Here is a 121,118-nt window from a genome sequence, read left to right as displayed (position 1 = left end):
ATTTTGTTCTTTATGGCTTATGCATTTTGCGTCTTAGGAAAATAACTATCTTCGACAGTGGCTTTTGACCAAAAACCCATGTTGTTTGATATTCATATCCCCACACCAGCTTCTCAGGCCTTGCTGACCCACGTGTGAAAAGCCTCCAGTTCTAATCGTTGTTTCTTGATGCTTTAGATGTTCGCCTATGAATGTTTCACTGCTTCTAATACACTTACTTATGTTCTCATTACTGACACATTTGAACACAGGGTCCTCCTCATCTTCTCCTTGCCTACATTATCTGTGGTGTTGCCTGCATCTTCTCTCTTCCTGTTTCTATTTCTGTAGTGGCTAACCTTAATGTGGGCATTTAACAAGGTCTAAGCAGGAGCTAAGCACGGTCTCTATTCTCCCAGAGCAGGGCCAGGACTGTGGACGCTTCAGTGCCCTCCCCTCCCTCCCCCTCGAGTTTGCTCCTGTCAAGGTGGAGGAGGATCCTTCTAGCAATGACCCCTGGGTTGGCTTCCGCTGAGGGCTGAGTTTAGGAACAGTCTCCAGGCTGTTCCTGTTTTGCTAGTCCACCCTTTCACTGAGGATGCATCCCCTTGCACATCTGTGCTTCACATGGGAGTCTCCGTCCACCTCCCGCCTGCTGGGAGCCTTAGCTTCATCATCTGTCCTGCTTCAGTGTAAAACCCAACCCCTGGGCCGCAGAACTCGCACCCTACCCACCCACCTGCCTGCTCTAGGACGGCAAGCATCTCTGCTTCTGATTCGCGTCCTCTCCCCTTCCCACATTTGTCCCTGCTCACGTCCTTGCCTGTTCATGAATCCAGCTGTGCAATCAACATGATGCTTGCACTCAGCAGTGCTCTTGGGTGTTCACGGAACATGGTCTGCCAAAAACAGAAGTCAACAAACTCTTTTTTTTTTTGAGACAGATTCTCACTCTGTCACCCAGGCTGGAGTGCAGTGGTGCCATCTCAGCTCACTGCAACCTCCGCCTCCTGGGTTCAAGCCATTCTACTGCCTCAGCCTCCCAGGGAGCTGAGATTACAGGCATGCACCACCATGCCTGGCTAATTTTTGTGTTTTTTTTGGTAGAGATGGGGTTCCTACCAAAAAGACCATGTTGCCCAGGCTGGTCTCAAACTCCTGGGCTCAAGGAATCTGCCCATCTCAGCCTCCCAAAGTGTTGCGATTACAGGTAGGAGCCACTGCGCCCAGCCAAGAAATACCTTTTTTTTCTTTTTTTTTTTTTTTGAGACGGAGTCTCGCTCTGTTGCCCAGGCTGGAGTACAGTGGCGCGATCTCGGCTCACTGCAAGCTCCGCCTCCCGAGTTCACGCCATTCTCCTGCCTCAGCCTCCCGAGTAGCTGGGACCACAGGGGCCCACCACAACGCCTGGCTAGTTTTTTGTATTTTTTTTAGTAGAGACGGGGTTTCACCATGTTAGCCAGGATGGTCTCGATCTCCTGACCTCGTGATCCGCCCGCCTCGGCTTCCCGAAGTGCTGGGATTACAGGTGTGAGCCACAGCGCCCCGCTGCGAAAGACTTTTAATCAATGTTTTGTTAAGAAGTTACTAGACAGTCCTCCATCCAAATTCACTACCAGACATTGATATAATAGTATGAGTCTTTAGTTCATAATACTCAATGTTACTATATTTTGAAGAGTCCTAAAAGCTTTGGTAATTTTGGCAATTTTTTTCATTAGTTTCAAAATTTCTTTAGTCATAATTTCTAACATAATTTTAACTTTTTCTCTACTTTTTTTCATTGCTCAACTTGTTGCTAGATTTTCAGAAATTACAAGGAAAAACTGAAATAATAGAGCCAGGGTCAGTGTCAACATCAGCAGGGCACGGGGCAGGGTTCCCTGTCGGAGTCGCAGTGGGGGCCCCCGCAAGCTCCATCCCCTTCCTGTGTGCCCCTGCCCCATGCTGCTGCCACTTCCCTCGTCTCTGCTGGCTTCCCTGCCACCTTCCAGACCCTTCCTTTTGTGCGGCTAATTTTCAGGAGGGGTCAGGGGCACAACCCAGCAGCTCCAGCCTGTGAAAGACTTTCTTGTCAGTTGGTGTGTCAAGGCCAGCACCCTTTATCAAACAGACAAACCCTGAACGCTCGCGGTTTAGCACGTGCTTCTTCCTCCAGGTGAAGCCAAGTGCTGGCCATGGGCCTCTCCTCCAGGCAGCGACTCAGGACTGGCCCTCTGCAGCCGCGGCCCAGTGACCCACATTCATTCTCCAAGACCTGCGCTGCTAGGCCTCTGAGGGGCCCCGGAAACATCCCGTGACCACCCATCCCACGGCATTGTTCCCACGTGGGTGCCAATGACTGCGCTCCTAGAGGGGCTGAGTTCGTGTTTGGGTCCAGGAGGTACCCAAAGCCGCTTCTCTGCTGGTGGCAGGTATGACAGACGTTTGATTCCCAACCTTCCCCGCTTTCGTTTCTTCATTTACTGAATGCCCGGCGCCCACCTCAGTCCGCGGGAAACGAGGGTCGCCCCTGCCACACTGCAGTGCGGACCACGAGGCCAACATAAAGACATCAGGCACCGGCAGAGGATGGAGACAGCGGCTCTGGGGCTGTCTTCTCTCCGGAGGTTGCGAAGGGAAAGGAGAGAAAATGCAGGCAGTCACCCTCGGCGGAGGCGTCCAGGACTGCGCCGGCCCTGGGGAAGGGCGCACGCGGTGGTCGCCGGGGGCAGCGAGAGGGCCTGAGTTGGGGGGGCCGGGACGGACAAGGAGCCCCCCACCCCGGCGGTTACCCTGTCCTGCTGGGGAGCGGCCATGAGGCAGGTCCCCGAGCTGAAGTCGCTCGGCCGGGAGACTAGTACCCGCCTCGCGGGAGGGCCCGGACCCGTGCTTCCGGCGCCGTTGCCGGAAGCGGAAGTGCCCGCGCGCTGTCCACTTCCGGCCGGGACCCCGGAGGCGGCGGCGGCGTAGCCGTAGAGGGTGAGTTGGTGGCAGGTCCGTCCTGACGGCCGGCGGGTCCTTGGGCGGTGGTCGCTGTCTTTCATCCTTGCTCTCCCTGTCTCTGGCTTCCGCGGGGGCGCGTAGGGGGAGGCCAGACCGGGACCTGGAGGGCGGGGAGGCCGTTCCGGACCCCGTGGAGTATCCCGCTCGTGCGAGTGTCCTCGGCGCAGGTGTCCTCTCGGCGCAGGTGTCCTCCCTGGCTCATGTGTCCCCCCCAGGCGCAGGTGTCCCCTCGGCACATGTGTCCCCACAGGCACAAGTGTCCTTCCTGGTGCAGGTGTCTCCTTAACGGTGTCTTCCCTCACGCCCCAGGCGCAGGTGTCCTTCCTGGCACAGGTGTACCCCCTCGGAGCAGGTGTCCCTCCTTGGGGCAGATGTCCCTCCAGGCACAAGTGTCCTTCCTGGTGCAGGTGTCTCCTTAACGGTGTCTTCCCTCACGCCCCAGGCGCAGGTGTCCTTCCTGGCACAGGTGTACCCCCTCGGAGCAGGTGTTCCTCCTTGGGGCAGATGTCCCTCCAGGCACAAGTGTCCTTCCTGGTGCAGGTGTCCCCTTCACGGTGTCTTCCCTCACGCCCCAGACGCAGGTGTCCTTTCTGGCACAGGTGTACCCCCTCGGAGCAGGTGTTCCTCCTTGGGGCAGATGTCCTTCCAGGCACAAGTGTCCTTCCTGGTGCAGGTGTCCCCTTCACGGTGCCCCCCCCCCAGGCGCAGTTATTCTTCCTGGCACAGGTGTCCCCTCTCGGGCCAGGTGTCCCTCCTCGGAGCAGGTGTCCTGGGCACAAGCGTCCTTCCTGGCGCAGGTGTCCTCCAAGGTACAGGTGTCCTCCAAGGTGCAGGTGTCCCTCCAGCGGAGGTGTCCCCTCCGTGAGGTGCCCCCCAGCACAGGTGTTCCCCTCGGCGCAGGCATCCCCCCGGTGAGGTGTCCCTCTTGGCGGAGGTGTCTGCCCGGCAGAGGTGTCTTCCTGGCGTAGGTGTCCCTCTGGGTGCTGATGTTCCCCTCAGTAGGGTGTCCCCCCGCTCGGTGGAGAGGCTCACAGTGGAGCCAGCGCCAGGGGAAGGCAGTCAGAAAGGCCTGGTAGGGGCTGGTCCTGGGTCTCTGTTTATGGTCTCTGAGTTCCTCTTTGGCTTCTGTGACCCAAAATCTTTAGTCTTCAGGCTGGGATGGAAGCCTCTGCGGTGTGTTTTTTAACTCCAGATTTTCCCTTTTTCCACATGAGTAGCTTTGTTCTGACTCCAAGGCGAACTCTGCTTCACAGCTCTCCACTCACATCGCCTTGGCTTCCACCCACAGCGTGTCAGACTTCACTCCAGCCTTAAGATGGGCGCAGTCACCTCACTGTGTGCACCAGCAGAGTGGCTGGGTGATGGGCGCAGACACCTCACTGTGTGCCCCAGCAGAGTGGCTGGGAGTCTACTTCTTGGGTTATTATCCAGCGCTATAATCAAAATCATGCAGGCTTTAATGTCAATGGAAATGCTGATGATAATGTCCAAACAAAATAAGAAAACAAAAGTGTGCACCTACAAGGTCATATAAGCAGTGGAATCTTAGCTTTAAAAGAAACCCAAAGGGAAAAAACTGGAAGGAAACAAGCCCTGTTGGAGGGAGTTGCCCCAGAGTGTCGGGATTTAAGGGGAGTTGCCCCTGAGTGGTGGGATATAGGGGGGTTACCCCTGAGTGGTGGGATATAGGGGGGTTACCCCTGAGTGGTGGGATTTAAGGGAAGTTGTCCCTGGATTGTGGGATTTAAGAGGAGTTACCCTTGAGTGTCGGGATTTAAGGGAAGTTGCCCCTGGGTAGCAAGATTTAAGAGGAGTTGCCCATAGATGATGGGATTTAAGGGGAGTTGCCTCTGGCATCTTTGTATTTTTGTCCTGTCCAGATTTTCTATGTTGGTGTGCCTAATTTCATAATCAGAAAATAAAGAGAAAGGAAAGGTTGCAATGTAGGTCCAGATGAAAAAGGAGAAGAGAGGTGTCTGAAAGCATGTGGGCATGGAGAATGAAAAATTCCAGGAGAAGGTGAATCTTTTTAATATTCATGAAGATGAAAATCAGCTGAAGTCAAGGGGAACAGGTGTATCGGATTCCCACATTGACCAGATGCTCCCCGAGGAGGACCATGGTGGAGGGAGCATGGAAGGCAGGCTTGCCTGGCATCTGAGCATCTGTGGTCTGCACGGGACCTGCATAAAGGAGGGAAGCATGATGTTTTCTAGGGCAGTTAAAAAAGGGGGAAATGGGATTTTGGATACCCAAGACAGTAATGACTTTTTCTTTTTTTGAGATGGAGTCTCGCTCTGTTGCCCAGGCTGGAGTGCAGTGGTGTGATCTCTGCTGACTGCAAGCTTCTCCTCCCGGGTTCACGCCATTCTCCTGCCTCAGCCTCCCGAGTAGCTGGGACTACAGGCTCCCACCAACATGCTCAGCTAATTTTGTTTTTGTATTTTTAGTAGATACAGGGTTTCACCATGTTAGCCAGGATGGTCTCGATCTCCTGACCTTGTGATCCACCCGCCTCGGCCTCCCAAAGTGCTGGGATTACAGGCATGAGCCACCAGGCCCGGCTGACAACAGTGACTTTTATAGGGAATCGTGGGGCTTGTGCTGGGCCTCCAGCTGTGGTACCTTGTCAGGGGAGATGTCTGCGCTGTATTTGTCTTCACTGAGGGTCCTGGCGCAGCTGCCCACAGGCCTGGCCAAGGTGCTGGGGGAAGCTCCCGAAATGAGAGACCAGCCCTGTCTTGGGGAGAGATGTGCCTTGGAGGCTGACATCTACATGGTGGGTGGTCTGGGACCCACATCAAGAATCTTCCAAATGTCCATGTCTCTCATGCCTGTGAAACACCCTTGCTTTCCCCTTAAAGGTATAACTTCTCCATGTTTGTGTTACGAAGGTTTGTTTATCTTATCAAGGAGTTCCTCATCCTAGTTCAGCTTTCTTTGAGGTTTCCTGGATTAGTGATCTCAGGGGCTCTCCTTATAGCTCCTCTGTGATCACTTGTTTGGGAGGGGTTTTGTACCTAACGTTTCTACCATCCTAACAACTCCTGCAGTGCACAGAGAACACCCCTAGCATGAACAGTGAGAGGATTCCACCAGCTTTTTCACCATGAAGGAGACAGACCGGGAGGCCGTTGCGACAGCAGTGCAAAGGGTTGCTGGAATGCTTCAGCGCCCAGACCAGCTGGACAAGGTGGAGCAGTATCGCAGGAGAGAAGCGCGGAAGAAGGCCTCCGTGGAGGCCAGATTGAAGGTGAGGCCACCTGCCCCACTCCCAGGATCTGTCTTGGGCTTCAGGTTCTTGTTTGACATCACCATGATGATTTTGCTAAACTAGCCTTTATGGTAATATGCAAGGAGGCAGAGCTGCACTTTCTTGAGCAGTTACTTTCAGCAGTGTATTACCACTCAGTAGCTTTGCTTAGAAGACAGTGGGAATGGTGAAAACACCAAAGGAACAACCTTTTAAACACCCTGAGGCCGGGTGCGGTGGCTCATGCCTGTAATCCCAGCACCTTTGGGAGGCCGAGGCAGGCGGATCACCTGAGGCCAGGAGTTCAAGACCAGCCTGGTCAACATGGTGAAACCCTGTCTCTACGAAAATACAAAAATTAGCCAGGCATGATGGTGGATGCCTGTAATCCCAGCCACTTGGGAGGCTGAGGCAGGAGAATCGCTTGAACCCAGGAGGCAGAGGTTGCAGTGAGCCGAGATCGTGCCATTGCATTGCAGCCTGGGCAACAGAGACTCTGTCTCAAACAAACAAACAAACAAACAAAAACCACAGAAACAAAAACAACACCCTGAAAGTGTCTATTAAGTTTTTAAATAATACTGGAGGAAGGAGAAGTCGTCTTATTTAAAGCTCTTCTACAGAGCACGACTAGAGGGCATTTTGTTCAGATTGTTTTAACTCACTTTTAACAGAGAGCGGATCTGAAGCTCAGGTGCCGATTCTGTCCTGTGGGTCAGCCGTCCTGGGGCCAAATGTGGTTCTGGCTGAACAGCAGGAACTCCTGCGCCCCAAGCCAGTGAAGTCCTGACTGTTCTCTCTGCCTAGATAAGACATTTTAGGAAACTAAGATGCCTGGGAGAGCATGGGTGACATCCTTCTGAAGGTACCGTAGCAGGCCATGGCCCAGGGCAGACCCGTGGTAGTGTCCAGTATCACCAGGTGTAAGGCTAGATGAGAAGTGTCCTGACGTTTTCTCATCAAGGCTTTAAAATGCATCATTGTTCTGTTCCCAGGCAGCAATGAAAAAAAAGTTACATTGTGAATCAATTAAATCTTTGTTAATTTTCTTTTCTTTTCTGGGTATTGACTATTTCCTGCTACTCAGTGGCTCTTTCCTGAACTTGACCCTCCTGGGGAAGATTTGTTCTTCAGGAGGCAGCACATGGCTGTCACTGGCTCTGCTCACCCGTGTGGCGTCTCTCTTTAGGCCGCCATCCAGTCACAGTTGGACGGGGTGCGCACAGGCCTCAGCCAGCTCCACAATGCCCTGAATGACGTCAAAGACATCCAGCAGTCACTGGCAGACGTTAGCAAGGACTGGAGGCAGAGCATCAACACCATCGAGAGCCTCAAGGACGTCAAAGATGCCGTGGTGCAGCACAGCCAGCTCGCCGCAGCCGTGGAGAACCTCAAGAACATCTTCTCAGGTACCAGCCAGACGCTCAAGGCACTTGCCCACGCTCACACTGTCTCTGCATGACTCACTGAGTGCTCTGTGTGCAGTGGCTTTGCAGCCCGCACTGTAGACTGTAGACGGTAAGTGTGATTCTTGTCTGCTCAGCGTCTTTTTTGAATGTGGATGGAAGTGATCAGCTGAGCATGTAAAGGCTAGGAGAAGGCTTGTAGTTCAGTGTTAGGACAGAGGCCCAGAAGCGGGTTGCCCAGCAAACGCAGTGTGGAGGGATTCCCTTGCCTGCGATGTGGCTGTTAGACTCTGTGAGTGCAGAAGAACGAAGATGCCGCGGCCTATGCTTAAAAGGAGCTGCAGAAGAAGCCACCCTGCGCATGGGACAGAGCGAGCAGATCCCAGAGCAGAAGGGTTGAGGCGAGCAGCAGCTCCCAGGCGGGAGGAGAAGCATGTGTGCACAGGCCAGGGCAGAGGCGGGGCTGAGCGCCGTGGGGGAGTAACCCTTTCAGTCTTCTCCCTGAATGCCTCAGTTAAAAGGATGCCAAGGGCCCTGCAACCTGTCCCTGAACGGTGCCAGCTGGCCCTGGGTGGTGGCTCCCAGCATTTGTGTTCAGAGAGTCTCCTCCTGCTTGCTGTGACGGGAGCTGCTTCCACAGCCTCGTCCCTCCCCTTGGTTCCCGCTCTGTGTCAAGGTCAGCAGCATCCTTCAAGTCCCCAGCTCAGAAGCCTTGGCAGGGTCTGATTCCTTCCCTTTCTTTGTTCCTGTCTCTGGCCTCTTGGCAAGTTCCTCCTGTTCCTCTACCAAATGTCTCTGCCCTGATGTCTGCATGACACTTCCCCGTCCCCAGCCGTCACGTGCCCCAGCTCACCCTCCACACTGGCTGTGCTGCATCGTCTGTGATGCTGCTCGGCTCCTGAGGCCACGTGTGAATTGGTGCGGTTCTCCCCAACTGCCCACAGTGCACCTTGGTAACCCATGTCCTGTCCACCCTGTCCTCTCTGCCCTCCTCTTGTGCTTGCGGCTGCAGCATTGCCGAGCATCTTGTCCCGTTGCTTTGTGTGTGCCCTTCCAGGGCATGATCCGTAGGGTCACATGTGTGGCTGCGGTCCATGTCTCTTTGTGCATGCCCAACACAAATGCCACAGTGCTGCCAACTCAGAAAGCAGCTCTTCTTGGTGACTGTGGACCACCTGGAACTGGAACAAAGTCCTCTCGATGGAGTCGCCTTGGTGATGCTCAGCTGGCACCTTTCTAGTTAATTTCCTCTTATTTCGCATTGGCTGGCTACATTTCCTTCTGGTCTTTTAAACTAATGCCTAATGACCAAAAAGGTGCATTACTGGAATTAGTTTATCCACAGCAGTTGAAAACAATTTCCTTTCCTTGGTGAACAAATGATCCTGCGCGGTATGCATGTTTTTTGTTATGGATAAATTTTCATTGAGAAGATGTGGTTTGGTTCCCTTCAGACTTGTCTCATTGCCTATAACTCAGCAATGCTGTGTACACAGCTCCCCTCCCCATTTTTTCTTGTACTAAAATGCACATATACAGTTTGCCATCTTAACCATTTTTAAGTGTACAGTTGGGGACTATTAAGAACATTCATATTGTTGCGCAACCATTGCCACATCCATCTTCAGAACTCTTTTCATCTTGCAGACATGAAAATCTGTACCCATTAAACACTGACTTCGCACCCTCTGCCCCAGCTCCTGGTCCCCACCGTTCTGCCTTCTGTCTCTGTGAATTGGATGACTCCGAAGACCTCATAGAAGTGGCATCACACATTGTCTGTCTTTCTGTGACATGCTTATTTCACTCAGTATGATGTCCTCAGGGGTCTTCCATGCTGTGGGATTGTAGAATTTTGTAGAATTTCCTTCACTTTTAAGGCCGAATAATATTCCATTGTATGGATGGACCACATTTTGCTTATCCGTTTGCCTGTTGGTGGACGTTAGAATTGCTTCCATGTTTTAGCTATTGTGAATAATGCTGCAGTGAACATGGGGGTACAGATATTTTACTTTTATTTCCTTCTGGTATATACACACAAGTGTAATTGCTGGACCGTGTGGTAATTTATGTTTAAATCTTTGAGCAGCTGCCAGACTGTTCCCTCCGGTGGCTGCAGCATTTCACAGTTTTCCACCATGAGTGTGAGAGGTTTTTGATTCGTCTGCATTTTCATTCTTCTCTAAGTTTTTAAAAGTATCCCTTATGGCTGGGCGCGGTGGCTCACGCCTGTCATCCCAGCACTTTGGAAGGCCGAGGCGGGCGGATCACCTGAGGTCAGGAGTTTGAGACCAGCCTGGCCAACGTGGTGAAACTCCTGCTGAGGCAGGAGAATCGCTTGAACCCAGGAGGCAGAGGTCGCAGTGAGCCGAGATTGTGCCACTGCACTCCAGCCAGGGACACAAGAGCGAGACTTCATCTCAAAAAAAAAAAAAAAAAGTCCCTTGTGTTTCCTTTTTTGCCCCATTAATTATTTAAGAGTATGTTGTTTAATTTCCACAAATTGGTGAATTTTACAGTTTTCCTTCTGATACTGATTTCTAACGTCATCTGTTGAGTTTGGAGAAGATACTTTGTATGATATTTATCTTTTAAAAACCTGAGTCTTAATTTGAGGCCTAATCCATGGTCCTTCCTGAAGACAGTCCCATGTGCACGTGAGAATAGTGTATATTCTGTTGTTGGGTGTTCTTTCTGTGTCTGCTCAGTCTGGTTGGTTGGTTGCATTGTTCAAGTCCTCTCTTTCCTTGTTTAGCTTCTGTCTGCTTGTTCTGTCCATTATTGAGAGAGAGATGTTGAAGCCTCCGACTATTACAGAACTGAATGTTTCTCCCTTCAGTTCTATCCATTCTTGCTTCATGTATTTTGATGGTCTGTTAGTAAATGCAGAAATATTTATAATTGTTACATCTTCTTGCTGAACCTTCTATTAATACATTATGGCCTTCTTTGTGACTAGTTTTTTTTTTTTAAATTTAAAGTATATTTCATATTTATTAGTATAACCACTCCTGTTCTCTTTTGGTTATTATTTATATGGAATATCTTTTTCCATCCTTTTACTTCCAACCTATTTGTGTCTTGGGCTCTAAGGTCCGTCTCTGGTGAACACATAGAGTTGAATCATGTTTTATTTTTGAAATCTACTTTGTCCACCTCTTTTAATTGAAGATTTTAATTTTGCCCACCTCTTTGATTGAAGATTTTAATTAATTTTGCCTACCTCTTTTGATGGAAGAGCTTACATTTAAGTGATTACTGATAAGAAGGGACTTCTGTCATTTTGCTGTTTGTTTTCTATATGCCATATAACATTTTTGTCTCTTATTTCTGCGTTTTTTTGTGCTTTTGATTATTTTGGTAGTAAACATTTTAATTCCCTTCTTGTTTCTTTTGTGTATATTCTATAGCTGTTTTCTTTGTGCCTGCCATAAAGATTACACTTAACATCTAACATTATCTCACTTCAGTTTGAATTTATATCAACTTAATTTCAATAACACACAAAAACTGTCCCTGTATGGCTTCATCTCCACTCCCTTTGGGTTGTTCATTTCACAAAATTACATCTTTATACGTCGCGTGTCCAAAATCACAGACTAATAATTGTTTTTTAATGCATTCATTTTTAAAAATTAGGTAGAAAACAATGTAGAGTTAGAATCCAAAGTTACAGTATTAGTAGCTTTTAGACTATTTTTTAATGTATTAGTTTCGTTTTTATTTGTCCCTTTTAACCAGAAAAAATATTAGTCTCTTAAGTCATGTGGAAAACAGAGTGATGAGTTAAAAACTGAAGTGTTAATAATACTAGATTTTACGATTGTCCATGAATTTACCTTTTTTGAGGACTTTGCTTCTTCACGTGGCTTTCAGTTGCTCTCTAGCACTCTTTCTTCTCAACCAGTGGGACTCGAAGCATTTCTTGCAGGGCAGATCTTGTGGTAACAAGCTTTTCAGCTTTTATTTATCTGGGGATGTCTTAATATTGCTCTCACTTTTGAATGACAGTTTTGCTAGATTTAAGGTTCTTGGTTGACAGTATGTTTCTTTTAGCACTTTGAATATGTCATCCCACTGCCTCTGGCCTCCAAAGTTTCTGGTGAGAAATCGGATCTGCTCATAATCTTATTTAGGAGCCCTTGTTTCTGACAAGATGCTGCTTTCAAAATTCTTTCAAAAGTTTGATTAAATTGTATCTTAGTGTGGACCTCTGAGTTCCTCTTGCTTGGAGGTCATTGAGCTTCTTGGATCTTCATATTCATGTCTTTCATCAAATGTGGGGAGTTTTCACCTATTATTTCTTCAAATAATGTCTTGCCCATTTCTCTCTTCTCCTCCTAAAAGTCCCACTAAGCATATGTTGGCCTGCTTGATGATGTCCACAAGGTCCCTGAGGCTCTGTTCACTTTTCTTCAATCTTTTTTCTTTCTGTTCCTGATACTTGATATTTCCCATTGCCCCATCTTCACATTCACTGATTCTTTTTTGCACCTGTGCAGATCTGCCTTTGAATCCCTTTAGTGAATTTTTCATTTCAGTTATTGTGCTTTTCAGCTTCATATTTTCTTTTTGGTTTCCTTTTGGATTTTCTGTCCCATTATTGGTATTTCCGTTTTGCTCATACATGCCTTCTTTCTTCACATCTTTAAGTTCCTTACGCATCTTTAAATCGTTGTTTTGAAGTCTTTTTCTAGTAGATCTGCCATCAGATCTTTTACAGGGACAGTTTCTTATGTTTTCCTTTGAATGGGCCATACTTTCTTCTTTCTTTGTGTGCCTTGTGATGTTTTTGTTGTTGAAAAATGGACACTTGAATCGAATAATGTGATAACTCTGGAAATCAGATTATTTCCCCTTCCCAGGTTGATGATTCTTGTTTTTGGTCGTTGTAGGCTCTCTGTGCCAAGGCACAGCCTGAGGTGTGAACTTCAAGGTCGTCTCAAGTCTTTTCTGAGCCTATGCCTTTGCCTGGGCATGCATTGGCCACTTCCGAATTTTTCCTATAAATGCAGTTACTTTTGAATGTCTTTATTCATAAATATCTGGCTTTCAAAAAGGGGAACAGATGAAGGGGGTGGTGAAGACATTGGCCCTTTAAATTCCCTGGAGCTGTGTGGGGGCAAGGAGGGGCCTGTGAACAGGAAAAGATGCAACAGTGGCCGCTTAACTCTTCGCACCTCTGTGGTCAGAAGCAGCAGTCAGTGATCGGAGTACAGATCTCCAGTGTGGAGGACAGGGTTCTTTTTGCCCAGCCAGGCTGCAGGCTGTGTGCAGGCAGCTCTAGGAACACATCAGCACATGCACAGCTGCCTGCGGGGCGGGAGGTGGGGCCTGGGTAGCCACTGCCCAGCTGAGAACTGCAAATGACCACAATTAACCACAGTTTACCATTTATGCCTTCAATAGACTCCAGAGTTCCAAAGATAGTTACCTCAGACACATCCTGCCATTGCAGTTGTTGTTAGCTAGGGAGAGGTGGCTTCCTGCTCTGCTGTGTTCCCAGAACGCCGCATGCAGGCAGCCTTTTATGTGGTGGTTGTTGTTTATGTTGTGTCTTGTGCCTTCTCCCTAGTGCCTGAGATTGTGAGGGAGACCCAGGACCTAATTGAACAAGGGGCGCTCCTGCAAGCCCACCGGAAGCTAATGGACCTGGAGTGCTCCCGGGACGGGCTGATGTACGAGCAGTACCGCATGGACAGTGGGAACACACGTGACATGACCCTCATCCATGGCTACTTTGGCAGCACGCAGGGGCTCTCTGATGAACTGGCTAAGCAGCTTTGGATGGTGCTGCAGAGGTCACTGGTCACTGTCCGCCGTGACCCCACCTTGCTGGTCTCAGTTGTCAGGATCATTGAAAGGGAAGAGAAAATCGACAGGCGTATACTTGACCGGAAAAAGCAGACTGGCTTTGTTCCTCCTGGGAGGCCCAAGAATTGGAAGGAGAAAATGTTCACCATCTTGGAGAGGACTGTGACCACCAGAATTGAGGGCACACAGGCAGACACCAGGGAGTCTGACAAGATGTGGCTCGTCCGCCACCTGGAAATTATAAGGAAGTATGTCCTGGATGACCTCATTGTCGCCAAAAACCTGATGGTTCAGTGCTTTCCTCCCCACTATGAGATCTTTAAGAACCTCCTGAACATGTACCACCAAGCCCTGAGCATGCGGATGCAGGACCTCGCGTCGGAAGACCTGGAAGCCAATGAGATTGTGAGCCTCTTGACGTGGGTCTTAAACACCTACACGAGGTAAAGCTAACCTGGCGCCTGTGTTGTCTCTTAGGTAGAAGCCACGTGTGAGAGGGTCTGGCAGCTGCTTGCCAGAGAGCCAACCATAGGGCGTCGCTCTGGGCAGGTGCTCTGAGCCCACTGCCTTGGTTTCTGGCCAAGGGGTGTCTTCTTTCTGGTCCGCCTGCTGGTGCCCAGCCTCTGGTGTTTGAACACTGTTGTGCTTGGGAGGGATCTCTGCTCTTGGCCTCCAGCCCCCATTGAGTTTGACAGGGTGCAGCTCCAGGCTGGGCCTGTTCCCTGTGCTCACCGTGTGCTGACTTGCTTCCTTGCAGTGACACCCTGAGGCAGGCGTGTTGTTACCCCATTTTACAGGTGAGGATACATGGTCCCAGGCGGGGCTGGAACTGGCACATGGCCACCCCGCTGGGGAAGAGACCACCACGTCACCTCCCTGGCTTCCAGCATCCCGGGTTTGGTTTCTCGTCACCAATATCCTATAGCAGTGAGTCTTTCAAAAATAAACAGTTACAAGTCTAGATAGTTCGAGGAAACTTCATCATCCTTTTTGTATCCTAGTGCGTGCGAGGCTTTGTCACTTCACATAAGGGAACATGAACCACTCTGTGCTAATGGATTAATTTGAAGTAGTGTTGAAAAATGGTGCAGTGGTGGGGGTATTCTGAAATTCTTTAAGATTAGGCAGCTGAAATGAAAACTTATTTCAATTTTCCATGGTTTCATGGTTAGAAAATAATATTAAGTAATGTATTGGAATTTCTTCTTCTTCCTTTTTTTTTTTTTTTTTTTTTTTTGCCCGTCTTGTCACTGTAGTGGAGAAATTGAATAAACTTTTTTTTTTTTTTTTTTTTTTTTAGCAGTAAGGCATATTTTTTTTGTGTGCTTTGTTTACTGGTATCTGCTTATGGAGAATTTGCATTTCAATTCAGGACAGAAGAGAAAGGAAGCGCTCCCTGCACAGAATGGTCACCGTGGCTCCCTGTGCAACCGTGGCTCCCTGTGCACAGCCCTGGACTCACCTCCCCTGGCTGCCGCTCATCCTCGTAGCTGCCCATTCTGTAGCCTTGACTGTGCAGGTCTCCCCCTCCGTGCCTGGTGTGTGTCAGCAGCCCATGAGGCAGGAGGCAGGGGATAATGTGCCCAGGTCACACGGCCAGTGAGTGGGAAGCTGGATTCCAATCCCATCCCTGTGCCCTCCCCGGCCATGGCCACTAGACTGGGCTGTGTATGGGAAGCTGGATTCCAATCCTATCCCTGTGCCCTCCCCGGCCATGGCCACTAGACTGGGCCGTGTATGGGAAGCTGGATTCCAATCCCATCCCTGTGCCCTCCCCGGCCATGGCCACTAGACTGGGCTGTGTATGGGAAGCTGGATTCCAATCCCGTCCTGGGCCCTCCCTGGCTGTGGCCACTACACTGGGCTGTGTATGGGAAGCTGGATTCCAATCCCGTCCTGGGCCCTCCCTGGCTGTGGCCACCACACTGGGCTGTGCATGTGTGCACCTTGCACAGTTTGTGTCTTGATTTTGTCTTCCCACGTTGTGAGTGTTTTTCTGTCCTTGGGGAGTCTCGTGAGTTCCATCACCCCGGCCTTTCTCAGGGGTGGTTGAAGTGCTCCACTAGAAACATTCACACACGGAATTGAGGTTCTTGGGCAAAAATAATCCAGATTAAATAAAAGTCTTTTAAAATGTGCAGAATTTTAGGAAGCACTTTTTCACTTAGGAAGCTCTCGGATTTCTTATAGATAGTGGACTGGCTCTTAATCATTTTATTCAGTATTACTCTGAGAACGTATTTAGGGAACATAGCGTGAGGCATGTGAGTTGAATTTTCTGAGTGGTCAAACCTTAGACTTAAAAAAACTTTTTAATTTTAATTTTTGTGGGTACATAGTAGGTGTATCAAACCCTAGACATTAAAGAGCCCAACCTCATACACAGATAATAACTTTTTTCTTTTTTTGAGACGGAGTCTTGCTCTGTCACCCAGGCTGGAGTGCAGTGGCGCGATCTTGGCTCACTGCAAACTCCACCTCCCGGGTTCACGCCATTCTCCTGCCTCAGCCTCCCGAGTACCTGGGACTACAGGTGTGTGCCACCACGCCCGGCTAATTTTTTTGTATTTTTAGTAGAGATGGGGTTTCACTGTGTTAGCCAGGATGGTCTCGATCTCCTGACCTCATGATCTTCCCGTCTTGGCCTCCCAAAGTGCTGGGATTACAGGCGTGAGCCACCATGCCCGGCTGATAATAACTTTTTAATGAAAACTTTTCCTGAAATGTAGCATGTATTTCCTGTCTTCTGGACAGTAGACTGAACATAGTTTTGCCTGTTCTTGCAGATGCGTTTTTATCAGTAATGTCCTGTATTCTACATTCCAGTCATCACCCTCTGCAGAGAGTAGTGATGTGGACTGCAGTGGCTTGTTTCCAAAGTCCAGCACAGCTGCCCCTCCATACTCAACGGGGAGGGATTCCAGGACCCCCTCTTGGCTATCAAAACCCTCCGTAGCCCAAGTCCCCTTTATAAAATGGTATAGTGTTTGCATGTAACTTGCGTACATTCTCCTTCATGCTCTAAATCATCTCTAGATTACTTATAGACTAAATACAGTGTGAATGCTATGGAAATAGTTGTTCTATATTTTTTGAAATTTTTATTATTTTTTATTGTTGTTTTTCCCAAATATTTTTAGTTTGTGGTTGGTTGAGTCAGTGGACGTGGCGCCCGTGGCTGTGGGGGCTGGCTGTGCTTGTTGTCGTTTTGACTGAGTACGTTTGTTTATTCAGCGCCTCCTGTTTGCCAGGCCCCGCCTTGGCTCTGGAGGTGCAGTGAATAGAACACACGTCTTCCCCACGGGGAAGGCTCTTCCGCATCTGAGCCCCAGCACCTTATGAAGCTGGCACAGCAGGGTGAGGCTGGGGTTGGAGGGACTCAGGCGGTCTCGGAGCCAGTGGGTGACGCCACGGAGACCCCAAAGCCCTCGGCCCCTGCCCTGCACTTTCCCCTGAGCCATGGGCCGGCTGTGACCGGGAAGTCTCCAGGGTGGTGGACATTCGTGTGTCAAGTGAAACAGCCTCGGCACACTTGGGCGTGCTCTTCTGTGTCCGTCGCGGTTTGTCACTCACATTCCTGGTTCCCCCGTAGTACTGAGATGATGAGGAACGTGGAGCTGGCCCCGGAAGTGGATGTCGGCACCCTGGAGCCGTTGCTTTCTCCACACGTGGTCTCTGAGCTGCTTGACACGTACATGTCCACGCTCACTGTGAGTAGGGCTGGCCCACATGCCACGGACCACCGTGCTGGTTATATGAGTAACTTGGGCTTGGCAGCAGGCAGGAGGCAGGGTGGGAAATGCCTTAGTGTTGACTTCCTAGGGTGCGTTGCTCAGTTGCCCGGGCTCTGCTTCCAGGCCCTGACAGGTCTGTTTGCTAGAAGAGGAGAATGGCCCCTTCTCTGGGCCTGGATCTGAAGCTTGTAGTCTGCTGGAGATGTGAGCCTGTGCCGTCCCCGGCAGGCTGGCCAGGGCCCGGGACGTCTGAACCGTGTGTGGCAGCACCGGTCAAGCTCTCGCTCTGAGTCCCAAGGTCGGTGGGGGGGGTCAGTCAAGGACCAAAGGACGAGTCCATTTGCAGTCTGGTGACCACCAGGTGGTCTCAGAGTGAGAGAAGGAGCTCAGCAGGGTCTGCTTCTTAGACAAGGGTGCGTCCACCTAGCACGGCAGCATTGTGACCAGAAGCGGAGGTGTCCTCAGGAGCTGGGGAAGGAGCGCTGTCTTCTCTTGGGACATGAGCTGCTGTGGTTGCTGAGTCTGGGCATGGGAACAAGCCTGACCGGACCTGACTGGACCTGGTCGGCCTCATTCTCTGTGCACCTGGGACTCAGCGGCCTTGTCCTTCAGCACGAGGTGCAGCCAAAAGGGCATCTCGTTTCTTCTCCCTCTTTATCTGTACCAAGGGTTCCAGTTAAACCCCTGCAGGCTGCTGTGGTCACTGCCTCCCTGGGTCCCTGCTCTGGAGTCCTCATTTGAGAAAGAGGACGCTGGTGCCCTGTGTCTGGTTTGTGGGGCTGTGCATGTAACCGACCGGCTGATTGGCATGACCCTCAGGCACCTGCTCTTCTCTCTTCTCTTCTGTTCTCCATGATGCTGAACTTCCTTTAGTCAAACATCATTGCCTGGCTGCGGAAAGCGCTGGAGACAGACAAGAAAGACTGGGTCAAAGAGACGGAGCCGGAAGCCGACCAGGACGGGTACTACCAGACCACACTCCCTGCCATCGTCTTCCAGGTACCACCTGCAGGGGATTGGCACAGTTCCATTTCCTAGGTAGATGGTAGGACCTGTAGGTTTTACAGAGTGACACAGGTACCCGGGATCTTGATCCGCAGAGTGTAGTAAAAACATTGAGAGCCCTGCCTGGTGCATCTAAGTCCTCCCCTCTCTCTGTCTCTTACTCTCTGGAGATGCAGAAACCTGGGATGGTACTTACCAAATAGTTTTGCCCAAGGTCACTTTACTTTTCTGACCTGGTCTTTATGGGTTTGGCCTACAGCCTAATTATATGTTATTTATGTGCGACTTTCAAATGTGAGTTTGTTTGGTTGATATCCAGGATTTGTCCTAAAAAATGGCACATTATTGAGTCTAAACAGGTGGATTTGGGAGCGTCCATTATTTTTTTTTGAGACAGAGTCTCACTCTGTTGCCCAGGCTGGAGTGCGGTAGCACAATCTTGGCTTACTGCAACCTCTCCCTCCTAGGTCAAGGCATCCCTTAGCTTTTAAAGTTGCTTTCCTGTTCATTGGTTAAGGTTCTAAGTATTAGACCGACCTGCATTTTTACCACGGATTCACTTTCCAATGCCCGAGCCCCACTAGGTGTGTTCTTACCACGGATTCACTTTCCAGTATCCAACCGCCCTGTGTCCTGTTTTTCCTGCTCTTTTTTTCTTTTGGTACATCATGTGTTTTCATTTGAGTGGCATTGCTGAGGGACGGAGCCAGGCAGGAGTGAGGGCTGGCGGGCGACATTTCTCTCTGAATGATACCGTTAGTTATTGACAGGCCAGTCCAAACCCTTTCCTTTGTCTGGAAACGGATGCCGTGAGAAGCTGTGTGAGGAGAGCTCTGTCCCCTTGCCCTTCCTCTGCCTGGGTCAGCTCCTGGCAGGGCCTGGCACACCCCAGGTCCAGATTCTTAGGAACCCTGCATCATGACAGTCATGGGGCAGGGAGGGTGAGTCAGGCGCCTGAGGGGCGCCATCCCGGGTGGGGCCTCACTCCACACATTAAAACTCCAGTCACGTAGTGTGAGGACAGACGTGGCCCCCGTGGGAGAATCCAGTTTGCCAGGAATTAAGAAATGAGTCACTTGGTACTTTCCCAGGTGAGAAAGTTTTGTTTTTTTTTTTAAACTAACTTTGTTATTTTTCAGATGGTTTCATTTTTTTTCTCTGAATTTGGACTATCCTAAATGCCAGTTAGCAGATGGGGGTTTTATATAACAGCAAACCTGCACTCTTAGTATACTCCTGTAAGATTATACCAGAATTCATAAGTTCTCTGATTTTTAGATGTTTGAACAGAATCTTCAAGTTGCTGCTCAGATAAGTGAAGATTTGAAAACAAAGGTACTAGTTTTGTGTCTTCAGCAGATGAATTCTTTCCTAAGCAGGTATGTCTTTTTGCCAGTGTGCTAATGTACAAATTGAATGTTTTTAAAAATTAGAAGCAAAAATTTTTTGATCCTACTATGCCTGTTACTGAAAAGAAATTAAGCCTGTAGATGTCCCACGTGTCACTCCTGTGTTCTTAGAAAGCAAAGGGAGGGAGTGGAGCTTCTGGATCACCTTCCCCTTGAGTGGACCACACGCCCCCTTGGGCTCCCAGAGCCGATGTGTTGTGACGTCCTTAGCGATGCGCCGGATGACACCAACTCTGTTGGAGTCAGGCTGCTCCCGTTGCCTGTTCTGAACTTCCTGGGGGTGGGGGTGGCGACTCCTGCTGCAGTGCCCACTTCATAGTGGGGAGGGCGTCCTCGGCCAAGCCGGCCCTCCTCGGAAGGGTTCCAGGCAGCCGTGACCTGGCACGCCACCCTCCCCATGAGTTGTTGATAATTTTCAAACCTATACTGATGTGGAAAGAGTTTAAAAAACTGTGTTCACCCGTTGTGCAGTCCAGAAGCCATCCCCTCCAAAGCCCCCTTGCCTAATCTGTTCTCCCCTGCCCATTCCGCTCTCTCTGCTGAAGTACCTTGAGGCAAACTCCAGGCGCTGTGGCATGGTATTGGCGACCCTCTCTCAAGCCATTGCAGTGCCATCAAGTCAGAGACACATGCACGGTGACTCCGTGGGGTCATCCGATGCCAAGTCTGCGTTTGGGTTGTATCTCAAGTGTGTCTTTTGATAGCTGTGAATCAGGTTGGACTGCATCGCATGAGGGCTTAGGGTTCCTAGGCCTCTGGTAAGCAGAACCGTCCCTTCAGCTGCCGGCTGGTAGATCTCTGTAGAGAGATGTCCCTCCTCCTCCTCCTCAGTCTACCGTCAGCTCCCCAGCCAGATGCTGGCTCTGCAGGCTTGGATCCCACTTACTGGCAAGTATGCCTTCCACAATGTGGCACATCAGGAGACATGGCGTCCATAGGTCCTGTCCTGGTGGCTTAGGTACTACGGCCACGCCGCCCACTCAGAGTTCCCGTTTGCCATCCATCGATGGGGGTCATGCCCAAGTCCCCACTGGCCGCCCATCCACAGGGGTCACAGCTGAGTCCCCACTGGCCCTCTTCCATAGAGGTCTTAGCCGAGTCCCCATTGGCCTTCTATCCACAGAGGTCATGGCCAAGTCCCTATTGCGTGTCTGTCCAGGGGGATCTTGGCCTGAGTTTGTTTCTTTGGAGGTCATTGTCATTTATGAGGTTAGATTCTTCTATAAAGAGACCATTCCCTGATCACCCTCAGCTTTTTGATGACCTGAACCACACTTTGGACAGAAATGCTAACTTCCTTCCCTTTAATTGCCAGCTTTCAGTGTGCTCCTTTCTTAACATCTCTTAAAAACAGAAACGGTATTTGTTGTATGATTCTTCCACTCCCACAGGTGCTTGAGCACCCCCACAATAAATTTAAAAATAGATCATGTCACTACCTCTGTCTGTTTTCTTGACATTTCAAGTGTCTGTTTTTAATTGGATGATTTCAGGGACAGTTTCTGAAAGGGACATTTTACCTGACATTTGATGATGTTCCTAACACTGTGAGTTTCTAGGTGAAGTGTATAGTAAATAAAATAAGATAATGCTTTCCCAATTCCTCACAATCAAATATGTAGTATATTTTTACAATCAGAATCCTGAACCATATTTTTCCTTTTTCCTTTTTTCAGTTATTATTTTTTATCAACTCTTCAAAATTTTTATATTTTTTAATTGTTTTTAAGAGACAAGGTCGGCCAGGCATGGTGGCTCACGCCTGTAATCCCAGCACTTTGGGAGGCTGAGGCGGGTGGATCACGAGGTCAGGAGTTCGAGACCAGCCTGGCCAATATGGTGAAACCCCCTCTCTACTAAAAATACAAAAATTAGCTGGGTGTGGTGGCACACACCTGTAGTCCCACCTGCTCGGGAGGCTGAGGCAGGAGAATCACTTGAACCCGGGAGGTGGAGATTGCAGTGAGCCGAGGTCTCACCACTGCACTCCAGCCTGGGTGACAGAGCAAGACTCTATCTCAAAAAAAAAAAAAGAGAGAGACAAGGTCTGATTCGGTTACCCCGCTGGGTGCTCACTGCAACGCAGCCAGCAGCCTTTAACTCCTCAAGTGGTCTCCCTGCCCCGGCCTCCTAATGAGCCATATTTTAAAGCCTGAGGTGAAGTTATTTTTTGGTCCATTTAAAGCGATCAGCCTCTCTGTCCTTCCGTTAGTCTGGATCGTCTAAAGATTGTTGTATTTTTAGAGGCTCATCCGGTCAGATGTTAGTGATGTGAAATTTCAGGCCAGGCGTGACATCAGTGTGGTGTTTGAAACAGCTCCACGCTGCCCTTAGTGCTGTCTGACCGAAGCCTGTCTGTCCTCAGATATAAAGATGAAGCGCAGCTGTATAAAGAAGAGCACCTGAGGAATCGGCAGCACCCTCACTGCTACGTTCAGTACATGATCGCCATCATCAACAACTGCCAGACTTTCAAGTGAGTGCGGCTGCCGCTGTGGCGGGGGAGCGGTGGAGGCTAGTGTCCAGCCGCTGTGCTGAACCTGAACCATTGCCTTGCAGGGAATCCATAGTCAGTTTAAAAAGAAAGTATTTAAAGAATGAAGTGGAAGAGGGCGTGTCTCTGAGCCAGCCCAGCATGGACGGGACTTTAGACGCCATTGCGAAGGAGGGCTGCAGCGGTTTGCTGGAGGAGGTCTTCCTGGACCTGGAGGTGGGCCTGGCTCTTTCCTCCTGCTATTTTCTGGGCCGAAGCACGGTGCTTCCTCACTGCCCTCTGGGACACAGGCTGTGAACTGTACCGTGCGGATGCCGTCCGGGGAGCTGGGCTGTGCACTTGCATTCAGGTCAGATCGCTTAAAGCGCCTCCGTTTTCTGTGGCGCTGCCTGCTTCATATGACACAGGGTCCTTCTTAACACACAATTCAGTAGATTCACCCAGTAAGTATTAAAGACATCAGACAATTTAGTGGATTACAAAATAGAAACAGATGTGTAGGGACCTGTCAAAAAGTCAAATTGAGAGTGCATACACACACACACATCCTCACATAGATCAGTTTCACTTTTGAATATAGGTACACACAGAAATCATTAATAAAATGAATTTAATATTGTATCAAAGGCATAACCTACCATGAAATGTAGGGGTTATTTCAGAAGCATAAAGATGGCTTAACATTATTTAGATGTATTGGCAGAAATCAGGATATATTTAAAAAATAAGACCATGTAGGCTGGGTGTGGTGGCTCATGCCTGTAATCCCAGCACTTTGGGAGGCCAAGGCAGGCGGATCACCTGAGTTTGGGAGTTGGAGACCAGCCTGACCAATGTGGAGAAACCCCATCTCCACTCAAAATACAAAATTACCTGGGTGTGGAGGCGCATACCTGTAATCCCAGCTACTTGGGAGGCTGAGGCAGGAGAATTGCTTGAACCCGGGAGGTGGAGGTTGCAGTGAGCAGAGATAGCGCCATTGCACTCCAGCCTGGGCAACAAGAGCAAACTCCATTTCAAAACAAAACAAAACAACAACAACAACAACAAAATAATAAGACCATGGCCATCTGGTGGTCCTGCTGGAAAGGGGTTCCTCGGATGAGGGGTGGGATTGGTTGCTGATTCATCAGTGTCTGGTTGTGCAAGAGAAAAGAAATGTGTGTGGAAGTGTCCCCAAAGAGGCAGACACTTGTAACTTTCGCAAATATGACTTAGAAAGCAAGAAGGAAATATTTACATTTGAAATTATTTCAAAATTTAAAAAGAATATATAGAAAAATGGACAAAGGACATGAATGGCCACCTCACATTAAAAGCAACACCAGTGTCCTCACTGTGCAACTAGATGCCCAATCTTATCCTCGAAGCAATGAATGCTCAACAGGACCTGCTGCTCAGCAGGATGGCAGGAGCCGGAGACGCGGATGCCATTCAGGCTTGTTGAGGGAGTGGGAGAAAGGGGCTGTTTGGATTCTGTGTGGGCCTGAGCTGGGTTGGGTTTTGGAGGGCAGCTTGGAAATACAGCCATGGTAGTTTTAATTTGTAACTTTTACTGGAGTTTTAATTTGTACACTTCTATTGGAGTCTTAATTTGTATACTTTCATTGGAGTTTTAATTTGTATACTTTTATTGTTTTAATGTGTATACTTTTTGACTGAAAAATTCAACTTTAAGGAATTTCATCAGTAGAATTACACAGATTCACTGTTGCATTATTGCAAAATGTGAAGAAAATTTAAATGTCTATCAATAGAGAATTGGGCAAATAAATACGATAAATGTATGTAGCCATTAAAGGTAAAATGTATACATGCACAGATATTTCCATCTTTAACATGTCATTTTGGGAAGCTCATCACAGAAATTGTAGTATAAATCTCCTATACTTAAAGTACACATTTGCAGATTATATAATCGAATTTTACCTGGGTGCACATTGCTGTTGTAATTAGAAAAGCAGTGTGACGTAGCAAAGACGCACGGAAGTGCCTCCCTCCCGCACGCACTCAGCTCTCGTGGGACGTTGAGGTGATGATTTCTATGATCTGTTTCTGCTTTTCAGCAACATCTGAATGAATTGATGACGAAGAAGTGGCTATTAGGGTCAAACGCTGTAGACATTATCTGTGTCACCGTGGAAGACTATTTCAACGATTTTGCCAAAATTAAAAAGCCGTATAAGAAGGTAAGAAGGTGGGACCTAGTCCCCTCATCACCTTGATGCTAGGGCTCACCTCTCACCCTGCTCAGAACTCAGCATCCAGCCAGTCCCTCCGTGAGTGAACGTTCACTCGTTGTCCTATCAGCCCAAGGGAGGCAAGAGGCTCTGCGGACGCCACCTCCCTGGGATGGGGCTGTGGTGAGAGTGGTCGGGACCCTGTGGCGTGGCCCTCGAGGTGAAGGGAGCCATGGTTGCCGGAGAGGCCCGCGTGCCCCGTCTTAGCCCCTTGCCCTTCCACTCACTCCGTGACACCCCAGGGATTTCTTTCCACTTCAGACCCTCCTTCCTGCAGGATCCAGGTTCCTCTTTCCTCCAAAGTGACTGCCACGTTTTCCAGATGCTGCAGTCGTTATCAAAGGACAGCAGCAGCCACTGACACCAGGCCTGTCTGTGGACCGAGTGCTGATGCGCGGCACGTGCCTCACCCACGTCTGTCCTGCTGGGGGCTGGAGCTGGCCTGGTGCAGGGGTCCAGGTCACGGTCACTGTTCCCCCACTGAGCCCCCGCTCCTCCTCTGCGGTGAGATGCCCAGAGCCGTGGCGGAGCGAGGAGTGGGCTCAGAGCCTCCGGGGAGCCACCGGGAGCCCCGACCTGGGTTTAAATGAAAGTGCTCCTGGCCGCCGGAGCCGTGGAGCCTACAGCCGACTGCGTGTTTCTCCCCAGAGGATGACGGCCGAGGCGCACCGGCGCGTGGTGGTGGAATACCTGCGGGCGGTCATGCAGAAGCGCATTTCCTTCCGGAGCCCGGAGGAGCGCAAGGAGGGGGCCGAGAAGATGGTGAGGGAGGCGGAGCAGCTGCACTTCCTGTTCCGGAAGCTGGCGTCCGTGAGTGTCGCGCGGGTCCCGGGGTAGAGAAAGCCTGTCGCCCCACGGCCCTGTTGAGCCTCCACCCCGGGACTCAGGCCGGTAGACGGGCGTGTGTCGTGTGTTTGTCAGGCGGGGGGCCTGGGTCCGGGTCCTGCCTGAACTTGCGGCTGGACACGAATGACCACAGAGGCAGGCGCGCCGGCCCCGCCGGCTTCCTGAGGCCGCCCACGGCTCCCTGACGGACGCTCCCCGGTCTGTCCTGTGCTGCGAGGTGCTGGCCGCCTCCCACTGTGTCGCCCTCACCCCAGACCCCTGGCCCCGTCACTGAGCTTTCGGAGTAGATCCTGAGGAGTCAGGTGCAGAGGGAGGTTCCCAGTCAGGAAGGGGCTCAGCCAGACTCCAGCGGCTCCCAGCGCCGGGGGACAGCCGAGGGCGGCTCCTCACGTTCCTGCTGCCTTCCAGGGTTTCGGGGAAGACGTGGACGGATACTGCGACACCATCGTGGCTGTGGCCGAAGTGATCAAGCTGACAGACCCTTCTCTGCTCTACCTGGAAGTCTCCACTCTAGTCAGCAAGTATCCAGACATCAGGTAAGGGATGCACGTCTGCCTTGGAATCCTGGAGTGAGCGGCAGGTGCGGGTGGGGCTCCCGTTCGCAAGTTCAGCCCTGCAGCACGGCAAGGGCTCAGGTGCGGCACGGCAAGGGCTCAGGTGCGGCACGGCAAGGGCTCAGGTGCGGCACGGCAAGGGCTCAGGTGCGGCACGGCAAGGGTTCAGGTGCGGCACGGCAAGGGTTCAGGTGCGGCACGGCAAGGGTTCAGGTGCGGCACAGCGGGGCCCAGGCGCGGGGAGCAGAGCGGCTCCTGTGCTGCCTTCCACCCGGCCTGGGCTGCGGTGTGAGTGGGTGGAGCTCGCGGGGCACACGCCGGGTGGGGACAGTGGGGGTGGGGGTGGGGTGGGGGCAGGGCTGGGACAGCTCTGCTGTGTGTGGTGGGGAAGACTTGGGCTGTGGAGTGGCCTGAGTGGGGCGAGTTTAGGAAGTTTCCTCTGTGCTCATGGTGGACTCGGGAGGGCCCAAGTGCCGCTTGGACCAGACACCTTCCGAGGACGTGATTACAGGGAGTCCCCAGTACCAGGTCCAGGGAAGGGGACCCACGCACGTCCCCCCTCCACCATGCTGGCTCCAGACCCCAGGCCAGCCTTTGCAGCCCCTGTCTCAGGGCACCTGCCACTTCCCCAAGGGGCCACCTCCATGGCTGCAGCCACGTCACCTCCGTCCTATCATCTCGCTGGTTAAACGTGGAAAAACGGGGTCTTGAGCCCTCCACGGTCTCCCCCCTGGTTGGGCCAAAACAAAGATTTATAAAAGCAGTGTTGAAAAATCTTTCTGCAATTGGATTGAGAAAAGACAGAGTAAGATGAAAACGCAGGCTTGTCTCCCGCCGAAAAGGGAAAGGTGCCATTTGTCTGCAGCGGTCCTCACCGGCTGCGTTCTGTCAGCTGGGGTGGTGAGGCGGTGAGTCCCTGGCAGTGTGGTGCATCACAGGGGTGCTAAGCGGGCGTGGGCTGACATCTCCCCATCCCCAGGGACGACCACATCGGTGCACTGCTGGCTGTGCGTGGGGACGCCAGCCGTGACATGAAGCAGACCATCATGGAAACCCTGGAGCAGGGCCCAGCTCAGGCCAGCCCCAGCTACGTGCCCCTCTTCAAGGACATTGTGGTGCCCAGCCTGAATGTGGCCAAGCTGCTCAAGTAGCCTCCGCCGGTCTGCCCTGCTCGCCCCTCTACAGCCTCGGTCCCTGCCCTTAGAAACGCAGGAAAGCTGATTGCTCTCCTTGGCCACACGTGCTCCTTTCAGCTGCACGGCCTGTCCTTCGGTGCCAGTGCGATGCATCAGGTATGCGCCGAGTGAGTGTGCCGAGGCCACGTGTGGAGGCCCCTCATTGTGCTGTCAAAGGCCTGTGTGTGCAGGGCTCTGCCGCACAGCCTCTCTCGGGTGCTTGTTTGTTGCAGTGGTGGAAAGTGTGCGGGGCACAGAGGACGTGCACCTCTGTGCCCTCCTCCTCCCTGGGCCTTCACTGCACCCCATCTGCTTAAGTGCTCGGAACCCTGTCACCTAATTAAAGTTTCTCGGCTTCCTCAGAGAAATGAAAACGTCACGCATTCTCTTTTCTGGTTAAGGTTTTCTGACTACTGATCTAGCAGTGCCCAGGAACTATTGTCAATCACAGAGTAAAAGTCTCCCCTCAGCCTGGAGGGCGCCCTCCTGGTCCCCTCCTGTCTGACATCCCCTCAGCCTGGAGTGCACCCTCCTGATCCCCTCTTGTCTGACACCTCTCAGCCTGGAGTGCACCCTCCTGATCCCCTCTTGTCTGACACCCCTCAGCCTGGAGTGCGCCCTCCTGATCCCCTCTTGTCTGACATCCCCTCAGCCTGGAGTGCACCCTCCTGATCCCCTCTTGTCTGACATCCCCTCAGCCTGGAGTGCACCCTCCTGATCCCCTCTTGTCTGACATCCCCTCAGCCTGGAGTGCACCCTCCTGATCCCCTCTTGTCTGACATCCCCTCAGCCTGGAGGGCACCCTCCTGGTCCCCTCTTGTCTGACATCCCCTCAGCTTGGAGGGCACCCTCCTGATCCCCTTGTCTGACATCCCTTCAGCCTGGAGGGCGCCCTCCTGGTCCCCTCCTGTTTGACATCCCCAGAGTTACTCCTTGGGTCCTTTGAGAGATGAGACACTTACCAGCTGCACTCAGCAAGTCCTGTCCCCTGCCCCCCCCGGGTGAGCAGACCTCTGGCACCGGGTGGTGCCAGCCAAGTCAGCCATACCTGGTAGACGAGCTATGGCAGGAGTGTAAATTTTGGTGAAAGTGAATATGAAAGTGAATATTTACTTGGAGTACATTTCAAGACCCGTGAATCATGCTTTTCCTGATAGAGAATCCTTTAAATTCTCTTTTCCAAAATGTACCCATCTCTCTACAGCATCTGCCTTCAATGGTAGCATCATTTTGCACGTTAATCTGTAATTTTTTTCCAAAGCTAATCAAGGCATTACCCCAGAGGCCGGGCGCAGTGGCTCACGCCTGTAATCCCAGCACTTTGGGAAGCCAAGGTGGGTGGATCACTTGAGATCAGGAGTTTGAGACCAGCCTGGCCAACATGGTGAAACCCCATCTCTACTAAAAATACAAAAATTAGCCAGGTGTGGTGGTGCATGCCTGTAATTCCAGCTACTTGGGAGGCTGAAGCAGAACTGCTTGAACCCCGGAGGCAGAGGTTGCAGTGAGCCGAGATTTCACCACTGCACTCCAGCCTGGGCAACAGACCAAGACTCCCGTCTCAAAGGAGGGGGGGAATTACCCAGGATGAGCAGGGAGTCCTGGGTCCTGGTGCTCAGAGGGGCAGACCCCTGTGCTCTCTTAATTTACAGAAAAGTATTGATTCGGTTGAGTGAGTGAAAGGCATCGACCTTCATTCCTCCTCTCGTCTGTGTATACAGCGCCTCGTTCCCTCCATCCCTGTCTGTCTCAGAGCCCCAGGGACTCGCAGATGGGAGAGGCGGGGGTGTCAGCGGGGCCATCTGTTCCTGTGAGGACCTCCTATGGCTGCTCATGGGCCACAGGTACTCCAGCCTGAGGACATGCTTTGTTTGCTCTCAAGACGTTTTTGAGATGGCAGAGTTGACATTTTGCTTTTATTTCATCCTCACAAGATGTGAAAAATTCACAAATAGGACTTCTTGAAAGAATCAAAACAACTTAAGTAACTGAGACGTAAAAGCAGCTCTTACGAGCCTCAGGGGCTCAGAAGAGGGTCTCTTCCCAGGGCGTCCGGCGGGCGCGCTGTTCCACGTGCCTCTGAACCCAGCTTCCCGCTTAGCAGGCCTTGAGTGCACCTGGCATACGGTAAGTAAGTGCTCAGTAAATGCATATGAATTAAAATTCGTAGTGCTCACAGTCATTAGAGTGCCCCTTGTAAGACTGAAAAATGCGTTTATTTTCCCACTGAGGGAATTCTTATTACTTCTGGAATGAGCGCCCAGGGCGAACGGTGGTGAGTGTGCAGCCCTCACTGGTGTTTTGCTCTGATTCTGTGTGAGGGTCACCACTAGGCCCCATGGTCACTGGTCACATCCTCCTCAGGGGTGCCTGCAATGACAGGCCTCCCCAGGGGGCTCAGATCCAGGGGTCGCTCCACAGCTGCGTCCAGCAGCTTCCTCACACCAGCTAGGAAGGGCAGCAACAGCACACGCACACACACATGCACACAGGCGCACACACACGCATGTATAAGTGCTAATTTTGGGGCAAAGTGATGTGTACCTACAGGAGACTGCTCCTTAAATTCTCATAGGTGGATGATTTCTCTTTTATAAACAAAGTTTGCACCCAAAATGCCTTGAAATGTTTTTAATAGAATTGATCTAGCAATCGTTCAGGATTTCGGTGATGGGCCCTCCCTGTCTGGACACTGCCAACCCACAGCTGGAGGGGCACTTAAGGCACGTCATTTTGTGATTAGAATTACACAAAGTTTGATTAATACTATAGCTGCAAAATTAACATACACAATTTTCACTCATAATTTAAAATATTTTGATGAAATTCTTTGCTTTCACAATAGATCAATAATACACAGTATATTGAACTCTGTAACAAAATTATTTTTGAGAAAATACAGAAGTGAGAAAGTGATTTCCTCAATTTGTTTATAGTCTATCACAAAGTAGGCCAAAGTTCAGTATTAAATAGATATCCTAATAAAAGAAGTTTTTACAAGTTTTCCTAAGGAAATACATTCATAAGACTGTTTACCTTCTGTTTGACAGCAGTGACAGGAACATGGAGATGCCCACTCATGACGAGTCCCTAGCACTCGGCCCCTGGCACCCACAGCCCCGGGCATGCTCCATCACCTGGTGGGGAGCAGCCTGGGCGGCTGTGAGTGAGGTGTTCTCACTGGAACTCTGGTTCCATGTTTGTGTTTAGCCTGTGCAATTCTCGTAAACACAGAACACCTGCCTGCCCACCCCCGGTGCTGCAGACTGACCGGTCAAGGAGGCGTTGGTGAGTGTTGTGTTCACCATGTGGAGATCAGGCGGCAATTACCACATCTTCTTTGCTGACTTTGGTAACTGGGTGTCCAGGGAGGAGCGACCGGGAGTGGCCAAGCAGTTGCCTGGACTCAGCTTCTGACTCTGCAGCCAGGAGTCAGATGCAGGCCCAAGGGTCCAGGGGAGTTGTTCAGCGCCTGGAATCGCCATGCACTGCGCTGTGGGCCGCACGACACGCCTGCTCTGTTCTCCCAGGCACAGACAGGCACTTGGAAGGCAGCTCTGCTCCTCTGGCCACCCGGAGACCTCCCAGCAGTTCAGATGGAACAAACTGGGCCCCTGTCAGAACACCCACTCGTGCCGGGAAGGCCAGGCCTCGGCCTGCTCCGATGAACCTCGGGATGGTGGCTGTAACAGGGAACCAGGGCTGGCCTTGGATCTGTCCAGTAGGGTCACTGACTGGGCTGGGTTTGCTGCAGAGAAGATGGCTGCATTTTGTGCTCAGAGTTGGTTGAAATGGCTATGAAGTGCGGAGAATGACCACTGAATCCCAAAAAGTCACTGCGCTTGATCTGATCCAAATAAATAACAGTGACTGCAGTTAGGCTCGAGAGCTTCTCCAGAGCAGTGGTCATGGAGGCTTTTGTGTGGCTGACGCTTCCCTTTTTCACAACAGTAAAAAGCTATCAATGGGAAATTGTGGACTTTTCCCACCAGGGACTCAATGTGCAATATTCACTCAACATAAAACTCTTAACAACAACTCCTGACAGGTGACTGTCAACACTCGATCTAAGACGTGAATAGTTTAATTTTCCTGAGCAAGGAGCTGCGAGTCTAGCTTTAGAAAAGCCCCTACGAGTGTCCACCTCCACCGTGCAGACAGGTTTCAGGTGGGTTGGACCCTGTGGAACTTGCCGTCTGAGGGATGGATGGACTCCGAGCACCCTCCCCGGCTCAGCACCCGCGGCCTCCGCCCACTCAATGGACAGCGCCTCCCAGAGCTTAGGCTGGATGGTCTCCCTGCAGAGGACCAAGAGCTCTGTCCAAGGCCTCGCCCTGGGACGCTGGAAGGAGTGGGAAAGGTCAGGGGTCCGGGGTCTAGGACAGGCCCAGGGGTCTCAGCAGGTTCTCCTTGGAGGGCCTGAGCCTGGTAGAGGGGGCAGCGCCCGCCCTGGGCCCCTCCATGCCCCTTGGTTTGTTAAGGGGGCCAGAGCAGCTGCTGGGCCCCACCATCCACTTAAGGACTGGCCGTGATTCTTGGCAAGCTCCGCCCGCCAGGCCACCTCTCACCCAGCCAGGACACCCCGGGCGACCTCCGCGCCAGGTGCGACAGCTCAGGCCGGAGACCTGGTCTGTGGGGACGGGCCGTGTCCGGGGCCGCCGCCCTGAGACCGGGCGCAGGCAGGACGGAACCTGGGGGGGGAAACGGGGCAGGTACTGGCTTTAGGAGTCTAAATCCCCAAACGCTGAGCAGACGGAAGACGTTCCTGCCACTTTACCTGCAGCTCAAAGACCTGGCGAGGGCCTGGAAACGGCGCTGGGCCTGCAGCCGCTGCAGGTCAGGCCCTGAGTCATGGCGCTCGGGAGGTCCCTGAGTAGGTCCCCGGGGAGAGGCGCGGGGCTCGGTTGCGGGGGGCCCGGAGCCTTGGGCTGGTTTCACGCAAATCGTTCGGAGCGAGCCTCGGTTTCCCGGCGGCGGTGGGAAGGGGCGCGAGCGGCCAGCCTTAGCGCGCGGACCCTTCCCGCCGGCGGCGTCACAGCGGCGTCTCCTCCTGCTCCAGCGCGTGCGGTGGTGCGTGGCACGAGGGCGGCAGCGACGCCAGCTTCAGCAGCGCGGGGCGGCGCCGCGCGCGAGGCCGCTGGAACGAGCGCCGGCTGTGCACGCGGCGCGCCGCCGCCGAACGCGCGTGCGCACTCGGCAGCCCCCGGCGCTCCGGCCCCGCCCCCGGTGCAGGCCCCGCCCCCGGCTCGCGCTCGGGCGGCTCTGCGGGCGCTGGCGCGGCGCTCTCGGAGTTCTGCGCAGGCGCTGGCGTGGGCGAGGCGGGGCTCGGGGAGCGCGGTCGCTGTAGGCGCGCGGGGATCTGGGGTTTTTCGGGGACGGCGGCGGCGGCAGTGGGCAGACTGTGGCGCGGGGACGAGCGTCCGGTCAGCGGCGTGTCGGAGCCGGTGTCACCTGCGGGAGAGCAGGGCGTGAGCGGCGCGCGGAGCCCGGGCGCTGGGGCGGGAGGGGCGTCCCCGGGGGGGCTCAGCTCTCCCCGAGCCCGGCGGCTCTCGCCTCCCACCCGCCGCGCACCCCAGGCTCGGCGTCCGCTGGGGCTTCCTCCCAGGACCCGGGTTCGCGGGGCAGAGGCGGAAGCAGCAACAGCGAAGCCCCAGCCCGGCCCCGCCACGTCTCACCGCCGGGGGTCCCGGGACAGCGGCCTCCTCCGCGCAGGAAGGTCCCGCCCCAGGCCCTGCAGCGCGGAGGGTCAAGGTCCCCAAGGGGGAAACCTGCTTCCTCCATCTCAAACCGCCCTGGCGTCCCCCGGGTGCCTCCCAGGCCCCCAGAGGGAGCTCAGAAAGCCCAGACCCTGTGGCCCGCCCCTCTCCCTGCTCTGAGCTGGAGGCAGAGTCCGGGTCTGCGGGGCCGGCCCTCCCTGTATCCCTGTGAGAGGGTCGGGGACCCAGGGCGTCTGTCTGGCTCCCCCCAGCCCTGCTGTCAGCTCCCTGGGAGCGCAGGAGTTGGACTCGTGGACTAGCTTTCGGAGCCACCTAAAGGAAATCTCAGGCGGCCCTGGTGCCCTCAGCTCCGTGGGAGCAGCAGAGACTCCAGAGTCTCTCTGTCCGGGCTCCTGAGGGAGGTGCGGCCAGCAGGGCGCTAGAGGAGGAAGAGGGGCTGCTGGAGAGAGAGCGAGCCAGGTTCAGGTCCAGGGAGGAGGAGAGAGACAGAGCGCGCGAGGCGGAGACCTGCAGGGAGAGGAGCTGCGGAGAGAGGGGTTAGGCGGCGGGAGGCCCGGGAGCGTTACATGTGTGTGGACTCGGGGAGGGCGGCGGGGGGCCGCTCCTCGGGGCCGTCTGCCTGCAGGAAGGAGTCCACGGACTTGCTGCTGAGGCGTAAGGGCATCAGGCGGCGGAAGGTGCCGGGAGAGTGGGGAATCTGCGTGCGGGCCCTCTGCGAGGGGACCACCGTCTCCCCGGGAGACAGCCAGGGCGGCAGCCTGGTCAGGAGGCTGCGGTCCAGGGTCTCGTCCGGAGAAAACACAGGGTTGTCAATTCCTAGGAGAGAGGGCAGCGGCCGGTCAGCCTCCTGAGAGCCCCGCGGCGGCAGGGGAGGCCTCGCCGGGGCCGTCACCTGCTGGGTGCCCTGGAAGGTTAGGGTCACCTGGAATAGGGTCACCGGGAAGGTTAGGGTCACTTGCCTTTCAGGTTGCAGGCCCTTCCCCCACGTCCATGACCTCACACGCCACAGGCAGCACAGGTAACGTCTCCCTTCCCTCAAGACACAGCCCGCCTGCTCCCTGCCTGGCCCACGTCTCCCCGGACAGCAGCCTCCGAGTTGGTTGAGGGGGCACTCTGCGTGCCAGGCAGGGCCCTTGAGAACCCACAGGAGACCCCACCCCCCAGGTCCCAGTGTCCCTGTCCAGTGACCGAGCTCCCTCCTGGGGCAGCAGGAGCCACCCCTCCCTTAGCCACGACGCCTGTGCCCCGTCCCCACCTGCAGGGGAGTCTGACGCTGTGTCCTTGGTGACACTGGCCAGGAACTCGATTCCCCCACTCATCTCCTCATCATAGTTGGGGGGCTCCTCGGTGTCTGAAAGTTCCAAGTCTGGGGGAGAGAGGCTGGGTTGAGGACTGGGGTCACTGGGGGGCTGTCCTCATAGCCCAGTCAGCAGCGTCCATCAGCTCTGGGCACAGAGGTGCAGGGGGTCGGGACCCACAGAGAGGAGGGCTAAACCGCAGGGCTGGGGGAGGGCGAGGAGGGACCCCACTTGGAGGGCAGTGTCCCTGGAACCCTATCCTGGATGGGTCTGCAGCTGGGGCCCTGACTATGCCTCCCCTGCCTGGGTGGCTGGAGGGTCCCCAGAGGGGAAGGTCCTGAGAGGGGAGGTTTCCAAGAGGGGAGGGCTGGGGCTGGGAGGTGGCGGCTCCCAGTCCCAGCGTTCCTGCAGGGCCCCCAGCGCACCTTTCTCCTTGATGGTGAAATTCTGCACAGGGCTCTCCATGGGCAGCTTCCCATTGGGGATGCTGCTGTTTCTCTGCGGAGCAAACGTGAAGCTGCTCACAGACCCCGACACAGCCACACCCAGCCCTGACTGCCCCCGCTCCAGGCCCCAGCCCCGCCAAGCCTCCTGGTGACCTGGCCTCACCCGCTTCTGGGCACGCTCCCGCTTGTACAGCTTGGCCGCCTTCTTGTTCTGGTTGAGCCCCAGCTTGGTCGACTTGAAGGACTCCAGGCGCTTCCGCATGGTCCTGTGGAAGATTTCCCGGTCCTGTTTCTCGTCCTCGGTGGGCGTGAGCTCGTGTCGGCTGTACAGATGCTTGTACTGCGGGATCGGGCACGGAGGTCACAGCTGTGCCCAGCGCCAGACACTCTTGCCCTCCTGCCACAGGAGCTGACCACGGTGGTCCCAGGAGGGGACGAGGAAGCCGCCCCACAGGGGTCCCTGCGGGCTCCTCCAGCCCCCAGCCCGCGGTGCCCACCTCCTGCCGCGGCTTGTACAGGTACTGCTGCAGGGTGTGGTGCGTGACCATGTCCTCTGCGTCCCGGATGCTCCGCCGCCGCTGCTCCAGAGACTGCATGTCCAGGCAGACGGCGCTGACATTTTCTCTCCTGCGCGGGGACCAGCGCTGAGCCACACAGGCTCCCTCAGGGCGGGGTCTCCTGCGCGCCCCTCGCCTTCCCAAGGCAGGCGTCTAGCTCTGGCTGTCTCCTGCACACCCCTCGCCTTCCCACGGTGGGCATCTGGCCCTGGCTGCCTCCTGCCCGCCCCTCACCTTCCCACGGTGGGCACCCGGCTGGGGCACGGGGACATCTGCCGCCTGGCCAGCCCCTTCTCCCCTCAGGGCTTAGGCTGACCGCCCACGAGGCCTTCTCGGCCTCCTGTCTGACGTGGATCCCTTTCCTTACTGGTCCCCCTCCAAAGCCCTGGCTGTGAGACTCAGGGACCCCAGCATCTGCACACCTGGCAGAGTGGACCTCCCGTGAGAACTGGCTCTGAGCTGTGGAGCCCAGGGCCGGAGGGCGGTAGGGGTGGCATGGGGACCAGGACAGGCTGCTCCTGGCCAGGGGCAAACATGTCAGGCCCGGCCCCCAATCCGCTGCTGCCCCTCCCTTTCGCCTTCCATCCAGCACTAAGGGAGTCTGGCCACTGCCTAACACAGGAGCGCTTGTGGGAGGAGACACCCACCCCCTCTTTCTGCACCTCTCCCCTCTTCCATGCCACCCCCAGGCCAGGAGCCACCCCAGCCCCGTCTGTGACTCTCAGCTCCCGAGGCTGGGCTCTTCCCCAGGGAAGCTGCATGACTGTGGCCACGTACAGGAGGTAGGAGACAGAGGCCTCCACGGTGGACGATCGTGGCGTGAAGTCCACGTTGACCACGTTGTCGGTGCTGGGGGAGCGGATGAAGGCCAGGGACCCGCGGCGCTCTCCCTGTGGTCAGGAAGCAGCCCGGTCAGTGGCCTGAGCAGCCAAGCCCTAGCTGCTGCCATTGTGTGCCCTGGGGGGAAGCACCCAGAGCTCAGGGCCCAGGGAAGGCCTTGAGACCTGAGCCCCGGGTTCACGCCTCACAGCTGCAGAGGGAGGGATGGAGATGCCAGAACCAGGAGATCAGATTTTGCGCCCCTGTCTGCCTGTCTGAGGCTACAGCCAGTTTGCTGCCTGAACTGGGCAGAGGTAATGCTTGTAGGAGGACACAGTGGTCTGAGTGTGAAGGGGTAAAGCTGCCTGGGACTTGGGATGTGTCTGGGGAAACTGTTGATACTGTGGAATCATTGAAGTGGTCTGTGTCCCTGCCGGAGGCCCTAAAACCCCATTGGCCTCATGTCCAGAACTGAATCAGGTAGAGAACGGAGCAGAGCTCGACGAGGCACAGAAGCCGCACAGCTGAGTGCCAGAGGACGGAAGTGGGGCCGCCTATGTGTCCTCAGACCCCACCTGCCTGATGGCAGGGCCTGGAGAGCGTGAGGTTGTGCAGGAGCACGGGGCAGTGGGCTTATGGCTGGAGTCAGGGTCCCCAGGGCCAGCGGGGGCACGGGTGTGGAGGGAGCATCAGCTCACTGCGCTCAGACCTCCCAGGTGGGCACCCGCGCCGCCCTGCGGTGTGCAGGATGCTCCCAGGAAAGTCCCCGGGGTCGGGCGGGTGCCACTGTTCCCACTGAAGATGCGGCCCCCAGTTCACTGCCCACTCCGGGGGGCTTTGATGGTCATTGGTTCTGAGGGCCCTCTGCCTACTCTTTTGCTTCTAAATCCAGCATCTTCTGTACGACCTTTGTCCCTCTCCTGCCACCCGGTGAAGACAGACGTGAGGGTTGGGGAGCCACGGTGCTAACCGCCACTCTGGGCAGCACAGGCGAGGGCTGTGGGGCACCCGGGCGCGTGGCGGCTTTGGAGGGGCTGCTCCCCACACCACTTCCCCTGCCCCTGCCGAGCCCCACACTGTGGGGTGGGGGGTGTAGGGAGAGAGCAGCTGCCCTGTGTGAGAGCCAGGAGGGACACTGGGCAGGCGGATGCTACCCCAGGTGTGGAGACCCCGCTACTGAGTGACCGGGAGGAGCCCACAGGCTCCCCACATGCAGCTGAGCCCAGGGTCATGGTCATGGGTCGTGGGTCCAGGACAGTGGCTGGTGTGGTTGGGGGAGAGGCTCAAGGCCCGCCTGCTGCCTGCTGGCCTTGTCACCCATGTGGGGGTGAGGGGAGCCCGCCAGAGCCTAGAGCCCCCACTGCCCCTTCCCACCCTCCAGCCAGGCTCCAGGCCGCCTAGGGCCAGAGTATCTGAGCTTTCTCTCGCTTGCCAGGCCTGTGGTTTGGGGGTTTGTGTGGAGCCTGGTCCCGGAGCCCTCTTTCCTGATCTGCACTGGCTGGCCCTCCTGACAGCCCCAGGCCCCCGTGCCCTCTGCCAGGAGGCACCTTGCCACTGGGCGTGGCCCCAGTCACAGGTGGCACGTCTGGGGTGAATGCACGTCAGTGGAGGCAGTCATTCTGTCTGAATGAATGGAGTTTGCTGGCTCTCTGTGTGAGGGTCTGCAGGGTTTGGCAGGACAGGCCTTTCCCTCCTGTGAGAGCACCGACCCTGACCGGCTGCTGGACGAGGGCACCAAAGCTCGCTAGGGATGGCTCTGTCCTTAGGGAGGAGCTGCAGAATCCCTGCAGCTGTGCCCCCAGGCCCTGTCTTGCACAGTTCCTGCAGCCAGAGCGCCCCTGGGGAGGTCAGGGCAGGCCGGGGAGGCTGAGGCCCACCTGCCATAGTGGGCAGGTGCAGGAGCCAGGGGCGGCAGTGGCCTCGGGGCTGGGTGGGGCGCCTGGCCTCTGGTCTCTGGAGCAGTCAGGGGCTCTGCGGACGCTGAGAAGCAGCTCACAGTGGACTGGGAGATGCTGGAGCAGCCTCAGAGCCATGGCCGGCCCACAGCGGGAGATGGCCCTGCTGCTGCCTCTCCACCCGTGCATGTGGGCCTGTGGGCACCTACGTGTGCTGGGGCAGGCCGGGCTGTATTGGGACCGGGTCCCGTAACAGCCTGCCTGCTTACCATCCACTCCCATCTCCGGGGAAAGCAAGGGAGCTTGGGGTCCTAGGACCTGACCTCAACGCTAACCCCCACCAGCACCACAGTCACCAGGGAGCTCGGGGTCCTAGGACCTGACCTCAGCGCTCACCCCCACCACCACCACAGTCACCAGGGCTCTGTGACTCAGTTTACCCCACATGAGAGCCCCTGGGATTCCCAGGGCATCAGAAGGCCCATCAGCCTCCTGTGAACTGCTGGGGTGGGCCTGGCCTTGGGACGTGGGTGCAGGGGCCTCTCCTCACTGCCCCTATGGCACCCACAGCCAGTGCCCGAACCTGCTGCAGCCCCGACCCCGCAGAGCAAGCGGCTCTGCTACCTCAGCCACGTAGCTGATGGCATCCTTCAGGTTCAGCTCGTGGAAGACATTCAGGATCCGGTCTCGAGACTTCTGGGCCGACCGTCTCATGAGGACCCTGCTGAGGAACTTCCGGTCGAAGTGGGACCACCTGTAGGGACAGACCTCGGGTGTGAGCCTCAGGTGACAGGTGCCCTGCAGCCCGCCGGACGCGTGGCCTGGCCCCTTCTCTCCTGAATTTTATTTGCTATAGTGACCCTGTAGGCGCATTTAAAATGAGGAAAGCAGCCCCTGCCACACGCCCAGGCCGTCCGCCGTTCTCCTGCCTGTCCTGTTGGATGGAGGCCGCCTCCTCCAGAGGGTGGCTCAGGACAGGGTGGGCGTCAGGCTTGGTCGGGCAAGGGGGCTCCGGCCATGTGGGGGGGACTTTCAGCTGCACAGGAGGAAAGGCAGGGGCGGACAGATGCCCTGAGCCCTTAAGACCTGTGAGAGCCAAGCTGACCAGAATGAGGTTTTTTTAGCCTAATAGAATTAGAGTATTCACCGGTTATCCGGATCAGAAGGGATGGTGGCCTGGCCGGATTTAGAGGAAACTCTGGGGCACAAGGAGGTGATGCCTGTCACTCTTGGACATGGGTGCAGCCACCAGAGCTGCCCCCCGGGGCAGAGGGTAGGCCTGGGTGAGCTTGTGTGCTCACACCTGGGCAGGCCCCGCGGCAGCAATGGCGGCTCTCCTGTACAGGCTGAGTTTCAGCCACACCAGGAAGTCAAAGCTAACTGAGGCCGTGGCTTCAGAGACCCCCGGGATGGCCCCTGGGAGGCCAAGGAGTCGGGGACTGGGTACCTGGAGCAGAGTCACTGTGGCCACGGAGAACCGCAGCTGAGCTTTATGAAGCCACGTGGCCACACCTCCCGGTGCCCCCACCCCCACCGAACACAGATCCCTCAGAAAATGGGAACCAGGGCAAAGTGTATGTGCTACTTACTGGGTTTATTATAAGTGTCACATGTTTTTTTATAATAAAACATAGGTGATTTCACCTTAATGGACAAACTCTTTTTTTTATTTTGGGACGAAGTCTCGCTCTGTCACCAGGCTGGAATGTAATGGTGCAATCTCGGCTCACTGCAGCCTCCACCTCCTGGGTTCAAGCGATTTTTGTGCCTTAGTCTCCTGAGTAGCTGGGATTACAGGCCCACACCACCACCCCTGGCTAATGTTTGTATTTTTAGTAGAGACGGGGTTTCACCATGTTGGCTAGGCTGGTCTCGAACTCCTGACCTCAAGTGATCCACCCGCCTCAGTCTCCCAAAGTGCTGGGATTACAGGCTTGAGCTCCGCCAGACAAAATCATTTTAAATGTTGACTGATACTAACCCTGTTTATGACATGGAGGAAATAATCTATTTTCCTTATTTTCAATTCCTACATAACAATTTGGAATTAATTAGGCCACATGAGAGAGCATCTCTATTCCCTGGAAGGAGCACAGAGAATTCAGCTCCTGTCCCCTCACTCGGTGGCCCCGACTGCTGCCACCAACTCGGCAGCACCTGTGTGTCTGGGGGCACACCTGGCACCTGGCCTCATGGGGCACCGGAGCCCTCACCAAGCCTGGACTCAAACAGTTACGCACGTGGCTTCTGGCTCTTCCGAGTGGAGGATGTTTCCGGAAGCCGGGCTGTGCGACACAGCTGGGGCCGTCCCAGCCACTTACTTGTCTCTGAGATAATTGTGCCCAATCTGTCCAGATATGTCCTCGATGGCCGAGAGGATGTGGTCGAAAGCCTTTCAAGGGAAGAAAGACGTGGGCATCTCAGGGCGGCCAACCGGGGAACATGAGGTGCCCCTCCACTCCTGGCCCAGCCCCGAGGAACCCACCAGCCTCCCCCGCCACCCCCTCCCCCGGCCCGGACGCAGCCTCCTGTCCCCTCCCGGCCCAGCCCCGAGGAACACGCGGTGCCCCCCGCCGCCCCCCAGCCCTGCACGTACGCGGCCGTGCAGCTTCTCGTTGAGCCGAGGGTCCCGGTGTTCGCTCCTCTTCACCTTCAGCCACTGCACCAGGGGCTTGATGGTCAGGCCCTGGAGGACAGCGTCTCGTGGTGCCAGGCAGCCTCTACGTCCCACTGGCCCGGCCGGGTGCACCCACATAGCCACCTGCCCCGGGGCCCACGGACGCCCTCCCTGCTCTCTGGGTGCCCAGCAACCTGCGCCCCTGCTTTGCAGAGGAGGAAGCAGCACCAGGGGCCTCATCCACTAGCGAAGCCCCGGGAAGAACATTTTTAGGACAATTATGCTTCCTCCCCAGTGGGGCCACGTGAAAACCTAGAAAACGGCTCCTAGTTACTAAAATTATAAAACCCAATTAGGGTCTGGAGCCTGGAAATGCTCGTCCTGAAGCGCGGGATGGGCCCAGGCGCCCCTTGCGGGCGGGGCCGAGACCCCAGAGCTGGCTGGGCCGGGCCTCACCTGGAAGATGACGGTGAAGAACACCACGATGATGGTGGTGCTGACAAACAGGTTCTTCTCCTTGACCTTGTCTCCATCCAGAAGCACCACCAGGGCAAAGGCCACGGCCCCACGTAGGCCCCCGTAGGACAGGACCACCTGGTCGATGGGTTCCAGCTGCACCATGCGGTAGCGGTTCAGGAGCCAGGTCTGCAGGACCACACCTGTGGACGGGGCGGGCACTCAGCTCCCCGGTCGCCCTCCCAGCTGCGGGACCCCAGCCCCTCCGGGACAGCGTCTTGGTGGCCAAGCGTGTGCCCACAAAGAACAGCGGCACCCTAGATACGGCGTCCCCACACCACGTCCCTCGTCACCGTCCACCCGGAGCCACACGTGGCCTGGCGTCTCCCCCACACGCTCCGTGCGTCACACACACACGGGTGCCGGGGGATGGGGCTGGGCGGGGCAGGGCTGTCTTGCCTCCCATGCCACTGACCCTGTCTTCAGGCACATCCCGTTGAGTCAGTGGGAAACTAAGTGGTCTCCCTTGGGGTTCCAGAGCCTTCCACCCCAGCCCCAAGGCCGCCACCATCGGGTCCCCTCCTCTGCCTCGCACGGGGCTGCACCTCCATCTCCCTGGGCCCAGTAGAAAGCCTGCGCCTTCCCGGAGACGGTGCCAGCCCATCGGTGGTCCCACGGCCGCAGCCCCGCCCCACCTCACCGATGGCCCGGTACACGGAGATGAAGACCAGCGTCAGGAGTACGAAGGCCGTGTTCCAGGTCCAGATGAACGGGTTCACGGCCGAGATACCCAGGAACATGAAGATGATGGTCTCGGCGCTGCTGGCCAGCATCTTCATGGTGTAGCGCACGGTGGTGGCCGACTGCTCCGAGATATTGGCCTTCACGTACTTCTGACAGCAGATGCCACAGAAGGTGATGCTGCAGGGACAGACGCACCTCAGGACACGGCCACCTGGCCCAGTGCCCAAGGCCCCCATGTCTGCCCAGCCCCCCACGGCCTGCCGCCTGCAGGCCCAGAGTCACAGTCGTGTGGTTACAGGGGGCCTCTCCCTCCCCAGCCAGGCTGGGCCACCAGGGCTCCTGCCCACGGCCCTGCGGGGCCACAGGCGGCTGCCACCATGGTGCAGATAATGGGCACCGGGGCTGCCTGCCAGCAGGGAGGGCAACAAAGGGTTCCAAAGTCCCTCCCCGCCTGACCTGTCTCAGGGTGGGCGCTGCTGTCGGCCCACAGACAATTCAGTGGAAACGCCAACTCCTTATTTTAAAATTTAAATAAATCAAATTCTTCGCCCCACACTGAATTCCCACCCAGCCTGGGAGCGCCAGCAGAGCAGGCGAGGCGATGGGACACTGCTCTGAGGGTCCCGCGCTAGGACAGAGGGCAGGGCAGGCCCTCCACTTCCTGCACTTCCCCTCACGGGGGTTCACGGGGAACTTGGTGATGCAGAGCCCAGGGCTCCTGCCACACACAACCCCGGTGTCCATGCGGCTGGCACCTCCCTCCGAGTTGGGGTCCCCCTGGCTGGCTCGCCCCGCCGGGCCCAGGAGGGCGTGGAGAAGCTCGCGTGTGTGGGAGGGACTCACGCGAGGATGGCCGACAGCGACAGCATCTCGGACGTCAGGTAGGACAGGTAAGAGATGATGAACACGAAGCCGGGCTCGATGATACGCACGTGCTTGGTGAAGCGCGTCACCAGCGACAGCAGGAAGGCGAAGACCACCCCCACCAGCGTGCCCCCCAGGCTCACCACGAAGAAGGACACTGGGGAGAGGACGCCCTTTGTGGCCGTGCTGGCCTTCCGAGCCCTTCCTTGCCAGGGGCCGCCTGGTGAGCCCCGTGGAAGTGCCGGGAGCCCGGGAAACGGGGGTGGATTCCTCACTCTTGGAGATCAGGCCTGGTCTCAGCACCAGCCTTGGTTCAGCAAGAGGAGAGGACCCTCCCGTGTCCCTGGGAGCCTGGCCCCAGGCCCTATCCAGCCGTCTCTCTCAGGGAGACCTGGCTGCCCTCATCCCTGTTCTGGGAAACACCCAGGAACCCCCAGGACCATGTCAAATCGTGTGTGAATCGCTCTGGAAGGGGACGTGACGTGGACAAAGGGCCGAGTGCAGCAGCTTTGAGTGCAAAACTTTTTCCTGCATGGGCTGCGGGCCAGGTGTGGAGAGAAGACAGTCGGCCCCAGAGGAGACACGGCCGCCCACTCCCCCTGACCCACGGCTACACACCTATGCCTTTCACGCAGTCCAAGCCAGTCACATTGTCACCTCCCAGCGCCACGAAAGACTCAAACACGTTGTACAGAACCTGCAGGGAAAACGGGCAGGGCGTTGGGTGGTCCTTGGTTAGCGCCACCCCCTCTCCGGGACCCGGGCCTTGCCGGACTTTGCCCGAGTGTGGAGCCCACGGCACCCGAGGCCGTTGGAAGGAAAATCATCACAGGGCAATGGCCCCCAAAGGGAAGAAGGCCAGAGCCCAGCAGCCAGCAGGACACAGGGGGCAAAAGAATGTTCTGGAGGGGACCAGAAGCTTCGGGAGCAAAGCTGGCCTCTTCCTGTCCTCTGCAAAACAGGGGCAGCTGCAAAGCTCAGCGGCCATTTGAATTCCGGGTCTCATTTACGGAGACAAACCCAGGGTGTCAGTTCGAATGACTGCACTGCTGTGCTGGCTGTAGCCCCTGCGGTCTCTGCACGTTTTTAAACCTTAGCCTGGCAAAGCCTAGAGATAAAATGCGGGGAAACCTTATCCGTGCCCTGGGCTCCAGGCCGAGCAAAGCCCTGGGGAGAACCTGGCTCTGCACCCAGCTCTGTGTCTCTGGCTCCGGTCAAGGTGGGAGAGGACCCTGGGGCAGGCGTGTAAGTTGTGTTTGCAAAGCAGGCTGGGCTGGGGAGGCCCATGAGGGTCCCAGGGTCTCTTGGGGCCTTCTCGGAGCTGGGCTTTTTAATGAAAATCCAGCTGGGAGGGAAGACAGCCTCTCGGGAGACTCTTGCTTCTCCAGGGACGGGAGCTGCAGGGCTGCGGGGCACACGGGGCTGTCACTCTATTCCCGATTAAGTCTCATTTCTCAAATTCCCCTGAGAATATCTTTGTAATCTGGTGTGCGACACCCACAGGACTTTCCTCTTTCCAAAACCCTAAAGGAACATGAGAGGCTGACGGGTTTCAAACCGCAGGCACTTTCAGAGGGGAGAGGAAACTGATCCCACCCTTCCCCCTGGCTGCGTCTGCAGGGTCCTCGGGGCTGGGGGAGGACGGGCAGGGACGGCGCAGGGGCCGGGGCAGTGTGGGGGCTGGGATGGTGTCAGGGCCGGGCCCACGACTGGCCTCACTGACGGTTCCTAAGAGGGCCGCTCTGCACGTGCCCCTCGGATCGCCCCATGACTCACTTCTGGGAGGCAGTGGCCTCATTTGATGGGACTGGCTTTGAAACATCACGATTGCCACTGTGAAGTGGTAACCAGGTTCCTCGGGGTTCCTGAGTCTTCTCCTGGCCTTACTGAGCGCTGATGTGGCCTTTGGGCCTCTGTGGAGGCACCGTCCCCCCTTCCTGGAACACCGTCTCCCCGAGGGACATCCACACACCGCCCGGCTCTGCCGTTGGCACCAGCTCGGTTTCCCTCCCTTCACCTCTGTCATGGGCCAAATTCTGCCCTCGAAATTCCCATGTTAAAGTCCCCAGGACCTGGGCATGTGAGCGTTAAAGAGGGGAGTATGGCACAGTGAGGTCACCGGGGTGGACCCTGATCCAACAGGACCCGTGTCCCTGTGAAAGGAGGCGATTCGGGCACATTCACGCAGGGACGGCCACGTGGGGACACGGGAAGGCACCGTCTGCAAGTGCAGGACTGGGGTCCCGCAGCAGCCCACCGTACTGACACCATGAGCCAGGACGGTGCGAGAATAAATGTCATTCAAGGCACCGGACCTGTGGTACTTTGTTATGGCGGCCCTGGCAGATTACACGGTTCCTATGGGATTTGGTTGTTTGCTTATTCATGTATTTATTTTATTTGAGATGGAGTCTCACTCTGCCACCCAGGCTGGAGTGCGGTGGCGCGATCTCAGCTCACTGCAACCTCTGCCTCCTGGTTTCAGGTGATTCTCCTGTCTCAGCCTCCCCAGTAGCTGGGATTACAGGCGCCCGCCACCATTCTTGGCTAATTTTTGTATTTTTAGTAGAGATGGAGTTTCACCACGTTGGCCAGGCTGGTCTCGAACTGCTGACCTCAGGTGATCCACCTGCCTCAGCCTCCCAAAGTGCTGGGATTACGGGCGTGAGCCACTGCACCCGGCCACTCATGTATTTTTTAGGAACCCAGGAATGGGTGGCAGTAACTGTGGGTCCAAAGTCACAGATGCTCTGGGGACCAGGAGGGCGGGATTTCAACAGCGGCATCATTAACCCTGAAGCTATGGAGTGGGCGGGTCGGGCCTAGTAACTGTGGAAGATCCAAAGAAGCCCTTGCGAAAGCTGCCAGTTGTTCCGAGCTGGGAGGAGGGAGGTGGAGGGACAGGATGCCCCCGGGAGGGGAGTTTGGGGACAGAGTTTCACGCCCTCCTTTGCTGACTGACTGTTGCGGGGTGAGACGGGGCCCAGGCCTCCCACGGCTTGGCTGCTCTGGATCAGTGGTTCTGTTGCTTACCACAGTGACTGCGTCGTTCAGCAGCGACTCCCCAAAGACGATGATGAACAGGACCTCGTTGACATGGACCTCCTCAAACACGGCCAGGACGGCCACCGGGTCCACAGCAGCAATGAGGCTGCCAAACAGGAGGAAGTCCAGCAGCCCGATCTGCAGGTCACCTGGAAGACAAGCCGGGCCGTGGGGCAGCTGCAGGACCTGCCACCTGAGAAGGAGGGCCCTGGGGAGACGCTCAGCTACGGGTCGGGGGTCTGAGCCTGTCTGGCTGGCACTGGTGGTGTGGGGAGCCAGGTCAGCTTCCTGCGTCCCTCCCACAGGCCCCCAGCGTCCTCCAGGGAAGGCTGGTGTCTTCCAAGAGGGCCCATCCCATCTGAGCAAGACAGACAGATAGACAGACAGACAGACTGACCCTGGCCCTCTCCTTCATCTTTGGGTGAATGGAGGCAGGTGGGTGCAGGGGCACTGCATGCTGGGGAGGGATGGGGGCCCATCGCCTGGAGTGACATCCCAGCCCAGGAGAAGCAAGTGGGGCTGACCCAGGACAGGCCTGGGGCCGGGACACACAGCACCTGGGGGCGCAGCCAGGGAGGGGCAGGTGGGAGGGCCATTGGAGGTGTGGGGGCAGATTGTGGGATGAGCAGGGCTGCAGTGGAAGCAAGGGGGCCTGGAAGATGTGGGTCCATGTGGTCCCCAGCTCCCGGCCGGCTTCCCTCCCTGCATCTGCCTGTGGGCTCTGGTGCCCCTCGCTGGGGAGGTTTTACTGAAATCAGTCTCATCCTTCACAAGTCTTTGCCATTCAACCCCGGGTTGCTACAACCCCTGAGGCTTTCCCTTGGGCCCGGTGGCTAGGGCGGCTGCCCCATCTGAGGTGTGTCCTGACCACCTATGGCATCGCCCACGTGACGGGCCTGCCATCCATGAGCCTGTCTGCACCCTCGGCAGCTTTCCCTGGGCTGCGCCTTGTGGGTGATGCTGGATGGCAGGGGCTCCAGGGAGGGGTGAGAGGGCCCCCAGGGACCACGTGCCGGGTGAGGCGGCCCCAACCCGGGAGCTCCTCTTTCTCCATGCTTCTCCTTGGCCTCAGGTTTCAGCCCCTTGATTCCCATGGAGAGGCCGGGCCATGCTCTCCCTTGAACCGGACGGAAAATCACCAATTCTTGTGAGTCGGGTTCAGCTAGTGGATTTGTTTGAGGCTGAGTTCTCAGACTGGTGAGGGTGGCAGGTGCCGGAGGCCTGCGCTCAGCTGTGGGGCCCAGCTGGTCAAAGCTAGTCTCTGCCTGAGGTCCTTGGGCCCAGCCGGTCAAAGCTGTAGCATCCCTGGCAGCAGCGGCGGGCATCAGGGCTGCACCACACCTGGCATATTGGGAGGCACCAACCATGCACGGTCTGGCTCGAGGGCAGGAGGCAGTGCCTGAGAGATGAAGCACCCAAGACCAAAACCACACAGGCAGCTCTGGCTCCGGATTGGCTGCAGCCACATGGGTGCAGCGGTGGCCAAGTGGCTCCGGCACACGGGCTGGGAGGAATGGTGCCCAATACATCAGGCTCTGCAGTCCTCCTCGTCTCCCTGGGACCTGGTGGCTGGCGAGTGTGGACGGACCCCGACCTCTGCCCAGTGCCAGAGGAAGAGCGGCAGCCCCCGGCCACCTGCAGCCCCCCAGCTGAGCTGCCGAGATGGGAACTCCTCCCAAAGCAGAACATGTGCTGGGACCTGGGGACACGCAGGGGACCGGTCTTGGTCACGAGGGCCTACGGGGCTGCCAGCCACGTTTCTCACCTGACACTCCCCGCATGGAGGCCTGGGTGCGGCACCCCGACCTTTCTGAGATGAGGCAGCCCCGCCCCTCCCGGACCCCACCCTGAGCCCGGCTGGGGCAACAGTGGCGCAGACTCACCCATGAGCCCACTGAGGAAGACGCCGTAGAGGGACAGGCCGGTGGTGGCCGCGTTCCACACGGTGCCCACGACGGCGTACAGCAGGATGGTCCCCAGGTTGCCAAAGAAGAGGCGGTTGGGCATGAAGTAGCCGGCGTCCAGCACGATGGGGGGCAGCAGGTAGAAGAAGAAGACGGTGGGTGTCAGGGTGAAGGACGCGATGTGGTCGGCCGCCCAGACGATGCCGCCCAGCACCAGGCCCAGCACGATGAGCAGGGCGCTCTCGGGAACCACGCTGGTGACCTTGTGGGACAGGTGGAACCCTGCAAGGGAAGGGAGGGAGGTCAGGGCCGGGCTGTGGGGGAGGGGAGGGAGGTCAGGGCCGGGCTGTGGGGGAGGGGAAGGGAGGGAGGTCAGGGGGGACTTGTGGAGGAAGGGAGGAAGGTGGGGGGGACTCACAGGGGAGGGGAAGGAGGTCAGGGTGGGACCCATGGGGCAGAGGAGGGAGGTCAGGGTGGGGCCTTGGGAGAGGGCAGGTAGGTGGGGGGAACCCATGGAGGAGGGGATGGAGGTGGGGGAACCTGTGGGGGAGGGGAGGGAGGTGGGGGGACCTGTGGGGGAGGGGAGGGAGGTGGGGGGACCTGTGGGGGAGGGGAGGGAGGTGGGGGGACCTGTGGGGAAGGGGAGGGAGGTGGGGGGGAACCCACAGGGGAGGGAGGTGGGGGCAACCCACAGGGAAGGGGAGGGAGGTGGAGGTCCTGTGGGGGAGGGGAGGGAGGTCCAGGTGATCAGGTCTCACAGGGCCCAGAGCTGCAGGCATCTAAGACCTCCCCCAACTTTTCGGGGAGCCCAAGAGGGCTGGGAAGGAGGAGGGTGCAGGGGCAGCTGCTGGAGCCCTCAGAAGGGAGTCAGTTGGAGGAGGGTGCTATGGGGTGGAGGCCCGTGCTGGGTGGACAGTGTTGGGGGGGACTCTGACCTGCCGTCCCACTGCCCGGCTGGTTCTGGTCCCCCGGACCCCCGACTCGCTCTGTGCCTTTTGCCTTGGTGACCAAGGTCTCAGCTTACCCTGTCCCTGACGTTGTGGCCAGAGCCTGCTCCCACTTGAGGCTGGCTCCGTTTGAGACCCCCTTGGAGGGACCCCATGGAGGCTGTGGCCCCCTCTCCTCGTGCCCCTCTCCTGGGATCACAGCCCCTGGGTGGGGCCTTCTAGGAAGGGTCTCTGGGTCCCGCCACTCCACTCCCCACAGGTGAGCTTGAGGGTGGACAGCAGGCCCTGGGGACCCCCCATGGAGCTTCACCCATCTCCCAGCACCATCGCCCCTGCCAGGACCTCGGAGGCTCTGCCCGGCCCTGTGGATGGGGGTGCAGGCACCAACCTATCTGGGCCATGTCTCCTGTGTTTTAATTGGACTCAAAAAAAAAAAAAAAAAAAAAAAGGTGATGAGAATTCCTGCGCTTGGCCTGATTTCAAAATAGCGGGAAGGCTGACAAATGAGGTGCGTTCTCCGGCTTAGGTGATGTAAGGGATAATGAGCTTCTTCATTCCCTCAGCCGCTGGTTATTAAGTCTTCTTTGAAATTCAAAGGAAAGTTGTCTTCTGAGATGGCCGAGACCCCATTTAAGCACAGAGCAGCGGGAGCGGGGAGGCTCCCTCGAACACCACCTGCCCCCGAAGAATGTGTCAGCACAGCCGGAGGGGCGGCGGAGGCAGTGGCCGCGTCCCACCCTTCCGGACTGCGTGGTCCTGATGAGCTCGGCCCTCCCTGCCTGTTTTCTCCCTTGTAATTATGGAGCTATCACAGGGCCGGGTGCTGGCCCAGAGGAGGGAGCTGCTGTTCTGGATTTGCCGTTCCTTCCCCGAGGATGGTCTTACACCAAATACCACAGGTGGCATGGGCCCCTCTAGGGAGGGTGGCAGGCACAAGCGCCACACCTGCCCGGCCACCAGCACTGCACTGCGGTCTCCCGACCCTGTCCCCAGGACAGCGGCTCTGCCTGCTGCTCTAGATTCCAAAACACCAGCTCCGGGAGGGATTAGGGTTCAGAGGCTCCTGCTTTCAGGATCGGAGGTCCTGCTGTGGACCCCTGTCCCCACCATGTGCCCCACAGGCTCTCTGAGTCCCCCGACGGCTCCCCCACTCCGGGCTGCACATCCTGCACGGATCTGAGCTCCACACCTGTCAGGCAGGGCAGCAGGGGTCGGCCCAGGGAGGCTGGAACCACGCGACAGTGATGACCAAACCAGGGAAGGGCATGGCCTGCAACGAGGGAGGGCCTAGCCTGGAATGAGGGAGGGAGGCTGTCCCTGGGGAACACGGAGGGTGCACTCCCTGACGTCCTCGGGGCCCCGCTCAGAGCTGGCCTGCAGGGTCCCGTCTGCTCCAGCTTTCAGCAGGAGAGCATCTGCAGGGTTGACCTTGCTCCCTCCCCAGGCTCTCCCTTCTCTAGAAGGTACTCCCCAGCTGGGAGTGGCTGTGATGCAAGTGAGAAGTCCTGGGGCCCTAACTCGTGCCCTGACAGCCCCGTCCTCAGCAGCCCCCTCCCCAGATCTGGGCTCATGGGGCTGGCAGCCCAGCAGGAAAACAGGGGCCCCTCTCCTCTGGGCTCCACGGCCGGGTCCCTACGGTGGCCAGGGACAGACCTAGCCTCGCAGAGCTTTGGAAGAGACATGCGTGGCACCTTCCGGGCCTGGGAGGGGAAGGCTGTGGCCCCTGCTCAGGGCAGCCTGGGGCCCCCTCCACACCCGGGACTCAGCAGGTTCTAGGCTGGCCTGGGAATCTGCACACTAAGGGCTCCAAGGCCTTTGAGAGTCCCACTGGGGGTCCCTGTGGTGCAGGAAGGCCTGGGGCAGGTGTTCCCACCTCTGCAGCCTCCTGATTTCTTTATTAATGTCCAGAGAGAAGTGGAGTTTACCACTTCCTTCCCTCCTTCCTGAGGCTGTAAATCCTGGCCTTGGTGTCCCAAGCTGTGTTAGGAAGACCAGGGTGGTCTGTGCCCGGTGCCGGTGCCTGCCCCACCCACAGGCTGACCCGCGCCTCTCACATCTGTCCTTGGTGACGTCGTCACCTCCGCTGCTGCTCGATGAGTGCCTAGCAAAGCCCGGCACGGCCGTGTGACGGTGACCCCCTGGAGGCTGCCCAGCCCCTGGCGAGACCCACCCAGGCCGCTGTTTTCTACACGATGCACATTCTTTGCCTCTGCCCACGTCCCAGGCTGGCTCCTGTAGGCGTAATCGGCTCACCTGTCCTCCCCTTTTCAGGGTCACAAGACCTAGGAGACGGTATTTGTCCAATATCACTTGTGGAGCAGCCAGCGGGGCACTTGTGGCCCCTCGGTGCCCGCCGGCATGTGGGCTGCTTTGAGGATAAGATCCAGTGACCACAGAGACCGCATGTCCCCAGGTGGGGGGCACCGTGGTGGTGGGGGGGAGCACGGTGGCCGCAGGTCAGACCTGGGAAGCAGCGGGAGTCTCGGAGCTCCAGGACGCCCTCGCCCTTGGTGGCTGCAAACACTTGGCACGGGGTCTTTTTGTTCAGGGCTTGGGTCTTTTAGCCACAGTCGTCCAAAATTAGGTTCACAGTGATCACCACCGTTGTGAAGCCACCCCAGACAACTGCGGGGCCAGCAAGTCAGGGACACAGGGACCAGCTTTGTCTTTACAAACAACAACGCAACTCCGTGCCCTGGGGACTCACAGTGCTCCCTGCACCACCGCCGACCCCCGCCACGCTCCACTCCTTGCACCATTGCTGACCCTCCGCCACACTCCAATGTGGCCGCTGGTTACTGTAAAAGCCTGTTAACTGGGACACTGGTGGGTGAGGGACAGGCTGGCTTCAGACCAAACACTCCTGCTCAGAAGTAAGCCCTGAAAATCCACAGAAAACATCCTCTGACCTTGGTAGTTACTGAGAAAATATACATTTACACGCACAAACGCCGCGTAGGTGGGAGGGCGGCGGTTTCCAACATTCTGCCATCCGGGGTTGGAAAAATGTGTTGGACACGCCTTTCCCACATGCGGCGGCATCCGAGGGCAGCTCCTGCAGTCTTCAGGGTGTGTGTGTGTGAGTTGAGAGCTCACCTGTGTCCTCCTGCATGGGACATGCCGTCCCACCTGCCCACGGGGAGGAGCCACGCCCATTCCCACTGTCCAGGCAGGTGTGAGCCCATCTCCTGAGAGGCCCAACCTAACAGCCTCTGACGACCTGTGGGTGACCCCCTGTTCTGTGAATGACCAGCTCCCCTGCCGGGCACTGATCCTCTCTATTGACACAAGGTTCTTCGTAAGCTGGAGAATCCAGCCTTTGCTTATGTCTTCAGCGGCAGGTAGATTTTCACTTTCAAAAATGTTGCTCTCATCTTTCCACTTTGTCTTCTGTCACTTTGCTCCATGCAAACGTCTTTTCTTTTTATGGTTAAATTTACTGGTCTTTTGTTTTATGGCTTCTGACTTTTGTGTTATGCTTAACAAAGCCATTCCTGCTCATGTTTTCTGCTAAATTTTTTAGCAGGAAAAATAAAGGCAGTCAATTAAATTTTCCTTGAAGGCTGGACTCAGTGGTTCACACCTGTAATCCCAACACAACAGTTCAGGAGGCCAAGGCAGGTGGATCCCTTGAGCCCAGGAGTTAGAGACCAGCCTGGGCAACACATGGCGAAACCCCGTCTTTACAAAAAAAAATACAAAAACTCTGCTGGGCATATGGTGGCACACAACTGTAGTCCCAGCTACTCAGGAGGCTGAGGTGGGAGGATCACCTGAGCCTGGGAGGTTGAGGCTGCAGTGAGCCAAGATCGCACCACTACATTCCAGCCTGGGCGACGGAGGCCTTGTCTGAAAAAAAAAATTTTTTTTTTACTTGAATTTAACAGAGAAAATACTTAAAAATAGTTGCAACTCAGAAGGCCCTGCTGGCCTCAGAGAGACAGTCTTTCCACACAGATGTCTGTTCCTGAAATCCCTGAGCCTGGAAGTGGATCTGGGTGGTACTGGTGGGCAGCTCCCGGTGCGCATGCCCCTGCCCCGCAGGTGTCCCTCAAGTCACACCACAGCTCTGCCTCGGGGGACACGGTGCACTGGCCGAATTCCCTCCAGGTGCGGGAATCAATGCCCCCACTGCCCTCGAAACCTGGTTTCTCTGCTCCCGGATCTCAAATCCGGGTTCTTCCCTTGACAGCTGGCGTCCACCCTCGAGCGTTTGCGAATGTCAGGCTGACACCTCTGTGTCTGAGCCTGTCTGGGCACCGGGGCTGCTGTGAAGGACACAGTCAGCTGGACTTTGCTTAGTTCACCTGTCGGGGCCACTTGTTCACGTTTATCTCTGTCTGGTTGTCAGAACAAATTGTTTCCAACCAGGAAACAAGGATATCTCTTAACACAATTGTTCTATTCTTTTGTTCTTCCTCCACTTCAAAGAAGCTTCCTGAAGCTTCCAGATCCCCCGCAGCCCCCCTGAGCCGCTGACCCTGACCCTGGGAGCGAAGCCTCATCTGCCCCTGTCCCGGGTGGGGTCACTCGGCCACATCTCCAGCCTCTGCCCCGTCCCGGGTGGGGCCGCCCGGCCACATCTCCAGCCTCTGCCCTCCGACAACTCAGGCACGTGCTGGTCAGCTGTGAAGCCTTAGCTTCACTTGTGGGAGTCCCTGCCTCAGGGATGCTGGCCTCCTGCCTTGGCCACCGCCCTCCTCTTCAAGGCTGCTGTTTTGCCTCTGGTCGCTCTATCTTGTCTTTTTTCTCCTTATTCCTGGAAGTCTCTCGGACCTTTCGCTCAGACAGTGGCTTGAGCCTCGGCTGCCACTTCCCCCCCGCTACTTCTGGGCCATGTCTGGGTCCGACGCCGCGGTGCTGCTTCTAACCGTGTCTTCTCTGTGAACGTCCTCACGATGAACGCCCCGTTCCATTTCCCATGCTGGAGCTGCTGCTTCTGGGACTCGCATTCCGGCCATTTCTGTGGTGTGAGGTAGGGGCGGGACTCCTGCTTCTTGTCACACTTGTCCCAGGCTGGGCTCTTCCCCGCCAGCCCCACTTCCTGCCTTCCAGCATCAGCCCAGCCACTGAGCCCTTTTGAGACGTCATCTCGTTCTGTCACCCAGGCTGGAGTGCAGTGGCACCACCTCAGCTCACTGCAACCTCCGCCTCCTGGGTTCAAGCAATTCTCCTGCCTCAGTCTCCGGAGTAGCTGGGATTACAGGCATGCGCCACCATGCCCAGCAAATGTTTGTATTTTTTGTAGAGATAGAGTTTCACCATGTTGGCCAGGCTGGTCTTAAACTCCTGGGGTGAAGCGACACGCCCGCCTCGGTCGCCCACAGTGCTGGGATCACAGGCGTGAGCCACCATGCCTGGCTGAGCATGTCTTCTCCCCTTGCTTGTGCCCGCCGTGGAAGGTTCCGTGGACGTTCTCTGCACAATCCCGCTTTGGGAAGGGTGCCCCTGCTGGCCTCAGCCGCCTCTCTTGGGGTGTGTCTCCCTGCTGAGCTGGCTCTGGGTGGGACACTCTTTCTACCCATTCTCCTGTGGCAGGGGGTCCTGCAGCGTCTCCTCTGGTATTGGACAGCAGTTTCGCCCCAGCCAGGGTGGGGGTTCTCCTGGGCGTCTGCTTCTTCCTCCCAAGGAGGCACCAAGGCCAGGCCTCTCCTCGGTGACCTCTGCATCTCCCTGGTTTGGGACACTGGACTGGGGACCAAGAGAGGGGAAGGGTCTTGTTCTCATCTTCTCCTGAAACCAGGGGTCTGTGGTTGATGGAAGTCCTCAGAGGGCGTCCTCAGGCTGGGGCTGGTCTGCTCCACATGGCTTTTCCCAGGGACCCACGGCCTCCTCTTGAACGGCAGTCTGCATTGTAATTAGCCAGTGAAACCAAGAACTCGACTGGTTTTAAGAGGCAATTTGCTAGTGGTTTGGCAATTAAGCACATAATGGACGTTTGGGAGCCAAGTCCCTGTGCTAGTTCCTGCTGCCGGTTGGTATTGAGTGCCGGGGACTGGCCTGGCATGAGGGCCTGACCCAGGCGGTGCTGTCCACACGCACACAGCCGGGGCCACCCCGCCTTCCGGGGGCATCTGCCGTCACCAACCAGGCCTGGGCCTGTGGTCGGGGCCTGTTCCGCAGACTCATTCCAGGCAAGGCACTTACTTCCCACCACAATCTGCACATTTTTAGGACAGGATGACGATGCTGGGTTCCAGGGTCCCTGTGTGGAAACGTCCCCACATGCTGGGCCGTCCTTCCTTCCTGTGCCCTCCGTCCGCCATCTCCAGACACCTCCCAGTGCCTGATGACGTCTGCAGCTCCCTCTGGTCTGACAACCGATCACTCCTGCTCCCTGGGGACACATGGGCCTTTGAGGCTCTAGAGCAGGAGGGAGGTGGCTGGCAGGGCCTGAGATGATGCCGAGACGGCTCCTGGAAGCCTTGCATCTGAGCACGTCTCCTTAGATCGCCAGAAGGCCCAGCCGCTCCAAGTCCAGGGTCCAGCCCCTCTGTAGGGGCCACTGCTCAAGCCAGCATGGCTACAGAGACACCACGGGAGTGTGGAGGGGACACTGCACCTCAAAAAGGAAGGAACCCACAGCCCTGGGCCCCGTTGGAGCCACCACAGGCGCAGGGCACAGGCTCCTCGGCCCAGCGCTGTCGGGCAGGGGCTGCAGGGCGGCCGGGACGCAACAGGCAGCGACATCCTCAACCTTCTACCAGAAGAGCCTCAGGTCCACCGCATTGACTGCGGCAACCCCGGCCCCGTGGGTTGAAAGGGCACAGGGTGTCTGAGGCCTTGAGGAAATGAAAGGAACAGAACTCGCCCCGTGGCACACACTGTGAGGGCACCAGGTGGTGTCGGACCCTCCCAAGACGCACTATGCAGAGTCTGGGGTCAGCTGCACAACCGCCGAAGCCAAAAGCACGAGAAGCTCCACAGACGGAACCCGCTTCTGGCACCACTGGGACACGCCACGAGGCTCCCCCTGCTAGGTGCACGCACGGCATGCGACTGGCGTGGAGCCCTGGCGGGAATGGGGCCGGTGTGGACGGGGCTGGTGTGGGCGGGGCCGGTGTGGACACGGGGTTGGTGTGGACGGGGCTGGCGTGGACAGGGCTGGTGTGGACGGGGCCGGTGTGGACACGGGGTTGGTGTGGACAGGGCTGGTGTGGACGGGGCTGGTGTGGACGGGGCTGGTGTGGGCGGGGCCGGTGTGGACGGGGCCGGTGTGGACACGGGGTTGGTGTGGACGGGGCCGGTGTGGACGGGGCCGGTGTGGACGGGGCCGGTGTGGACACGGGGCCGGTGTGGACACGGGGTTGGTGTGGACGGGGCCGGTGTGGACGGGGCCGGTGTGGACGGGGCCGGTGTGGACACGGGGTTGGTGTGGACGGGGCCGGTGTGGACGGGGCCGGTGTGGGCGGGGCCGGCGTGGACGGGGCCGGCGTGGGCGGGGCCGGCGTGGACGGGGCCGGTGTGGACACGGGGTTGGTGTGGACGGGGTCGGTGTGGACACGGGGCCAGTGTGGAAGGGGCCGGCGTGGATGGGGCCGGCGTGGATGGGGCTGGTGTGGACATGGGGCTAGTATGGATGGGGCTGGTGTGGATGGGGCTGGTGTGGATGGGGCTGGTGTGGATGGGGCCGATGTGGACACGGGGTCAGTGTGGACGGGGTCAGTGTGGACGGGGTCGGTGTGGACGGGGTCAGTATGGACGGGACCGGGCACTGAGTCCACCTGCCACAGCCTGTGTGGCTTCCACACAAGGGGACAAACCTGGGGACACGCAGGCCCTCAGGTAACTGATTGCCGAGGCTGGACAGTCACAGCTAATTAAGCACACAATGGCTCAGCAGCCTGATGGTTACGACAGGGGACAGACGCTTTTAGTTCTAATTACAAACCCTGTGCCTGGAGGAGGAAGGGCAGGCGCTGGCAAACCGGACATTTCTGGAGTGGGCGCGGAAAGGGCTTCTCTCTGGGCCCCGGGGGGTTCAGGAAGGCCACGGCCAACGCACGTCACACCCCCTCGGAGCACAGAGGGACGGGGCTCGGTCACCCTCGGAGCACAGAGGGACCAGGCTTGGTCAGGCCCAGGGCCTGTGCCGCCTCCAAGGACCTTTCAAGGTGATAGAGATTCAGCCGAGTTCACAAAAATGCAACAGCGCAGTCAATCCTGTGGTTTTACTTTAACAGAAGCACGTCCCGGAGGATTAAACTCTGCCTCCCAGAAACAGCCCGGCTGAGCGGTGGGGCGGTGAGGCCAGGAAGGAGGGCGGAAGCACAGGTACCCACCCTCCGGGTGGCCGAGGGCCCGGGGCATTCCACAGGCAGGCGCAGACGCATGCAGGAGCACGTGCACGCACACAGAGACTCGTAGAGATGCAGAGATGTGCGGAGACACACAGAGATACACACAGGGTCCACCCCATTCTCCTAGCAGAGCTGTGGGTCTGAGTTCTCCACCACCCGCCTCTGCAGGTCCGGCGGAGCGTGCCAGCGCACTCTCACCTCAGTATCACTTTGCCCGCCTGCAGGGCACCAGCGAGGAATCACGGTAGATGTGTCGGCCGTCAAGCCCAGGGCAGAGGTAAAGGTGCTCACGGAGGTCCTCCGTGCAGCCTGGCAGACGTGCCTGCGTGACCCCACGCGTGCCTGCCTGCAGTTCCGCATGAGTACTCAGGTTGGCGTGGGACAGGGGAGCCGGCTCCTGGGGGCCGTGCAGGGACCCCCTCTCTGAGCGTGGCCGGGCCTCCGGGCGGGGAAGCTGCTTCCTGTCAGATGAAGTTCACACAGCTCCAAGCACAACAGCCCGTTCAGGATCGGGCTCCCCGCGCTCAAGTCACCAGGTGTTTTAGACATTGTACGTTTACAACACTCAAGCAAACCTAGTCGGTTTTTAAATTGAAACATGAACGTTGCCAACAGTTCCCTAGAGAATCAGGAGATCCTTCAATTCCAAACCACCCTGAGCAACAGCGCTGGGGCAAAACGAACGCAGCCTCTGCGCCAGCCACGGCCTCCGTCCAGGACGCCGGGAAGACCCCACACCCCTTCCTCTCTGGGACCCAGCCGTTCCGGCCCCCCATCCCCAGAGACGGCCTGGGCCCCCTTATTAGCAGCGTGAGAACAGACGGATACAGGCAGGTCCCAAGCTGCCCACAGCAGAGGAAAGACCTGGATGCAGATCCCAGCTGCAACCACCTCAGGGCTTTGCTCAAAGCAGCAACAAGCTTCAGCCACCGCAGACCCCGCGGCGCCTTCCAGGGGCCACAGCGGAACACGGGCCCCAGCAAGACACCGGTCCAACGTCCTGGGGCAATGGAAGTCACGAGACACATGAAGAGGGAATGTGGCCCAGCTCAAATCAGAGGAGAACTCAAGATGGTCAGACCCTGGAATCAGCAGACCAGGGCCTGAAACAGCTGCTCAAGATTAGAAAAGAAACGTCCTCATAACCACTTAAAGAGGACAGGTCGCAGCTGTGGAGTGGGACAGGGCTTGGCACATTTTTTCTTAAAGGCAGATTGTCAGTATTTTAGGTTCTGCGAGCTGCCAACAGAAGGATCACTTCACAACCACTCACTACCACTGTGGCCGAAAGCCGCCGTAACGACACAGACGGGCGCCGAAAGCCGCCGTAACGACACAGACGGGTGTGCCGTGTTCCAGTAAAACTTTACCACTCACTACCACTGAGGCCGAAAGCCGCCGTAATGACACAGATAGGCATTCCAGTAAAACTTTATTTACAAAAATTAGTGGCCGGCCCATGGGCTGTAGTTTGCTGACGCCTAAAATAGAACTTATCAAAGAGAACCAAGTGGAAACCCTAGAATCTCTGACATAAAAACTCAATGGATAGACTTACGAGCAGGCAGAAATGACAGCAAAGAGAGTGAACTGGAAGACAGATCAACAGAAATCATCCCGTCAGAAGAACAAGGAGAAAAAATGCTTTTTAAAGTGACCAGAGCCTCAGTGGTCTGTGGGGCAAAATCAATAGCTTGTAGCCGCAGCACTTTGGGAGGCCAAGGCGGGAGGATCGCTTGAACCCAGGAGCTCAAGACCAGCCTGGGCAACATAGCAAAACCCCTTCTCGACAAAAGAAATTTAAAAATTAGCTGAGCCTGGTGGTTTGTGCCCATAGTCCCAGCTACTCAGGGGCTGAGGCCAGAGGATCCAGTCAGCCTGGGCGGGTCAAGGCTGCACTCCAGTCTGGGTGACAGACAGCGAGGCCCTCATCCTCACCCAGAAGAAGGCCTAATGCATGTGTAGCTGGCTCTGGAAAGAAGGGAGAATGGGGCGGGGAAACCTTGAAGAGCGAATGGTAAAAAATGTCCCCAGTTTGGTGAAAGACACACATTTATAATGCAAATACAGAGAAAATCATATCTATGGGCACATCACAGTCAAACTGCTGAAAATCAAAAACAAATGGAGAATCTCTCAATGTGTATAATGTGTGTGAGTTACTAATAAAGAACTTTCTTCTTGTTCCATGAAACGGGCAAGGCAGGCGTGTCCACTGGAAATCTCATCCACGGCTGTGGTTTCTCCTGAATGGGCAAATCGTCTGTGCGAGGCTGGGGCCTCTGGACAGAAGCCTGGGCCCCCAGAGCTCTTGGGGGGCTCCTGTCTGCACCCGGTGCCTGGATTCTCAGGGTCCTACCCACCCCCAGCTTCCTTCCTCACACTTCACCCTCTTCTTCTCTCTTGCCCTTATAAAATCATTCATTTCAAAGTAGAAATTATGAAACCGTCTTCATCAATCACGGAAGTTTAGCACTCCCCGTGTTTTTGCCTTTGATTTATCAACAACTAAACAAGGGAAGGGAACAAGCTTCTGCGGAAGCTTCCAGCAAGCGAGACAGCGTCCTATGTGAGGCGCCTGCGGAGGGAAGGTGCCGGAAGGCATCACTGCGGGGCTGCCTCCAGCTCCAGACCCCCGGGAACCCAAGGGGCCCACGTCTCCCCGTGTTCGTGCAGCCCCCGCGTCCTGTGACCCACCCAGGAGGTGTGACCTGCCCTCCTTGTTTCAGGCCCCCCTCTGTAAAGTGAGGAAATAGTCCCCCGGGGCTGCAGCCAGGGCCCAGGCGGTGGACACGCAGGGTGCAGGACTGGCTGAACCTTGAGCCGCTGCAGGGGCAGTGGGATTTGGCCCTCAGGAGAGAACTCCGTGGCCACCTCCGGTGTATCTGGTGGCGGCAGCCAGGGAGGGTGCCAGAACCTTCAGGCCACGCAGCAAGCGGCCAGATCTCAGGCTCCCCGGGCTCACGGCCCACTGCCTACTCCTGTCACCTCCGGGTGAGCCCAGAGGGCTCGGGGTGGGGACAACAGACAAACCCTCAGCTGCTGGGCAGTGCCTCCCTCGGGGGCCAAGGGCACCGGGACCTGCACCCCTCAGAGCTGTGAGGCCACTGTCTCTAAACGTGGGGGCTGGAGAACGGGTGTTCGTGCCCAGCTCCTGGCTGGCCACTGACGTGGCCCCTGCATGGGGGCCGGGCCAGAGGCTCAGAAGGGGAAGGGAGGGGTGCGGATGGCTGAGTGGCACACAGCAGGGGCTCACACCTCGGCTGGCAAAGTGGCTTCCAGACCTGGACGCCTGTGTCTGGAAAAGCAGCAGACGCCCGCAGGGCACAGTGGCCGGTGCTGAGAAGCAGGCGCCAACAGCAGCCACCCCTCCCCTGCTTTCCCTGCACAAATGGGAAAAGCCCTCAGAACATCATGGACGCAGTGACCCCTTTAACAGAATGAAGGGATGGAGGCCCGGGTGGCTGGAGACCTGCACAAATGAGAAACAGCATCCTCCTCAATTTTCAGCTTCAGAGGCTCTTAAGGGAGGGAGGCTGCTGTGGGAGGAGCATCTGGATGTGTGCTGGAGGGTGACCACTGGGGGGGTGTGGGGGAGAGTGACCATGGCGGGGAGAGTGACTGTGGGGGGGGGGGAGTGACCATGGGGGGGAGAGTGACTGTGGGGGGGGGAGTGACCATGGGGGGGAGAGTGACTGTGGGGGGGAGAGTGACCATGGCGGGGAGAGTGACTGTGGGGGGGGGGGAGTGACCATGGGGGGGAGAGTGACTGTGGGGGGGAGAGTGACCATGGGGGGGAGAGTGACTGTGGGGGGGGGAGTGACCATGGGGGGGAGAGTGACTGTGGGGGGGGGAGTGACCATGGGGGGGAGAGTGACTGTGGGGGGGGAGTGACCATGGGGGGGAGAGTGACTGTGGGGGGGGAGAGTGACTGTGGGGGGGGGGAGTGACCATGGGGGGGAGAGTGACTGTGGGGGGGGGGAGTGACCATGGGGGGGGAGAGTGACTGTGGGGGGGGGAGTGACCATGGGGGGGAGAGTGACTGTGGGGGGGGGAGTGACCATGGGGGGGAGAGTGACTGTGGGGGGGGAGAGTGACTGTGGGGGGGGGAGTGACCATGGGGGGGAGAGTGACTGTGGGGGGGAGAGTGACTGTGGGGGGGGAGAGTCACTGTGGGGGGGGGGGAGTGACCATGGGGGGGGAGAGTGACTGTGAGGGGGATGGGGAGTGACCATGGGGGGGAAAGTGACCATTGTGGGGGTGGAGAGTGGCCGTGTTGCGAGGGGTGTGACTACCACGGAGATGAAATTAATGTGAACCACTGAGGCAAAGGCATGAGGCCCCCTCACTCTGGGGTGGGGTTGGGGTTGGGGTACAGGTGGAGCCTCTGAAAGGCTTTGAGGAGTTTGCAAATGCCCTGCAGGGGAGCAAGTTCCGGTCTTGCTGACCTTTATCCTCAGGAGAGGATCTCCAGTGAGGCTGTGCTCTCCGGGAATTCTTTTGTGCAGGTGGACAGTGTGGGCAGCTTCCCAAGCCTGTAAACTGCACCTGCACCTGCCCACGTGGACACAGCCACTACCACCATCAAGGAGCTCTGGGTCCTGCCCTCGAAGCCAGGACTTTGTCACCAGCTTTGCCCGGACGCAGCAGCCGGAAGCGGTTGGGAGGATTGATTCTTGATATTGACGCCGTCCAGAGAGGACAAAGGTGGAAAGACACACGAAAGGGGCCTGAGACGGGGGCTGGAGACGCGCGGAACCCGGGCTGCGGAAAGGGTGCTGGGGCACGCGGCACGGCCAGGGCAGCCCGCACAGGGCGCATTCTCACGCGAGGTGTGCCCCGCGTCTCCGTCATTTGCCCCAAACGCAGGAGGGCCCGGGGTCCTCCCGAGGGGCCCCACGCTGCTCCCTCTCCTGTGGGACCGCCCAGCCAAGCGGGGCACCACTCCAGAGCCGGGACAGCCGCAAACCAGAGCCAGACCCCACAGGTTCCCCACCTTCCGGGCGCTGCTCCCAGGGACCTGTCTGGCCACTTCCCAGCTGGCTGTTTTAACACGTGCAGAGCTGGTTTCCTATGATAATCTCGACTTTTCTGGGCAGTTGTAAAGATTGAAAATCAGACTCCTTCAGAGAGAGTGGGTTGACTTTGTTCTCAAACCCAAGGAAAACGAAGGATAAGACGTGTTATTTATTATCCTTATTTTAAAGTTATTGGGGGCCGGGCACGGTGGCTCATGCCTGTAATCCCAGCACTTTGGGAGGCCGAGGCGGATATATCACAAGGTCAGGAGATCAAGACCAGCCTGGCTAATATGGTGAAACCCTGTCTCTACTAAAAATACAAAAATTAGCCGGGCGTGGTGGCAGACGCCTGTAGTCCCAGCTACTTGGGAGGCTGAGGCAGGAGAATTGCTTGAATCCAGGAGGTGGAGGTTGTGGTGAGCCGAGATCGATACTGGACCACTGCACTCTAGCCTGGGAGACAGAGCGATACTCTGTCTCAAAATAAATACATAAATAAAAATAAATAAATAAATAAATAAAGTTATTGGGTCAGGTAAGAAGGAGGGATCCAGCTGCTTCTTTTTTTTTTAAATAGTGTCTGGCTCTGCTGCCCAGGCTGGAGTGCAGGTATATGCAGCCTCCATGTCCCAGGCTCAAGTGATCCTCCTGCCTCAACCTCCCTAGTGGCTGGGACCACAGGCAAGCGCCACCAGGCCTGGCTAATTTTTCTGTTTTTTGTAGAGACGGGGTTTCACCATGTTGCCCAGGCTGGTCTCAAACTCTTGGGCTCATGTGATCCTCCAGCCTTGGCTTCCCAAAGTGCTGGGATTATAGGTGTGAGCCACTGCACCCATCCTGGGGGACCCAAAGACACTGGCACCCCATCCTCAACCCCCAAGACCCGAATCCCTGCCCCACAGATGCCTGAATCCTCCCCCCACAGATGCCCGAATCCCCACCCCACAGACGACCGAATCCCCACCCCACAGACGCCCCAATTTCCACCCCACAGACACCCGAATCTCCACCCCACAGACGCCCAAATCCCCACCCCACAGACGCCCGAATCCCCACCCCACAGACGCCCGAATCCCCACCCCACAGACGCCCCAATCTCCACCCCACAGACGCCCGAATCTCCACCTCACAGACGCCCGAATCCCCACCCCACAGACGCCCGAATCCCCACCCCACAGACGCCCGAATCCCCACCCCACAGACGCCCCAATCCCCACCCCACAGACGCCCGAATCTCCACCCCACAGACACCCGAATCCCCACCCCACAGATACCTGAATCCCCACCCCACAGACGCCCGAATCCCCACCCCACAGATACCTGAATCCCCACCCCACAGACACCCAAATCTCCCCGCTACACCCACAGACACCCAAATCTCCACCCCACAGACACCCAAATCTCCCCGCTACACCCAAATGCCCACCCACACCCTTGTGGCTCCAGTTCCCATTCGGCTTATTGGCGCCCGCCCCTCACACCAGTGGAGCCAGGGGAAGGGGTGATGGGTGCTCAGGCGCGGAGCCCAGCTATGGAATCCCAAGCAGCCCAGAGGGCGCCGGAGGATGGAGATGGCGCAGGGAGATGCAGCTCACAGTGTGCCTGGGGATGGAGATGCCGCAGGGAGACGCAGGCCTCAGCACGCCCAGGATGGAGATGCCACAGGGAGACACAGCTCACAGTGTGCCTGGGGATGGAGATGGTGCAGGGAGATGCAGCTCACAGTGTGCCCGGGGATGGAGATGCCGCAGGGAGACGCAGCTCACAGTGTGCCTGGGGATGGAGATGGTGCAGGGAGATGCAGCTCACAGTGTGCCTGGGGATGGAGATGGCGCAGGGAGACGCAGCTCACAGTGTGCCTGGGGATGGGTATGCCGCAGGGAGACGCAGCTCACAGTGTGCCCGGGGATGGAGATGCCGCAGGAAGACGCAGGCTTCAGCATCACCATCGCCCCCACGCCGTAAAGGACAAGGACATTAGAGAGGAGGACCTCCCGGGAGTCACACATGAGAACTAAAGTTTAAAACTCAAAAGAGGATTGAAAGAGGAGGTTAAGAATTTCTCTCAGGCCGGACGTGGTGGCTCACACCCGTGATCCCAGCACTTTGGGAGGCCAACGCGGGAGAATTGCTTGAGCCCAGGAGTTCGAGACCAGCCTGGGCAGCATAGTGAGACCCCGTCTCTACAAAATACAAAAACTAGCCAGGCATGGTGGTGCTTGTCTGTGGTCCCAGCTACTTGGGAGGCTGAGACAGTAGGCTCACTTGAGCCTGGGAGGTGGAGGCTGCTGTGAGCTGAGATTGCACCACTGCGTTCCAGCCTGGGTGACAGAGCCAGATCCTGTCTCAAAAAAAAAAAAAAAAAAAAAAAAAAAAAAATTATCTCAGAAGACAGAGAAAAAAAGACACACAAAGAAAATGTAGGGCCAGGCACGGTGGCCACGCCTGTGATCCCAGCACTTTGGGAGGCTAATGGTGGGGCGGATCACTTGAGGCCAGGAGTTAAAGACCAGCCTGGGCGCATGGTGAAACTCTGCCTCTACTAAAGTAAATTACAAAAATTAGCTGGGTACCGTGGTGCACGCCTGTAATCCCAGCTACTCAGGAGGCTGAGGCGTAAGAATCGCTTGAAGCCAAGAGGTGGAGGTTGCAGTGAGCTGAGATCATGCCACTGCAATGCAGCCTGGGCGACAGAGTGAGATGGAAGGAAGGAGGGAGGGAGGGAGGGAGGAAGGGCTTGAGGGCAGAGTAGGCTGGTCGCATGTGGGCTGAACGTGGAACCCTGGAACTCAGGCGTGGGCAGAAGATGGAGAACCATGGACAGGCGCTGCCACAGTCATTCCCAGAACCAAGCTTGCAGTTCCACTCAGTGAACTGCCAGGGACCTGGCACAGCAGGTGAAGTTAGCTGTACCCCAAAGCATGTCAGGGAGTGAGAGGAGAATGGGGCGCGGGGAGGGGGAGGAGGCCTCCTGCAAGGAACTAGGAACGAGGAAGGCCTCCGAGTCTCGCATGGATGCCGGAAGAAGCTGGCGCAGGGCCTGATGATTTGGAAGGGAAACCAGTTCCCGCGGCACGAATCTAACAAGGCAAAGGCATCTCACAGGGGCCGTGGGGGCAGCCGGCGTTGTCCCTCCTGCGGTCAGCGCTCCACTGCCCCACACTCAGCTGGCTTCCCAGGGCCTGAGCAGGGATCGGGGAGGCTTCGGGAGAAGAGGGGCTCCAACGATGTGGAGGAGAGTGTCGGGGAGACAGGTGCTGGGCTGGACAGGGGGAGCCGCTGGAGGCCTGGGGGCACTGGAAGCAGGAGGATCTGCGGGTGCTTGGGCCCCTGGTGGAGCATGGCAGCTTGTTGGGAGCTGGGAGCAGAACCACTTATTGTGAGCTCAGAGAAGGCTGCCAAGAGCAGCAACAGAGACCATCGTTCCCTCCAGGCAAAGCCAGATGCTGTGTGGGAAAGGAAACATGGCCGTACGCTGCCACAGAGCTCTAAGGTGTTCATGTGGGATGGAAGCGGGTGGAAAGGCCAGAACCCGCAGGACACACCCGTGAGAGCTGCTGGCAGCACGCTTGATCCCAGCCTAGAGACAGGGGCCAGCACAGTCAGGCTCTCTCTGAGCCCAGGGGTGGAGACCTCACTGGGCTTTACTGTGATGACCCACTGGGGAGTGGGGCCCAGGGGACAAGGTGGACAGGGGCTGCTGTTTTCTCGAGTGAACCCTAGAACTACTTGATTTTTCATCTGACAAAGCTAACAGAGGAAAAGATGAGGCCCATGGATGCATGAGCTCTCTGCCTGGCAGGCGAACACGCCCAGTGCATTTTCAGGCATTTGCTGAGGGCCCGCTACCCACGGGCTGGAACAGACTCAGCCTGGAAAGGCCCAGGCAGGCGGCCGTGGGTGCCATCTCCTGTGAGTCGATGGGGTCAGCTGCCTGGGGAATCCTGTGGGGGGAAGGCAAGGGAAATGGAGGTGGAGGAGCTGTGGGAAAGGCCAGGGCTGCTGGGTGCAGGGGTGGGCGGGAAGACACACCAGCAGCACACGCAGCTTTTTTCTCTGGGCACTGCTGTGCTCCGAGGCCCCCATGGCTCCCACTGTCTCCTAGCCGTGCCTGGACACCTGCTGCCCCCTCAGGTCTTCCTGTGTCTCCCCTGGCCACAGCCCTTCTTCCTGTCTCTGCAGGTTCCACCCTGCATTCTTGTAACCTCCCATCACAACTCCCTCCAGCCTCATAATAAGGGCTCAGATACCTGCCCATCCACATGTGAGATCCCAAAATATCCAACACACACCAGCAAAACTGGGAGCCACAAGGAGAGCACTTTGGTCCCACTGGCCTTGCTGGGCAGGGGCAAGAGTGTCTGACTGTTCTCGGATGGCAAGGCTGGCATTTAAGTGGACAAAAGACCTAAATGTAAAACACAGAACTATAAAATTTCTAGAAGATAGCATGGAAGAAATGCTACATAACCTTGGGTTTGGTGATGAATTTTTAGATCAACACCAAAAGCATGAGCTACAAAAGAAAAATTGATAAGTTGGACTTTATTAAAATTAAAAACTTTTTCTCTGCAAAAGAAGACATTTGCAAAACACATATCTCCTAAAGAGTTTATCATTCAAAACATGGAAAGGACTCTAAAAACTCAGTAGGAAAAATAAACAACCCAGTGAGAAATGAGCCAAACATCTACGCAGACCCCGCACCAAAGACAGGCAGACGGCAGATAAGCCCCTGAAATATGCACGACAGCCCATGTCATGGCGGAGCTGCAAATTAAAACACACGGAGACACCACCACGCAGTTAGTGTGGTGAAATCCAGGACACGGATAGCACCGAAGGCTGGCGAGGATGTGGGGCCGCAGGAGTGTGCACTCGGCACTGCTGGAGGACAGGGTGGTGCAGCCACTTGGAAGACAGCGTGGCAGTTTCCTACAAGCCTAAGCAGGCCATGACCAGACAACTCAATGGCCAGGCCCACAGGAGTTGAAGTCCTCCGTCCACACAAAAGCCTGCACATGGAGGTTTATAGCAGCTTTATTCATAATCACCAAAAACACCTGGAAGCAACTGAGATGTCCTTCAGTAGGTGGATGGATCCAGACAGTGGAATATCATTCAGTGCTAAAAAGAAATGAGCTGTCAAGCCATGAATAGATACGGAGGAAACACAGATGCAATCAATAAGTGAAAGAAGCCGCTTTGAGAAGGCTGCACACTCTAGGTTTCTAACTACATGACATGCTGGAAAAGGAACAACTATGGAAACAGTAGAAAGATCAGTGGTCGCCACGGGTCAGGGGGAGAAAGGGATGAACAGGCAGAGCACGGAGGATTTTTAGGGCAGTGAAGCTCCTCTGGATGAGACTGTAATGCTGGATCCATGTCGTTGTACCCGTGTCCAAACCCACAGAAGTGCAACACCAAGAATGAGCCCTAACGTAAACCGCGGACCTTAATTAATAATAATGTATCAAGAGTGGCTAAACTATCACAAACGTATCACACCAATGCCACCTGTTAACAATAGGGGGGAGTGGAGGATGGAAGGGCTGGGGTGTGGCTGGAGGGAACTTTATACTATCAGCTCAATATTCTGTAAATCTACAACTTTATTAAGAAATTTAAGTCTATTCATTTTCTAAGAAAGGGCGTCCCCGAAGCTGTGGGGGGCACTCCTTTTGGGGTGGGCTGGAGAAGGCCAGGCTGAGGGGACGAGGACAGCATTCCAGGCAGAGAATGTGCACAGTGGGCAGGCTGAGTCCCGGTGGAGCCCAGGCCACGGCACCCCTGGAGGAAGGGCCGGGCGTACAGAGGCCCAGCAGCCAGTCTCATTCTGACCCACCTATCAATTCTGACTCCACGGTGCCGACACTACTGTCTGGTGTCACCAAGATCAGAGCAAATACCAGTCCCACTTTTCACTGGACGATAAGAGGGGGAAAGGTGGTTACAGAGGTTTCCACTGCAGCAAAACCAGAGACAGCAGAAACTGGGGCTGGAGAATTGCCTCCTGCAGTGACACTGAGACTCAGGAACCTGGACACCAGGAGGGTGAGGGAGGTGGGCTGCACCTACTGTAAGCTGCGTGGTGTGGGCTGGGACCACTGAGATGCCAGCTGCTGCAGACTTCAGCAGACCACAAAGCCAGGGGTGCTTTTGGAACATGATAGTGGCACTGGTTACAGCCGGGATGTGGCAGCCCCTTTGGGGTTTTGGATTGGCAACATTTACCATGGGCAGTATCTGGGAGCTTCATTTTGTTGATGCTTTTTGGGGAAGAGAAAGGCCAGGAGGAAGGCTGGCAAATGGCACAGCTGTTGGGCCGGGACGCAGGTGTTAGATGGGCCCTCACACATGGGAACCCCCACCCCCTGCTCTAACAGAGCTCAAGTGCCCCCTAAAAGCACGTGGCCCCTCTGAGGATGCAGAGTTGGATGGGAGGAGAGCGCCAGGTGCACGAGTGATACCCAGGGTCTGTGCCGCTGGGGTGTGCGGGGCAGAGAACGCGTCAGCCCCATGGGCAGTTGGGTGGGTCCTGGCCACGGGGTCCCTGAGACACAGTGGATGCTAAGACAGCCACGTCTGACTTCACAGCACACACATGCCGCCTCCATGGGACACACGTGCTTCTCAGGGGCCCAGGGACAGCTCTGGTGGGCAGACAGCAGCCCCGGGCCACCCTCGCCTTCTCCCCCTGTGATGGTACACAGTAAGAAGGAGGAACTAGTTCCTGACAGCTCCTTCTCAGGAAGCTTTAACTTCCCACAGCCAGCCCTTGTGTTGCGGATTTAGGTTGAACACAGCTCTCCCATTTGTCAACACCTCTGGCGACAGGGCTGTGCCCCAGGGCTCCTCTCCCTCTGAAGGCAGGCGGGCCACGCACAGCCACTGGAGCTTCTCCTGGGAGCAGCGCTCAGCCAACCCCAGCCAGTTCCGCCTGAAGAGATTCCCCCGCTGTGTGCTGGGTGTGGGCGGTGGGCAAAATCCAGAGAAGCAGAGACAACGGCGCCTGGCAAGGCCCCAGCCCCAGCTCGGGAGGGCACCCTTTCTGGGAAGAGATTACTACCCTAATCACAGTTGGCTCTAACTAATCCTAAAATGAACCCTCAGATCTTGAGAAAACCAGGATTAAAGACAGAAACCTGGAAGTGGCGCTCACATGGGCGAGCCCTCGGGGAGGCGTGCTCAGGCAGTCCCGGTTCCGAGACGCTTCGCACGCTCCCTGTTCCTCCCTGACCTGCGGTCTCCCGGGCTTTGTGCCGCCAGGGCTGTCCCTCCAGGGGCTCTGTCCCTCAGGGGGCTCTGAGGCCCAGCCTCCGGCCTGCGCCCTCCCTCCTCACCTCCGCAGAGTCACCCAAGACCAGTGGCCGCTGGCTCCCCCTTCCTGGGGCCCACCCTGCCCCCTGAGGCCCATCGGGTCTCGCCTATCGGGGGCTTTGCTCACTGTGGCCCCTCGGGCAGCCCTGCCCAGTGGCTCCCACAGCCGGTAGGTGGGGAAGGAGTGGGACGGCCCGCTGAGGGCTGGGTTCTAAGGGGAATCTGTCTTCACCGTGTGGTCAGCCCCGTGTCCTCTGCACCAAACATCTGGGGCTGAATCTGAGGACAGAGCCCCCAGGAGCTGCTGTTCTTCCACACTTTGTGTCACCCCCAAAGCTCTTAAAAACAGCCGTTTTCAACTTTCCCATTCAGGCTTATGAGAAACCCTTTTCCCAGCAGAGAACTCAAACCCTTGGACTTTGGCATGACAGCACAGCAGGTGGTGAACTTGTAGGTTGCCTGATCCACCAGAAAGGAAGAAGCTGCCAGTGTGCCCCTGGCCCCCCCTCCTTCCCTCTGCCCTAGCTCTGCACAGTCCAGAAGGGGACCCTGGCTCTGTCCCCGCCCAGGGCTGGCTCCCAGAGCCAAGTCGGGGGTCCCGGCTGGATGGCCCCACACAGAGCCCTCAGGGTCGCACTCAAAGGCCGCCCTCCAGGGACCAGGAACTTGGCACAGGTCACCTGGTCTTTCCCTAAGGCACAGCCTTCCATGGGGAGACTTCTCGGCCCCCCACCCCCCACCCCAGAGTCCATGCCATCAGCCTGGAGTCTCTGTCACAGCCCTAACCAATCCCAGCACAGCAGCACAAACGGCCAGGCCCATTCCCAGGATGTGCCCCTCCCCATTTGTGGAATTCCCCCTGCCCAGGGCGGCTACCACAGCCCCTCCTGCTCTGCCCGCCCCTCCCTCCTTCCTTTCAGGCCCCTGTGGAAGGTGCACCCACGGGAACGCCTTGGGCACCCTGGCTGCTCTCCTGACTCCGCCTGGACACGGCCCCAGGCTCCATCTCAATTCTTCCTAGACTGACGACACGACACTTTGGAAATGGACTTGACACACAGCCAGCCCCAAGGGAAGGCTGGTAATCGGACAGAGCAGAGAGCCCAGAGCTCAGGCTGGTAAAGGCACTCGCCAATGTGAGGGAGCGACCCAGAGCTCACCGCAGCTCTGAACGTGGTCATCACACGGCCAGAGTGCAAGGACCACCTCCTGCTTATCCTCCACATGTTCTCCTGCTCCCTAGACACACACACACACCGCGCTGCTCCTCAAACACCCACACATTACCGCCTGCCACTCACAAACCCATGCACAACCCCTGCCCCTCACACACACACACTCCCCCTGCCCCCACACACACACACTCCCCCTGCCCCTCACACACACACACACACACTCCCCCTGCCCCTCACACACACACACACACACACACACACTCCCCCTGCCCCTCACACACACACACTCCCCCTGCCCCTCACACACACACACACACTCCCCCTGCCCCTCACACACACACACTCCCCCTGCCCCTCACACACACACACACACTCCCCCTGCCCCTCACACACACACACACACACACACACACTCCCCCTGCCCCTCACACACACACACTCCCCCTGCCCCTCACACACACACACACACACACTCCCCCTGCCCCTCACACACACACACACACTCCCCCTGCCCCTCACACACACACACTCCCCCTGCCCCTCACACACACACACACACACACACTCCCCCTGCCCCTCACACACACTCACACTCCCCCCGGCCCTCATCCACACTTTTTGCCTCAGGCACTTTGCTCTGGCTATTCCTTCCCTGAACATGCTTCCCCCTAACCCTCAGGGCTGGCTGCCCCCTCTGCCCCAGGGATGGCTTCCTGACTGTCTTTGGTCCTTGGTGTCCTCCCAGGAGTGCTGCCCCATGGGATATTTGGGTCTCATTTGAAGTGGGATCCCCACTGCCTACAGGGTGTGATGGGCACTGAATGTTTATTGAATGAATATTAAACTGGAGAGAGCTCCTCTATTGCCCAGAGCTCTGGCTGCTACAAAGTCCAGCATTTTGGGCTACCTTGATAAGATAGATGAGACCATTCAAGCTCCTAAAAGTGGTTGGTATGCTAAGGGTATTGGCTGCCTGTGACCCAAATTCCATTCTGTGTCCCAGGAGGATGCCCAGTTGGGCAGTCTCAGCACCAAGTCAGGGCCTGCCCAGGGTGTGTCTGCATCTTCCGAGGTCTGGCAACATCAGGATGGGGCTGGGTTTGTCTGTCTTATTCCAGAAGGCATAGCTAAGGCATAGCTAAGATTTCAGCTGACAGTGGAGCATGTTTTAGGCCAGGTGAGTGTGGTTTCTCTCTGGGCACATGACCCACTCCTGGGAGAGCTCTGTGTGGGGCAGATGGTGCTCACCATGCTGAGCCCAGATCTGCCAAAGTGCTCTGAGCTGATGCTGCAACTGCTTGTCAATGATCCCACTTTGCAGGTTAAGTCTGCCACTCCTTGGAAGGCGGCGCCTCTAAAGCCATTGTCATCCAGAAGTAGGTGTGCTGCTCACTGGAGGCTCTGTGGTAATTTAAGGAAATAATTCAGCCGAGGAGCTGAGACAGCCTCTTCCTGGGCCCAGTGTCCAGATGGTTTTGGATGAAGCTTACACATGGGAAGCCAATGTTTATCTCCCCACTACTTCACTCTCCCATGCGTGCATTCATCCATCCATTTGTCCATCCACTCATTCGTTCATTCCTCCTTCACCCACCTGTGGGTGCATCCATCCATCCACTCATCCATCCATCCATCCACACATCTACCCATCCATCCACTCATCCATCCATCCATCCACACATCTACCCATCCTTCCACTCATCCATCCATCCATCCACACATCTACCCATCCTTCCACTCATCCATCCATCTATCCATCCACACATCTACCCATCCATCCACTCATCCATCCATCCATCCACACATCTACCCATCCTTCCACTCATCCATCCATCCATCCATCCACACATCTACCCATCCTTCCACTCATCCATCCATCCATCCACACATCTACCCATCCTTCCACTCATCCATCCATCCATCCATCCACACATCTACCCATCCATCCACTCATCCATCCATCCATCCACACATCTACCCATCCTTCCACTCATCCATCCATCCATCCATCCACACATCTACCCATCCTTCCACTCATCCATCCATCCATCCACACATCTACTCATCCATCCACTCATCCATCCATCCATCCACACATCTACCCATCCTTCCACTCATCCATCCATCCATCCATCCACACATCTACCCATCCATCCACTCATCCATCCATCCATCCACACATCTACCCATCCTTCCACTCATCCATCCATCCATCCATCCACACATCTACCCATCCTTCCACTCATCCATCCATCCATCCACACATCTACCCATCCATCCACTCATCCATCCATCCATCCACACATCTACCCATCCATCCACTCATCCATCCATCCATCCACACATCTACCCATCCTTCCACTCATCCATCCATCCATCCATCCACACATCTACCCATCCATCCACTCATCCATCCATCCATCCACACATCTACCCATCCTTCCACTCATCCATCCATCCATCCATCCACACATCTACCCATCCATCCACTCATCCATCCATCCATCCACACATCTACCCATCCTTCCACTCATCCATCCATCCATCCATCCACACATCTACCTATCCATCCACTCATCCATCCATCCATCCACACATCTACCCATCCTTCCACTCATCCATCCATCCATCCATCCACACATCTACCCATCCTTCCACTCATCCATCCATCCATCCATCCACACATCTACCCATCCATCCACTCATCCATCCATCCATCCACACATCTACCCATCCTTCCACTCATCCATCCATCCATCCACACATCTACCCATCCTTCCACTCATCCATCCATCCATCCATCCACACATCTACCCATCCTTCCACTCATCCATCCATCCATCCACACATCTACCCATCCATCCACTCATCCATCCATCCACACATCTACCCATCCATCCACTCATCCATCCATCCATCCACACGTCTACCCATCCATCCACTCATCCATCCATCCATCCACACATCTACCTATCCATCCACTCATCCATCCATCCATCCACACATCTACCCATCCTTCCGCCTATCCCTCCATTTACTCATCCATTCACTCATCCACTCGCTCATCCATCCATCAATCCACTCATCCATCCAGCAACCATTCACGCATCAGCCATCCATCCATCTGTCCATTCACTCACTCACTCATCCATCCACCCATTCACTCATCCATCTATCCACACATCCATATATCCATTCATTCACTCATCCATCCATCAATTCACTCACCCATCCATCCATCAATCCACTCATCCATCCATTCACTCATCCATATATCCATTCATCCATCCATCCATCCATCCATCCATCCATCCATCCATCCACCCATCCATCCATTCACTCATCTATTCATCCAAGCCATCCATCCATCCAGCTCTCCATTCACTCATCCATCCATCTGTCCACTCATCCATCCAGCTATCCATTCACTCATCCATCCATCAATCCACTCATCCATCCATCAATCCACTCATCCATCCATCCACCCATCCATCCATTCACCCATCCACCTATCCATCCATCCACTCACTCATCCATCCATCAATCCACTCATCTATCCATCCATTCACTCATTCATATGTCCATTCATTCATCCATCTATCCATCCATCCATCCATCCATCCACCCATCCATCCATTCAGTCATCCATTCACCCAAGCCATTCATCCATCCATCCATCCATCCATCCACCCATCCACCCATCCATCCACTCATCCAACCCATCCATCCATCCAAACCATCCATCCATCCATCCATCCACTCATCCGACCATTCACTCATCCATCCGTCCATCCACTCATCCATCCATCCATCATCCATCCATCCATCCATCCACTCATCCATCCATCCATCCATCCACTCATTCATCCATCCATCCATCCATCCGCTCCATCCATCCATTCACTCCATCCATCCATTCACACATCCATCCATCCATCCACTCATCCATCCATCCATTCACTCCATCCATTCACTAATCCACCCTTCCATCCATTTACTCATCCATTCATCCATCCATCAATCCATGCATCCATCCATCTATCTATTCACTCATCCATTCATCCACATGTCCATTCACGTGCTCAGATCTGCAGGACTCTGCTGGGGACAGGCACTGGGGACACAGGAGGAATAAGACAATCTCTGCCCTTGTGGCACCAACTTGGTTGAGCCAAAAGACCTCGGAGGAGGAGGTGTCCTCAGGAGCTCAGAGGAGGAAGGCTCTGAGCTCAGGAAAGCGGGGGCAGGAGAGATGCTGAGTGTGAAGGGATGAAGCTGCGGTGAGTGCATGATTTGGGGGAGGGTGGAGTCTGGCACCCTGAGACCTGGCACCCTGAGACCTGGCACCCTGAGACCTGATACCCCAAGATCTAGCACCCTGAGATATGGCACTTCACAACCTGGCACCCTGAGGCCTGGCACTTGGAGATCTGGCATCCTGAGACCTGGCACCCAGACACCTGGTATCCTGAGACTCTTGTCTCAAGGGTGGGTGAGGAGAGCCTTGGCGGCTTCATTGTGCACTGAGACTCCCGGGTGTGGGACTCAGTCCAGACGCTGGGCAGATGATGTGCAGGATGGGAACACCAACTCTAAACATGCCCCAGTGCAGCCCCTGGCTCCTGGAGAAGCCGGCGGGGCGGTGGGGGTGGCCACGCTGGGAGAGCTCAGCCGTTTCTGCAGTAGACATGAGGCTGGTTAGGTGCTGGAGCTTGAGACAGGCATCTTCCCAAGCCTATGTGGTCACAGGGAACGCCACACACGCCCAGAGGCGGGGAGCTCCCGGGGTGGCAGGGAGGGGGTTGGAGGGGCTGACAGCCAAGAGTGACTCACCATCCCTGTCTCTCTCTCAGCCTCTGGTGGAGCTGCCAGGTACCCACAGGGAGCCCTGGTGGTTCCTTCCCTGCCCCCGGTGCTATCAGCACTTCCCAACCTTTGCCCCTTTCCTCAGGATTCTCCAGGGTGACACCTTAGCTCCAAATGCCATGGATTGTTTTACAGCCTACAGCTGATTCTCCATGGGCAGCTCCTGGAAAATGAGACTTCACCCCTTCAGGGCCAGACCCTCCCCTGTGGAGACTCCTGGGAGAGTCCTTGCTTCCAGGCCTCCCGTGATGGCTCCTGACTCCAAACCCACTGAGCACACCTCTCCTGCCAGGACTGAGGTCCACGGGGCCCACTCACTGGTCCTCTCCTGGGAGGACTGGGTCCCCTGGGGACTTTGCTGACCACCCTGGCCTTCTAGGCCATCCCTGTCCCCAGACCCTCCTTTCCTATGCTTCTTCAAGGAGAATCTAAGGGCAGTTCAGCCGGAGTGGGTAGCAGATATCGTGAGGGGGTAGGTGCCATGCGCATTGAGGGATTCCTGCCTCCAGGACCAGAGCACATACAGTAAAACCATCCACCCCAGGAGGTGAAGATGACCCCACAGCCACCCTCACAGCCTGGGAACCGAGTGCCCGGTGGAAGGCTGCACCTTGGAGAAATCCACAGCTTAGGCAGGTGGTCTAGGCAGTGTCACACCCCCAGTGGCAGAGGCTCCCTAGGACACACTGGGTAAGACAGCGGGGGTCCAGGAGTCAAGTGTCGGGTGACGACGACCTCCTGCGCCCACCCAGACAGCAAGGAAACACCCAGTGCCTCGGATCTGGGGCTGGGAGCAGGGAACCTGGCGCTCAAGGATCTGGGTCTTGACCCTGTCCAGTTAAGGAGGAGGTGCTGGAACCCCAAGGCTGAAGCTCCTGCAGAAAAGCATTCCCATACTCCCACAGGGTGGTAATGCTGCTCGGCGGGGGGGGGGGGGCGGTGCTGCGCCACTCAGAGCGGGGGGCTGCACTCCTGACCCTGCGCCCCAGTGTCCTCCCGACCCTCCTACGGCTGCGCGAGGCACTGCAGACTCCAGATACCCGTCTCGCCCCTGCCCGCCCTTCCAGCCAGGGTTCACCAAGATGTGGGGCGGCCTGGGCCTCCCGCCTCACATCCCTCAGCAACACAAGCTCCACTTCGAGAGCCTGTCCCCCCGCTGCCACTCAGCCCCACTGTCCTGGTTTTCCCATGGGCCGTCACTGCCGCTGCTCAGGTCCTACCCCTCAAGGCCCCACCTCCCTGAGCCAGCGCTGCCCAGCTCTGGAGTTCGGGCCCCATGGGATGTCGGCTCCCACACCTCCTGTGCGTCCACGACCCAAGGGGTCCCCATGGCCAGACGCCTGGGGACAAATAGACCCAGCTGGGCCTAGAATCCACTCCCGGCCCCAGCCCCTCCCCGGTTTCCAACATCTCAGAATTGTAACTCCCCCAGTTCCCTTTCGGTCGGGTCCTGTTGCTCATGTGTGGCTCAGAGCTGCAAGGTGAGGTCAGCGCAGCAGAGTCCCCCGAAGGGTTGAGAACGGGATGGGACCAGGAGGTCTGGCCCCTGCTCACTGATGACCCTGTGACGTCCCCACTCCTGCTCCAAGGAGGCCCTGCTGTCCACCGCCCTGATGCCCAAGGGAAGCTCCCCACTGTCCTCCCCGAATCTCCCCAGTGCCATTCTCTGCCCCACGGTCAGGCAGTCGTCTGAGAACCCAGATCTGACCACATCCGCTCCTCACCACGGCGCTAGGTGGGGACCAAAGTCCTCCGAGGCCTGTAGCTGACTTGCTCGGGCCTCCCCCTGCCTCCCCCTGCCTCCCTGGGGACCCTCCCTGGGCCTCCTCCTCTGGCTTCTGACACCACCGTTTCCCTCTCCTTCCAGGAGCCCATTGCTGGCAGTCCTGACACCTGCCGCTGCCTGGATCCCACCCCAGGGCCCCCGCCCAGTGCTGCCAGGCCTGGCAGTCTTTGCAAGGCACAGCCTCAGCCCCCAGAGGAAGCCCAGGAAGGAACGAAGGAAAGCCTGGCCCAGGGTCCCCAACACGGACGGTGCAGGGTGAGGTGGGGATTCTGATTCTGGTGGGCCTCTAAGGCCTAGAGTGGCCCTGGTGTGGGTGGCTGCAGGCTGGGGGCCCCCAAGGGGCACAGGAGGAAACCCCCTCACCCTGCCTGAGGCAGACACTAGGCCCTGCCGCCTCCACTGCTGTAACAGGCAGGGGAACCCCAGGGCACACAAATAGGGGGCTTGCGGGGACCCCTTGCCAGAGCTCAGACACGAGGCCTGAGGCTGGTGGGCCGACAGCAGCCCCTGTTCCTTGCCCAGCCTCCTGGGCCACGTGCTGAGGCCCCAGCCCCAGCGTTTGCTTGAGGCAGCTCTGGCCCTCTGGCCATCCTCTGCCTGGAGTAGAAACCTCCTGGCATCAACATTGCCGTGGGTTTCAGGGTCCCCGGACTCTTATTTCCCCAACCAGGTTACAAATGGCTTGAAGAAGGCTGGGGCTGTGAGTTAGAAACACTCAGGACGTGTGAGAAATTCAACAAATGTTTGGAAAAGCAACAGGAATGCAGCTCTTTTCTGCTGGAAGAGACATTTCTGTTTGTGTAACTTGAGACTGAAAGAGTGTGGCCAACCCCTGAGCATTTTAAACAACAAAATGTGCCAAGCAGCTTACTAGGTTCGGACCCCGGGTCCAGGGGCTGTGGGCACGTGGAGGAGGCTGGGTGAAATTGAAGTTCCTGCTGTGGTGCAGGCTCGGGCCCGGCGTCTGTGAAGGCCTGGACCTGAGAGTCCTCTGGAAACACAGGTCGTGCACCTGAGGCTGGCTGCACAAGGAGGACGGTCAGGGCCAGCGGAATCTGAGAAGTCCAGAGTTCACAGGGAAGGGGTTGGGGGAGGAAGCACACAGGGAGGCCTGGGGGCTGCGTTCAAGAGGCATGGCTGGCAGAGAGGGGATGGAGGGTGGGACGTCCTGGGGGCCAATCAGGGCAGACCCAGAGCAGACCTCAGCTGTCACTGCCAGGGCTGCAGAGTGCACAGTGGGTTGAGCGGACGACAGGGAGCGTAGAGGGCAGGTCTGGAGAGGGTCTGCGCCGGTGGGATGCGGCGATGAGCTCTCACAGCTGCACAGGGCGAGGCTCTCGCCTTCCCAGGCGGGGCCGCCCGGGACAAAGACAGCCGCTGGGTGCTATCAGGTGGGCCTTTGTAAAGGGCCGCCCTGCCCCGGGGAGTTGCTCAGAGCCGGCAGCCTCCCCGCCCTCAAGGACGTCTTCCCAGAACCGGTCCAAGTGTTTGGGAGACCTGAAGGCTTTTCCTGGTGAATAACAAACTCTGAGACCAGGCAAAGCCCTGGTCAGTGTGCCCTACCTGCGGGCTCCCAGGCGGGGCTGGCTGGTGCCTGGCGGCCGTCATTGGACCTTCAGATGCCAGATTCTGACACTGTACACTGGGCTAAACCGGGAGAGGCCCCAGCTTGTACAGAAATTACATATTCACGGCCGGGCGCGGTGGCTCACGCCTGTCATCCCAGCGCTTTGGGAGGCTGAGGTGGGTGGGATCACCTGAAGTCTGGAGTTCAAGACCAGCTTCACCAACATGGAGAAACCCCGTCTCTACTAAAAATACAAAATTAGCTGGCTGTGGTGGCTCATGCCTGTAATCCCAGCTACTCGGGAGGCTGAGGCAGGAGGTGGAGGTTGCAGTGAGCCGAGATCGCGTCATTGCACTCCAGCCTGGGCAACAAGAGCAAAACTCTATCTCAAAAAAAAAAAAAAAAAAAAAAAAAAAAGAAAGAAAAAGAAAAAGAAAAAGAAAAAAAAAAGAAATTGCCTATTCAGTTTACACCAGGGGGGCACTCCCATCAGAGGAAAGCAGGGTGAGCTTTAGGACTGGGTGGCCGCAGAGCCCAGGTTGAGGCTGGACCTCCCTGATGCCCCAGGGGCCCTTCTCAAGGAAGTCAACTGTAGGAAGCAGCCAGCCTCAGAGACTCCCCCAGGCCAGCATCGCAAGCCCCCAGTGGAAAGCCCAGGGAGGACAGCCTGAGCCTGGAGAGAGGCAGCCAGGCCGGGGAGCTGAAAGACACCAGGGCGAGGAGGAGGCTGCGGAGAAGGGAGGAGGCGGGAGGGCTCAGAAGAGCGCTAATGAGACAGAAAGCAAACACACAAGGGCCCTGAAGGGGAGGGAGACCCTGGCATAAATAGGGCAGGCGGCAGGCGGCACTGGAGGAAAAGGCGCCTTCTCCAATCAAGCCTGCTGGGCGTACCAGGTTCCACCAAGGCCAAGGTCCTCTCAGCTGTTCTCCCCGGAGCCTGTCCCTCCCCTGTCCTGCGTGGGCGCCCCTCCTGGGCCCCAGCATCGAAACCTCCTCTCGCCCCAGTCCCAAGCTGCTCTGGAAACCTGCCGCGGCGCCTGCTGCTCTGATCTCGCTTCTCCTGGCCCCACTCGGGTCCCCTAATCCCCCTCCACACGAGTGACCAGCTCCCCACCACCCCCGGAGAGACCCTCCCCTGTAGACCAACACATGAAACTTTGATCCCCACGAGCTCCTCAGGAAGCTGACCTTCCTGTCACCTTGCCAGGAGCTACCTGCCGTGCCCACATTACTGGTTCATTGGCGCCAGTTAAGGAGAAGAGAAATCTGACCGACCGGGATTTTCTAAAAAAAAAAAAAAAAGGAGGCCGCCAATGGGAACGCTGCGCCTATAGGGAGGATTCTGCTGGGTTCGTGCGGGTAGCACCGCTTTTCTTTTCTGCCCTTGTAACGAACGAAAAAACGCCATCACTCCAAGGACGTTTGTCTAAAAAGCCTGAGAACCCCGAAGGAAACCCGGCCCCGCGGACTCCCCGGGCGCGAGCAGCCTGCAGTCTGCGGGGCTCGGAGCGGAGGCGGGGCGGAGACCCCGCAGGGACCCGGGAGCCGGGAGCTCCGAGGCTGTGCCCCCTCCGGGAGGGGAGACCTCGGGACCCGCAGGGGCGGCTTAGCGCGGTCAGAGTCGCTGCCGAGTCTCGCTCTGCTGGACCCGAGAGCCGGACTCTCCCGGGCGCCCGCCGCGCGGCTCCCACCTGATGGGCGCGGCCACAACGGAGCCCCCAGACCCGGCAGAGGCGGCCGCATACCCCGCGGGCAGACCCGGAGACCCCGGGGCCACTTACCGATCTTGGCCAAGCTGGCCACGAGGATCCAGAGCGCGATGACGTAGGGATCCTGCACGTGGGCCCACTTGAAGGTGACCACCTGGAAGCCCCCGCTCTCGCCGTGCGCGCCTCCGGGCTCCACCTCGACGCCCCCGGCCCGCGCCAGCCCGCCCAGCGCCAGCGCCACCAGCAGCCCCCGGCCGGGGCCCCGCGCCCCGAGTCCCCACATTGCCGCCTGCTCAGCGCAGGGCTGGGACGTGCATGTCGCGGGGGGTCCCGGCTGGGCTCGGCCGGCCGACGCGCGGGGCTGGGACCCGGCGGGGACCCGGCGAGGACCCGGCGCGCTCCGGTGCCGGTACCGGCGACAGTCCGTTCCCCGCCCGCCGGGGTGGCCTTTAATCCCGCGGCCCCCTCCCGCCCCGGGGCGGAGCCTGCCCGCCCCCGCCGCGCACTCGCGAGCGCAGAGACACCGCCGCAGCTCCCGGCACGCCCGCCCCGCCCGCGCACGCCCACCCGGCGCTCCCCGGTCCCCACCCTCCCGCGGAGCCCGCGGCCTGGAGGTCCGGGAGGTCGCGGCAAGAGCGAGCCCGGGACTGCGCGGCCACCTCCCTGGGGCGGGGAGCGGGGGGGAGGGGGGCGGGGGGAGCACAGCGGGGGGCGGCGGGACAGGCGGTTCCGCGCAGCTCCTGGGATGCCTGGGCAGCTGCGGGTGCGCTCGCCCCAACCTTCCTACATAAACGCAGGGCCTGGGGCTGCGCAGACCCCACAGGGCGGCCCAAGGGTGCACAGGGGCCCCAGGTGTGTCTTCAGCAGGAACCTGCATTCCACAGCTGGACCGGCCACTTACCAGAACTCGGGGGCGCCCAGGCCTTGCGTGGTGCGCTGGTAAGTTTCTCTGCCCCTCCCATCGCCGGTCAGCATCCCCCCACCCCAGGCTCTGAGATGGGAGACCAGGGGCCCCCGTGGTCTCCCTGCCCCGTCCCCTGCCTTCTGACCTCCGCCCAAAACAATTCGATACCCCTGGGGCTTCACACTGATGCTGCCTCTGCCCACAGCCCACTCTGGCAGCACTGGCTCCTTAAGCATCTCAGGCACCCCTGTGCAAACCACACCCCTGTTTTCCTGCAGGCCCACCCTGCAGCCTTCCAGCCCCAGACCTGGGACGCAGGTGGACTTCTCCTTTCGCTCACGGGGCTTCCAAGCTGTTAGCATGTCTGCTCTACATTCAAAATGTGCACAAAACCAGCGGCTTCTCGGAGCCTGCAGCCACCTGCAAAGTCTCCTGCTCGGCCCTTTACCTGCCCCTTCAGTCCCTCCTATTGGGACCCTCCCTCTCCGAGGAAAGGCTCAACGTGTCCCGGGAGCTCAGACCCCAGCCACTGCCTGACCCCCACCCCCACGCACGCCACGGCCCACACCAGCAATCGGCGCCTCTCGGGGCCTTTGCACGCCCTGCTCCCTCTGCTTGGACGGCTCTTGCGTGCTTCCTTCCTTGGCTCCCCAGGGGCTTGGCTCCAATGCCACCTTCTTGTCCCACCCGCTACCCACTCAGCTCACAACTGTGGCAGCTAAGCTCCCGCCTCCCCTGCTTACTCGGTTGGCCCCAGGAATCAGCTCACCTCCCAGCCCTGGGGGCTGCTGCTTTGACCTTGAGCTGTCTGCCCTCACCCTGGGAATGTCTGCTCCACGAGCAAGGGGCTCATGCATACGTCTCCGGAGCTTGGAAGAGCTGGGCACACACTAGCACTCGCAAGATAGTGGCTGAGTGGATGGATGATAGGTGGATGGAAGGACAGATAGGTGGACAGAGGGCAGGTGGGCGGTGGGTGGGTGCGGATGGAGGATGGATGTGTCTTCTGACGTCTGAGTGGGGGCTGCGGGGGCCTGAGGAGGACGGTGCTGAGTTTGATGACTTCATCCTGCGAGGGCCCCAGTTTCATGCTAATGGAAGTGGCCCGTGTAGCACAGAGAAGGTGCATTCAGATGGTGCTCACCTGGTGACTCGGCCACTGAGTGGCGTGGAGGGAGGGCAGCCCTGGCCTGGGACACCGCAGGGTCTGGACAGGGCACTGGGGAAGTGGAAGTGTGTGACAAGGCACCAGGGGAGTGGAAGTGTGTGACAGGGCACCAGGGGAGTGGAAGTGTGTGACTGGCCACTAGTATGGTCTTGTGAGGTGTTGCTCTTGGCCTGTGTCCCTGCCCCACCTGTCTCTGTCCCCCACTCCACTCCCAACCTCTTGTCCCAGAGAAAAAGCCAGCAGGACAAGAACAGGATTCCCTCCAGTCCAGAGCTTCCCTGCTCTTTTCTTATGGTTCCTGGGTGGAGCCTTTGGGAACGACATCCTCTCTGAAGATGTTGCCCTTGCATTCCACAGGAAGGCCAAATTCCCACCAGACCAGTGTGTGCCCTGATGCCCACCCCACCCCCCAACCAGCCTGTCGTAAGAGCCGACAACCTTTCTCCACAAAGCTGTTCAAAGGGCAGAAGAGCAGTGTCACTGCCTGGACGTACAAATCCAGAACAGACACCAGTGCCAGGTGCTGGCCATCAGGTAGTGTGCTGCCCATACCTCCACTGCCCCTCACAGCAGGAAGGGCTGCCTGATGGAGAATAGAAAGGCAACGAGCCCCTGAAGTGGCGTGGCCAGAACAGGGCACACCCCACTGCCCACGAGTCCCTGCACAGGTGAGAAGTGTGGCTGTTTGGCAGCATCTCAATCTGTGAGCATTTGGATGATGAAATGCGTCTGCACTCCAAGGTTGCTGGAGGGCTCTGGGCAGACGGGCGCTGCCCCAGCCTGCGATGGGCATGGCCTTGAGGATGCCAGCCTGATGCAGAAGCCAGTCTAGGGGATTATACAGGGTGTGCACATCCACTCCCCTACCCTCGGACTGTAGCCACGAACCCCTCCAACTGGGTCATGGTTTTAGGCAGGGCTGTGGCACCCCACCACTGCAGGGCCACCATCCATATCAGGCAGACTGTATGAACCGTGCCCCTTGGAATTGTACAGTGCACAACCTGCACATCCTCATGGCCAAAAAGACCCAGAGACGTGTGTGTGTGTGTATGTGAGGGGGTCTTGGGAAGTGTCCTGAGAACATTCCTGTCCTGTGGGTGGTGACGATCTGATAACTGCCGGACCACTTCCTGCCTCAGGCAGGCATGCATTCTGGATCCTTCCACCGTGGCCTGGACCCCTTGTGGTCCAGGGATCCCCTGCACCTATGGGGAAGGGGCGTGGCTGTAAAACATATTCAAAAATGTGGAAATAATGCAAAAGCCAGTCCGAAAACAACTGTAATCTTATACCCAGCTGCCACAGCATCTGAACTTCAGGATTAAGAAAATAAAACTGAAAACACCTAGTCAGTCCGTCACATTAATTTCCTCTCATGAATTCCACCATAGGGCTTGTGAAAGTGTCTTGTGGATGAAGAGGCACATCTATTCATGCTGTTGTTAACGATACTCAGGAGAAGAAAGTTAAGTTTTTAAGTAATTTCCAATGCTCGAAGCCAGGCAGGAGGCAGGCATCTCTGCCCAATCCAAGTTTATTTTTCAACCCGAAGTTGTCAGGGGCCAGGTCTTCTTAAGGAAGGCTTTATTCCACTGGGAGCCGCACCTGCTGGGCTTCCCTTCGTCCACACCTGCTGTGTGCCAGGCACATCTCAGCTTCAGGCAACAGGCCCCTCTGGGAGATGCCCTTCCAGGAAGGAGACCTCCCATCATGCCACCTCCTGTCAATGCCACCTCCCGTCAATGCCACTCTTACTGGTTGTTGGATGCGTGGGATACAAATGTCTTTCTCAAAAGCAAGTTAGAGCTCAGCCCTTCCCTTCCCGGGGGCCTCTGAGGCCTCACGTGGGACCTTTCCTCCTCTTCAGAGATGGACGGACTCTTGACCAGCCTGGAGCTGGAGGCCCTGCAGGACTTGAGGCCCGCGCTCTGGTCCATCAGCCCAGGTTGGGCCTGGGGTCTCCTCACCCACGGAGACTCACCTTTCCTGGCTCCCTGAGGGCACCAACCCTGGTTGGAGTCAGACCCCCCCACTGTGAGACCCCTGCAGGGGTAGCTCAGGGCCTGCGTCTGAAGCGGCAGCCCCGCCCCGGGGTTGGGTGGGGAGCTCAGGGGCCCCGGGGTTGGGTGGGGAGTTCAGGGGCCCGGGGCTGCGCCGGGAGGGGCGAGGGGCTGGGGGCGGCGCCGCGGGAGTGTCTCTGTGCCCCACAGTCCACCCCAGGGCGATCGCGCTGGGGACCTGGCAGGGGCCTGGGGGCTGCAGGGGGTCGAGCGCTCCCTCCCGGCACCGTCCCCGAGCGCGGCCCCCGCCGGCCCGACCCCCTTCGTCGGCAGCCCCGTCAGTGCCTGTCGGGGTCCCGCGTCCTCCCGCTCTCGGGGACAGCCCGGCCGGCCACGCCACCGGACTCGCCATGGGCCCCTCTCCGCATCCGCATCCGCACCCACATCCGTCCCGCTGAGCGCACGAACCCTCTCGCTCCTGTCCCGCCCGCCCCGGAGCCTCTGCTGCGGTGTCTTATCGGTCCGCGGACAGGCGACTCCCTCCCCCGTGGACGCCCCTTCCCGGCCGCCGCCCCGCCCCGCTCCCCGCTCCCCCGCGCCCCTGGGCTGAGACCTCCCGTCGCCTCGCCCCGTCTCCGGCCATGAAAGGCGCTGCGGACCTGGCGGTCACGCGCGAAGCCGGCGGCCTCCCCGCGCCCGGGAATCCAGGATTCAGGCACCAACAGACCCGGAGGGACAGCGCCGCCCCGGGCAAACCCGCCCACCCCATCGCCCAACACAACGGGAAACACGAAAACCGAATCCAGCCACGTGCAGAGACCAGCCCAGCGCTCTGGGAGGCCCAGGCAGAAGGATCACTTGAGGCTGGGAGTTCGAGACCAGCCTAGGCGACATAGTGAGACCCTGTCTCTAAAAAACATAATAAAAAACAATAGCCGAGTGGTGGCGCTCACCTGTGGCCCCAGCAGCTCGGGAGGGGAAGCCCTTGGGAAACGTAGGGTAGAAGCAGATTCCTTTAAGCTGATAGGTAGCATCTGTAAGGCCGGCAGGAGCAGGTGCTGGCACTCAAGAAGGCTCCTCTGAGGCAGGAACGTTGGCCGCCTGCCCCCACCCTCAGCCTCATCTTTGGAGCAGGTGCTGGTACTCGGGAAGGCACCTCTGAGACAGGAACCTCAGCCGCCCGCCCCCACCCTCAGCCTCATCTTTGGAGCAGGTGCTGGCACTTGGGAAGGCACCTCTGAGGCAGGAACCTCAGCCGCCCGCCCCCACCCTCAGCCTCATCTTTGGAGCAGGTGCTGGCAATCAGGAAGGCTCCTCTGAAGCAGGAACGTTGGCCACCTGCCCCCACCCTCAGCCTCATCTTTGGAGCAGGTGCTGGTACTCGGGAAGGCACCTCTGAGACAGGAACCTCAGCCGCCCGCCCCCACCCTCAGCCTCATCTTTGGAGCAGGTGCTGGCACTCGGGAAGGCACCTCTGAGGCAGGAACCTCAGCCGCCCGCCCCCACCCTCAGCCCCATCTTTAGGATGCAAGACAGCACCTGCCTGTGGGCAGCACAGAGTCTGTTCTTCGAACACTCTCAGAACTGGCAAGAGTTAGCTCAGCAAGGCTTGCTGGCTACAAAGCCAGTATTCCACCGTCAGTTGGGTTTCTATGCACAAACAACACACTTTTTAGAAAATGAAAGCTAATTTAACAGTACTATTCATGCGGCATCAAAAATATGAAATACCTAGGAAAAAAAATCTAGCAAGGGGTGTGGCAGAAATTTATAGGATAATTCAACAGTGAAACCAAATGGACATGGAGCTTTCTTTGTGGAAAGGTTTTAAATGATGGATTTAATTAATAAATGTTAGGCTGTTTGGACTTTTCTGTGTTCATTTTGATGAATTGTATTTTTTTGACTTTTTGTGTTAATTCTGATAAATTGTACTTTTCAAGAAATGTGCTCATTGCATCAAAAATTCATGTTTATTGATGTAAAGCACATGATGGGGTTGTAATCTCCCCCATGTCCATAAGACTCTGCAGTGATGTCTCCCTTTTGTACCTCCTGGTGATGACTTTTGTTTTCTCTTTTTTAATGATCAACATTGCTGGGAGGTTTATCAACTTTATTCATCTTTTCACAGAACCAGATTTTGGTCTTGTCGATTTTCTCTAATTTATGTCTGCCTTCTCTTTATACATTTTACCACGATTTCCTTCCTTCTACTTTGCCTTTATTTTGATGTCCTTTTTCTAGTTTCTTGAACTGAAAGCATAGGTCATTGGTTTCAGCATTTCCCCTTTTTAAATGTGGAATTTTTCAATAAGCTGTGGGTTTCCCTTTGGTGGCTAGTTTTGCATATCCTGGAGGCTTTTTCATATGCTGTGTGCTCCTCATTCAGCTCAAGACATTGTATCCTGGAGGCTTTTATATGCTGTGTGTTCCTCATTCAGCTCAAGACATTTTCTGATTTCTACTGTGGCTCCTTCTTTGACATATGGGTTATTTAGAAGTGTGTTGCTTAATCCACGATTGCTTAATTTCTAAACATTTGGAGATTCTCCTCTTATCTTTCTGTTACTGAATCTACTGTAATTCCACTCAGCCCAGAGAACACATGCCGTGTGACCTCAGTCCTCTTACGTTTGGCGAAAGGCGCTTCGTGGGAGGAACCTGGTCTGTGTGGGTGCGTCTGCCTCAGCCCTTGATGCAGTTCTGTGTTCTGCTCAGACTTAACGGGACTTGTAGGATGCAGGGACACAGTGCTCTAGGTGTGCTGGTTTGTTCCAGTTGGGTCTGAACATCTTTATCTTTCAAGACCTTTTCTTAGTTAATAACATGCAGACGGCTGATGGCAGCCCCCCAGGATCCTCACGCTGCAGCTGGGCCTCTCCGCCTGTGTGGGCAGCAAGGTTTCTCCCTCTCATCATCCCTGTGCCCGCCACGCTCAGGGATGTGGCCTGTGCGCCCCATCACTGCTTCAGACCTGCTCAGAGGAAAACGAGCTCGCTGTGCTCTGCGTCCTTGGCTGTGTTTCTTCTGCCTCCTGGACTCGGTTCATTTCCCCACGTCATCTTTATAATTTGCGTCCCTTCAGCAAATGTTTGCTTGAGCGATGTTAGTTTCCGCATGAGGCACAGACGTACCCTCTGAATGCGGGCAGCACACGGGAAGCAGACCCTCGAGGGGGACGAATGTCAGAGGAGATGCGCAGGCAATTCGCGAGCGTGGAGTCGCCAGGAAGGAGAGATGCGGCCGGGCTGGATGCCACATTGCACCACCCAGGCCGGCTCACCTTTGTGTGGCCGCGTTCCAAGTCATTGTTCCACAGAATTTGGCTGCAGCGGGTGTCCTTGAGTCTCTCACACTTGAGTAATCATCCAAGTCTCCTCCGCCTGCTTCCTCTGAGGCCCTGGCCCCCCAGGGGCTCCGGCATGTGTCCCCAGCAGACACGGCCTGGCCTGCCTGGCCCGGCCTTGCATCTACCCCCAGGGTGCGTTTGCCCCTCCTCCGGGAGATGCTCTCTTGGCCTCCCTCTCCTCCCCTCCAGGGACCCTCCAGAGGCTGGTTCACTGCCTGGAGACACGGCGACAGCCCTCGCCACTAGCTGGAGGCTGGTGCTGGTGAGGGGCCTCAGGCCCACCCCCGGGCCTCAGACCCCTAGAAACACCAGGAACTCCAAGGAGAGCTGCGGGAGCTGAGACTTGGAGCAGGTGGCCGGCCGAGCCCGCACTGCCCTCACTCGGCATGGACCAGTCTTACTGTGCCTTGGAGCCCCCCCCACCCCCCGCAGAGCGAGGGTGGTGAGTCCCTTGGCCACAGGGCTGGGCACACTCTAGTTGGTCGACACGTGTGTGCACCAGGTGTGCGGCGGGCAGGCACCATCACTCTTGCCGACATTCACCAGCGGGCATTCCCACCTGCCAGTGGGGGTGGCTCTGGCTAGGGTCACCTCTGTGCCTGCCCCACAGCCCTTTCACTCTGCCGCCATAGAAACAGCTGGAGATGGACAGAATTGCTCTCTCAGGCAGCTGTTCAGTCAATCTTAGCTCACACTGGATCCCAGATCCGTCCCTCCCCAGGAGCGCTCAGCTCTCCACTCTGCCCCATCCTTTGGCTTCGGCTTTGACCCAGACAGGCCGGGAGATCCCTGGTATTTCTGGTCAGACGCCTGCTGTGGGGAGAAGAAAACTCTGGAGCTGGCTAGGCTCAGTCCCCACCAGCCTTGGGCAAGATCTGGACATCAACGGGCCTCAGTTTCCCCTTTTGGCTGTGGTGGCGCATGCTGTGAAAGGCTCTGAGCTGGACCAGGGCCTCAGTTTCCCCTATGTGGTGGGGGCACATGTTGTGAACAGCTCTGAGCTTGACCAGGGCCTCAGTTTCCCCATATGGCTTTGGCACACGCTGTGAGTGGCTCTGAGCTGGACCAGGGGCCTTGCCCATGCCATGTACCTCAGTGTATCCCTGAAACTGTCAGAGTGACCTGAGTGACCTGTGTCAGGCGGCGACCGCTCAGCCCTTGCACCTCAGACCTCCTGGATGCAGAGGACACTCAGCTCACAGGGCGGCCCGAGGAGAAGCCTCTGGAGCTATGGAATGACTCAGGCTCCCGGACTGGGGCCAGGTCCCCTTGGGCCTGAAAACAGCCGCCATCCCAGCCGGCCGGGAGCCCTGCCTTGCTTGGAGTTCAGTGGTATCAGGCCAGGCTCAGAGCGAACACGGCCTGAAAGCCGTGACAATGGGCTGCTGAGCTGGGCTTTGTCTGGGCCGATGCTCGGGGACTTAGGGAGGCTCTCGGGTTCAGAGCCAGGGCCCCTCCTGGCACAGCTCAAAGTGCATCGTGCTCCCGGAGACCCCCATTCATGGGCTGAGCAAAGGGCTCGGGGGTTGGCGAATTTGCCCCCATCCGTGGGGGCGAACACAGCTCTGTTGGCGCACTCACTGCCGACAGCATTTCTTCTCAAAAGAATCCAAGAGATTTCTCCAAAGAACAGCAGCTTTGTTCACAGGAATAAGTTCAGAACTCCTACTGGTGTGCTCTGAAAACTGGTCATTCATGTTCTCATGCATTTGCCGTTATAGCCACATTCTTGAGTGTGAGCAAAGGCTGGGCTTGCTGTCCCTCCAGACGTTTGGGGAATTGGGGGCCACGCTGAGCCCCGGGGTGAAGCAGAGCCCAGCGGTGCTGGGCACCCACTGCAGGGGCAGGCCTATGCCTTCAGCTGGGTTGGATCACAGCCTGGCCCCCTCCTGACACAGCCTCAAAGGGCCTGAGAGGTGGGCACCTGTGGCGGCAGGAGAAGGGCCGGTTGCTGCCTCGGGATGTGCAGGGGGCTCAGCTCCTCTCACATCTGTGGAAGCTTTATCTGTTTTGCTTTGAACGTGGAGCCGCCTAGACTGGCAGGACTCGGAGCAGCCAGAATTGGCCCCGGTCACCCTGGAGGCCCAGAGCCATTGGGTGGGGGAAGGGCTGGTTTGTCACAGCCGTCTCGGCCTGTGTGGAGCTCTCCCCGCCTGGGGAGGCTGAGTGGACCCGCTCGGGGTTCCGTTCACACTGCTGGGCGGGGGACCAAGGTCGTTCACAGGCAGAATCTCTGACCCAAGTCTCAGCACCAAGACCCCTGTGGCCACCCCTTCACCAACGCACACAGTGGACCCAGGGCCCTGGGGTCGGTGACCTTGTGGCCAGGGGGTTCTGACCTCCTCGGGGTTGCCAGGCCCAAGCCCCCTCCCGGCTCTGACCGCCTCGAAGGAAAAGGCATTGCCCAAACCTGGAGTCCGTGCTAGATGCCCAGGCTCACTGCTCCGGAGAGTGGAAAGTTCCCACAGAGAGGAATGCCTGCAGCCAGTGGGGAAGCGGAATTCCTAGGCAGAGCACAGCGCTCATTTGCACACATTAGCCTTTCAGGTCTGGACGCCGCTCATGCCAGACCCGGTCAGCACAGTACAGCTGCTGGGGCAGGACTCCATGTCCCTGAGCTCAGAGTCAAGGGCCTGGCACTCAGGGTCCCCCTGGCTCCCTCCTGTCCCGAAGCCTCTTCCTTCACAGTCTCTGGACCCCACCGGCAGGTCCACAGGGAGGCGCAGGGCCGCTGTCGCCTCATCACTCCCGACTTCACGGAGTGTCTGCACCTGACGCTGAGCCGTGGCCTTCACTGTCTCCGACCTAACACTTCCGCGAGTGCCAGCAATCGGGAAGAGCAGTTGTTCACGGAGCCGCGTGGGAACTCACCGCACCTGTGCCGACCGCAGCACAAGCCTCAACCTCCTGCAGGCGGGGCTGGCTCAGCGCAGGGTAGGGGGTGACTTGCCAGACCCCGGGCAGGATTTGTCTCCCAGCCCGGTGCACCACGGCCCCATCCAGCCTGTCCCGGCCGCTGCTCTGTGACCTCCCAGCCCTGGGGCCCTGCAGAGGCACTTGGGCACAGACGGGGCAGGCCTGAGACGGCACCTGGAGGGAGGCCGGCTGCTGGGACACTGCCAGAGACCAGTGCTCTCCTCCCTGTCCGAGTGGGGCCAGGTGTCCCCTTCAGGCCTGGCCTCTGACTCTGGCCTGTGACCCTGTAGCTCATGCACGAGGACATCTTGAGTCGACCCGACCTGCCCAAGTCCACCTGCTTGTCCAGACTCCCGCGAGAAAACCCAGAGCGGAAGTGAGGACTCGGGTCAGCACCCCCATAGGAAGGGGGGCCCGGGGTGGGCGCGGAGCTGAGGGAATGACGTTCCTCAGCAGTGCTGTGGGTGGTGCAGCCCCCTCCGCATCCCCCTGGTAGCTAGCAGGACCCCACATGCTCACTTCCGGCCCCCAGCTGTCCCTGACTCCAGCCCTGGCAGGGTCCCTGTCTTCTTGGGGTGTGTGTTGGATTTTAGGTGTGCGGAGGCCACAGATGGGAGTAAGCTGGGCCCTGAGGACGGCTTGGGAGATCTGCAGTGGGGCAGGGCCCTTGTCTTCAAGGCACATCTCCCTGTGGGAGGGCCCTGAACCAGCCACTGGCAAGGCTGTGTGGACAGCTGGGACCACCAGGCTGGACCCCAGCAGAGCGCTGGTTTCAGCCACCTCCTGCCCCCGGCCCCTGCCTTCTGGGACCCTCACTTTACGCTTGCCCCAGCCTCCCCAGGGGCAGGAGCCCTCCTCCCAGTTGAGAACCTAGAGGCTTCCCCCTTGGGGGTCGTTGTGGGGAACCCAGAGGCCAGTGAGCCTGAGACCTCCTGTCCCTTTGCAGTTGGACATCATTGCGGGCCGCGGGCATGCGCCCTGCAGCCGGCGCTCAGTCTCGTGGGCATCTGTGCTCCCCCGTGGGCTCTGTGACCCTGGCAGCGCCCAGCAGTGCTCAGTCTTCCGTGTGCACACAGAGCCCTGTGCTGCCCGCTCACCGCGCGTGGGGGGCTTGTGTGAGAGGTGTGGACTGTGGGGCCTGAAACGTGCTCTGGGGGCGCCTGCGGCCAAGGCCCCCTTCCGAGGTCCCGCTGTCCCTCCCAGACTGCACTGTCCTGGATGCCATCGCTGGGCCCCCTCCCCGCCCACCCCACGAAGAACTTGCAGGACCGAGCCCGCAGCCCCTTCATGCGCTGCCCCCCGCCCACCCCACGGAGACCTTGCAGGATGGGGCCCATAGCCCTCAACGCGCTCCCCTAGGCACAGGCTGTCCTGGGGTCAATCGGGCTGTGAGGGAGACTTGTCTTGTGATGAACGTGAACCCTGACTCTTCTTCCCAGAAAAGGAAGCCGCCGGGTCTATGGGATGTAATACGGAGCAAGAATCAGGATGCTGGAGTGCTCTGAGTCACGGTTTAGTGGCCACTCCCAACCTGCAGCCCACCTGGGCAAGGCGAGCCAGGGACGCAGGTGACACCTTTGGGTGGAAGACAATATGCAAATCAGGACGTTTTTCCTCGTGGTTCAGAAGTGCTTCCTTGACAGGGCTTCAGCCAAGCCCCAGGGAGACGCCAGAGCCACAGATGCAGAGGCCCAAACAGGCTTTGCTTGCCAGGAAATGCCCCCTGGATGTTTAGATTTCGGGAATAATATTTTCAAAAATCAATCTCTCATGCCTCTGTTGTTTCGGCTGTGACAACAAGGGTGTTTTCCTTGGATGTGTGCACAGGGCCCCCAGCTCCCTGCAGCAGAGTAAGCTCTCAGCAGAGACAAAGTGGCCTCTGTCACAGCCCTAACAAGCCGACCACCCGCTGGCTCGCCACTTCCTAGCCAGGACTTTCTCCCTGAGCGTTGTGCATTAGTGATTCTGTGACTCTGCCTTTCTCCCTGAGCGTTGTGTGTTAGCGATTCTGTGAGTCTGACGCTGCACAGGTGGGTGATGCTTTGCTCCCGCCGGCTCACCTCCCCTGACGAAAGCCCGCTCAATGGCGTCTGCAGGGCGCTGCCCACCCCACCGCGGGGCTGAGACACCTTCCCTAGCACGGCCTCGCATCTACAAAAGCCGCTGAGAAGGCGGGTGGGGTCCGGCACTGCCCACTATTCTCCAGCCGTGCTGGCCACCACTGGGGTCCCAGACCAAGGCCCATGGACCGTCCCCCATGCCTGTCTACCCTGAATACACTCATTGTTCTGTCTCTAACTTCCCTATTTAGAGACTGGGTATTACACATGCAGAAAAATAACAACAGCTCATGGCTGCTGGCCCCTTGTGGGTCCCTACCCGGGTTTCATCTGATACCTGTGGGAACCTGGTACGGCCAGCCTGGCATTCACCTCCACTCCTAATCCCATTTTAAAGCAAGGAAGCGGAAGGCTTCAGTGGCCGGCCACGGGTCACGCAGTCACACAGGCAGGCCCCGCTCCCTGCCAGGCCCCACTCTGCCGGCCTCGCTGTGGACAATCTCACCTAGTGGCAGCCGTGCCTGCATTGGCCGGAGGGCCTGGGGGAATCCCGTCCCCACACTGGTTGGCTGTGCTGCCTCTGGGGAGTCACTTGGCCTCTCTGTGCCCAGCGTCCTTATCTGTCAGATGGGGGTCACACCATGCCAGCTCACCACTGCTGGGGAAGTCCGTGGCCCAGAGCCAGTGAGTACAAGTGTGGGCACAGCTGCCCTGCACAGGAGAAGGTGGCTCTGCGTGGATGGAAGGCGTGATGGTCACAGTTGAGCCACTGCCCAGGCGTGGGGTCAACACAGCTGAGCCAGAAGGAATCCACTCAGCCCACGCGTTCAGGGTTGGTTGGTGGGCCTGTGGGAGGCTGGTGATTTGAGAGGAGAAGAAGGTCACGGATGCTGACGGTCCATCAGTTCACCGATTGACCCACGGCCCCAGGTCGCAGGCGTTCCGCTAGTGGCAAGCGCGTCGTCAGCCACGTTCTTGGCGTGCCACTCCTGCGGGTCTCACCCCCTTCACAGGGAAGCCCCCAGATTCTCCTCCAAAGCCCGGAGTCACCGACGGCAGAAGCAGGGCTGAAAGGGCACCTGGATGGCCAGGTGGGCGGGCAGCTGTCGGGATGGGGTAACCTGGAACCCCACTGGCCTTGGGCAGCCATCTTGGGGGTTTCAGGAGATGCACAGAAGAAAGCGGCTGGGGACGCTCAGCTCTGTCCCATCACCTGTGCCTGCCTGACGATGCCGCCTCAGCCACCCAGGGTTCCCTCAGGGCGAATGTCGCCAAGTACTGATGGCTCGAGGTAATGGCCGTGCCTCTGGGAGATGGCGTCCCTGACTTGGCTGCAGCACCGGGCTGGCCAGGGGACTGTTTAAACATTTGCGGAGGGGCACAGTTGCCACTTCCTTCATGCCGCACCTGCCCCAGCATGTGTCTGTGTGAGATGGCACGATGGGATGGCAAGAGGGGTACGGGGTGTTCGCTCCAGAGTCTTCCTGAGACCCTGCTGGCACAGGCCTGGCAGCAGTCAGCCGGAGGGAGTCGAGGAAGCAGCCGGCATGGGACCAGCATCTGGCCCACACTTGTGCCTCGTGAGCCCAGCCCCACATGCGTCTCCCAGCCAGCCTGGAGCTCAGGAGACACAGGCAACAGGCCGAGAGTCCCAGCTACACGCATGACAAGGTGTCCTCAGTGGGACCAGGTGATTGAAATAAAGTGTGTTGGCATGTGTGCATGGGTGTGTCCTCGGAAGGGACACCAGCTCTGTGTGTCTGCAGCTCTAGAGCAGGGACCTTGGCTGGGAGCCTGGCACCTGCCCCGTGGGCTCGCTGGGACAAGCGCTGTGCCCACGCAAAGCTTTCCCTCTCCTTCCTGCGTCAGCTCGCCTGGGAGGGGTTGTGCACAGAAGAACTGGCCTTGGGGCTCAGTCTGCTGCCTCGGTAACTGCAGCCCAGGACTCCTGGCTTTGGAGCAGTCGCTGCATGGATGGGGGACCAGAGGCCGGAGGGCCAGGCTGGGAAGAGGAGCTCTCCGGCTGGCTACTTCTCCGGAAATGAAATCCTCTGCACCCTGGAAGGCAGACCCCCACCCCTGGTGCCCCTACCTACCTGCTGGCCACACGTGGACAGCTGCACCTGGCCTATCAGATGGGCTGGGAGGTGAGCCCAGTGATGATGCCTCTGCCCTCTCTGGCTGCAGTAACCAGCCTGTAGGAAGGGAGCTGCCCACGCCTGGGAACTGCCTTACTTTGCCTGTCCCTGGCCCCCTGACCTTGCCTCCCAGTGCTGTCTGTGAGCCAAGAAAGAAAAGCTGCCATGTCGGGGGTGCTGGCCCTGAGGTTGCCGTGTGGACAAGCCCCCCATGGCTGGAGTCTGCGCCAAACATCAATAGAAAACGGCGATGGTAACGTCACCCCCGGCAGAGCTGTCACTGAAGCGGCAGCCAAAGCCCTGTCCCAAAGCTCCTCCTCAAACGGGGTGGGTGCAGGCATCAGGGCTGCACTGGGGCCAGGGCACCAGGGCTCCCTGCAGCAGGTCCTGGGTGTGCAACCGAGGTGTGTCTGCTGTACCCCCCAGCTCTTCCCCACCCGTGACCTTGGCATCGATCACAAAAGGGAAAGCTCTTATCAATCAGTGCTTTGCTGTCCTTCTCATTAAATCCTCATCAAGCAACAGCTCTGCACTAGGCGACACCGTGGGGTGTGGAATTATTCATTAACTGGTGCTAATTAATGTGCATGTAGACATATAGTGTGCTGCGTGCCACGCACCGCCAACAGTCACCCAGAGGCTTCCATTCAAGAGGGCTGTCCTGGCTGTGTTGGCAGCTGCCTCTGCAGACCCCCTGCCTCCCTGGCAGGCCAGGATCCCCCTCTGGGCCCCTCACCCACTCTGGGGAGCTGCCTGAATGCCCCCTCAGCACCCACTCTGAGAGCACAGGGGCCCTCCCTCCCCCTGAATCAGCTCGTGATCTCCACGCCAAGCCCCGGCCTCCCCTCCCATCTCCACGGCCCTGCCTCAGCCTCAGCTCTGCACCCCTCCCCTGCGTCCCCAGCTCCTCTCCTGTGTAGCCTGCCCCTACTCCCTCCACCCAGAGAGGTCCAGCCTGGATGCCCACGCCTCCCATCTTCTCACTGATCTGTCCCCACGACATGGCTCTGCCAAGGTCACGGAGGTCTCCGTGCTGCCTCATGGCAGGGCTGGAGCTGGGATGGCCTCTCTGGATTCTGGGCCTGTGGCTCTCACCCTCTGCCCCCTTCCCAGCCCTTCGCTCTGGAGCGGGGAAGCCTTGGTTCTCCTGACTTTCTGGGCATGGTCTCTTAGGCTTTGGGTCCTTTGTGACTCAGGAATCTCAGCTCAGAGCCACCTCCTCCGAGAAGCCTCCCAGGCTGCACCCACTTCAGATACCTTCTGTCCTAATGCCCGTCTCCCTCCTGGGCCTGCTGCCCCGTCCTTCTCTCCAGGGCGGCTTTGAAGCCATCCCAGACGTGCTATGATTTCATCTCCAATAATAATAATAAAAGCAACAATGTGTGCAGCTGAGGGGTCCTGATGTGCAGTGTGGGGCCTCACAGGAGCTTGGCCCACGCTCCGCCTTGGACAGACACAGCCGGGAGGGAAGCTCCCGCTCCTGTTAACACAGGTGACCCGCAGGCTCTACAGGACACGCCAGCTCTTCTGCACAACCTCCTGGTGCAGCAGGGGGGTGTCAAGGGGCCAAGAAGGGTTTGGTCCCCTCCTTCACCCCCTCTGCCTCCCTCCCCGTGGAGTGGGCTGCCTGCCTGCTGGGTTGGGTCCTGGCTCCTCTGGAGGGGCTGCTGTGCCCACCACCCTCCTTGCCGTCTCTTCTGGCCTGGGGTTGGGGAGGGGGCTGGCGAGGGCGAGGCTTCCTATCCATCCTGCAGGGCTTGCCTGGGGCCACAGGGCTGTGCTGGCCTGGGGGGTTCTGTGCGCCTTGGGCTGGGGCGAGGCAGCTGCCCTCCAACCTCCAGGTCACTGAGGATGGGGTTCCGCCCTTTCCCCAGGGGCAGGGCGGGTGGAGTGCCCCAGACAGGTCAAGGAAGGGGCTCTCCTGCCTGGGGCTGGCTGAGGCCACCTGGGGGGAGGGGTGACAGGGCTCTCATCCCCAACCCTGGGCTGCCTGGTAAGACCTGAGTGTCTGGGATGAGGTCAGGGCCTGCAGCCCCCTCTGATGTCTGCACAGACACAGCCCTGTGGGAAGCAGGTGCCCTGGTGAGACCCTTTCGCCTCTGGGACCCTCCACCTTCCCCTGCTCCTCACAGACGCCCCCTGCCCATCACAGGGCCTGCGGCAGAGGCCTCGAGGGGGCGGACCCTGGGCAAGGCCTGGGGCGGGGCATGGGGAGATGGGCGTGGCACGGGGGCGGGGCCTCTTGAGGATGACACTAGGGTGGGGCTGGAGAGGGGCCGGGGCCCTAGGCTGACCCCGGGAGGGAGCATCACCCTCAGCTGCAGGCAAGGGACAGGGCTGCTGGTGAGAAGCTGAAGCACAGGCCCTCAGTGAGGCTGGGAGAAAATGGCACAACTGCGGTGCCTTCCTAGGACTCTGGCTGCGCTGTGGGAGTCGGTGCCATCCACTCTGTTTGAGGCTCTCAGGTGGAAGGGGCAGGTGGGGCGTCTGAGGCACTGACTTCAGCTTCGAGCCTTGAGCAGAGGACAAAGGAGCCAGAGGGCCGGGAGAGGCCCCTTTTCCCATCTCTGGAGCATGGGAGGGGCCTGCACTGACTGAGACCTGTCGACGCCCACGTTTCCAGCAGGTGAACATCGGTCCCGGTCCCACGTGCAGGGCAAGGACGACCCTGAAAAGCCCCTGAAAAGCCGGCGTGGCCACCGCATCTCTGAAAGGCTGATGTTCCCACCGCATCTCTGAAAATCCGGCGTGCCCACCGCATCTCTGAAAAGCCGGCGTGCCCACCGCATCTCTGAAAGGCTGATGTTCCCACCACATCTCTGAAAAGCCAGCGTGCCCACCGCATCTCTGAAAGGCTGATGTGCCCACCGCGTCTCTGAAAAGCCGGCGTGCCCACCGCGTCTCTGAAAAGCCGGCGTGCCCACCGCGTCTCTGAAAAGCCGGCGTGCCCACCGCGTCTCTGAAAAGCCGGCGTGCCCACCGCGTCTCTGAAAGGCTGACGTTCCCACCGCGTCTCTGAAAGGCTGACGTTCCCACCGCGTCTCTGAAAGGCTGACGTTCCCACAGCATCTCTGAAAGCCGGTGTGCCCACCACAGGACGTTCCCACTGCATCTCCTCAGGTGCTTTTCTTGAAAAGTTTTTTTTTGTCAGATAACAAACTGTCACCAAAGTCATGCCTAGGCCCTACCTTGACAGCCCTCAGTGGCCCTGGTGTGCCCCTGGGAGCACAGCCCCCATGGGTGGCCTGGCTCTGACCCCACGGCCCTTCCTTCTGCCAAGGGCACTTCTCAGGCTTGGGTGCACAGGGCTTGGGTGTGTGGCTCCCCCGCCAGGGACCCACTGAGCCCTGAGCTGCACCAGGCCTCGACCTCAGAGCTGGCTGGGTCATCCTCCCAGAGAGGGTCTGGGAGACCTCAGGTCAGAGCATCCCACGGACCCCACAAGTGACATCCCAGCTCCTCAGGCCAAATCTCCTGGACCCCAGAAGGAGCAGCTGTATCGAGAGAAAGGCTTTGGTGATGCTGCTGCAGGGACAAGGACTGCTCTGTGTGGCAGAGCCAGGTGCGAGGGGCTTGGGTGCAACGGGGAAGCTTTGGCAGCGGGAGGCAGAGGCATGGGACAGTGGGAGGGAGGGTCTGGTGTTCTAGTGCTCAGTGGAGGACGGCTGCATGTGCTTAGGCGGTGACAGAAAAGCCATCAGGGCAGAGGGACAGGCAGAGGCCCCAGCATGCGAGAAGCAGGCGGGCGTGCGGGGTGCAGGGACCTGGGGAGGACGTGGAAAGGTGTCAGCTGAGGGCCCTGATGTGTCTGGGTTCGCCTGCGGAGGAAGGTCCAGGGGAGGAGCCTGCTGCAGGGGGGTGGGGAGGGGCTCAGCACCACAGCAGCCGGGGCCAGGGCTGGGCTCCGGGGTCAGGTGGGTCCAGCGAGTGTTCTCAAGCCGCCTCGTGGAGGGGAACCGGCGGAGTGCTGAGCAGAAGCCAAGGTGCCGCCGCTGAGGGGCCAGAAGCTGGGGTCCCAAGAACGGTAAAGTGGGAAAGCGGCTGAGGGGCCGGATGCTGGGGTCCCAAGAACGGTAAAGTGGGGAAATAGGACAACAGTGTAAAGCCAGCGCTGGACTTAGTTGGAGACACCCAAGGCCTGGTGCAGCTCAGGGCTCAGTGGGCCCCAGGCAGGAGCCACGCACCCAAGAGCCTGGGGTTGAGGCTATAGGGGAGGCCAGAGGGAGCCGGGCTAGGGAGGAGGGTGCAAGGGTTCGGGGGCATCACCCTGTGGGCATCTGAGGTCCCAGGACAATGGCAGGACAGGAAGGCCAGGTCTTCGAGGCTCCTGAGCGCACGCCCGGGACAGCAGCTCTGGCCCACAAAGGCTGTAGTGTGCTTGGAGCCCGGGAGTCTCTGGGCAGGGCCCACGGCCGAGCTGCCTGGAGCCTGGGGTGAGGGGTCCAGGACAGACACTGGGAAAAATCGCCCGTGGTGACCCCTGCCTGGACCTCCGTCCCTCAGTGGCTCAGGGGTGGCCTGAGGTCACGCCCAGCCTCCGTCCTCTCCTCAACCCCATGTGGTTTACCACGTCCTCATCAGCCAGGGGGTGACTAACTGCCAGGAACAATTGGCAAATGGGACCATGGGTGGGAGTCCATCCATCCTCCAAGCCCACGGTCCAGGCCACAGCCTCCTGTCGGGGATTTCAGAAGATCCGGAAATCATTTTACGACTGCGTTACCTTTAGCCAGCCTTGCTCATTGGAAGGAGGTGAAAGTTTGGGGAAGTAAACGCAGCCTCGAAGCCCCAGCCCAGTGCTCTGCCCGTAAGGCCGTGGGAGGGGCTGGTCTCACTTCCACTTTCACTTCCCGTTTAATTTTCATAGGTTTTAAAATCACACAGGCAGAGTAGGGAGGGCGGGCGCTGCCCTAGCTGAGGGCTGGGTCAGATGGGGATTCACAGGTGGAGCCTGGCACATTCGTCCCCGAGAGTGAACAAACAGCACCCCGGGCCTGGCTGCCCGTTCCTTGGGATAAGAGGACAGGAGGACAGGAGCCATCGAGGACGCAGCCGCTTCCTGCTCTCACACGCTGAGGGGCCGCGGCCAGGCCTTTGCGCACCAGGCGTCCCCTCAGTAGGACTCAAGGCACTGCACGCCCCCCAGGTGTCTCCTTCCTGCCCCCGGTCAGGCTGTGGGACCTGAAGCTCCCCAGGAGCCTTGTCTGGCCTGGCTCTGAGGTGGGTCCCAAGTGTCACATGAGCCTGGTGAGGCACAAAACCCAAACAGGGCCAGGAGACCACCAGGGAGGCCAATGCTCTTGGGGTGTGGGTTGGAGGGGCTGCTGGAGCTGGTGTCCCCGCCTGCTGGCCGTGTTGGGGTGCCCGTCTCCTGCCACCTGCTTGCAGGCCAGGGGGTTGTTTCTGTATTTCCTCCAGGTCCTGTGCTGCTCAGGACTCCCTGACCCACCAGAGGGGATTAGCAGCTGAGGACAGCTCTGAGGAGCCCGGTCGGCCCCGGGTCCTGCCCAGCCGTCTTCAGCTGCGTCTCCTCACCTGGTCCCTGAGTGAGAGGTGAAGCCAGCTGGACTTCCTGGGTCGAGTGGGGACTTGGAGAACTTTTCTCGTACAAGAGGATTGTAAATGCACCAATCAGCGCTCTGTAGCTAGCTAGAGGTTTGTAAAATGGACCAATCAGCACACTGTAAAATGGACCAATCAATCAGCAGGACATGGATGGTGAAAAATAATGGAATAAAAGCTGGCCACCCCCCAGCCAGCAGCAGCAACCAACTCTGGTCCCCTTCCACCCTGTGGAAGCTTTGTTCTTTCCCTCTCCACAATAAATCTTGCTGCTGCTCACTCTTTGGGTCTGCACCACCTTTAAGAGCTATAACACTCACTGCAAGGATCCGTGGCTTCATTCCTGAAGTCAGCGAGACCACGAACCCACCGGAAGGAACAAATTCTGGACACACGAGGGCCTGTCTGTGCGTGAACGCAGCTGTGTGTGCTGTGACAAAAGCGGCTCCGTGGGACATAGGAGTGCTGGGTGTGGGGGTCCCAGCCAGATGACCTACCGGGACATGTGGACCCAGTGCTAGCCAGGCCTTAGTCAATGCCGCTCAAACTAGCCAGTTGGAGGCCCTTTTCCGCTGGACGTGCCGCTGGACTCGTCTCCCCTTCTGGACTGAGGGCCTGAGGCCTGAGACTCCCATGACCTATGAGTCAGCACTGGCCGACCACCTCAGTGGATGGAGCCTGGAGGCTGGATGCTGCCAAGGGCCTGAGTTCTGTGGGGCCTTAGGCACCCTGGTGCCCCTTCCCATGGGGTGGGCAAGGCCCACTGGAGGCTGTGAGGTGTTGAGAGGTGCAGGACACACCGTGGGGCGGAGGGCAGGCTCCTGGTGGCCACAGTGGGCCCCTGACCCCTGACTTTGCAGAATGTGGCAACTCTTTGTGGAGGGGAAGAGGGAAGCCGACTCTGCCATGGCCTCTGGGGGCGTCTGTGCTGTGTCAGCAAGTGGGTCCTGGGTGCTCACTGGACCCTGCCGAAGCATCCTTGGTGGGGCCTTCCATAGAGCACTCACTTGTCTGTCTCAGGCCTTCTTCTCGTACAGGCTCTTCCACAGGGTTTTGCTCCCCTGGGGCCCAGCAGCTGAAAGCACAGCAGCCTCCCTGGCTCTTCTCGAGGCCAGCGTCCAAGGAGGGACTGCTGGGGCTGCAGGGAGCACACAGGGAGCACAGGCAGGGCCTCCACCCCGGCCCACCCCGCTTGCTGGGCAGAGCCCCACACAACCAGCCCTGAAGCCTGGGAGAGCACCTACTACCCTGCAGGCTAGGTGCTGCTCCAGCCCCAAGCTTCCTCTCCTCCTGTCCTGGCCCCTGCGGGTTGCGGTGGCTCTGGGAGCCCTGGGAAGGCCCAGGAAGGAGGAGGTCAGGGTCTGGGAAGGCCCGGGAAGGAGGAGGTCAGGGTCTGGGAAGGCCCGGGAAGGAGGAGGTCAGGGAAAGTGACTTTGCCTGTCCCTGCAGGGTCTGGAGCAGCTGCCAGGGCTTATCAGGAGGAAAGTCTACCTGGAGGTCACACTCGTCCTGTGTGGTCCCAGCACTGACATTGGCCAGTCCTATGACCGTGCCAGCCGGGAGCTTTGTTCACAAGTGGTGCTGTTCAGAAGCACCAGGCTGTGACCCCAACGCCAGCTGCCCTGCCCTGTGAGGCCAGCCCTGGGGTCTGTGGATGGCCTTTTGCCATCCTCTGCCCTTTACCCGACTGGAGGCTGAGGCTTAGATGTCTTAATCCCTGAATGGCCTTGCTCTAGGCTGGGGCGCCATATACTTGGGGCCAAAACTGGGTTAAGGATGGGGCGAGCGGCTCAGGAGACAGCCCCTCCTACCAATAAAGTTCATGGAATTACAGGACTTGGACTTTGTGACACCTGATTATGTCTGTTGCGACACCCACTTCCTGCTCCCGGATAACTGAGGCAGGAGAGGCCACCCCACAGCTTGTGGGGCCTGAATGGCCAGGAACGGGGCTCCCACCTGCTTCTGCCTTTGTCCAAAGACCAGGATGGGGACTGGAAGCCTCGTGTTTAAAACTTGGACTCAGAGGGGTGAGGGTCCCCTCAGGGTGCACCTGGAGACCCCCAGGCAGAATGGAAAATGAGGCCCAGGCCCAGGGGGCAGAAGGGACTCTCCCCAGAGGGTGTCCAAAAAGCCACGAGGACCTCGCCAGACAAGGGGCCTCCCTCCTGCCCACCCGGCCCTGGGGGAGCAGCAGGGCAGCCTCTGGGGGGAACAGGTCAGCACCACAGCCCCTGCCCCTGAGACCCCTCCCACCCCAGCCCTCCAGGACATTCTCCAAATGCAGGGTGAGGGGATGGAGCTACCTATAAGTGGAGGTTGGAGTATTCTGGGGACTGGACATTTCCATCATGGAAAGAGGGCTCTTTTGCATCTATGACAACTGAAGCAGAGGTCCCTCTTTCCCATCAGCACTCTGGTCTCCTCTGTGACCCAGGCTCCCCTGGGGCTGCTGGCTGGACCGTCCAGACCAGCAGCCCATGAAGCTGCTCTGGGGGATGGGAAGGGGCCAGGCTCTTCCTCTGGGCCAGGTCAGGAACCAGTGGTCAAGGCTGCTCCCCTGCCATCACCAAATGGGGTAAACTAGGCTCTGGCCAGTGGGGACAAAGTGTGCCTCTCTGGAGTCAGAGTTGCTTCAAAGTGGGAGCTGTAGCCTGGAGGCCTAGAAAATGGCTGCCAGCCCACCTGGGCACTGGAGAGGCTGAGTGCTGGGGGCACCGAGGGCAGCCCCGGGGCCTCAGGAGCAGCTGCCCAAGGATGGCTCTTTCCTGGACCCTCATCACAGGCCAGCCCCCTCCTAGAGACCCAGTGGGCTGCAGCCTGTCCAGGTAGAGTGGGGCTGGGGGTACAAACTATGCAGCCTTCAGAAGCCGCAGAGCTGGGTCCACTGCCCCCTCGCTGGGGGTCTTGGCACAGATGGACAGGGCCACAGGGGCCAGGCAGCCGGGCCCATGACCTTGGGCGCGGTCTGTCCAGGACAACCGTCCCACACCGGCCCACCCCTGGGCCACCTGCCACCGTGAATCCAATGCAAGGCTGTTGTGACACTCACTGCCTGCTCTCAGATAACTGAGGCAGGAGAGGCCACCCCACAGCTTGTGGGGCTCAATGGCTGGGGACGGGTTCCCACCTGCTGCTGTCTTTGCTTTGCTTTCCTGAGGCTGAGGCACCAGGTTGGAGGAAGCCCTGGCCCTGTGGGGGGTTGCAGGAGCTGGAGCCCCACCTTCCTGCTGTGTGTCCGGGCTGGTGTCATGCCTCCCGCCCAGAAGGGGGCTGGACGTGCTGGGCAGTGGCAGGACAAACTGCCAGTGCTGGATTCCACGTGAGCTGTGCTCTGTGGGTTCACACTGTGTCTGCCTAGCGCAGGCGAACGAGTCCAGCTCTGCCCAAACAGGCCACCTCACACCGGGAGCAGAGCCTCGCCAGGACGCTGCACAGGCACCTCCTCCCTCCCATCTCTGCAGGTGCCGACTCACTGGTGCTCAATAGCCAGAAATGCACAGTGAATAGATTTCCTTGGATTCCAAGGAATAAATACCACTTTTTGTCCCACTTTAATATACCACACAATAACCTGTCTTTGGATTGGGATGCAGTTGGCGTGAGACAGCCTGATAAAGTCAAAACTGTCTCTCTCAGTTCCGGTAGCTTCAGATCCGACTGCTCTGAGCCAGCAAACAGATTCCAAATAACAAACCTCCCTGGGAGCCGCAAAGCCATTCCCTTTCTCTCACAGGAGCCCATCTATTACTTGTGTTTGAGACACGGCCACCTCAGCATGTCTCCATGCTGATTCCCACTGCCCTGAGCCCTGGACAGGGGAGCCACGAGGGCCTCTCACCCCCAGGCAAGGCCACGCCAGTGTGAGCAGCAGCCAGCCTTCTGCTTTTGAGGGTGTGGAGACACAGCAGTAAGGAGACAGGACATCACTCTCAGAGAGCTCCTGATCTCTGCCCCACACACCACAGACACGTCAGCTCCCATGGGCCCCAAAGAGAGAGGGCACTCAGCTTAGGGGAGTCTTCCTGGAGGAAGTGATGCTGGGGGCGAGTCCTGAGGGTGGGATTAGCAGGCAAAGGAGAAGGGAAGAAAGTGGCCCAGCAATCCGTCGATTTTAAATGGGGAATCATTTTTCTGCACCACTCACACTGCCAGAAAGAATGAACTGTGGTCCCAGCTTAACATTCTCCAAATGCCTAGCAGGGCATCATGCAACCTCAGGTAGAATCATCCATTTCCCATGGGCTGGCAATGCCGTCTCTGTGATGTGCCATTTCCATATACACCTGAGTCTAGTTCTGGAATTCCAGTTTCTCTTCCCTTAATCCATCTTCACATTCTGGTACCAATCTACCTGAAACTCTGCTGGCTGAAATGGTCGATTATGCAAATCCAGCAAGTGAAGAGTCATAAATAAATGGTGCTTCAATTTGAATTTTAATGACATGGAAAAATGTTCTCTGTGTGATGTGAGGGAAAAAAATCAACATCTACGTATGTAAATTGATGCATGTTCTGATTGTCTGAGGAATAGTCTATATGCACAGAAAAGTGACTGGGCTGAAATGTAATTGGGTCTTTTTTTTTTTGAGACGGAGTCTCGCTCTGTCGCCCAGGCTGGAGTGCAGTGGCGCGATCTCGGCTCACTGCAAGCTCCGCCTCCCGGGTTCACGCCATTCTCCTGCCTCAGCCTCTCCGAGTAGCTGGGACTACAGGTGCCCGCCACCACGCCCGGCTAATTTTTTGTATTTTTAGTAGAGATGGGGTTTCACCGTGGTCTTGATCTCCTGACCTCGTGATCCGCCTGCCTCGGCCTCCCAAAGTGCTGGGATTACAAGCGTGAGCCACCGTGCCCGGCCTGTAATTGGATCTTAACAATGCTCTAGATAGTAAGATTTGGGATGGGTTTTACTTTATTAACTTTTAGTTTTGTATAGCTTCTAATTGTTTTTAAATAGCGAACACACGTGGCATACACACAAATGAATAAAGAGTTATTTTGAAAAGTGAGGCTGGGCATGGTGGCTCACACCTGTAATCCCAGCACTTTGGGAGGCTGAGGTGGGCAGATCACGAGGTCAGGAGATGGAGACCATCCTGGCTAACACGGTGAAATCCCGTCTCTACTAAAAATAAAAAAAATTAGCCAGGTGTGGTGGCAGGTGCCTGTAGTCCCAGCTACTCAGGAGGCTGAGGCAGGAGAATGGCGTGAACCCAGGAGGTAGAGCTTGCAGTGAGCTGAGATCATGCCACTGCACTCCAGCCTGTGTGACAGAGGGAGACTCCATCTAAAATAAAAAAAGAAAAGTGAGTTCACTTCCTCCTCCAGCTGTGACGGAGTCACTGGATCAGGTTTACCACCTGCCTGAAACAAATAAACTAGAAAACAATACAGGAAACAAAGGTTTTGAAGACGATAGACACCGGACAACATAGGACAGTCATCCCTAAGACAGGGGGAAGCAAATTAACAATGTACTATGGGATTATGTTAGGTTGGTGAAAAAGTAATTGTGGTTTTTTGCATATGTGGAAAGAATGCATGGCTGAAATAGCAGGAAGGCTGGGAGGAAAGATACGGAAGATGCTGCTGTAAGGTTTTTAACTGGTATAATATCAATAAAGGTAGACGGTGATAAACCAAAGATGTATATTATAAACCCTAAAGCCATCATTGAACACAACAAAGAATAATAGCTAAAAACTGAACAAAAGAGATAAAATGGAATCTTAGAAAAATAATGCAAAGGAAAACAGAAAAAAAGGACAAAGAGAGTGAACAGAGATAGGACAAATAGAAACAAATAGAAAAATGGTACATTTATTTTTATTTTTTGAGACAGAGTCTCACTCTGTTGCCCAGGCTGAAGTGCAATGGTGCAATCTTGGCTCACTGCAACCTCTACCTTCCAGGTTCAAGTGATTCTCCTGCCTCAGCCTCCTCAGTAGCTGAGATTACAGGCGTGTGCCACCACGCCTGGCTAATTTTTGTATTTTGAGTAGAGACAGGGTTTCACCATGTTTGGCCAGGCTGGTCTTGAACCCCTGACCTCAAGTAATCTGCCCACCTCGGCCTCCCAGAGTGCTGGGATTACAGGCATGAGCCACCGTGCCTGGCCTGAAAAATGGTATATTTAAACTTAGCCTTATCACCAATCATATTAAATATAAATGATCTAAATATCCCAATTAAAAAGCAAAGTTGTCAGATTGGAAAAAACAAACCAAAACCTAACTGTGTGCCCCCTTTAAGAAACACACTTTAAATACAAAGGCACAAATAAGCAATAAATAGAAGACTGGGCAAAAATACACCATGCTAATCCTAATCAAATAAATCTGGAGGTGTTAAGTTAGTATCAAAGTTGGAAACAACTCAATGTGCCTCACCAGGTCTGGGGATAAATAGATTGTGGTACATCCATACAATGGTAGACAGCTGAGCTCTAAAATGGAATGAAATATTGATACATGTAAAACCATAGATAAATGTCAAAATTGTTTTCTGAGTGAAATAAGGCAAACCAAAGAAAGGTAGTTAGTGTATTATTACATTTCTATGAAAGTTATAGAAAATGCCAACTAGTCAATAGCAACAGAAAGCAGATCAGTGGCTGCCCGGGGGTTGGGAGGAGAGAGGTGTTGCAAAGGCGAAGGAGAAATCTTTGGATGGATGGAGATTGTTCTTTATCTTGTTTATGGTGGTTGTTTCACCAGTGTGGACACATGTCAAACCATCAAATTGACACTTTATGTAGTTTACTGTATGTCAATTATACCTCAGTAAAGCTGTTAAATAAAAAGTGGATGCATGGAAAGTTTTATAGTAGCTCTTGTTAAAAAAAAAAAAAAAAAAAACCAACCTCTAAATTTAGGTGATATTCAGTTCTGAGTGGCTCTCAGTTGGTTACCGCACCAGAATCCATGGTTTTTTCATTCCTGTCCTAGAGCAAGCCCCAGAAGCTGGAAAATTTTCATCAAGAGGCCAGGCACAGTGGCTCACACTTGTAATCCCAGAACTTTGGGAGGCCAAGGCGGGTGGATCACCTGAGGTCAAAAGTTTGAGACCAGCCTGACCAAAGTGGTGAAACCCCATCTCTACATATTTAGTAGTACAAAATTAGCCGGGCATGGTGATATATGCCCATCATCCCAGCTACTTGGGAGGTGGGGGCAGGAGAATCACTTGATCCTGGGACAGGAGAATCACTTGATCCTGGGAGGTGGAGGTTGCAGTCAGCCGAGATTGCACCATTGCACTCCAGCCTGCGCAACAAGAGTGAAATTTCATCTCAAAAATAAATAAATAAATAAGATATATAAAAAAGATTTTCTTCAAAAGATGTCACATCCAGGCTTGACCAGGAGAAATAAGGGTCCCCTGGGTGGGCTGTGAGGGGACTCAGGGTGGAGGACCCAGGAGAAGCATCTACAGTGGCTGTAACTTCAGAGGTAGAGAAAACACCAGATGATGACAGAGAGATTTCTGATGGCAACAGGTGACAGCATCAGCCAGAGAGAAATGAAAACTGCAGCTACAACCTCACATCTCTAACAGGCCCACAACCTCATATCTCTAACAAGCCTACAGCCTCATATCACTAACAAGCATCACATCTCTAACAAGCCTACAGCTTCACATCTCCAACAAGCCTATAGCCTCCCATCTCTAAGAAGCCCACAACCTCATATCTCTAACAAGCCCACAGCTTCGCATGTCTAACAAGCCTACAGCCTCACATCTTTAACAAGCCTACAGCCTCACATCTCTAACAAGCCTACAGCCTCCCATCTGTAACAAACCTACAGCCTCCCATCTCTAACAAGCCTACAGCCTCGCATTTCTGACAAGTTTCCTTTTGGGTCTAGGATCACTTGTACAGTCTTTACAAAGTATTTGATTACAGACTGAACTACAGGCAGTGGTCACACAGTTCGGGGAATATCAGGAGTCAGATAACATGGGGAAAATCAGTGCCGCGTTCTGGGATTCCTGGCCATTTCCTTCCTGGCTGAGAGCCTCATATGCAAATCTCCAAACATCACACCCGGGTCGTAGTGCACAGGAGAGCCGAGTGAGGCCCTGCGCGTTATGCCGCTTGCCAGGTTCACATTCAGGGTGATTGTAGCATTTTTATGGCAAGGAAAATAAACGAGCCGTTATCTTTCACCAAATCGCAATGTATTTTATTCATTTAGGGTGTACACACCTATCTGCTTTTCAAAGGAATTTTGGGCAGATTGTAAAATTATGCTCAACATACAGCAAGGCAACTATAAATAGAAAAGCAGCACTGAGGTGCCGGTGCTGAAAGTAGGTCACGGGATAAACCAGGGGTGGGTCACAGGATGAACCGGGGGGCGGGTCATGGGATGAACCGGGGTGGGGGGTGGGTCACGGGATGAACGGGGGGGTGGGTCACGGGATGAACCAGGGGTTTCCGAGGTCGCAGGGCGTCTTCCTGGCCCCGTGACCTATCCCGTACCAAAGGCCGGCGTGAAGACAAGAACACAGGCAGGCAGACGGCAGTGAAAAGCAGCCAGAAATGGAGGGGGTTCAGAGGGGCCGAAGTGGGACGCACCTTCTCCCTCCCGGGGTGCCGGGGCTGTCAGGGAGGGGTGGGCCGAAAGGTGGGGATGGTTACATGGAGGGTCCTGGGCCCTCGGTCCTGGCTGGTAGCACTGGGAGGAGGTGACAAGCAAGGCTTGTGAGGGCTCAGCTCCCAGAGTTGCAACTCTGCGGACTGCAGCGGGGCCTTGGCTCCACATGCGCTTCTGGCCTCGGCTGGCCTGACAGCCACTGGGCTCCAGGCAGGCCTGGGTGGTGAGGACGGGGCTGGGCTGCGGCCACCAGATCCATGGCTTCCCTGGAGGATGACGGGTCAGCCAGATGCTCTGGATGAATCAGGGCCTAGGAAACCCCCCCACCCCGCCCCATACATGTGAGTATCCCAAGGGGAGAGCCTAAGGAATGCTGAGAGGCAGCGAGTGGGGGAGCGGAAAAGTGTCAGCTCAGGAGCTACCATCTTTTTTTCTTTTCTTTTTTTTTTTTTTGACGGAGTCTCGCTCTGTCACCCAGGCTGGAGTGCAGTGGCGTGATCTCGGCTCACTGCAAGCTCCACCTCCCAGGTTCACGCCATTCTCCTGCCTCAGCCTCCCCGGAGTAGCTGGGACTACAGGCGCCCGCCACCACACCTGGCTAAGTTTTCGTATTTTTAATAGACGGGGTTTCATGGTGTTAACCAGATGGTCTTGATTTCCTGACCTCGTGATCCGCCCGCCTCGGCCTCCCAAAGTGCTGGGATTACAGGGATGAGCCACTGCGCCGGCCACAAGCTACCATCTTAATGCAGAGTGTCGAAGTCTCTCTCCTCACTGTGCCCAGCCTGGGGTGCCAGGCCGGGGTCTTGGATTCTGGAGGCTGTGCTGCCCAGGGCAGGACTTCCATATTCCTGGAGCTTGGCCCCTGTGGGCCCGGGGCAGCATGAGCAGGGGTGGCCCTCATGCCCCAGGGCCACCTCTTTCTCCCCTCGGTGAAGACAGGGTCTGTGCCACTCTGGGCCTCCGGTGTCCCCGCCAAGGAGCAGGCATAGCCCCGTGGGACCCAAGGAGCTGCCGTTCCCCTCTGTGCCTCTCTGCTGTGGACTCTGACCTTCTACCTTATTTCTGATTAAGTCTAAAAAAAGACAGGAAAAACCAACACGAGCACATCACGTCACCGAGACACAGGGCAGCGGTCAGGGCTGTGAAGTCCTCGGCTCTGCAGAATCCAGTGGGGAGAGCAGTGGTGAGGGTGGCCTTGTGTGCGGAGGTGGCCGCCTGCCCCTGCCGCCCAGCAACCCCCAGCCCAGCCAAGGTCAAGGCCAGTGGGAGGAGCGGCGGGTTTCTGGACAACACCCAGCAATCAAGGCCCCACTGAGGTCGCTCAAGCCACACCCTCGGATCCTCCAGCCACACTCAACAGCACTGCCAGGAAAATGGACGGAGCTCGATGTCTCTGCCAGCACCTTTACCTCTGCCCCAGACGAAACACTGTTCAGATCACTCACCCTACCAGGCTCACCACCCTACCAGGACCAACACCCTACGCAGACCACCACACTGTCCGGACCACTCACCCTGCCCAGACCACCACACTGCCTGGACCACTCACCCCATCGGACCACCACACTGCCTGGACCACTCACACTGCCCAGATCACCACACTGCCTAGAACACTCACCCTACCTGGGCCACCACACTGCCCTGACCACTTACCACCACCCTACCCGGACCACTCATCATGCCTGGACCACCACACTGCCCAGACCAGCACACTGCCTGTACCACCACACAGCTTGGACAACCCGCATTGCCACCCACAATGCTCAGCGCAGGAGTCCTGAGGGCCCTTTCTGTAGTAAATAGGGGTTGGTTTGAGAGGTCTGTGTGATTTTACCTTCCTTGGGAAAGAATTTCCTCTCCGTCTGGCAGGGAATGGGCTCGGCAGACCCCTAAATCCAGTGATAATCAAACACGGTATGCCCTGAACCTTAAGGATCTTGTTTAAATGCAGTCTCTGTCCCAGCAGGGCCAGGTGGGCCTGAGACTCTGCACTTCCCACAGCTCCTGGGACACCATTGCTGCTGGACCACAGGGAACACTGAGCCACGAGGCCCAGTCTGGGCAGGATAGAGGTGACCCCCATGGCCTGGGTCCCGGAGAGGGCAGGCCTCTCTGGTCCTCCTGCCACTTTCAGGGTGTGAGTCAGGGACCAAGGACTCAAAGGCCCACGGAGCTGCTGAGTGTTGGGCAGCCTGGATGCAGCTTCACCTCTAGTCTGTTTTCTCCAGCGCCCAGGGCTCTGAGCGGTGCTTTTGCCTTTCCAGCCCCTTTTCTGGTGGTCCTCACGGAGGATGGGCTGCTGCCCGGGGCGCTGAGCAGGTGCTTTTGCCTTTCCAGCCCCTTTTCTGGTGGTTCTCACGGAGGTTGGGCCGCCACAGCCATCAGCACAATTTAGGAGGGGCTTTGTTTCCTTGGAGGGTGGCAGGTTTTTAATCATGGATCCTGTTCTTCAGTGGTTATGAAACTGTTAGGATTTCACGTCTCCTTGATTGACAGCTTATATTTTGCGAGGAAATTGTTTGTTTTATGTGTCTGCACACATATATGTGCACCTGTACATGCGTTATGCACACAGGACACGCACACGGAGATACCAAGTTTCTGCTGGGTCCCTTCGCTCCCATTTCTGTTTCCAGCATCAACCATTTGTGCTTCTCCTTTCTCACGCCAGCGTGTCGTGTTGCGTTTCATTATTTCAAAAACCAGCGAGGCTCCACAAGGCTCCACTGATTCTCACCGTCCTGAGGCTTGGGGAGCACAACAGACAGAGATCTGTTCCTCTGTGGGGCCGCCACTGGGGCATTTTAATCAGTAGAATCTTTATTACTACTCTGTGGGTTTGCATTTCCTTTCCTTTGTCTTGCCTTTTTTTTTTTTTTTTTTTTTTTGACACAGGGTCTCACTCCGTCACCCAGGCTGGAGTGCAGTGGTGCAATCTCAGCTCACTGCAGCCTCAACCACCCTGAGCTCAAGCCATCGTCCCACCTCAGCCTCCCAAGTAGCTGGGACCACAGGCACATGCCACTGCACCTGGCTAATTCTGCTTATTATTTATTTTGTAGAGACAGGGTTTTGCCATGTTGCTCAGGCTGGTCTTAAACTCCTGGCCTCAAACGATCCTCCCACCTTGGCCTCCTAAGGTGCTGGGATTCCAGGTGTGAGCCATCATGCTTGGCCTTGTCCAGCTTCTTTTTTTTTGTTGAGACAGTGTCTCACTCTGTCACCCAGTCTGCAGTGCAATGGCGCGATCTCGGCTCACTGCAACCTCTGCCTCCCAGGTTCAAGCGATTCTCCTGTCTCGGCCTCCTGAGTAGCTGGGACTACAGGTGTGTGCCACCATACCCAGCTAATTTTTGTATTTTTAGTACAGACGGAGTTTCACCGTGTTGGCCAGGATGGTCTCAATCTCCTGACCTCTTGATCCTCTCACCTTGGCCTCCCAAAGTGCTGGGATTACAGGCCTGAGCCACTGCACCTGGCCTGTCCAGCTTCTTAAGCTGCTTGTTTTGCTTATTAACACGGCCTTCTCATTTTCTCATGCAGTTATTAAGACTGAACATCCTTGAAGGGTCACTGGGCTCTCACGGATCATATCTATAGGCTCCCTGGGAGGCAGTGCCCACGGTGGGGTCTTCCCCACAAGGCCTCGCACACAGCTGCCTGCCATCTGCGTCCAGCCATCTCTCTCTGTCCCCACCTTTCTGTCAATCATCTATCATCTATCACCTGCCTGTATCCATTTGTCCGTGTCTGTCATCTGTCTGTTTACCTCCGTCTATCGACCATCTATCTATCTGATCATCTCCCAACCAATTTCCCTCTTGTCCGTCCATCTATCATCTATTCATCTGTCCATTTACCCATCTGTCTATCATCCGTCTCAATTTCTGTATCCATGAATCACCTGTATCTTCATCTTTACCTATATCTACCTCTCTCTCTCTTTCTGTATCACTATGTCTCTCCATCTGTATGTTTATCTATCATCCATGTACCTCACTGGCTGTATAATCTTCTGAGGCAGGAACGTTCCGGAAGGCACTGGGCTTATTTAGCCATTCCTCCATCCTTGGCTGACCTGTCAGCTGTCCAGGTTTCCACTGTGGCATGAGCTGCTGCTTGGGTTGATGTTCGGGTCTTTTGGCCTCTGCCTGCAGCCCTGCACCTTCCTGTGGTGGAAACTCGAGGTCTGTGTGAAACGGCCCCCGGCTGGCCCTGCAGCACATGCAGCCTGGAGAGGAGTCGTGTGACCCGGGCAAACGGCGATGTGTTGTCTTCCATAAACCCTGGACGTGGAAGGTGTGTTTCCTTCTTGCCCAAACTTCTGTTTAAGGGATATTAATTCATTTTTGTTTTCACCAGGCTCTTTTAAAAAAGTACAACAATAATTCTTCGAAAAAAATATATTCTCTGCTCAACTGTGAGGTTCTGGAAAGGGGAGAAAGCCATCCCAGCTGTAGGTCCAGGGTCTCTGAGTGACCCTGGAAGAAAGGCAGCATGAGCATAGGTCCCCAGAGGGGGGTCCCCAAACCCGGGGACGGAAGCCCTGTTCTTGAACCCCAGTTCTTCCTCTCCAGGGTCTGGGGGAGCGGACTCAGGGCCTCAGTTTCCCCATCAGCAAGATGGTGGTCCTTGGCATCCCTTCTAGCATTACGGCTGTGGCTGTGCCGTTTGCCTTTAGCCAGTTTAAAGGGAAAGACAGGAGGGAAGCAAACACTTGCGTTCAGTGTTCTGGCGCGTGAAGAAAATGTACCAGCTGCTCAGAGGCCCCTGCAGACCAGTCCCCGGGACGGAGTCCTCTCCCAGATGAAGGAGAGCCCGGGTGTGCTGGATCCTGAGAGGCGAGAACACCAGGCAGGCGGGGCAGGCTGGAGATGCCCCGGCCGCTGGTGCCAGGCTGCACTATGCATGGCTGGTGGGTGCCAGATCCCTCCCCACACGGATGAGGGGACGGCGCCAATACAGGCCCCCCACAGAGGTGCACAACTGACAGGATGGCGCCAACACACGCCCCCCGCAGAGGTGCACAGCTGACGGGACGGCGCCAACACACGCCCCCCACAGAGGGGCACAGCTGACGGGATGGCGCCAACACAGGCCCCCCACAGAGGGGCACAGCTGACAGGATGGCGCCAACACACGCCCCCCACAGAGGTGCACAGCTGACGGGACGGCGCCAACACAGGCCCCCCACAGAGGGGCACAGCTGACGGGATGGCGCCAACACACGCCCCCCACAGAGGTGCACAGCTGACAGGATGGCGCCAACACAGGCCCCCCACAGAGGGGCACAGCTGACGGGATGGCGCCAACACAGGCCCCCCACAGAGGGGCACAGCTGACGGGACGGCGCCAACACAGGCCCCCCGCAGAGGGGCACAGCTGACACGATGGCGTCAACACAGGCCCCCCGCAGAGGGGCAACAGCCTCATTTCCACGTGGCCCCAGCAGCCCTGGGCTGGGTTGGAGGACTCAAGACTCTTGTGTGCCTGCCCCGTACAAGAACAACAACCCCAGGGGGCGCCCTGTGTGCAGGGCTGGGCTCCCAGGGTGCCACGTACACTTGCCTGCAGCATGCCCAGTGAAGCAGGTGCTGCTCCTGCACTATTTTACAGGTGAGGGGACAGCCCTGGGCCATCTCTGTCACTCGAGTCACAGAGGTGCAGTGTGTGACTGGAGGGTCCTCTCTGTCCCTGATAACAAGACACTGAGCTCTTACTCTGGGCAGGGCTGGTTCAGGGGCCTTTAAGCAACAAGGCGACTCCTCCCAGGATGAGGTGTTATTTCACATACTTTAAAGATTACCCAATAGCTTATAATTCACTGACTAAAAGCATAAAAGTTTGCTAAGACAATAACTAAATATCATCCATGTAGTCTCCAGGGGAGGAGGAATAGCTGAAAAATACCATCAACAAAAAGTTAAAAACTGAAAGGACAGGTCCAACAGTGAAATAGTTTCCAGTTTTCAACACTTCTCTTTAAGAAAGCGTACTGTAAAAATGAGAGAGAAGAAGATCTTGACTAGAAGGTATTTGCCACTCATAAAACTTACAAAAAATTGTATCCAGAAAAACAAAATTCTGTAAATCAATATGAAAAAGACAAGCAACCCACATTTTTTGTTTGAAGAAGGATATAAGGTTGTTTGCCCATTCCTGAACCAATGTAACACTGTCTTAATAAATGGTTGATAATAAATCCTGGCATCTGGTGTGCTCTTCACCACACTCATCCTGGACATTCTTGATCATTTACACCTCCTTGTAAAATTCAGGACCAGCCTGTTCATTTCTATTTTAAAAAATCCTATTGGGATTCTGATTGGAATTGTATTACATTTATAAGTAACTTTTGGAACTTATCTTCAAAGAAGCAACAAAGGATTCACAGCTGACTTTCAATGAAACCATGGGAGCCAGAAGAAGATCGAACGGCATCTCAGCAGTGGTGAAAGGAGAGAAAGCTGCCAGCCCCAAATCTGTGCTCACAGAAGCACCCCAGACAGGAAGGAGAAGTAAAGCCAGCCCACAGTCCTGTGCTCACAGAAGCACCCCAGACTCGAAGGGAAAGTGAAGGCAGATCTGCACTACAAGACATAGCCAGGGCATTCTTAGGCTGAAGGAAACAGCCCCGGGTGAAAGCACAGAGAAGAGCCTGCCGAGGGGCCGGAAAGTGGGTGACGTCATGCGATAAAGCAGCGCCTCAGTCCATGGGGACATGAGACAGGCGTCCCCACCACTGTCACAGCCAGTGGCACAAAACAGGGAGGGGGTGAGACTAGAGACAATGCGGAAAGCAGAACGGGCCTGGAGATCCCAATGGGAAGGGAGGGGCCTTCGGGCTCACAATCTTATTCTCTCTGGTTTCGGTGTCTAACGGAAAACCCCATAATAAACTGCAAAACTCACTTAATGAGCCACCACTTCAGACTCATCATATTGGAGAACATTTTAAAATCTAAAAAGACTAAAACATGGTCAAGAATATGAATAAAAGGGGCTGATGGGGGGTGAACAGGCACGGCTGGTTTGAGGAGGGCCTGGCAATCTCACCGCAGCTGGAGGGCATGCCTCCCAACAAAGTACCACAGGCCGGGTGCTTGACACCGTGGAAGTTTATTTCCTCCCAATTCTGGAGGCTGGAGTACGAGACCAAGGCGCAACAGGGCTGGTTCCTCCTGACCCTCTCCTGGGCTTGCAGACAGTGTCTTCTCCCTGCGTCCTCACAGGGCCGTCCCTCTTTGTGTGCCTGTGTCCTCATCTCCTCTTCTTATAAGGACATGGGTTGGACTGGATTAGGGCCCACCGTCATGTAACTTAGTTATATCTGCAAAGACCCCATCTCCAAATATAGTCACATTCTGTGAGGTTCTGGGGGTTAGGATTCCAACACAGGAATTTTGGGGGGACATGATTTAGCCCATAACAATGTCCAAGAATTGGATGCACATACATGTACAATTTCCACGCATGTACAATATCCATGCATATATAATGTGCATGAATATACAATTCCTCTGCATGTACAATACCTAAGCTTGTACAATATCCATGCACGTACAACACCCATGTGCACAATGAGACATTTACAAACCTCATGCAGCATTGTCTGTAATAACCAAATATTGAGAACAGCTTAAATGTTAACTAACAGGATAGTAAGTAGTGTAGAGTTCACACAATGGAATCCACGTAGCGATTAGTGGGAAGCAATTAGTGGAATTTTAAAAGGCTGCATCGAACAAACAGGGTTGAGTCCAGAAGGAAAACTGAAGAAAATACATTCAGCACATCATTGACAAAGTGTTTTAAATCACACAAGAACAGCACCACGTGTTGCTCAGGAATTTATTCAAAAGTGTGGAAAAGACGAAAGTGATGAACAGCCAGTTCAGCAGAGGGTGTGGGCACGGGGACCCTAACAGTTTCAGCTGCCTGTGGGGTGCAGCTGCTGGGCTCCCTCAGGCGTCTTGCCCCTGGGCAGGCCTGCGGACCCCCTCACGACCAGGCTCAGAGGGGGCCCAGCGTGCTGGGAGCGTTGGGTGAGCTGCAGGGCCAGGGCGGTCCCATGTCGGGGGCTACAGTGGAGCCGTGCCTGGATCTCTAAGGACGTGAGGGGTCCTGGGGCAACGGCATCCAGCGCAGGCTGTGACACGTCAGGGATTGGGTGGGAGCAATTGTTGTGATAAGATCTCATAGTTAGCTGATAAAAAAAAAAGCTAGAGAAAGTCTTCTTAAGAAAGTTTTTGAAATTTTAAGTTCTTTGTCAGTATTGTGGGAGGTCTTAATAACACTATTAAGGAAGAAAACGTTTTCTCGCTAACTGCTATGGTTCAAGTGTTCGTGTCCTTCCGAAATTCATCCACAAAGCCTGATTTTTAAAAAGGGCTTAAAATGTGTTTAATCAGGAGTTAGGCTAGAGCTAGTTCTAGCTGAGGTTATAGTTACATTTTAGTCTGTGATGCAGCCACAAATCATTGTGGGATTTTTATTTAAAACCTTGTTGTGAATCAGTACAAATACAATCTTGCCTTTGGGGCTAGATAGAATTTATTTATAAATACACAGGTAAGGGTTTGTGAGCCAAACATTCACATATTTGAAAAGAACAGTCCTGGAAATGTGGATGGGGTGGCTTGGAGGGTCGGGGGCCCACTGGACTGAGCATAGAACATTGAGGCCTGTGTGTCCCTTCGCAGCCCCCAGAGGACACCACAGCAGAGGGTCCATCCGTCGTCAAGGAGACCAGATGCCCATCACACCTTGCTCTGTGAGCCATCAACAAAGCGGCTGAGTGTTGGGGATGAAGGTGACGTGCAGCTGGGCAATGCCCCCGCCAGGGCTGACCTGGCACTGCTGCTGCTGAGTGTCCACCCGGTCACGCAGAGGCTCAGCCCGAGCCTCCGAAGGGTCCCACTGCCTGTGAGGAACGGGAGTTGCCTGGTGCCGGCTGATCAGCCGTGAGCCCTCCCCTTACAGCAAGGGCTGTGCTTTGCCCTCAAAATGAGGACAGACGGCATGTTCCTGGGTTGGGAGACGCAATCCTATAAAAATGCAATCCCAACCAAAATCCCAACAATTTTTTGCAAACTCATCCCGGACCTGATGTAGACAGACTGACGACCCTGAACCGCCCCAAACAGCCTCATAGACAGGGAAGCAGGGGAGTGTGGGCTGCCTGGCACCGCGCCTTGTAAAACCACGGTGTGGAGACCGTCCCATGCTGGCATAAGGTTAGATGGGTCGAGAATTGAAGAGAACAGAGAGCCCTCCAGGAGGCCCACGGGCGTGTGGACACAGGATTTGTAACAAAGACTCGTCTCAGAGTCCTGGGGAAGGCCCGTCTTTTCAAACAGAGGGTGCTGGCACCACTGAGTATCTACACAGGAAAAAGGATCAGGCACCCAGCTAGAAAGATTTCTCAAATAGGACACAAAATACATTAACCACAAAGGAAAAGGTTGATGAATTTGATTAAAGTAAGAAGCCCTGTTGAATCAAAAAACATGATTTTAAGGGAGTGAAGGTTGAGCAAGAGTCAGGGAAGGCACATGACTGGACCATGACACTGGAGGGCAATGAGTGCCCAGGCCACACAGAGAATGCCCAGAACAAGACAGAGCGAGCAGTGGATGGAAGACTCAGGCGGGCAAGTCACAGGAGCGTCCATAAAGACGAGAATGGGTTCATTAGTGATGGGAAGATGCAAATTAAAACCTAAAACCCACGAGACACCATAGAATGCCCACAATTCATCCCTGCTGGCACCAACAGCAGTGTGCAGCATGGTGTGGAGGCTCCCACACTGAGGATGGGAATCGGTGATGCCCCTCGAGCTGGGCAGGATCTACTCAGGTCCAAGTGTCACACCCCCAGTGTCCAGCAACCCCAGCTGCTAGTGACCCTCGCACACACAACAGGCCATAAACAGGAACCCACAGCCGCTAGGAGGAGGCAGGACATGGCTCCATGGCTCAGGGAAGCCAGGAGACAGCACCAGTGCCTGCCCAGCCTACCTACCCTCCAGCTGCCGCCCGTGTGGGCCTGCACCCCCGCAAAGCTCATCTATGGCTGAGGGGCTGCCTCCCTGAGGGGCCTGGGAGCGAGGTTGCTGCAGCTATCTTCCGCCAGCAGCCAGGAGGCCTCTGCAGCCCTGCCGGACCCCTGGAGAGTCCAGCCCAGAGAGAGCACGGCTGCAGGCAGACCCCTGCGCTCCTCTCCTGCGGTAGCTGTTGTCTGAATGGCTGCACCCGTAGCAATGGTTCAGGGGTTCCTGGGGCCTTTTCCCCCGGGTCTTCTGCCTGTCATACGGGGTCAAGGAGAGGGCTGTACTTGGGCAAGGGTGCGCCCCACCATCCTCCACTCACAGCAGAGCCCTGGGGCCTCCTATCTGCACCCAGCCCTGAAGCCGTTGTCTCTGGCTGCAGCCCTCCCGGAAGCCACAGCCTTTCCCCCTTTCCCTATCCTGAAGCTCTTCCACCACTTCCAGGCCACCCTCCCTTCCTCTTTCCTAAACCCCAGGTCATCGTGATGCCGCCCCTGCATCCCCGTGACAGGGTATCCCCTCCTCTCTCTAGGGTTTCAGCTCCTGGCTCAAAGCAGCTCTCCACATTGACCTTTGCCTCAATTACTGGCAATTTCAAAATGTGCACAGAAACTCCCCTTGAACTTGGCTTCTCAGGTCCCTGAGCCCCTCCAGGGGTCCTGTCCTCCACCTTCCCAGACCCTTGCCCCATATTCACACCCCAGACACATCGCAGCAGCTCCCGCACCCCCCTCACCTTGGGGGGCCTTCTGCTCCCTGAGCGCCAGGAGCCGGCCCTACCACTGCTGGCCCCTGGCCCTCCTGGTGCCTCCTGCACCTGCGGCTCTCCCATTTGTCCTCTCCATCATCTCAGCAGCCCTTTTGCAAACAGACACTTGGTCTGTTGGGGCCCCTCAGGCATGGCACAGGCTCACCTGTGGGTGTCTTTGCAATGGCAAAGCACCCACCTCCATTTCCACACCCACCCCTCCCAGTGACCCACATTCCCGGTCGACCCACCGCTGCCTGAGGGTCAGCGGTCCTAACATTTAGAAAGGCCACGTGGCGCCCGGTGTCCAGGTGGGGCTGGAGCCACGTCCTCAGCCCCCAGACCCCTTCCTCCTCCCACCCTGGCCCCGGGCTGACCAGTCCTGAGTGCAGACGCCGGTGCCACAGGGACATCCCGGCTGGGCGAATTCTTTTTGTAAAGAGGAGGTCCTCAGAATCAGCTCTGTCATGCCCTCCTTGTTTATCTTCATCTGAGTCAGAGTCCTTGCTGGGTGGTCAGTTCTTTGTTAAGGTTTATACCAAGCCCCAAATCTGATTTGCCCCGAGAGAAGAATGATTTTCTCTGCAGTTACTGGGCGGCTTTCGTAGGACTAGAGAATGGCGAGTGGTTGACATTAATCTGCGCAAACTCAAAATAAAAATGGAAACAAATGTACAAAGAGCTGTAAGGCAATGGCTGACCCGCCCCCCACACGGGATCACAACCTCTGGTGGCCATCTGTGCACAGCCAGGTGGGGCCAGGCCCCGGGGCCCTCTCTGATGGCAGCCAATGGGCTCCCTTGGGACTGTGCAGTGCAGCCTGGATGGCGTGGGCTTAGGTGGCCATTTCACCACAAAGTCCCTTCAAAGGCTCAACAGGTTTTGAGGCACAGCCTCCCTTCTCCAGACCCCGCTGGCTGGCCATATGGACTGAGAGCTGAGAGCGTCTGGTCTCTCAGGGGCATCGGGGAGGGAGGCCCAGCGATGGCCTTGGTGATCCATTTGCCACAAGAGGACCAGCGCTTACTCGAAGAAGATTTAAAACACACAAGGAACCATGAAACCAAACCAGAAAAGCCCTGCTGACCCAGCCGCCCCTTCTAGAGGCCAAACAGGCACGAAAGCCCCGAGCCGACATAGGCACTTACCCAGCAGAGAGGAGAGGGCCACCAGGGTCCACATGGCCACAAAGAAGGGGGTGCGCACGGGTAGCCACTGCAGGCTGACCACTGGGAACCCACTGCTGTTCCGGGCAATGGGGGGCTCTGGCCCCGGGCCCCGGCCGACGAGTGTGCAGGGATGGGCCGTGCGCCCCAGGAAGGCCAGCAGCATGAAGGCACAGAGTCCAGACCCCTGGGGCCACATGCTGGGGGGGCGCGTGCCACCGACAAGGTGCTGTGTATCCACCTGGCTCTTCTCAACCTTTGGGGACCTGGTCTCTGCAGGGAGCCACCTCGTTGGTCCCTGGTGACCCCTAGAGCTGTGCCAGCTCTTCCTGCCTCACCCCAGTGCCTTCCCTCTGCCGACCACACCCCAGCCTTGTGCTGGGCAGCCTGTGGCCCCCAGGCCGTCAGCAGATAAGCGCTCCTTGTGGCCAGAGGGCCTTCCTGGGAGCTGGACCTCCCCAGCGGGAGTTCAAAGCCCTTGCCCGTTTTCCTTGGC

General features: G+C 57.0%; 3 protein-coding genes, 1 long non-coding RNA gene and 1 pseudogene across 7 annotated transcripts; 3 read left to right on the top strand and 2 right to left on the bottom strand.

Annotated features, from left to right (window-relative positions):
• Positions 1-1,550: 1,550 nt before the first annotated feature.
• Positions 1,551-3,868, bottom strand: LOC129464664 (uncharacterized; annotated as a pseudogene).
• On the top strand, positions 2,825-27,265 carry EXOC3 (exocyst complex component 3). Of its 2 annotated transcripts, XM_055246138.2 has the most exons (14): positions 2,900-2,940; positions 4,845-4,983; positions 6,018-6,217; positions 7,407-7,626; positions 13,202-13,883; positions 17,033-17,150; positions 18,048-18,173; positions 19,458-19,558; positions 21,954-22,064; positions 22,148-22,298; positions 24,149-24,271; positions 24,971-25,132; positions 25,577-25,704; positions 26,702-27,265. In XM_055246138.2, the coding sequence occupies exons 3-14, from the start codon at positions 6,074-6,076 to the stop codon at positions 26,871-26,873; spliced, it is 2,238 nt and encodes a 745-aa protein (XP_055102113.1). In that variant the 5' UTR covers positions 2,900-2,940; positions 4,845-4,983; positions 6,018-6,073; the 3' UTR covers positions 26,874-27,265. The 2 variants fall into 2 exon arrangements, with proteins under 2 accessions (XP_055102112.1, XP_055102113.1); XM_055246137.2 differs by lacking the exon at positions 4,845-4,983 and having other exon boundaries at positions 2,825-2,940.
• A 2,248-nt stretch (positions 27,266-29,513) lies between these two features.
• SLC9A3 (solute carrier family 9 member A3) lies at positions 29,514-80,606 on the bottom strand. Of its 3 annotated transcripts, none has more exons than XM_055246136.2 (17): positions 80,026-80,606; positions 47,239-47,541; positions 45,344-45,504; positions 42,929-43,007; positions 42,290-42,467; positions 41,403-41,623; positions 40,703-40,905; positions 40,226-40,288; positions 39,951-40,021; positions 38,254-38,383; positions 35,693-35,805; positions 34,856-34,985; positions 34,522-34,698; positions 34,338-34,410; positions 33,870-33,980; positions 33,181-33,430; positions 29,514-32,348 (listed from the first exon to the last, which is right to left on the bottom strand). In XM_055246136.2, exons 1-17 carry the CDS (start codon positions 80,234-80,236, stop codon positions 32,345-32,347), a joined length of 2,478 nt encoding a protein of 825 aa, XP_055102111.1. In that variant the 5' UTR covers positions 80,237-80,606; the 3' UTR covers positions 29,514-32,344. The 3 variants fall into 3 exon arrangements, with proteins under 3 accessions (XP_055102111.1, XP_055102110.1, XP_055102108.1); XM_055246135.2 differs by having other exon boundaries at positions 40,226-40,315; positions 80,026-80,605; XM_055246133.2 differs by lacking the exon at positions 33,181-33,430 and having other exon boundaries at positions 40,226-40,315; positions 80,026-80,605.
• On the top strand, positions 34,580-39,278 carry LOC134732775 (uncharacterized). Its single transcript, XR_010116295.1, has 2 exons — positions 34,580-34,660; positions 34,765-39,278. It is a non-coding gene; the product is annotated as an uncharacterized lncRNA (long non-coding RNA).
• On the top strand, positions 80,269-83,376 carry LOC129464663 (translation initiation factor IF-2). The gene is made up of 3 exons (XM_055246020.2): positions 80,269-80,362; positions 80,472-80,892; positions 81,136-83,376. Exons 1-3 carry the CDS (start codon positions 80,269-80,271, stop codon positions 81,392-81,394), a joined length of 774 nt encoding a protein of 257 aa, XP_055101995.1. The 3' UTR covers positions 81,395-83,376.
• The last annotated feature ends 37,742 nt before the right edge of the window (positions 83,377-121,118 follow it).

The sequence above is a fragment of the Symphalangus syndactylus genome, chromosome 16 (assembly GCF_028878055.3).
Source record: "Symphalangus syndactylus isolate Jambi chromosome 16, NHGRI_mSymSyn1-v2.1_pri, whole genome shotgun sequence".
Taxonomy (NCBI): domain Eukaryota; kingdom Metazoa; phylum Chordata; class Mammalia; order Primates; family Hylobatidae; genus Symphalangus; species Symphalangus syndactylus.
This window is presented reverse-complemented; position numbering and strand designations above follow the sequence as displayed.

Coding starts and splice junctions, on each gene's coding strand:
- EXOC3 (XM_055246137.2), top strand. CDS start 6,074: ATGAAGGAGACAGACCGGGAGGCCGTTGCGACAGCAGTGCAAAGGGTT. Junction 22,065..22,147: donor AACAACTGCCAGACTTTCAA/GTGAGTGCGGCT, acceptor ATTGCCTTGCAG/GGAATCCATAGTCAGTTTAA. Junction 25,133..25,576: donor TGTTCCGGAAGCTGGCGTCC/GTGAGTGTCGCG, acceptor GCTGCCTTCCAG/GGTTTCGGGGAAGACGTGGA.
- SLC9A3 (XM_055246133.2), bottom strand. CDS start 80,236: ATGTGGGGACTCGGGGCGCGGGGCCCCGGCCGGGGGCTGCTGGTGGCG. Junction 42,468..42,928: donor GGACTGCGTGAAAGGCATAG/GTGTGTAGCCGT, acceptor TCCTCTCCCCAG/TGTCCTTCTTCGTGGTGAGC. Junction 34,411..34,521: donor GGGAGCGTGCCCAGAAGCGG/GTGAGGCCAGGT, acceptor TTTGCTCCGCAG/AGAAACAGCAGCATCCCCAA.
- LOC129464663 (XM_055246020.2), top strand. CDS start 80,269: ATGTCGCGGGGGGTCCCGGCTGGGCTCGGCCGGCCGACGCGCGGGGCT. Junction 80,363..80,471: donor CCCGGCGCGCTCCGGTGCCG/GTACCGGCGACA, acceptor TCGCGAGCGCAG/AGACACCGCCGCAGCTCCCG. Junction 80,893..81,135: donor AGGCCTTGCGTGGTGCGCTG/GTAAGTTTCTCT, acceptor GTTTTCCTGCAG/GCCCACCCTGCAGCCTTCCA.